General features: G+C 36.8%; 2 protein-coding genes across 2 annotated transcripts; one reads left to right on the top strand and one right to left on the bottom strand.

The window, feature by feature from the left end:
• Positions 1-31,108: 31,108 nt before the first annotated feature.
• Positions 31,109-110,487, bottom strand: LOC129740219 (uncharacterized). Its single transcript, XM_055731834.1, has 5 exons — positions 110,425-110,487; positions 110,210-110,335; positions 53,504-53,706; positions 33,934-33,997; positions 31,109-33,409 (listed from the first exon to the last, which is right to left on the bottom strand). Exons 3-5 carry the CDS (start codon positions 53,591-53,593, stop codon positions 33,264-33,266), a joined length of 300 nt encoding a protein of 99 aa, XP_055587809.1. The 5' UTR covers positions 53,594-53,706; positions 110,210-110,335; positions 110,425-110,487; the 3' UTR covers positions 31,109-33,263.
• On the top strand, positions 71,626-72,707 carry LOC129737631 (uncharacterized). The gene is made up of 2 exons (XM_055728793.1): positions 71,626-71,777; positions 71,834-72,707. Exons 1-2 carry the CDS (start codon positions 71,626-71,628, stop codon positions 72,705-72,707), a joined length of 1,026 nt encoding a protein of 341 aa, XP_055584768.1.
• Positions 110,488-129,916: the final 19,429 nt, after the last annotated feature.

The raw sequence follows: 129,916 nt of genomic DNA, 5'->3' as shown, positions 1-129,916 counted from the left end.
TTATGGAACACATCGAGGAGTGTTGAAATTTCATTTCCCGATGAATGCATATTAAGTTCCAACAGAATCCAAGCTAGGACTGTGGACGGCATGTGGCATCACAGTTCCCTACTCTGGAACCCTACACGATCACTGTTTAATGATGACATCAGGATTTGTTATTGAAGATCTATCATCATATATTAGCAAATTGTAAACACTGGGGCAAAGGTTAAATGAGAACTTCCGTAACCTCGGGAGAATATCCTCGGTAAAACTAAAATTACCAAAACAAAACACGTAGGTTTTAGCGAAGAAAAAGGCCGGAAAAGATTCACAACCAAGAAAACAGTTCCATCGACAGCTGTCAAGAAGGATGTGCGTATGTCATTACATTCCCTTGATCGAAACCTTGAGCCTTGTTGTCTAAAATGCCGATGCAAGACACCTCATTAACATTGAACAACACAGTACAGATGGAAAAATCCGAGGTTCTATGGACAGCAGTTTGTTCAACGAACATTCCTATTTACAAAAATTTCTCATCGCACTGAGACTTTTGCTACCTTTAGATTATGTGGAATATCTTAATCCATTGGGTGCGAGAAGAGGTAGCAAAAAACTTCACGATCAGGATCCAGAATTTTATTATTGTAAGCAAATTCAAAATTTGTGCAAACAGTTTTATATAAGAAACTAGACAAAGAGCTGGAACTTGCTTCAGAATAAAAGCGTACAAGTATGAAAAGTAATAAATAAACTTCAAGAATGAAGTGCTTAAATTAACATTTCTTTATTTCCGATACTCATTTAATAACTTCACGTGTCGCCTTTTAGAAAATTCATTTATTAACTTTGAATGGTTACCTTAGAAACCTTGTAATAATATTTTGTTATCAAGGTTTGTTCATCCTTGAAACATTATCAACTGATTTTTATGAACTTCTTCAAAAAACATGAATCGTAATGGATTTCACTGAAGACCTTTCGGTGCAAGGATTTATCGAAGAGTATGAAGTGAGTGATATGCAGAAAGAATATCTTTTAGAGGATTTTGAGAACGACATCCGTAATGTCGAAAGTTTATTTTGCATCTAACTAATGGTTCCCATCAGGGAGTTCAAAGGACAATCGAGTGAAACGCATGTAGGGTACGACATCATAAACGCGAACTCGGTTGACGATTTCTTGCACACAATTTGGAATCAGGCAAAAAATCATCTTCTTCGTGAGGTCATTTTTTTCTGCCGCAAGCTGATGGAACTACTATCCCTACATGGGCTCAAATAGAAGTTCCCGAGGAAGATTGTTTCAGGTTTGCGTTGTTTTACGGAAACAAAATAGAAAATATACGCAACCTAAGAAATTGACCACCAAGATGCTACAGAACTCTATGGGAAAAGAAATACACCCAATCTTACACGTGTATTTGTTATCCGTTTGTTCAAAGTCAGTACCGTAAAACGGGGTAACTTTGATCACCGGGGTAGCTTTGTAAGTAATAAGTAAGTCCGTATCGGACAAATGGACAAGAACCCTATTAAATGGTTAACTGTTAAGAAATGAAAACATTAAAAGAGGGAGAGCCTAGAGGATTGTATGAATGAAAAATTTTATCTGTATTTTGTAACTCAAACTATTTAGCAATTATTTTAATTTTTGCCCCTAAATGCATGCACCATAAAAGTTCTTTTTTCGCTAATGAATGTTTTTAAGGAAAACGCAAAAACGCATGATAAAATGGATAAACTTGCATTTGTGAATATTATGAAGAGGTGTTTTTTTTTTATCCTTTATGATGAAGAATACTCGTTAAAACCGTCAAAATAGAGACTGAATAATGTTACCCCAAATCATCATATTCAAAACAGACACAAAATTGTTTTTTTTATCAAATTTAAAGTGGTCTTAAAATTCTTTGCAACCATGTTTTACGTTCATCGGAGTCCAGTACTTCCAGGAGACAACAGACTTGCCAACTGAGCCATGCTTTTATAGTTAGTAAACCTAAGCAACCACTCCACCACCAACCCCCCACCCCCCCCCCCCCCCCCCGGCCCACAGTGGGCCAGTAACCACACTTTTGCGGTCAAAATTGACTGCAGGCCAGAGGGTTCGTTGTAGCTCATCGGTGTCTTCGACAAAGTTACTCGACTATATTTGCGCTATCCATTGATGGATTTGAATTAGTTCTATGTTTCTCCGCAAGGTGGCACCAAAATATAACTTTTTACAGAAGCAAGATACAGGCATGGTTTCTTCTACAAAATTGTTCATTATACCTTTCACATCAACTTTGTAGAACATTGTTAAGCTCTATGTTGTGTACTTACCTTGCAATAATAATAATTTAAGAAAATTTTGCAAAATTATGTTTTTTTCCCCTTTTTTTGTTTTTATCTATACAATACCTCAAAGTTCCACAATATTCGATTGGAATCGACTCAAACAAGATATTCTAGAGGAAAACTTATTGGTTTTGCAGATTTTTTTCTGTCATAATCGAAAAAAAATAGGTTTAAATTATACATTTTTCAAATTGCAATAACTTGCTTGCGAGCAGTTTTGCGCACCTCATTTTTCGAGGAGTGACAGTTGTGATGGGGAAAAAAGTGTACAAACCGCGAAGAAATTCAATATCTTTCGGGCTACATGACCCAAATCTAAGGAAATATACTTTTCTTTTGTGAAAATTTCCGGAGAATCGATTGGACATAGTTTCAAACGCCGCACAAGCTTACGAACGGAGATATAGTGCCTTTTTAACCCCTTATTCCCCTATATTTTGTAAACAATCCAGAAAAACACTGATTCGAACCAGAGAATTTTGAATGAAAACAGACCTATCGTGTGTAATTTTTTCTGAGGAATCGAATGAAAGCTGTTCTGGCCTCCGCACGCTTCAGAAAATGGAGTTATGGCTGTTTTTACCCTCAATTTCCCTATATTTTTCAATTATTTCAGAAAAAAGCTTATTCGAACTTAAAAATTTTGAACCAAATGGGTTGTATTTTGTGTGATTTTTTTCGAGAAATCGAATGAATGCTGTTTGAGCCCTCGCACGCATTGGAAAATGGAGTTATGGCTGTTTTACCCTAAATTCCCCTCAATTTTTCAAATTGTTAAGAAAAAGCATGTTCGGACTTGAAAATTTTGAATATTTTGGGACGTATCTTGTGTAATTTTTTCCGAGGAATCCAATAAAGGCTGTTTGAGCCACCGCACGCTTCGGAAAATTAAGTTATGGCTGTTTTTACCCTCAATTCCCCTACATTTTTCAATAATTTAAGAAAAAAGCATGTTCGGACTTGAAAAATTTGAACCAAATGGAATGAATCCTGTGTGATTTTTTCCGAGGAATCCAACGAAGCCTATTTGAGCCACCGCACGGATTAGGAACAGGAGTTATGGCTGTTTTACCCTCAATTGCCCAACATTTTTGAAATAGCTCAGAAAAAGCATGTTGAGACCAGATAATTATGAACCAAAAGTAAAGTATTTTGTAGAGTTTTTCCGAGGAATCGAATGAAGGCTGTTTGAGCCGCCGCACGCTTCGGAAAATGAAGTTATGGCTGTTTTACCTTCAATTCCCCTACATTTTCAAATTGTTAAGAAAACGCATGTTCGGACTTGAAAATTTTGAATCTTTTGGGACGTATCTTGTGTGATTTTTTTCGAGGAATCCAATGGAGCCTGTTTGAGCCACCGCACGCTTTGGAAAATGGAGTTATGGCTGTTTTTACCCTCAATTCCCCTACAGTTTTCAATGGTTTAAGAAAAAATCGTGTTCGGACTTTAAAATTTTGAACCAAATGGGTTGTATCTTATGTTATTTTTTCCAAGAAATCCAACGAAGCCTATTTGAGCCACCACACGGATTGAAAACAGAAGTTATGGCTGTTTTACCCTCAATTTCCCTACATTTTTCAAATAGCTCAGAAAAAGCATGTTCGGACTCGAAAATTTTGAACCAAATGGAACGTATCATGTGTGATTTTTTTCGGGGAATGCAACGAAGCCTATTTGACACACCGCACACATCGGAAACAGGAGTTATGGCTGTTTTACCCTCAATTACCTTCATTTTTTCAAAAAGTTCAGAAAAACCATGATCGGACTTGAAAATTTTAAACTAAACGAGAATTATCTTATGCAATTTTTTCCGAGGAATCCAATGGAGCCTGTTTGAGCCACCGCACGCTTTGAAATAGTGAGTTATGGCTGTTTTTACCCTCAATTCCCCTACATTTTTCTGAAATCATTGAAAAATGTAGGGGAATCGAGGGTAAAAACAGCCATAACTCACTATTTCAAAGCGTGCGGTGGCTCAAACAGGTTCCATTGGATTCCTCGGAAAAAATTGCATAAGATAAGTCTCGTTTAGTTTAAAATTTTCAAGTCCGATCATGGGTTTTCTGAACTTTTTGAAAAAATGAAGGGGATTGAGGGTAAAACAGCCATAACTCCTGTTTCCGATGTGTGCGGTGTGTCAAATAGGCTTCGTTGCATTCCCCAAAAAAAATCACACATGATACGTTTCATTTGGTTCAAAATTTTCGAGTCCGAACATGCTTTTTCTGAGCTATTTGAAAAATGTAGGGAAATTGAGGGTAAAACAGCCATAACTTCTGTTTTCAATCCGTGCGGTGGCTCAAATAGGCTTCGTTGGATTCCTTGGATAAAATTACATAAGGTACAACCCATTTGGTTCAAAATTTTAAAGTCCGAACATGATTTTTTCTTAAACCATTGAAAACTGTAGGGGAATTGAGGGTAAAAACAGCCATAACTCCATTTTCAAAGCGTGCGGTGGCTCAAACAGGCTCCATTGGATTCCTTGGAAAAAATTACACAAGATACGTCCCAAAAGATTCAAAATTTTCAAGTCCGAACATGCGTTTTCTTAACAATTTGAAAATGTAGGGGAATTGAAGGTAAAACAGCCATAACTTCATTTTCCGAAGCGTGCGGCGGCTCAAACAGCCTTCATTCGATTCCTCGGAAAAAACTCCACAAAATACTTTACTTTTGGTTCATAATTATCTGGTCTCAACATGCTTTTTCTGAGCTATTTCAAAAATGTTGGGCAATTGAGGGTAAAACAGTCATAACTCCTGTTTCTAATCCGTGCGGTGGCTCAAATAGGCTTCGTTGGATTCCTCGGAAAAAATCACATAGGATTCATTCCATTTGGTTCAAATTTTTCAAGTCCGAACATGCTTTTTTCTTAAATTATTGAAAAATGTAGGGGAATTGAGGGTAAAAACAGCCATAACTTAATTTTCCGAAGCGTGCGGAGGCTCAAACAGCCTTTATTGGATTCCTTGGAAAAAATTACACAAGATACGTCCCAAAATATTCAAAATTTTCAAGTCCGAACATGCTTTTTCTTAACGATTTGAAAAATTGAGGGGATTGAGGGTAAAACAGCCATAACTCCATTTTCCAATGCGTGCGGGGGCTCAAACAGCATTCATTCGATTTCTCGAAAAAAATCACACAAAATACAACCCATTTGGTTCAAAATTTTCAAGTTCGAATAAGCTTTTTTCTGAAATAATTGAAAAATATAGGGGAATTGAGGGTAAAAACAGCCATAACTCCATTTTCTGAAGCGTGCGGAGGCCAGAACAGCTTTCATTCGATTCCTCAGAAAAAATTACACACGATAGGTCTGTTTTCATTCAAAATTCTCTGGTTCGAATCAGTGTTTTTCTGGAATGTTTGCAAAATATAGGGGAATAAGGGGTTGAAAAGGCACTATATCTCCTTTCGTAAGCTTGTACGGCGTTTGAAACTATGTCCAATCGATTCTCCGGAAATTTTCACAAAAGAAAAGTATATTTTCATAAGTTTTGGTCATGTAGCACGAAAGATATTGAATTTCTTCGCGGTTTGTACACTTTTTTCCCCATTGTGCACTGGCTGTGATTATGATCTAAGTGCATGTAAAAAATGTCGGTGGGTTCACGTGGGTTCCTTGCCAAATGATTTGATTAAGTTTACCAAAAAAAATCATTCAAATATGTTAGAATTTCAAGCCTTTTTTAAGAATTTTAAGCTGGATTTGTTCATTTATAACACGTTATAGTCTATAAAGTATTTTATTCAGCATCAGTCACAATTATGTTTAGAAGTTCAGGTTTCATAAATTCATCTTTTTTACATGTGGTTTTTCGTCGTATAGATAGCAAAGGATCCGAGGTTATAATTAATCCATTAAAAATGTCTTGCATTGTGCCTTTTCGACTTGTTTTGCGGCTCCTAAACTGTCGAATTCTTCGTAAATCTTTATGGCGCGCTTCTTGGGCTTCTTCACTTAGCATTCCAATGGGCAACAAGGCGGCTGAAATGGCTTCAGATCCATGAATAAGAATTTTGTGCACTGTTGCTGGCATTGGGTACCATGGGTACAGAGACGTGTAAAGTTTTGCAGTTTCAATACAATATTGACGGAAAGCATTTTGGTTGATTGCGTAACCGCTAGACAACGCTCGTAAAATCGTGTCACAGCGGTCGATCAAGTCTTTGTCAATACCTGTAATTAGGCTAGTTTTTTCATGTTCTCGAAAGAAAGTGCGCGCTGTATTCCCGTCATTTGTTGTTCTGGTTCCATGTTTCACGAAATCAACAAGCAGCCCACATTCTTTTCGGAAAAGATCTTGAATTCGTGCTTTCCTTGATGTTATAATGCTTTTCACCTCTGCTGTTGCATAATACTGCCTTACTTCTAAACGATAGCTAACATTAAGAATCCAGCCCAAAAATCGAATATAGGCATGGAGTGTGGATAATCCAAGCTCTAATGCGTTTCGATTCATTGGTCTTTTTAAGACTAGATCAATATCGTTCATGGTTTTTTGACTTGCTGAACAAACGTTACAGGATTGGGAGGACTTAGTATCGGTTAACCCTCCAAAGCTGTTCGGGTCAATATGACCCGAAGCGCATATTTCAAACATCTTTATCATCATTCCAATATACTGAAGAACTGGGAATTTTAAAAGACTATGTATGTTCTATGAAAATAATGATCAAATTAACGACAATAAATTTAAATTTGAGTTTTGAAAATCGGTTCATTGGGAAATGAAATACAGCTAAGCAAAGACAAAATTGGAGGTAGTTTTTTTAAAGTAAGATTTTTTTTCTACCGAAAGATCGGATATAGCGGTCAAAACTTTCATTGGACTCCAACATATCTATACATTTTTGGAAAAATGGATTCTTGACAATTTCAAACATCAAAGAAACACTTAAATTCAAGAAGGCTGTCAAAAGTTATGAGTATTTTAAAAATAAAATTGATTTTTCGGACTTTTTACATTCTGAACCAGTTTCTGATAACCTGTTAATACATATCGACTTTATTTTTAAATCTTGAGTAATTAGAATAAATTACGTTCACAATGAATATTATATTATCAATATCGGTTAACATTTACAGCCACGAGAACGAAATCAAACCTCAACTAAAATTTCCCCGAAACGGATATTTAGCGAACGGCTTTGGAAGGTTAAAGAATTGGCAACTTTTCCATCAATCATGGATAAAATCATCGTGTGTTTTACATGGATTGTACCAAAAGGGAAGCAAATCTTTGTCCGATTCAAGTTTGCGATTTGTGCGGAAACTCTTGCTTTTTCCATTTTGATGATATCAACAGTTTCCTTGGCGAATTCAATTTTTAGTGGACGACAAAATCTTGTAGATGACGGAGTAGGATTTTTCCATAAAATTACTTCTGAATTGTCTCCGCTTTGGAGTTGCAAAGGTACTAAGCAAGTCAATAAAATACTGGAATCGTCATCATCTGTATTTTCAAGGTACTGTTTGTAGTTGGAGTGAGATCCACTTCCATCGAATCCCCACTTGAAATCAATGTGTAGTTGGTTAAATCGGATAATGAGAGATTCTCAAAATTTTCTATTTGGCTCTCTACAATCCGTTCAAGGGTTTTATCTAAAAGTCCCTGTAGAGAAACCTCTAGTTTATGCCCTTGAACATCAATTTGATTTTCGACTGGATAGCATTTTTTTTCGAGTCTCTTACCTCATTTTAGCTTGGAAACACATCTGCGCCTTTCTTTTTCAAGGCTTCCCGAAGAATCTGGTAGCCTCGTTTCGACAAATCCACGTCCAACATTAAAGCTAAGGCTTCTTCGGGAGAAAAGGACTTGATTGTAGATTTTGATTGCTTCCATGCCTCATCTATTCGGGTGGCACGGGTTGGAGTCGTATCCACAATTTGTCGAATCTGGCCTGCAGCAGCTCTGTTACCTTCTGCTCGAAGATTCATTTCGGTTGCTAACGCAAGGGCAGGTGTTGGAACTGTTTTTCGAATTTGAGAAACCTTTCGTTTTTGAGATCGAACGTTACTTCCGGTAAATGGAAGTTTTTTTCTTCCAGCTAGAGAAAATAGAAAATAGTATTTAGTATCATTTATAACACTTCATAAGAGTTAAATAGTGATCACAGTGTGAGTTGTATTTACCCGATTTTACAATCTTGTTGACTGTGAAATTCTCAAATGTAACTTCTTTTTCCAGCCATTCGTTGTTTGTTGAAAAAAATCTTGCTTTATTTCTGTAACATTTTTCCCATTTTATTTTCATTTTGGATACAAGTCTTGAAAATTCTGCTTTCAACGATTTTGGTATTTCGCTATATTTCGTTTTCAAGTACTTTTCCAAAAACTCGTTAACGCGATCTCGCCTGTGTTGACAACTTTCGTTAGGATCTCCGTAGAGAACTTTGAAAACATGTTTCCGCAGTATCTGAGACATCTTTACTACAAGAAACAAAGTCAGAGAATGACAAAGTTCCAAAGAATTTATGCTTGTAGTGAACTGGACATTCAACGGCATGCTTTTTGAAATTTGAAATTTTTTACCTATATTTTAAATAATTGAACATTATCAAACATCAAACGTTTTTGAATGATTTTTTTTTGTAAACTAAATCAAATCATTTGGCAAGGAACCCACGAGAACCCACCGACGTTTTTTACATGCACTTAGATCATAATCACAACTGTCACTCCTCGAAAAATGGGGTGCGCAAAACTGCTCGCAAGCAAGTTATTGCAATTTGAAAAATGTATAATTTTAACCTATTTTTTTTCTCGATTATGACAGAAAAAATCTATAAGTTAATAAGTTTTCCTCTAGAATATCTTGTTTGAGTCTATTCCAATCGAATATTGTGGAACTTTGAGGTATTGTATAGATAAAAACAAAAAAAGGGGAAAAAAACATAATTTTGCAAGGTTTTCTTAAATTATTATTTTTGCAAGGTAAGTACACATCATAGAGCTTAACAATGTTCTACAAAGTTGATGTGAAAGGTATAATGAACAACTTTGTAGAAGAAACCTGTATCTTGCTTCTGTAAAAAGTTATATTTTGGCACCACCTTGCGGAGAAACATAGAACTAATTCAAATTCATCAATGGATAGCGCAAATATAGTCGAGTAACTTTGTCGAAGACACCGATGAGCTACAACGAACCCTCTGGCCTGCAGTCAATTTTGACCGCAAAAGTGTGGTTCCTGGCTCACTGTGCGGCTCTTGAATTTGTAATTTTTTTCTCTTTCAATCAGGGAACATTGAAAAAATTATTGAAAGTTCTTCCCTTTTCATCACTTATACTGTTCATCTCCCTAACGTATCGTTTTTTTCCACAAATCTATGCGATTTCGTATTTTGGTTGGGTGGATTTTTCCATGGACAACAGCGAACGTAATGATTTCTACGACCACACTTATTTCACTTTTGACTTTTAGTTGGGCTATTTCCTGACCCACACTAGTGCTTTCGGTTGCAACATGTACAACGTTTGTACTTAGAGCTAGTTCACTGGTGTTGGGAAAAAGTGGTAGAAATTTTGACACGTACGGTACATTTTGAAAATTTTGCCATGTAAAAACATTTTCAAGATCTGTGGTCTCTTCTAGTTTTTTTACAACACGTGTTGTATTTTCGCATGCTGTGATGCAAAAATAGCAATATTTCTATCACATACGGCTGAAATAGAAACAGTGCTGTAAAAAAATACAACGCCCCAAGATCTTGAAAACATTTTTGCATGGTAAAATTTTCAAAATGTCAAAATTTCTACCAGTTTTTCCTAAAACCAGTGAACTTGCTCTTATGATTTTCAAATTTCAAATTACGAGAATTCGTTTCTGCGGGTATCCTTATGATTTCTTCAGACGGTTTGCTTAATGAAATCTTCTCACACTTTGCTAATTGAGATAGGATTTGTTCATGTGATCGAGTAGTAACAAGCAGTTCACTTAGATTCATGTTGTTTTTCATCAGCTTTTCCTTCAGTTTTTTCAATCTCTAGTTGTCCATTAGATTTACCTGTCGGATTTTCTGTCGTTCAAGAATTTTTGAATGCCGTGGAATATAATATTCATAAAAAACCTCTAACTCCCTGACATCTCCCACTGTAGGATCAAATTTCTTACCATGCATTTATTTTCCTTTTGTTAAAAATTTTGTTGAGTTAAAATTACCGAACGAAGCAAAGATTTCTGCCACGAACATTTTAATATTTGCCTTCGAAACTTCTGAACGTTTTTTTTTGCAACTCGCTCATGACTTGGCCAAAAAGTATCTACCTATTGATCGGGCACTACGCCGGAAAAAATATTGTACAAACTCCAATAAATCTTATTTATTCTATTATGTTTTTAGAAATTTTAAACACCGTAATTTAGATTCGTTATTTAATTTATCGGCCTATCGGTGGTAAGTGATGTCCTTTTTAGTAGGGATATCTTAAGATTATGAATTTTGTTTTTTACAGATGGATAGAAAGTTGGAAGAAAGGAAAGATAGTGAAAAATGAGTGGGTAAAATTTATTTAGAAGCATTATCATCGCATATCAAAATTTTGTTCAGCACAGGCCAACTACCTGGTTCGCCCCACAAGTGGAAAACTTGCAATGCGAACGAACTGATATAACTTTTTACCAATAAGGCTGATAAACTAAGTAACATATTCTATTATAGTTTTCGAGCAATGAATTTCAGCCCCATCCATAATCCAGATACAGTGATGACCGTTCAACTTTCCCTGATTCACTTACAATCCTTCGACAATGTTCAAAAAATGATTTGCGACAAAATGTTCCTTCGATGCAGAATGTTTCCCAAATACCATGTTGACCCAAAAAAACACAATAGTGAAATCCTAGCTTTTCTTTCAAATTTACCTCGAAACACTATTTTGGTCCTCTAACCTCATGTTCTTTGGATCGTAACATGATTTTATTATCATAAGCAACTTCATCCAAAATTAATCAATTTGAGTAATTCCATGGGTCATGGTATTATTTTCCAAATTGAAGAAGCAAATATTTTCATACAGAATTAATTTTCAAACATCACCTTTGCTTCGTTTAAATATAGTGTAGGGTTTTGAAGATATGTTAAGTGTAATGAGCGATTGTTTCTTCTCCGTAGTAAATTTGGTTTCACCACGTTCATCTTCCGAGAAAAAAAGTTCTCCTCATACAATTTTGTCCACGTCAAAATGGCGGTTATATATTAATTATACAGGATAGATATCTTCTTTTTAGACAAACTAAGGAAGTAGTATACATACAGTCCATACAGAGCATAATAAATGCTAGTTTCGGATGCTCGCTGCTTTCTAATGGTTGCTAGAATGTCCGACATTTCACCTGTGAAATTTCACATTTGTTTCAGATCTATTTCAATTAAATTTTTCTACAGCCAAGTCCAGTAAGCTGGCCTCTGGAGGTACTGTCAACTCTCTCTCTCTCGTGTTCTGTTTCTGTCAACAAAATTTCAGAGTCTTTTTGTTTTTTCTTACCTGTTTGATCACTTGAAGATTTTCTATCACGTTTCCCATTTTCATCCAAACTATCCTCTGATCTGTAGGTTTGTTTAAATTACTGACATTCAGAATTTATTTTCGCCTACTGTGCCAAAAGCTTTGGAAAAATCGATCAACAAATCACTTTCTCGATGTTGAGTTCAGCACAGCTTAAAAGCGCCTAAGGGTATACTATCAATTTAATACATAGGCATATGCAACTGCTGGAAAGTATTTACAGTCACAACACAATTATGCATGTAGGAGTTTTGAATTGCGTATCAACATTAATGCACTTCGTTCAAACTAGATTGATATCGATTCTAATCTTACTCGGATTCAAAATTGAGTTTTCAAAGTCTCGATTTATATGCTATATTCTTTATTTACAGCTGCATAATAATTTTGTAGGAAGCAGTTTGACGGCGTTTTTTTATAGATCTTTTTTGGTTGAACCGTTTTTCAAAATCGAATATCTGAAGAATTTATATTTATGTAATTGATAAAAGTAAGTGAATACATTTGATATTGTAATGTTTATGAAACTTCATGGGAAGGTGTTCACATCTCAGACCCCTCCCCCCTTTTCTTACGGCCATAGACCTAGGTAATCTGAGCACATTGTCCTTTGCGAGAATGCTTCAACTGGTTGAAATCTTCCGCCGAAGTCGAAGTCGAAGCTCTGACTTTGGTAGCCCCGAGCACTGGGTACAATCAATATTTTAATGACCTCAATAAACTGCCAATTTATTGCCGTGTGATTTATCTCGGTTAATTGCCGAAATAAATGGGCCATTGTGTGATGAGTTGCCACACGTCATTACAGCGCTTTGATCGTGTAATTTTATATTTCCTTGCAACTTTGCTGTTTCGTTTTTCGTCGAATGTTCGCTGCCCGGAGCTTTGCAGCAGTCCTACAACAACAAAATGTTTTTATGTTTTTCGTGGTGGCTTTTTCTCTTTTGTTGAACATCGCCAAGACGACGATACTTCCGCCATAAAAGAGAAAATCCACCGAGATGATGGAAAATGTCGTTTTTTTGCTGCAATGGTGTGAGATTTGTGTTTTCTTTTCTGCCGCTCGCTGCTGTGTGGTTTCACTCACATTTTCTTGCCCCTAATGTGCAGTGTGTTGATAAGAATAAACCGAAAAAAGCGATATCCGGCTTACATAGTAACGGATGCTGTGGGGTTATTCTGTTATACTTTCATTCTGCGCTTCCCGCCGCAGGACCGCAGGCAGGACGGAACTTCATTGTCAACATCAGAGCATCGTCGCCACACTGTAGGCGTCGCCGTCGTCGTCTTTCTCATCTTCCACCGGACAGATGGATGGATGGTGTGATAAGACGAGATTATCTCGTACAAATCTTGAAAACAGCTTCTGTTCTTTCAGCTGCTGGAAAATGTCCTCACACTGGTGGGCTGACCGAGAAAAAATCACTTGTGGGAGATGTCAGATTATTCTGCGGAATCTGCTGTGTCAATAATTGTGAACTTGCTGGTAGAACAGTGTTGTTTAAGTTGTCTAAGAAATGTTAGTAAAACGATAGAGAAATTTAATCAATTAATTTGGATATAGTACAGTTGGATTTGTCTTTCTAATTATCACATGTTTTGTAAAATGTGGACAAATTAGCCAATCAGTGATTGTGTTAATAAAGTGTAGATGACATAAAATTCTGTTTGAAAACTTGTTATGAACATCGGTTTTTAGTAGGATCGAGCATCGATACTAAGCCGTTGCTGTAGTTTCAAAATCAGAGAAAACATGAAGATTGCAAAGCTTACTATGGTTTAGAGCAAGTTCACTGGTGTTGGGAAAAAGTGGTAGAAATTTGACATTTTGAAAATTTTACCATGCGAAAATGTTTTCAAGATCGTGGGGCGTTGTAATTTTTTACAACACTGTTTCTATTTCAGCCGTATACACTACCAAAAAAATCTGTAAAATTACATCACATATGATGTGAATAAAAAGAAGCATCACATTTGACGGAATATTCAGTGCTAGTTGGAAATTACACGCCAGTAAAATTTTGGAACGTGTAAAATAAAAAATGATGTAAAATTGTAAAATCTAGCAACGTGTAAAATAAAAATGATGTTAATTATAAAATCACTGAATGTTGGAAGAAAAACTTTCCACTTTTTTTTTAAACGAATGTATCTGTTCAACACTCCGCAGCTTAAGCGCCACCCTCAGTATAGAAGGGCTGCGGGTGCGTGTTTTCAGGGTGCCCGGCTTAAGCCTCCCTCTCAGGGCGGTTGAAATTTGTTCTAACACACTCAATACACGTTCAGCTCTTCCAACAAAACCTCAAAGGGTCCTAAAACTTCACCCGGGAATAAATCAAGATGCAATCTCCACAACGGTGCAATTTTTGAAATAATCAAAGCAAAAACCCCCCCCTTGAAAGATTCGTCAACCGTCTTTCTAGTAGACCAAACAGGCAGATAGTTTTACAAAAGTTATATTGGTCTGACCAACTAGCATCCTGCCTAATCGTGACGTCACGTAATGTCTCATGTACATAGGTTCAACTTACATGCTAGCACACCTGTTCTTATTCGTCTGCTGGTACTGGTAACTGGTAACCACGTGGTTCGATGTTTAATTCTCGGTGAGGTCGAGAACGGTTGTTTGATGGCGATGTTTTTCCACAGCTGCGACGCAAACCGGCCGTTCGAGCATATTTCGGCGAGAAGCTCGAGTGACTTGACGATGCCAATAATTCCGACACCGCCCATGCGGTAGCGGTAGTAGCAATGGCCGATCGATCTCACGAGGAGCGCCTACTGAGACCGGAAATAACGCGGGAAATTCGTTCACTTTAGGCTGAGTCTCACGTTAATTCGTCTGCGAGAACCAATGAGTTCCGAGGATTTCCCTTTGAACGGATAGGGTAACCAGTTGCAGAACGTCGAAGACAATTGCGTAGATTTCATCCAACAAAAGAAGGTATATTGTGCCTCCACGTGCACACCCACGTTGAACAGTGGGAACTTCCTGTTCAACACCATAATTAATAATTAAATTCTTGAATTTCGCCTACTCATCGCCAAAATAATCTTACCAGTGACTTGTATTCCACAATATTGCTAGCTTAAAATGGTGCGTCTGGCTATCCTTTTCTGAGCTGTATCTAGTTATTTAAGCGAAACATTAATTTACATTTTATTAGATGTAGAACTTTTAACTCACAATACTCTATTTAGCTGACTTCCACTTAGAGTTTTATACACTTGTGGTTAACTGACAATTTCGGAAACCTAGAAAATAGCTTTAAGGTTTTAAGTTTCGCTTTATAAAAAAGTCACGTGTATGACTTACAAAGGATAAACTAGTTCACTCTCACAGCACCACTAATTTGGAACTACCAGTTGTCTGGTTGACGGTCTTCCAAAAATTGAAAAAGGAAACCCAATTGCGTCAAACAATACCCTGGAGTATCGCCTGCTATGGAAAATACATCTCTCTTTACTCATGATCCCTACTCTAAATGGGGGCTATTCTCTTCTCCCTTACAAAATTTGGGAGGCTTCATGACCTTGAAAAACCATTTCCCACTAACATGCCCATCTTTTGCCTTCTTAGTTAACGTCAGAAAAACTGAATGAGATCTTGTGCGGAACTCAGAAATAACTTTCACGACCAGTAGTACTTCTAGGGACCAATAGGTGGCGCGTTAAAAAGCAGATAATAAGACGGCCAATTGGGGTCAAATGGCCAACCTAGTTGAAGACAAACCATCATGTTACATTTTTTAAGCCGTGTTTTATTTATTATTAATATGATTCAATACTGGAATTTTCACGTCTCTTGATAAAAATAAAACTCATCTATAATTATTATGATTCATTTTATAAGGCGGCAAATTTTTTTTTAACACACATTACATTTTATTTCTTTTATTTTTTCCGCGAAATACCGGATCCAAAGTTGAATACCGTGGATCCGCTTCCAGAACCGCATTCCTGCTTCTCGGATATCTCCGGGAACCATCAACACCGATTAACTTACTCGCGCGCGGGGAAAATACTTTGGCGCACGACTTGACTTAACAGGTTTGGTCACATTTGTCTGGTCCTGTTCTTCACAGTTTATAATTTTACATGACATTATCACGTTCAGTGTATTGTAATATTTCATGTCGTGTAATTTTGAGAAATTTCCAATTCAGTGTTGTTGAGAATTTCGTGTGACCAACAAAAATTGTAAAATTACATCACATATGATGTAACGAAAAAGAAGCATCACATATGATGGAATTTTCAGTGCGAGTTGAATATTACACGTCTGTAATCTTCAACAGACGTGTAAAATTTGAAAGACATGTAAAATATTAAGACGTGTAATATTTAATTCGCATTGAAAATTCCGTCGTATGTGATGCTTATTTTTATTTACATCATATGTGATGTAAATTTACATCAAATAATTGCGTTCCGTGTCAAGTAATATTTGTGTCATTAGAATTCAGTCCTGTTAAGGATTCAACCTTTTTTATTTTGTAAATTTACATAAATAAATCGCGTTCCATGTCATGTAATAATAAAGGTTTTCAATTTCAGTGACGTTAAGGATTCAGATTTTTTTTCTGTGTATGTGATAGAAATATTGCTATTTTTGCATCACAGCATGCGAAAATACAACACGCGTTGTAAAAAAACTAGAAGGCTACAGATCTTGAAAATGTTTTTGCATGGCAAAATTTTCAAAATGTGCCGTAAGTGTCAAAATTTCTACCACTTTTTCCCGACACCAGTGAACTTGCTCTTATTGATTGTGAATTTGTTCGAAAAAGATTGAAGTGGGAATGAGGGCTTTTAACGAAATTTCAGATTCTGTTGCTTGTACAGTTTCTTTTTTGAAAGCCATATAGTATGGGAGAGTGGGGAATCATGGGCCACTATTTTTCGTTGTTCCATAACTTCTTTATTATAAAAGATAAAATGAAAATAAAAAATGTCATGGTTTTCAACATTTCTAAGGTATCATAAAATTTTTTTTTTTCTCTTTCAATAAATTATTTTCCCTAAATTCTGACTGTTTTAAAAATAGCAATATTTCTTGGATTTTAAAAAATGGTGGGGAATCGTGTGCCACTAAATCCAAATTGACCCAATAACATGCAAAGTTTATGAGTTCTCCCAAAACTGTGATTTCATAATTCATTTCGTTATTTTAAAGCAATTTCAGATGATGAAATTAAAAATAGAGCTGTGTATGATCGAATAGATTCCAAAACCTTGCTCGCGAACTTTTTGGCAGAATTTCTTATATAGGATGGACAAAATCTTTTTCATAACTCTTCATTTGGCATAAGAAAACTTTACAGGTAGGAAAAACGTATTTTAAGTTATAATATAAATATAAAAATATAGGTGGTTCAAGATGTGTGGCCCACGATTCCCCACAAGCTATGATTTGCAAATTGGTTGCGTTTGTGTAACTTATTGATGTTTCATCAAAAATTCCTTTTCCACGCGAAAGAACATGACAAAACTAAGATCATAAGAGTATAAGCATATTTTTGTTATGAACTTTAAGTTCTCCATCGATGCAATAAGCGGGTGTTTTTTTTTTAATTATGTAAGTAAATTTTTCTTACTTTTTTTAGCTTAATAAATAAAAGAAGCTTATGATGCATATTTAAGTCAACAACATATAGAAATAAATGCTCACGCAAAGCGACGACGATGACAGTTGGTTTGAGATTTTTATCTCAACACACATCTGAGATATTAAAAGTGGTCCACGTTTCCCCATGGCCCACGATACTCCACTCTCCCCTATGTACAAAAATGTTCTTTCTTCTCTGTTTTTTTTTCAAGAGCGAGCAATATAGAATATCCATGATCGATAACTAAGGAACATATGTATTTGAAAAAAAAGACGAAAATTCAAATATAATTCAAAATGATATTTTAGAAAATTGACACACTCTATAAACGCGTGAACAACACATTTATAGAACTTTGTTCAAAGCAAGGATCGAGCAATGCTGAGTTACGAGGAACGAGCGGCATCAAGTACTACACACCCGCATGGCTACACATCCGCATGCTCTGCTCTGCGACGTAGTTCCACCTCCCCGTGGTGCAGAGTGGAAACGTGTCTGCAAGTCCGGCGTATTGCAGATGTACGGCCAAGAGAACTACACTAAACCCACTAGAGGCTGTCTGCCAAACCCGCGCGGAAGAAGTGGTGCACCCGGGTACTTAGGTACCAGTACTTGGGTGTGAGTGTGAGGGTCCAACAGGCGTTCGGGGGGTCATGGCCCTGAAATGCGGTTGTGACCGGAGGGAGAGCGATAGTCAACTCGTTTTGCGCTTCGGTGGGTACAGACCCGACTCACAAAACGAGTAGATGCGCAAAGTGGTGGCCAATGGTGGTCCGATCACTTAGGGGCGTGTTTTACACGTCAGTGTCTGACCCAAGTAACCAGAAGTTCCTTAAAACAGTCTCTTAAAAGCTTACTCAGCCCTGCTCGAGGGCTGTATAGCATTCTATTCAGCTGAAAATTTAAGTTCTTATCCACACTTTTAAGTTCTATAATTCAAGCTGAGTAGAAGGCTACTCAGCCTTTGTATGAAACTGTCAATAAAACAGAAAAAGTAAAAAAATAAATAACGCGTTCGCGTACTTTTATACTTAACTTGAAATCTATCATCTTCTTAAATCTGTGTAAGGCTATTACATACCTCTTCTTTAAATAAATTTCATATGTATGCTTGTAGATTTGAACCTGGACCTCATGTGTATGCTTGTAGATTTGAACCTGGACCTTCGTGGTGAAAACTGAACACGCTACCTCTGTACCATGAGCGATGCTTAAATTGAAGTGATTTTAAACATCAATTTAAAGTTGATTCATGATTATCGCCTTTTCAAAGTAGGCTAAATTAAAAAAAATGTAAACATTTGTATTCATTAAATGATCCATCAACTTCCTTCAAACCAGACTCAAACGTTTCGAAATCAAACGTAAGTTTTTCAAAGTTTAGTTTTGCTTTTTGTAATAAGTGCGCTCACTTTTTCTCAAAATTCTAATTTCAGAAAAAATAGCTCCAAGCGGTTGATCAGCAAGATCTTTTAAAAAACATCCGACAACGAAGTGCTGCGGAATCTATTACAATAAGAGTACAAGAAAGCCAAATTGAGCTCGTGAAGAAGTATGGATTTTTTTTAAGGAGTTTTATTTTTCACTGCACCGCTAACGATAATTTTGTAAATTCTAGATTCTTGATGGGAGAAAACAATCACAATTCTTCAAAATTTATCAGAAAAAAAAAAGTTGAAAGGACGCATAATTTTTGGTTGCTCTTAGCGGAAACAGAAATCTACGAGCACGTAATATTGATGATTTGAGTGCTTCCGGTCGCATGAAACTACCTTCGGTGCAAGCCATATCCCACATTGTTCACAGTTTTCATCGATGAATTTCCATTCGATCCAAGCTGTTTGTTGTATTTAATATTTAAGGTGCTTTATGTGTTATTGCTGTTGATGTTACTTTCATCGAGGAAGAAAATAAGAACAGTAGGAATCGGTGTGGAAAACGTAAAAACTTTGAAATGTAGAAAGATTGTGAATATAGTAATTTAAATATATATATAAGTTACGAATATAAAATAAACATTCATTTCCTAAATTACTTTTAACGGTTTTATGTTCCTCCATTCACCCATTTTTGTCATGTTTATCATTGACATAGAAAAAAGCAACTTTGTTTTGGTGAAATATCTAAACCAACAAGATACATCAAACTGTTACTAATTAATAATGCCTTTGATAAAAAATTCTAAGCCATATGAAAAATTGAGGTGAAAAATTTCGACACAACTCGAATATCACAAAAGCTGTAAAGAAGTTCTGCATGGAACGTAAAAGTTCATACGAAGTTCCTCATTGAACTTAAAAGTTCTTTTGAAGTTCCACACGTAACTAAAAAGTTCGTTAGAAGTTCATAAGAAAGCACGATAGTTACATATGATTTTCAAGTTCTTTAAGTCGCTTAGAACGCACACAAATGTTCTATGATACTTCTATGGACTTTTCATGTTCGTTCAGAAGTCTAAATTGAGAACTTACAAAAAATGGTTGCTATTTGCTCTCGAGTACCTTTTACTCAGCCAAATGTTAACTTTGAATGCACACGATTAAGTAACTATGCGACTTTTGGTTGCTTGGGTGAGAGGCACAGTTTGCCGGAGGTGTCAGGGTTCGACACGCGTTTCGGGAATTGATGCGCCTGAACCGCGAGTGTGACCTGATGAGGGCGGTCTATATCTCGATCTTCGCTTCGGGTGAGTCAAGCGCCCGACTTCAAGATTGAGCAGTTGCGCTGAGTGTTGACTCAAGTCAACATTACTTGAGAGTTCGGAGGAGTCTGAGTCCTACACGTGGCTTTGGGGACTTACACCCTCTACCCGCGTGTTTGAACAGAGAAAGTGTCGTCGACAACTCGCTTTGTGTTTCCGGACTTCCTGGACTGGATTCACAAAGTTAGTAGTTGCGCTGCGTGGGGACATCATTCACACGATGAGATGTCAGGTCCTAAATCGTCAGAGAAGGGGTTGCGCATCGAGTTGTGTTAGAATGAGGTATTGCTGACAGAGGATTCGGAAACGAGTATTGCCTTGGAGCGCACTAGCGTGAATTGACCTCCCACTATTGAAGCAAAGTAGCTGGACGAGCGACTGGAGGGTAAGCGACGTGTTCACCGATAGCGATCACTTTGCGATTCGTTATCGTGTGGGCACAAGTACGCGGGCAGGTAGAAGAGGTACGACAACAGTGTGGTAGATATATCCAGATGAATAGTTGTATTGGTTTATCATTTGAAAGAAGTTTATTAGAGCAACTATTGAATGAAAAAAAAAGTGTCTGGTATGTTCTTCGTGAAATGCTTCGGGTTATTCCTTAAATTGTTCAGCCCACGTTCTGTCATTATCTTCTGCATTGTTTTGAACAGTGCTAATACTTGAATTAAGAGTTTACATTGCATGCCAGTTTAAGAGTGTTTATTGAGTGACGAATGAGAGAAAAACTGAGTTCTTGAGTGGTTCAGAGTGAACTGCGTACATCTGTGGATGAACATGTTTTTGTCGGATTCTAGATTCCAATTTTAAAACGAAAGGATGGATTAATTTATAGAGGAGTTGTTAGTGATGTAAAGAAAATTTAAAGGAGTATAAAAAAGAGAAAATAGGTTTTGAAGTGTGTTTCCGGATGAAAAGTTACTACAAACAGGAGCACGTCTCTGGAAGACAACGCAATTCGACCGAAGTGTCTTTGTCGAAGCATTAAACTGGGAGCGGACCTTGGAAAACCTGTCCGCGGAAAACCTGGCGAGGGTACTCGCACGCGCATGCAACGCTGCGATGACAAGGAGGGTCAAGCGGAAGGACACTCGGCAAGCCGTCTACTGGTGGACGGCGGAAATCGCGGACCTGCGTACTAGCTGCCTACGGGCTAGGCGACATATGCAGAGAGCGAGGTCTCCGTCAGCGAGAGCGGAGCGAAGAGTACTCTACGCAATTGCGAGGTCAGCCCTCTGCAGGGCAATAAAGGCGAGTAAAAAGGCACGAATCAGGCAACTCTGCGAGGACGCCAATGACAACCCCTGGGGCGACGCTTACAGGATTGTCATGGCCAAAACATGGAGCGGAGGTGCGCCACAGGAATCGTGTCCGAATAAACTACGTGAGATTGTCAACGAGCTGTTCCCACAGCACGAGGAGGTAACATGGCCGAGGATCCTATACGACTGGGACACGAGTGAGGAGGAGCAGATTTCACTGGAGGAACTGCGCGACATCGCTAAGTCCCTTCAGCTGAACAAAGCTCCGGGTCCGGATGGCATCCCTAACGTGGCAGTGAAGGCCGCGCTCATGGAACATCCCGAAATGTTCCGGTGTTCACTGCAACAGTACGTGGATGATAGGGTCTTCCCGGATGTGTGGAAGCGGCAGCGATTGGTGCTCCTGCCAAAACCAGGCAAGCCAGGAGAGGTCCTTAGTCTTGAACCGTAACAAGAGGCAGGGTATACATGCTGGAGTTTTGACTCGAACTGGAGTTACCGAGGAGCGCTTAAGCGCGGACTTGGTCTCCCATCTCGGGTATAGCCTTCGATGCAGGTCTGGATGGAAATTATGGCCAGAGGCGCCAGGTGGACTTTATGGCGTAGGGGTACATAGTATCATGAGTCGTCCAATTGCACCCATGGACCCAGAGTAGCATACTGGGGGAACTCGGTCGCTCGCCGTGCCCTGGAATGCAATCCGTGAAAAGGATTTACCACCTGATCAACTAATAAACATCCGCAAGGCCTGCAGCAAGTTCGTGGGATGTCTAGCACAAGTATGGAAGAAGAATCAAAGTGGAGCCTCAAGTTCCGACTTCCTGAAGCAGGTGATGATTCTTTCCAAAACATCCACCAAGACGCCTTTCGTTTTGTTGCATGCTTTTAAAATTTTTGAAAATGCTCCTAAGTGGCAACTATAGGGGAGAGTGGGGATACTTGATCCCCTTTTCTTATTTTCACCATATCTTTCTGGAAAAATGTAGCAACTCGCCGTCTTTGACATTTTCTGACAGCTTGTAACTTCTAGTTTCTATGCTCCAAAAATAAGATCGATACCTAAACCCGTTGATGAACTAGAAGCATTTTCGTGGGAGTAAAAAAATTGCGATTTTTCTGAAGTTAAGGGAGACTTGATCCCCTATTGAAGGAGACTTGATCTTTTATTCAGGAAGCCCTAATCCTTGTAAAAAAATCAAACAAAACCCCAAGATAGAATGTAAATTGACAATTTTGGTCATGTTTGTTCTCATTTCACAATTTATAGCAGACATAAGAAGAAAATTCTATAACTTTGTCTCAACGCAAAAAAACATTGCATACATAAAGGCGCTATTTTTTATAATTAAGAGAAAATTAATTATTTTTGCTCTTTTCTTCAGACAATTGTTTGATAAATATTTGTTTTTGGATAAATATTAGTAATTTCGTAATCAGCAATCATAACGATCAATTCAGAAGAAGAATATGTCGTTTGGAACGGGGATCAATTGTACCCAACTCTAGGGGATCAATTGTACCCATAATCAACATTTTAGAAAACTTTTTCTGAAAAAAGTTGAGAGTTTTCCATTGCTTTGAAAATAGGGCATTATGAAGTTCATTTTATGCTCGAACGATTGATACATTGGAACAAATATGTTTTTCATAATTTTCCCATGTAAGGAACATTTTAGAGTGATGAAAAAAGATCTTCAAGTTACATTTTGTGAAATTTTTCAAACAAAGTTCAATTACTCAAACAATTATTTTGTTAAAAATTTTTAAACTACAAGCATTGTTATTTTGCTCATTTTGGCACATTTTTCTAGAACATTTGATCTTTGTAAGACATTCCAGTTTCGAGATATAGCTAAGGAATCAAGTATCCCCAGGGATCAAGTATCCTCATTCTCCCCTATATGAATAATATAAACAAAGAAGCAGTTCCGAAATCTACAAAGAGGTCGATGGAAGAGGAGATCGAAGTTGAGAATAGTCAACAGAATGCAGAGATCTCTCGGCCGATGGGGATAAAACGTGCGATAAAAGTTGGAAAAAGGGACACCCTTGCTAATGCTGCTGTGCAGGTTGCCCAAGCAAGCAACCATATAGCAGCGATCGCAAATAAATTGAACTGACCTTGGAAAGTACTACTGCTTTTAACCGCATGATTGATCATTCCGTTATGTCAGTCAACTTTTCAAAGCTAAGCGATACTCTGCCGCTCATAGCAAGTCCGTCCCATTTGCGTTTTTGTTGAATTGAGAAAAACAGCAATGAAAAATCGTAAAATGTTCCGTTGAGATTTCGCCACTTGTATGCCTTTTTAATCAAAGTAATCACCAGAATCTGTCACTGCAACGGAAACTAAAGTTTTTCGCTTTATAAGGTTTGTTTTTTCGTTTTAATTATGTTAAAAATCATTTGCTGGGCCCTTATGGCAGTGGGACCGACATGCGATGATTTAAGCCATATGGGACCGACTTGCGATGATTTGTGCAATGGGACAAAATGACTTGGGGTTTTTTTCAATGTTTATCAGAACAAAGTGCTGAAAACAAAATTTTCTATTGAAACTACAGATAAAATTAAAGTGATTCCAGCGATAAACTGAAAAATGACAAAAACGCAAATGGGACGGACTTACTATGAGCGGCAGTACTGCTAAAAGGTACTGCAAAATGGAACAAACACGAATTTTGGGTCAAGTTACCAGGAAAAATTTAAATTGTGTTAATATAGGAAAGAACCCGATTCTGAACTGGAACAAGGAGATGAGCTGGAAGGAGAGAAGGAAATCAGCAGCAACGAAAAAAGAAACAGAAATCAGGAAGAAAAAAAAAATTTATAATCTTTAGATGTCCTTACTAAAAAGGACATCACTTTTCACTGCTAAGGCCGACAAATTAAAGTAACATACAAACATTACGGTGGTAAATCTCGTCATTTAATGATGAGTGAGTCTGATGATGAAAGTATGGATGGATCGGAAATCGAAGCATTGGATGATTCGATCAATCCTGTCGAATTTCTCGAAGCTGAAAATTAAACCTTTTCGAATTTTAACAGCTGTTTGGCATTTTGTTTTGCCAAGCTCGAAATAGATTAAGTGATGTCAAACCGAAACTAACAATAAAAGCAAAACAATATAATAATATTATTCGAAATATTACCCTGAATTAAACCTATGGCATTTCTCCGCTGTAGAAACACAAAATATCGTAACTGAGTAAAAACACCATTTACAATTACTATTGCATACTAAAAAATGCATGCCAAACTCAGAGGTCGTACGATCCCACGGCTTACAGTATCATAGGGGGCATACCTTACCTTTCGACTTATATTGGCAACAACCCAAGGGGTCCCAACATTCCGGAAAAACCAGGCGATTCTTCAGTTTCCAGCAGCTTATTCAAATCTGCACTATTTGGGGACCGCAAATATTCGTCAGCGTATAGGTCCAGTATCGTTTGACAGAATTCCATCATCGATTGTTGTGCCGTTGACTCTGCTAGACGGACGTACTCGTCTGACGGAATACCTTATGCTTGCTGTCGTATTGCTGCCGTTAAAAAGCCGTTAGACCCATTTTTCCGGTAGCATTTGGTTTTTGAGAGAAGTTTTTATTTTTTGCTTCGATATTTCTTACGATGCGAGTAAAAAGACTACGTCTCATCTTGAATCTTATTCTGAATTGCTCTTCAGAGTACAGCGAATTCTCTGAAAAGTAGTCCGCAATCAATCGCGAAGATCCTTGCTCGGCTAAACGATCGATATTTGGTTTTTTTCCTATTCGTCAGTTGCTCTCTTCTGTTGCTACAGCCAACAGAGACTAAGTTTCTGTTATAATGCCGGCCATCAGTTCGATTTCGTCATCGCTAGAAGAGTCCGCTAGCAGGATGTATTGTTCCATTGTTCTAAAGAATTTGAAGTTCTGTTGAAAGCAATCACAAAAACTTGTTTTTGATAAAAAAATTCAGTTAACTTACCGCTTCTATTTAAATTTAATCCGATTGGTGCGCATACTATCGCATACTACTATAATTCCTTTCCTTTGTGTCAAATCTCCTTTTGATCAAAGCGCACTTGGATGGCGCTTGTCACAAAACCATAATACACTGTGGTAATATTGAGGACTGGAAAAATACGTACTTTCTTTTATTTTGAATTTCATTGAAGCTGTTGTGGTGAGTACTTATAGCATGTACAAAATGTGTGAATAAATCCGGGCAAATCCGAACGTTTTTTAACGAAATCCGGGCAATGCCGAACTTTTCCTGATTTTGTATCCAATAACCAAGCAAGTCTGGGTAAAACCAGGCAATCTAGGGCAATGTAGAGAAAAAAAATTCTCCCTAAATAAATCTCTGTCTTTCAATTTTTTATATTTATTGTTTAGGTTAATAATTATAATAAAGTGTATAATTCTGGATGGTTCATCCTCACTGTTTACCGGTTTCGTTTTCTGTATGTTTTCTTTTTGTGCTCTATATTTATTCTTTTTATGATGCAATTCATTAAAGTGTAAAAAACCTTACCTGTAATTAAATCGAAACATTTCTTACAGGCAAAGCCATCGAAATCGTTAAATTTCGCATATTCCTCCACTGACGCCGGTTTTGAAATAGGAATTTTTCAATTTTTTGCCTAAAAACAGTTAGCATAAGCAATCCAAGTTCCAATAATTTATTGTTTGGAACGATCATTGCATGTTTTGCTCTGCAAAACTTATACAAATCTTGATTCAATTCTATACAATCTTGTTCAACGAGCAAACCCTGACGACATTGTTCATGGCGTATTTTTCTGGCAGAAGCTCCCATTATGTAACATCATATTAAAAAAAAAACAAATAAGTTGAAATGCTCTATAGTTTAACAAAGTATATCAGGATATTTTTACAAACCGTTTAGTTCATTTGTTGAGAACTTTGTTTCCGAAGGCATATCCAGCGGTTTTGTTTTATATTTGGATAAAGTCTTTCTGTTTGGTATTTGTGGTTTGTAAAATTCCAGCTCATCATCATTTTAAAGTGATTGGGCGCCATCTTCTTCGCAGTTCAAAGTATCACATAGTTTTTCGATGCCTGAAATAGAGTTGTATATGAATGCAATACTAAACTGATGACTGTTAGAAGTATCATTTCGACCCGATTGACGTCTTTGTTTAGCAAAAAAAAATCCAGAGGATCTTGGTTCAATAAATTAGTCTATAAATATTTTGAATGAACCCATTTATGAAATTGGGCTTCCTTTGTTTGATTTTCTGCTTGGCTTCTGTTTGTGCCTGGAAACATATTTATAATCACGTTTTATAAATTTACTGCTTTTTGATACAAGTTCCAACATATTATGTTTTATATAAAACTAACTGACCCGGTGTGGTTTGCTGCCAAGGAAAAAATTATGTTCGTTAGAAAAAAACTAAATTAAAATAAAGTTGTTTTCAAATTAAATTTCAATTTTATTAAAAGGGAACTATTTTTCATAACATCTGAGCTTTTAGATTGTTTTGAGTCTCAACGTAATTTTAAGGTTGAAAAAGTTTTTATCGAAATTGTCTCCATTTAGCCATAATTTTGAAAGATTGGTCCCAATTGTACCATTACACCCAAAGACAGTAAATGTTTCTGAAAATATTTTTAAGTTATAACGATAAAGTTAAAAAAAACTAACCCTCGATCCTTGCGAGAAGCGTTTTTGTAAGCCGTCTCTGGGAAATGCCTTGAACATATCCTCTTCTGGCTGACTGTTTCTGCTCTTCCCGCATCGAACAATCTCTTCAGCCGTTTCGAACCGCAATAATGACTGTTAAAATACTTACGTTTCGTAGTTGCAGGGAAATCCGCGGACGCTACTAGAGGATCGCGGATTTCGCAATTCGGAATCTCGCACCTACGGCCCATGGCAACATAAATTGTGATGAAAAAACTCTTGGTAGATGGTGTCAGTTTTCTTATTTTCTAGTATATTTTTTGAAAAAAAAAAATAAAATCTACTCACCATAAAAACCAGAAGTAAAACATCAACTTGTTGGTCCAACACTGGCTGCCCTGTTTCATTTCGACAGGAAGTTTACCACACCAATATTCGTAATTTGATTTCACTTTATGAGTTCTGAAGTTATTCAGACCCAACAAACAAAAACAAACATTCCATGGCAACTTGCATTTAAACTTTGAAAATTTGACCAAAATAAAATCGCCAGCTTCGATTATGTCAGTTCATTTTTCGCGATCGACGCGCCTCTGGTGCCGAAACTTTACGAGCGTTATGTTTAACCTTCATCAGACACAAAATTTGTTTATTTCGTTAACAACATCTCTCCGCCCACAAGTCAAACCAATTCGTCGTCCTATCGCCACGCGGACTTGGTTGGTCCTCAAGCCGTTAGCTAATTAATCAAAATTAGCACATGGCAGCCAGCCGGGCTCCAACACCAATAATCGTGGCCAATCGCCTGTGAAAGGCAACTAAACATGATAGTCCTACCTATCCTTTTGCTAATGAGCGAGGGCTTTCGCCTTCTAAATTTTCCACCCGAGCCGAGATGACTCAAAATCCATACCTACTCAAATAGTAGGACTAGTGATCCAAATTAATTGCTGAGACTAATGCAAAATAATGAAGTGCCATCAATAAATTAACGACGGAGGACTTCATAAGCCGATGGGATAGCTTCTATTTATGGCTTTTGTAGAGACGACGAAGAACGTCTTGTGGATGAATGGAAAAGTTTGAGGAAAGGTTTTCCATTTTAAGGCTCGTTAAGACGATTCACTTATAATTTTCTACACCGTGAACAGCTGTACGAGATATTTACGATAATTTGTGTCGATTTGAGGCTTGAGCTCCATATACATAAAGCTGACTGTATCTGAGTTTTTAAAACAAATTATTATAAAGCATTAATGTGTTGCATACATTTAGGGGTTAAAATTATTACAAAATTTCTGGTTATCTAGTGGAATTCTTAAAAACAGTTGTGTGGATAAATCAAAATTTACTATTAATTTTCCTATTACTTATTCTAAAACAATCGTTTTTCAGCATGAAAGGTTTCTTTTGCATCCTACCTTAAATAGATAACTGAATTATAAATACATTTATTAAAAAAAGGGAGCAATTGTCCCACAAATATCGTTTCACCAAAAATGTTGTTAAAGAGTATTCGAACAAATATAAAGTAGTTAACAACGTTTTTGTCTCGTATTTTGTTCAATAAGAATATCCATCGTACCGCTAAACTGGTATCTTCCACCGTTCAATATTTCAACCGAAACAAATGTATTCGATCATTCGAAAAGGTGTTGAGAATGTGTATTATCGTTTGAAGAGAAAATTAAAGCGTGAGTGACTATGAAATCAAATATAAATACTTACCTAAGCATAAAAAGTGGTCGGTAAGTCAATAGAAAAATGGAGCCTTCAGAAAAAAAGGTAAATTTTTACTTCATTCGATCCATTTCTCAATAATGTATCAGATGGCAGACGTCGGTTTATTACAAAAGCCAACTGTGTAAGAATGAGAAGCTATGCGCGATATGGTTGACCATTCATAATGAACTGCCGAAGAGACCTAGCAAGAGAAATTAAAAAAAAATCTATTGGAAACTTCAGCTTCAATATTGGAGCTATTCTGTCCGAAAACAAAAGTCTTGCATATTGCAAATGGCAAACAAATATCGGAAGCCAGAAAAAAAGAGGAAGACCAGCATTCAAATACCCGGATATCATCCAACAGAACATGGATCGTTTTCAGGATGGACCCTGTTACCTACATCGAGAATAGATCGCAGGAGGCGAGGTTTGGTTGAATTCACTTTTTCCATAGTTACATCAGTAAGAGGAAAATTAGCTCGTGTTTATGGAAGTTTTCCAGAAAACTGTGTTTTACTTTTGTCGTCCGAATACTTAAACAGCGGCAGACCTCGGCCACATAACAAATTGGACAGAAAAAAAATGTACAATAAATCCGAAAACTAAAAAAAAAAAACCTAGAACCATACGTGAAAATTCGCGATTCATCTTCTGTGACCATATTGATGAAAGACAACACTTAAAAGATGGCTCATGTTGCTCTGCAAAACTTACGATCCAAGGGTTACTTACGAACATTGCCAACTGTAGCTACAGTGAGCGAAATAAGAATAGCACCACTATGTATTTTGCTTGTTAAAATATGAATGATTGAATTTTACGAAAATTTTCTTCCACAGTTTGTTCTGAATTGCTTAACGGATAAATCAAGCATAAGTTTACTTTTTTTGGACGAAGCAATTGGCGTTGAGGACCAAAAATGTGAAAAAAGGGTGCGAAATAAGAATAGAACCACTTGAGTTTTTTATTAAAAACTTGATTATTTTTCAAAAATTACTGTGTTAAAGTGAAAAATAATACTTCTACAAATTATTTGAATAGAAAACTGCATTTTAAGGAGTTTTACATAATTTCAAAGGTTTTCAAAAGTATTAAAAGGGGGTTTTAAGAGATGCTCCTCTAGCGTTAAGGAATTTGATATTTGAGCTACAAAACTTTATCAAACTGCTTGATTTCTTCATTAACATTCACAAGTATGATGTAAAATGATGAAACATTGATTTGAGGCTGAGTTTGAATCCAAAAAGCAGGTTGGATTTTAAAAATACTAATGTTTTTTAAAAGTCAAACACTATTTCTCTAGTTTTAAGTCAAAGATGGCAGCACTATCTTGTCATTTAACCAAATTCATGACCATTTTCGAATATCCGGGATTAATTAGGGAGTGCTGGATGATTTTGGTCAAGAAATAAATACATGTAACGTGTAAACGCTTTGAAAATTCTAAGATCACTAAATCCCAAAAAAAATAGAATTGTGTCAAGGTCACTAAAAGTGAATTCTTGTGACCGATTATCAGAATAAAGTTTGGTTTTAACTGCAAGATAGTGCTGCCATCTACGACTTGAATCTGGAAAAAGTGTGGTTTACTGAACAAAATCATATATTTTGATTTCCAACCTATTTTTTACTGATTCAAAATTAATCGGGATTGTTTGTTTCATCATTTCACGTAATTTTAATGAAGAAAGTTAGTAGTTTGGTATAGAATTACAGCTTAAATATCAAATTCCTTAACGCTAGAGGAGCATCTCTTAAAACCCTCCTTTAAAACCTTTGAATACATTTGGAATTCTGGAAAACTCCTTAAAATGCAGTTTTCTATTCAAATAATTCGTAGAAGCATTATTATTCACTTTTACACAGTTAATTTTTAAAAATAATCATGTTTTTGTTGAAAAACTCAAGTGGTTCTATTCTTATTTCGCACCCTTTTTTCACATTTTTGGTCCTCAATGCCAATTGCTACGTCCAAAAAAAGTAAACTTATGCTTGATTTATCCGTTAAGCAATTCAGAACAAACTGTGGAAGAAAATTTTCGTAAATTTCAATCATTCATATTTTAACAAGCAAAACACATAGTGGTGCTATTCTTATTTCGCTCACTGTATTGCTACTGCAACTTTGAAAGAAGTAAGGTTAATATCGTCGGAAGACTGCTATTGGTGGCTATGGATAAAAATGTAGCTGAAAACAACTGGACAAAACAGTAAACCTTCAGGACTTTGTTATAAAATGGGAGCTTTGTTAGATATTTCTTTCTTTGCTAGACATTTCTTTCAACAGAGTTTAGCAGAACAGGCATTTCTTTCGACACAGCTTAGCAGAACACAAGCACGATTGTGAATCATTGAAATTTAAACATTTCATATATGTTACCTTTCATAATCAATGGCCTAGTCTTAGTCAACAACATAGTTTGGAGTTTATAAGGTTATAGATTTGATGTACACGAAGGTGGAGTAAGCCGGAATTTGAACTAAAAATGCCTCGCGTGGCTTAGGTAAAGATAAATTTAGCTTTGAAAATGGAAAACATCGCAATGTATGTATGCACTTTTTAATTTTCAGGAATGACTTCGAACTAATTGGTTTCCTAGACTTTGAGTTTTAAGCTCTCCGGATTAACGTTTTAAGAATGAAAGTTTATGCTATCAATGTTTCTGTAAACTGTATTTTTTCATAATAATTAGACACCGATTTCCAATATCACGCGATTTTTACTCAACAAAAGGAAATTGACAAAAACATACTCACTTGCCACCGTTATTTTTGTTGTTGCAGAATGATGATCTTTATATGTGTAACTGTCAAATCAACTTTGAGTATGATAGTCTTGTCTCAAATAGTCCAAACTTCAACGCATTTGAAAGCTTACTAGGGATAAAGTTTAGATATTGAAATGATTAATAGATTTCTGTTCGATCTTTCGCGGCCTACTGATAAGTTTTGAGCACCGGTATCGCTCATATCATGGACTGCTATGATAAACTCTTTATTTTTAAACGCGTTCAAAGTGCTATAGGGTATAGTATTGAGAGAATAAGCAGTTCAAGGTTTACTATAGAATATGATAGACATGCGAATTGACGTAAAACTTCGGGCGATTAGGCGCTCTTTGGAATTGTTTACCTGTTGCTAGTTCATATCAATGTTATTTTTCTCATAAAATTTTTTTTCAATGTCATAATCGTTCATTAATCGCTAGGTATGTTAAATGCACTCAACAGTGAGACTCGGACTGTGCCGAAAACTGATGATTATTAGCCGTTGATATTTCGAAAGTTTTACCAATAACATAAAAATGTTTTTTTTTGTTTACTTCACTGGATAAATCGAACCCAAATTCAGGAAGGTTCTTTGTAAAAAATGCTATATTTTTATGGTTTGGTGATAGGCTATTTTTAGAATACCTGTTTACGATATATTTACGTTTTATTTTGTTCTTGCTGTATGCATTTCTTTTTTTTTAGGAGAAGTAAAACCCGTTCGATCTATACTTTACACTGTCTAGAATAATAACATAACATTCAACCCACAGTGAAAATGTGCCTGCTCTTATTATGAATTCTATTACAAAGAATAAACCAACACGTATGATTCAATGAAAAAGGAAAAAAAACTTTAACATTGAGTATGGAGATCACTGTAAATAGAAAGCGACATTCTAAACAAAAAGTAAACCTTCGAGTATAAATTTAAAGAGAGTTTAAAGATTGAAAATATATTTGAATAAAATCAGACTATGCTGGTTGTTTTTTTTTTCATCAAGAATAACGTTTCTATTTTTTTTTTTGTATCTTGAGTACTAATCACTTTTAATAATAAACTCATTTCACTGTGTTTTTTTGTTATGATGTTATTTTTGCGTCCTCATCCCTGTTAATCGTTCAGGTTGGTCTTAAAACGATACGAGTATAAACAACATCTTGAATATAAGAAAAATAGCTATTTCACTACTTTGCTAACATCGATTCAAGTCAATGAAGGTCAACATCACCAACAAAATGGTGCGCTACGGTTACACACGGCTTACAATTTCATACTCCCAAACTATTCTGATTAGGCTACTTTGAGTTTTTCTTTGAGTTTCCAACGACAACAGCTCAAGAATCAGATATAAAATGGAAAGTTATCTGTAAATATATATAATAACATCGTACAAAAATATTTCGATACCGTCCTTTCTCGTGTTTTGGCTTTGAAAGGATTTGCAAACTGTTCCAGTGTTCGACGACATCATTTGCTTAACTATTGGGTGCCACGGCAAATTGAGTCATGGTTTGCTTTGCTTTTGTGTATGTTTGTATTTGTATGTTTGTTTATCATTCAGTTTTTAGATTTCGGTTTTAGGTAAGTCGTTTTAGTTTTCCAGAGTTCCCGATTTTCTCTCTCTCGTTTGAAGGCTGCTAAGTGACACGACATGACGCGAACTAGGGCAAAACGGGAGGGCGGGCAACAGTCGAAGGGGACGAATTCCTAGACAGCTTCCATTTCTCCCTCGCTCAAAATCATCGAGTGAATGTCCATGGCCGAGCGAGTTTTCCGCGGCGGCTGAGGAGGTGAAACCACGTGCGGCCCCACGAAGACGGAATTCTGCCTGGGACGAATGTAACCGGGGTAGCCTGAAAGTGCACAATCAGAACAAAAACATGACTGCTACTACTAGTTGGGGTTTCGGGTACGATTGAATGGTGCAATTATGCAAAATAAGCTTAATTTGTTGGATGTTTCTTTTGGGAACGATTCTACTGCAGAGTGCATCGGAAAATTTGATACCATAGATTTCACATTGTGTAACTTTGTTTACATGGTCGTTTGGTGTATTAAGTGAATGTTTACCATGTTGTTAGTTGCATGTTGTATTCAATCAATCCATTGAAAAATCAAATGAACGTACTAGCACATATTTTGCGAACAAATAAATAATCGTCGTGAATTGTAGATAGTTGCTGTGAACTACCCGATTCCTCTTATTCAATTTTTAGGTCATTTCTTATCACAATGTTGATTGTTCTTTAAATTTCTTGGAGGACATTAACCAAAAATCATGAATTTGAGATCCCAGATGTGATGTATTACTGATTTTATCATTTAGTCATGCAAAAAAAATTTCATTGACAGAGGTGCATATCGATAAGCAACTTACCACCAGAGCAAACAGACGTCATGGTTGACTGTAGCCCCAAGGACATTTTTGATAAGGATGTTCTCTGAAATGAAATGAAACACAAAAAAATAATCGGAATTAAAAAGAATAACTCCATTGCAAAAACTGCTTTATAAAAAATGATAATTTTAAAAATCGGTTTATGTTGTGTCTTCATTTTGTCATCATCTTTAACTTGATGCAATTTTTTCATAGTCAATTGTAAAATTTCCGGATTCTGGATTCAAGGCGGAGATTCGGCGATAGCTGAATATTTGAGGAACAGTGATAACACTATCAAATTGTCGAATTTGAACGGACGACCTACATCTCTATTGTTAAGCCCATGCCCAAGTTGATGATTTTGGCCTTGTGACGAATCAATGCAACTTGACTACTACCATTTGATGTCCAAGCCGACATTCAAAAATGTTCTGGACTGGGTCTCAGGCCCGTAGTTTTTTGCAAGAATGTCAACGGCATGATGAGCGTAATTTTAAAATAAAGAAAGTTATCAAGTGACAAATTACTATCAAAATTGGAGCTGACGGGGGTGGTGTTTTTTTTTCAAATTGTGATATCTATTTGGTCAAATCAAACACTTCAATCCGAGAAGAATTGATTTTCAAAAAAAAAAAAAAAAACAGGAGTCAAAATGATGTTTGTTTTGGCTCTTCTTATCCTCAATGATTTTGAAACATATGACAGCATTAAACAAGTATGGTGTGAATTTTTAGAATTGAACGACTTGGAGCTAGTATTTTCGGAAATTTGAAGATAATTGCTTCGGAGGCAGCGAATGATATCTAGTTAGCCTAGACTTTGAGTTGCTATGGGAAACAAAGAAAATTTTCATTGGTTAGTTAGCCTTCAGTAAGAATAAACGCATTTTCCTTTGATTGTCCAACACGAGGTTTAATTAATTGACCGAAGTTTAATATAAAATAATCGAGATGATTTTGGGATTAATGGGATATAGCACGAGTTTTCTCTGCCCATACTGCACATAAGCTATGTAAATCAAGTCTCCAAGCAATAAACCGTAATCCGGGGTGAAATTGATCACTTTTCTCAATATTTTTCGATTATTTCTTCTGTAGGGGAATGTGGCATGTTTCATATTTTTAAAACCAGTACTGGACTCCTATGAACGTAAAACATAGTTGCAGAAATTCATTGACCTGTTTTAAATTTGATTTAAAAATCAATTTTGTCTCTGTTCAGAATTTGACGCTTTGGGGTTACATTGACCAGTCTCTATTTTGACGGTTTTAACGAGTTTTCTTGATCACAAAGGATACAAAACACCTGCATAATATTTACAAATGCTTGTTTATCAATTTTACCTTGCTTTTCAACGTTTTCTTTTAAAAATATAATAAAAAAATGAACAATGATGCTGCATACATTTAGGTTCAAAAATTATAACAATTCGGTATCGAATTTTGAATACGGCGAATGCGCCAACTGTAAACAAATCCAGATAATCACATAAATGAGTTAAACTCTTTATTTTACATCCGAAAATATGATCTCCTTTTAATTTTTCTTATTTTAGTGAAGTTAAATTTAATTTTTTAAATAAGGCGAATAGCTTTTTTTTTATGAGTGTGTAATCCCACAGTTCATTCGCCCATTTTCCCTCAAAATTTCGTCGCGAACAAAAGGGCCAATAGTTATTTCGAGATGGAAAAAGGGCATTGAAGTTTTTGAAATTTGTTTTCCAAGGACGAGGAGAAGCACGAATCAGCATTTATAAGATCGTTGAATGTGCTAATGTGTTAATGTGATCATTTGGACCCGCTTTCAAGCCGAAATTTGCTTGAATATTGCTTCTTTAATGAGTGATCTAAAAGGCGAACAGTCATTCTGCAATCCAAAAGGGCGCTCCAATTTGGCGAATGAACAAAATTAGAGCACCAGTCTGTGGTAAAAGGGCCCACAGTTATATATATTAATTTTTTTAAGTAATTAGTACGGAAAAGCTATATTGATCAATCGGGTGATGAAATTAAATCAATTTGAAAGCGTTTTAGTGGCTTATTTAGGAAAATGATTGTACGCAGCTAAATAGAAAATTGTTTTTATTTTCTGAAACTTGGAATGCGTTTTTCTCAAAACAAAGGTCTTGGCGCATTCGCCGTATTCAAAATTCGATACCGAATTGTTAAATAGCATAACCCTAACCGAAATGGGAGCTTTGTGAATGACTATAATGAAAATAAATCACCCGATAGGGACTTCAGAAATTGGTGCAAAACTGGGTGTTCATGTTTTTTCCAAGAAAAATTTCTCATAATTCCAAATTTTAGGATCATTGCGCCATCTATTTTCGTGGTCCGATCCCCCAAATTTAGCACTGAATTTTGTGTTTGGCCTGGGATCTATTTCAGCTTTTCATAAGTCTGCTGATTTAGGCACTCTAGTGTTCATTAAATAACTTTTAATAGATCGCAGGGTTTTGAAATTATCATTTATTTTTCCTTTCCTTGGCAATCAAATATTGGAAAGATTCAGAAACATATTTCAACGCTGTTACGAATAAATATTTTCTAGCATAAATTTTTTAAAAATAATCTGCTTATACATATAAGCCATGCAACTCGCAGACCCCATACACCCAACCTTCGGGTAGTGGTCATATCAACCCTTGCCTGCAATTCCGATTCTCTACCTCCCCGTGGTGCTAGCTCGGGTGCGAGCAACCTTAGCGGAGATCGGGTACCCAACCCCGGTGGATGCTTTGGTCGCATGCAGACTGAGTCAGGAGGCTTCGTACGCGTCTGTTCTCCATGTCAGGGGCGGCGTGCGGAGTGCAACAACGTCCTGGTGGTTTTCGGGACCCGAAACAGCAACATCACGACGGTCCTGCTGCAAGATAGTGGGGTTAGCTGCGGGCCTTGCGAGCCCGTGACTATAAAAAACATAAGCAACGAACAACGAACAACAAATTTCGGATGGAAATCGGGAAAGACCTACGCGACGAAAAGGGACTAGCGATTGGAAACTTGGAACATGGAACTGCCGATCTCTAAGTTTTGTGGGCAGTACCCACGTTATCTCCAACGAATTGAAGAGCCGCAAATTCGACATCGTAGCGCTGCAGGAGGTATGCTGGACAGGCTCCACGGTACGAACGTACCCAGATGGTCGTGCCATCTACCAGAGCTGCGGCAACACACACGAGCTTGGAACAGCTTTTATAGTGATGGGAAAGATGCAAAAGCGCGTGATCGGGTGGTGGCCGATCAACTCACGAATGTGCCGGTTGAGAATCAAGGGCCGGTTCTTCAATACGTGCACGTGCATCAACGTGCACAGCCCTCACCTCGGAAGTACTAGTGACGACAAAGACGAATTTTACGTGCAGCTGGAGCGTGAACCCGACCGTTGCCCAAAACATAATATCAAGATCGTCATCGGGGTTTTTAATGCTCAGGTCGGCCAGGAGGAGGAATTCAAACCGACAATTGGAAGGTTCAGTGCGCACCAGCTGACCAACGAAAACGGCCTCAGACTTATAGATTTCGCCGCCGCCGATGAATACCTGAACGGCGCACATGCTGGAGATCAAGACGGTGGGGGAAGGTACATCGCCGGCGTAGCCAACGACGTAGAGGAGCCTATCCCAACGATGAGTGAAGTTAAGGAAGCCATTCGCCAGCTGAATAGAAACAAGTCGGCTGGGAAGGATGGCATCGCAGTTCATCAAAATGGGCCCAGACAAGTTGGCCGGTTGATAGTCCGGATCTGAGACATAGAACAGCTACTGGAGGAGTGGAAGGAGGGGGTAATTTCCGATTCCGATTCGAACCGCCGTGTGATACAGACGTGTTTTCGCGCAGTTCCTTAAGTTAAAATTATTTATTTTTTCGTCATAGCCGTCTAGTGCTCGAAGTGCCTTCGTCAGTATAATTTTTTTTTTTTTTTTTTCAAAAGTTTATAAAAAAGTGTTATAGAAACATGCCGTGCCATATCGCCACATGTAATATCGTTGATAGCGTCCACCTTTGGACGTGTACTGGACCATGCCACCGAAGGTACCATGCTGCCTGTATTGGAGTGCAGCGAAATTGCGAAGAATCGATTAGGCGGTTCATGCTCCCGGTGTGCCATGACTGCCAACTTTCAATGAACGAGCAGATTGACCATACAAAATTGATGACCCAGCAAACTCAAATATTGGAGCAGCTCAAATTGCAAAATACGGCACATGAGAAGTTGAGCTCTAAGGTTTCAAAATTGTCATATATTGAAACTTTGATTGAGGGTATCGATACACTCTCGAATCAAATAAGTATCCAAAAAATGAACTCTCCTCATTGATAAAAGCGGCCATGCGACCATCTCCGTCAGCAGATAATCTATTTGACACGCTCTCATCGTCTATGAAAGAGCAATACGTGTCAACTTTCGACGGACATAAAAAGAAAATGGCGCAAACCTTCGAAATGCTGGAAGAAATGATCTTAGGCCATCAAAATTGCCTTATGTCCATGGTGGAGGAGCAGCACAAAAATTGCTTCTCCAATTTAGAACAGGAGCTTACTCCTTCGCTCCAGTCCATTGCCTTGGAACTTAATGCACTAAGGGCAGCCGTCCAAAACCCATCGAGTAACGTGGACCTGATTGATGAACTACGGTCGATTCACGACGCTGTTGCAGCAAAACCAGTCACCCCTTTGCTTGAACCAGGAACGTGTTTGGCCGAGGAATTGAATCAACAAAAAATTGTCTCAGGTTGGCGCCTTCTGGGTACCAGAAAAGTATGGAAAGCCGATTGGACGGAGTACGACAATCGACGGTTGCGCCGCATAAAGCAGCAACTAAAAGCCGATAAAGCAAAAAAAAGACGACAACGAAAGGCGCGTAATATTAACAACAATAATATGAACCCCCACATCAATAGCCGTTCTACCCACAACTTGAATTATCCACTACCGCCTGATCGAGAGCTTCTTGCGGCGGCCAAAAATCTTTTTTCGCGCCCGCCAGCCAGCCCCAGTAAACGCAGAAGCAAACGAGGTATCCAATTTATAAGGGGTGAAACTTTAAACCCTCCAAAGGACAACGTTCGAGGAACACCAAGCCCCGTGCCGTCACCGCGCCGTAATAGACGTCCGATAATTACTGCACCCACCGTCCCACCAAATTTGCCAACGAATTCTTCGCCTGAAGTATCAACGCGCCGTAAAAGACGTCCAAGAGTTACTGTAACTGCCGTCCCACCAAATTTGCCAACGAATCATAACGGAAACATGACGCCTTCAGTGCCACCTGTCTCCCCACAAGCGACGTTTGCCTATCCGTTTCCCAACCCGTACGTCACACCGTTTGCTGCCCCATGCTGCCATCGCGCTCCAACAGCTCCCACGGCGTTTGATTACCCGGTAATGTATGGGCAATATAATTTTCTGCCCCAACGACGCGTGCCAATGTAGGTACTAGATCTTCGATCGAAATTCTAGCTTATTGCCAAAATGTGAACCGTATGAGAAGCGCGGTAAAAATGAAGGAAATAAGCTTGAAACTTTTAGGCTCCTCTTTTCAAATTGTTCTCTTTACTGAAACTAGCTGGGACGCTAGCGTTAACAGTGAAGAAGTTTTCGGTTCGAGGTTTAATGTGTTCCGCAGCGATAGAAATTTAGCATTGTCCAAAAAAAGTCAGGTGGCGGCGTTCTTGTAGCTTTGGATTCTATTTTTCCCTCAGAAGAAATTACAACGCAAACATATACTGAATTTGATTCTATCTTTGTAAAAACATTATTGGCAAAGGAAATGCACATTTTTGCTTCCGTGTACTTTCCACCTGAATATGCCACTTCACATTATTTTGAATTATTCTTCCAAATTCTTGAAAATACATTAGCTGAACAACCGGATGCAAAATTACATATTTATGGCGATTTCAATCAACGCAACGCTGACTTTATTTTAGATGATGACAATGAAGCAATTCTACTTCCAGTCGTAGGCGAGAACGAAACGTTACAATTAATCTTCGGCAAAGCTTCTATTTTAGGCTTAAACCAAGTAAATCATGTTAAAAATAGTAACAATAATTATCTTGATCTACTTTTTACTAACTGTACAGAAGATTTTTGCGTAAACGAATCGGCTGATCCACTATGGAAAAACGAAGCATTTCACAAAGCGATAGAATACTCGCTCTTTATCCATAACTGTGCCAAACCTCGCGACTGGGAATACGAGGAAATGCCAGACTATCAGAATTCAAGCTTCGAACTATTATACTAGAACTAATTAATATAGAGTGGTCAAGTGTTTTGAAGAATGAAGGAAATGTTGATACAACAGTAGAAACCTTTTATAACATAATGATTAATCTAATAAACAGTTATGTTCCTTCAAAATTTAAAAGACGGTCCTACAGCTCTAAACACCCTGTCTGATATAACAAAGATTTGAAAAACTTACAAAATAGGAAGCAAAAAGCTCATAAAGTCTACAGAAGTGATAGAAGTGTTACAAATCATCAAAATTATATAAATTTATGCAACCAGCTTAATTCATGTATAAAAAGTTCTTTTGAAAAATACAATCAGAAAATTGAAAAAGAAATTAAACAAAACCCAAAAGCGTTCTTTGGCTACACTAAAAAGCAGATGAAAAATTCAAACTTTCCTACTCAATTGACACTTGATGGAAGCATTGGAAATAATCCACTGGAAATTTCTAACTTATTTGCAACATTTTTTCAAGAAGTGTACACTTCTTTCACTGAGGCTGACCGAGATAGGGAATACTTTTCAGTCATTCCAGATTTAGCGTGTGACATTCAGGTCAATGAAATTGATTACAATAACGTTTCCGAAGGACTTAGAAAACTTGATACTTCCAAAGGAGCAGGGCCGGATGGACTTCCCCCATGTTTCCTTAAAAACTTGGCGGCCGAATTGACAGAGCCTCTTCTGATTCTTTTTAATATGTCATTAAATTATAGAAAAGTACCCAAATTTTGGAAAAAATCTTTTTTAATTCCGATTTTCAAGTCCGGGAAAAATTCAGATGTACGAAATTATATAGGAATAGCTATTCTGTCTTGCATCCCAAAACTCTTTGAATCAATAATAAATGAAAAAATTTATCAACAAGTAAAAAATATTATAACGAGTAAACAACATGGTTTCTTCAAAGGACGCTCTACAGCATCAAATCTTCTCGAATTCGTTACATACGTTATCGATTCTATGAGCAAAGGCTTTCATGTTGAGGCTATTTATACCGACTTTAGCAAAGCCTTTGATCGCATTGACATACCCCTTTTAATCTTCAAATTAAAAAAAAATTGGCTTTCATCCAAATCTTCTCTCCTGGTTACAATCATATTTAACTGATCGAACGCAAATCGTTCGTTTCCAAAACGAATTATCCAAATCTGTAGCTGTGACCTCTGGTGTGCCTCAGGGGTCTCATTTAGGACCTCTGCTTTTCATACTGTTCGTTAACGACATTTCCTTTATTCTAAAACGGATTGAATACCTAATATACGCCGACGATATTAAACTATTCCTGAAAATAAAAACAACCGAAGATGTTGAAACATTTCAAAACGAAATCAATGTTTTCTTTGAATGGTGCAACAAAAGCTTACTTCAATTAAATGTTAAAAAATGCAACTCTATATCATTTAGCAGAAAGCAAAGTTACCCCATCATTGAAACAAAATTAGGCAATCAACCAGTACAAAAATGCAAAATTGTAAGGGATCTCGGTGTCATACTGGATTCAAAACTCACGTTTGTAGAACATCAGAACAATATCATCAATAAAGCAAATTGCATGCTAGGATTTGTAAAACGTTTCAGCAAACACTTTCAAGACCCATACACCATAAAATCACTTTATATATCCTATGTTCGTTCGATATTGGAGTATTGTAGCATCATATGGAATCCTTATTCAAATATTCACGAGCAACGTCTCGAATCAGTTCAAAAACAATTTTTGTTATATGCGCTACGTAAAATAAATTGGACTACTCTTCCTCTCCCGATCAGAAGAGAAAAACTAAATTATATCAAGATGAGATATTCTGATATTCATTTTTTTCCTATCTGGATGAGTTATAATTTAGTACTCGTAGGATGTTAAAATATCTCAAATTATATCAAAAAGTCCATGCAACCATAACTAATTCATATCAGCCGTTGTTAGAATTTAAACAAAATTATAACTCATCCAGATAGGATATATAAACTAAAAATCTTATAGGACTTGTATGCAAAAAAAAGATGGCGATAAGAGATGAGACTCAAACTCATCATTTTTCCAATGACATCCATCCCACCAGCTGTGTGTCCTTGCTTACTACTCTACCTGCGCTTCATAGAAGATGGGTGTTTATTTTTCGTACTGATCCTGCATAGCTCGATCCTGGCTGCTTGTTTGGGGCCAGCGCAAAGACAGGCTGCCTTTTGGGTTCCATAGAATTGGCCAATGGGAATTCATATAAGTGTACCTGATGTATTGGAATTTTGAAGGATCGGCCCGATCGGGATCGGACTATTGAAATTCTCAAAGGGAAGCGTGCGCACGGGAATCAGGCAGCCGTTTGTGTGGATTCAAACTGGACAATGGGAAATAATTCCATACGTTTACTTGAAGAATTGGAATCGGACTATTGGAATTTTAAAAGGGATGTGTGCGGACGGGCAGGCAGTCGACTTCGAGTGTCGTTCAGATGAATGAAATACATTGAAAGTTTACCTGATGCATTGAAATTAGAATGAATTGGAATAAGATTATCAGAATTTGAGAAGAAATACTAGAAGTACCTACTGAAATGAAGGCTCCGAAAATCCAATAGCAGCTTTTAAAGCATGCAGGCAGATCAACGATCCCTCAAAAATGATTATTTTCATTCATATAGGTAATCGATTAATTTCGTCTTAAAGCTTGAAAAAGTGCGTTTGAAAAAATTGTTTTTATCAAAAGTAGATATAATTCTGTTTAAGAAAAATCACAAACAACAAATCTCATTTCAAAACTATAACTGAATCAGATATAAATATCTCGCTGAGATAGGTTTGAGTAAGGATTCTGATATGCTCTTCTGATCGGGCTGCCATCGTATGAATCTCGTTGTAAGCTTATTGATATAGAACCTCTCAGTAAACGCAGAGAATTTTCCCAAATTGCATTTGTCAATGATGTTATTACACAAAGAATAGACAGTCCTGAATTACTTTCAAAACTCAATTTTTACGCACCCTCCCGTCCATTAAGAAATAAACATTTGTTCTACATTAAACTTTACGACAAAGGCTATGCGAAACATTAACCTATTAATCAAATGATGTACAAATACAATTTACAAAGTGAAATTATAGACGTAGCGATGAACAAAACACAATTAACACGTTCGTCGCCCAAAAAAAATCTCAGAGCATGAAAGTAAAGCGAGAGAGCTTCAGATTTACAACGCGTGGCAGAACTGAGCGGCAACCTTGCTTAAGAGAGCCGTCACCCATACATGGGTGACGTGGCGACGAACGTGTTAAAAAAGGCATTCAAAAACAACTTCATAGAACAACAAAATAGCTTACATTAGTTTTAAGTAGTTTTAAGTATTGTAGTCTACATAGTTTGACTTAATAATAAATAAATTTAATTGATTCGAATATAAACCAAAAGTGACCAGGGCTCATAAATCGAACCCGAAAAGAAAAATACCGCGAGTGTTACGACCGTAGTCCCAATCGAAGTGGCCAAATCGCCGCGCCCCAAACGCCACCAGCTCAACAATACTCCAACCCCAGCATCCGAGAGCGTAGGAGCCTCCGAGATTAAGAGCGAGCCGGTAAGTCTTACTTAGACCCCCTTTGAATGTATTAAAAAACCCATTCGTTACAGTATCTTAAATGCAAAAATGTGCTAAATTACATCAGCAATTTGAAGGTTATTGCTCTGCATCAATTAATTGAGGAAATATTGTTAACAAAACAATATTCCATGGAAAATAGTCAAAAGGGGATAAAATGTGGACAACCTTAGAGAAGTGTAAAGTTCAAATTAATATCTCTTTGATTGTCATATTTTTATGAGAAATGCAATTTCAAAACCGCAACTAAAAAAAAATTTTAGACCCAGGGGTGTAAAACAGAAAAAAATGAAAAAAAAATCGCTCAAATGTCAAATTGGTCTGGTTAAATCACCGACCACTGAGTGCGTAACTTATTTTGGGTCTTGAAAATGATCGTTGTAAAAACTTTTTTCTTAAGACTTCAAGAAAGTTTTTTCATTGAACAGGATTGAAAATTTAATCAAAATAGGCATGCCTTATACACGGAAAAAAATTTAGTGGTCATCCAAAAGACGCTGTCATGATAATTTTACCATTTCAGCGCTATAGTATTTTCAACCACGAAAAATATAACATCGATTTTGTAAAAGTGTGCATGAAACATTATTGAAATTACTATGTACCTGATAATTTTCGATAACTTTCAATGTTTGTTGTCGAAAATACTATGGTCATGATAATTTCATCATAATTTATATTACAACTAGCGTCCGCATAGTAATTTAGACATTGTGGCACCAATTCATATCAACAAAATACTACGCACATGGTACTTTTGAGAACAAAACATATTTGACTCAAAAACATCAGTGCGTATGATAATTTTACTATGGTAAACATTCTTGTTGTTTATACTAATTGAGGATCATTAATCATCAAACCAGTGAGTAAACAAACAAATTTTGAGCTGCTTTCAATTTTCATAACATTATCATAATCTTTTCAGAGCATCGGGAGAACACACTAACATTGACCGACGTGTGTAGGAAGTGTGAATTTTAATGTTTTCAATTATGTAGTAATTCATGCATGAAATAAACAAACAAACATACATAGTAATTTTACTATTTAAATCAAGCTCCTCGCTACTCCTAATCTTTATCATAACACATATTAGTTTCATCATGAAACATATCAATTTTACTAGGCACGAAGTATAATAATGCATCATTTGATCGACAATTTTACTAAAACGCAGTCGAATTTACTATGCGCAGCCAAATTAAGCACATGGTAAAATAGCTATGCGTAAGGTATTATAAACAACAAAACATATTTTACTCAAAAATATGGTTGCCTGTTGTTCATTTAAACCATGGATCTAGTAGTTTTACCACTGACCACACTGACATGACACTTAGAACAAAAATTCAACAAGTTTCTGTCTAATTTTTTGTTGTCAGATTTTGCAGGTTCGCAATACCGACGGCAGGTGGCGAACCTGAAAAAATTGACAAAAAATGCCCTGTAGGAAAAATGGTCCTGTTTAGCCCGATTTTATCGTAGAAATTGCGTGTTTTATTTTTAAAGTTGGGTGGCATTTCCTAACTGGGATAGCATTTCTTCAAATCGATCGATGCGCACTCTGGAATCGACATTGCGCACTGTTGGAAAAATTATCCAGAAAACGAAATCGAGTGTCCAGTCAGTATGGTCAGTGGTTTTACTATGCTTTTTTTTGTGTGTACATAAAACAATAACTATGTTGATTTTGATTGGTTCCGGCATGAATTTTTATCTTGAACGATTACAACTCTTTTCAAAATCCGCTCAGTTTTTTGTCGACAAGTAAAAAAATGTTGCAGCGAATATCTATCTATTTTTCTTGCCCAGCTCTAGGCATATAATTTTTTTTGTCATCGAATTGATTATCGTGAATCACCCCTCGGCAAAGATCTTTCAAGGCCTTCTGGTTGTATAAGCTACTTGTAATTTGTTCTTCAGAACCTACTGTAGGTGGGCCTTTTTACTCTAATAGGTATTTTAATAGTGTTTTAATGGTGTTTATATAACTAGACGTTGTTTTATAACGAAGAACTATAGAACTATAGAACTAAAATTGTTTATTGGGCAAGATATTGAGTAATCTGTTCATCAACGTCGGTTATTACATTTTCATCTACTTCCTTCATCTCTTCAGACTGATGATCCGTTGTCAAGGCCGTATCTTTATTGTTCGAAGTTGCTCGTTTTGGACGAATCGTCGACATTCGAATTTTGCTATATGTTGGATCTCCAACTACTGTTATTTTGAAAAACAACTGGAAAACATTTCTAAACTCACGAAAACCTGTTAGAGATTTTGGGGGTTGTGCTATTTCTGACACCCGTCCATGTGAACTTGGTCCAAAACTTGCGAGAAAAAAAAATCAGCCAAGTAATAAACCGCGTTATCACCTCTTTGCCAATAACAGTTCGGGATGACTGTTTTACAGTGCTAATCGATCCGAAAACCATAAACAATCTATAAATTAATATGAATAATCAACATATTATATGATAATGATAATAAATTATAACAGCGAATGATACTATTTAAAAATAGTAGGCAACAAGAATATTTAGTAATATAAATTATAATTAATAATCACAAATTAATAGTTAGAATTTAGAACGCTTTTAACAATCTTACATATCCCTGGCGGAAGTCATCTTCGGACAATTTTGTATTCCAAGTAATCAACTGCGCCTCATTTTCTATTTGTACATGTTGTACATCGGGGGAGGTGCATATGTCCAACCGTTTGATGTTGATGATAGTTCTGAAAGGAAACTGAAACGACCAAAACTTTCTCTAAAACAACCCTCGATTGTTTTTTTTAATTTGTAACTCAGACCTCAATTTGTACACTTTTTTCATCAATGGTTTTTTTCAATGTTATTGTTCTATTCCGGGACGTTACGGACACAAACATAATAAAAACGCGAAAAAAATAACGAATTAAAACTAACTTTAGTAAACGTGTTAAAATGTACGGTCACGTCACGATACTCGATTCTAAAGAATACAACAATAATGTGTTGTTCGTTGTTGACAGACAAGCTGCCAGCAGTGAGCCCAGCGGGTTTCTTCATATGGTGTTTCACGCCCTAACTTCTCCTCCCTTAATACAGCTGGTACGGGTCAAACCGGATCGGCGGTCTTCTAGTCCGAGAAGATCGACGAGGCAAGTGTACAGCTGTTTGCTCGATGGCTGATTGAAACTCAACTGTATCAGAAAAGCTTGATGGTGAGGTGTTTAGTAGAAGACTTTGAGGGCAATGGTGACATCGGTGGGATATTTGGAGACTGTCTTGGATTCCGCACAACTGTGTTTGATGTAGAAGTTGGCAGCGGAGCTGAACGACCATGCACTGTTGATGGTGGGCTGGATTGCGCAGAGGTTGAGGCCCGTGTTGGAGGTTCTGGCAAGTTCCAGGCGTCCAGTAGAATGGTTAACTGAAGTTGCGATGGTTTCGGAGAATTTGTTGGCCTACTTGGAGTACGATTGCGAAGCTGGTTTAAGTGCGAGATCGCACAAGCTTACCGATCTCCAAACGCACGTTGAACATAACGTTTCCGATTCGTTCGACAATCGTTCCAGGTGTCCAGTGCCATTGGTTTCTTGAAAACACCTTCGCGTAAATCGGGTCATGGCTCTGGAAGCTTCGGTTGAGTTCAGCTGGTGGATTTTCGCTGTGAACTGGTGGGCGAAGTAGATCCAAGGATGTTCGAATTGGCCTGCAGAACATAGCTTCGCTTGGCGACTTCCCTTCAGGCGTCGCTGGATTGCGTGTGCTTCTGTAGGTCAGTAAGAAGGTACACAACGCTTCGCTTATCTCCCCTCTCGAATTTTCCGAATGGCCCGTTTGAAGGTGTCCACAAATCGTTCAGCTTGGCCGTTCGATTGTGGGTGGAAGGGTGCCGTGGTGAGGTGCTGTATGCTGTTTTCGGCGCAGAAAGTTTGGAACAGAGCGCTGCAAAACTGGGGCCCGTTGTCGCTCACCAAGGTTGTCGGTATTCCAAAACGAGCGAAGAGTTCTCGGAGAATGTTGATTGTGTCTGTGCTTGTGGTGCTGCTCGTCCGAACGATCTCAGGCCACTTGGTGAAGGAATCGATCACAAGCAGGAAGTTATCTCCTTCGATTGGTCCAGCATAATCAATGTGCACTCGTTCCCATGGTTTGGTAAATTTGAGCCACAGCGAAGGCGCAGAGTGTGGTGGAGATTTCGCTGTCAGTGCACAGTGTCGGCAAGCCTGGACGTAGCTGGAGATTTCGTTGTCAACATTCGGCCAATACACATATGAACGAGCGATGGCTTTCATACGCTGAGTGCCGGGGTGGCCACGATGAAGCTGGTCGAGACAGCGCTTGCGGAATGGAGCGGGAATAGCCAACCGTTCCCCGAAAAGTATGCAACCGCCGACAATCGTGAGGGATTCTCTTCGGTCGTAAAAGCGCTTGAGCTCTGGAATGGATAGAGCTTTTGGATCGAGCCAACCATCTCGCAAAAAGCGATAGACCTTCATCATGACCAGATCGGTTTGCGTGGCTTGTTGGGTGTCGCTAAAAGTAAGGGGAAGTGTACCTCAGGTGATCCTCGAGAACCAAAGAAGTGATCACATAATCCTCGTCGGGCTTTGTATGGTGTTTGATCAGCCGGGAAAGTATATCGGCGTCCCCAAACTTCGCTGTCGACACATGTTCGATGGAGAAATCGTACAGGAGCAGCATCAGTGCCCATCGTTGCAGGCTGTTCGATGTGTAGACCGGAATGCCCTTTCTCGACCCAAAAATCCGCAACAAAGGGGCATGATCGATCTTCAGGAGGAAGTGGCGGCCAAATATCATTTTGTGGAATTTGGGCGTTGCAAAAATGATGGCTAATCCTTCTCTGTCAGGCTGGCTATAATTTTTCTCCGCAGGTGTAAGCGCTCTGGCTGCATGCTGGATGACTTTCACAGAACCGTCCGGAAATCGGTGACTAATAGTAGTCCCAACCCCGACTGAAGAAGCGTTCGCCGAGACGACTATGTCGAGCCTCGGGTTGTAGTGGGTAAGCAGAAGATTTGAAGTGAGAATCTACTTGAACTTGGTGAACGATTCTTTGCCTGCAGGGGTCCAATTGAACTTAGCTTGTAACCATTATTTATTATGATGCATGTATTTTAGTATGAATTTCGATCAGCAAAAGCACCTTCCACACTTTCAGCCTCAGTGTGGGTGGGTTTTCAATAAGTTCGTGAAACCCCTCGTTTGACATACATGTCAGAAGGAAAATATAAGAAAACGAAAATGAAATTTCGCTCAGTGGAGGAAAAAACGGAAAAAGAGTGGCGTGACTCGCGCTTTTTCGGTCGCGGATTAAGTTGGTGGTGCGAAACACGGCACAAGTTGGACCAGAACCGGAACTCGAACGGATCGGCGTGGTCAACCAGTCTGCCGGAAACAGCAAACATTGCTGAAGCGGTATCATCTATTCAACAACCGTACCACAGTGGCTGCTGGGTCCCGCCGTGTTCAAACGAAAGCTCGACAAAATCGAAGCAAGAACCCATCGCGTCGAAATCCAACCAGCGAGAAAAGGGCAACAAGCGAGTGTCGCATACGGGGCGCAAGCAACGGAAACATAAGCGGCTCCCAATATCGCCAGTGTCACGCCTTGGAAAAGGCAGGATTCGGTGTGCACAACAGCCCCTGCAACGGGGCTTTTTTGCTTCTCTATTTTTTCTCAGCTACCACTGGTGGTATCGGCGAAAGGCTTTCGTTGTTAGACCTATTAGACCGGTTCAAAGCGAAAATCATCAGACTAGAAAAACCGTTCGGGGATCCAGGATTCCAGAAGTCAGCACGCAGGCGAAGTCTCTCAACAGCAGAAGGGAAGTGGGCTTCCCGGATAAGGGGCGCCTCTACGTCTTCATTGTTCACCCACACGGTCTCCAGCACTGTGCCTACAGCATCCGGCGAGACCTGCCGTGTCTCGAGAACACGGGCTCACTTCAACCACATCATCTGTTGTCGGCCAGACCATATCGCAGCAAAAGGGTGCACGGAGCAAAGCCGTTGGATTGCCTATTGGACAATTGCGTGGTGTGCTTCGAATCAACGATCGAAGCATCGACGATTTGCCAGTCACGATGCCGAATTCATGCAGGCAGCACAGCGTCAGGCGGCGCTAATCATCTTGCACTAGTCAGTGCAACACCAGTAGGTTTTGAATGTTCGGTGCCCGAGCCTGCTGGTAACCATCAACACACTATCACAACCAACAACCCGACGGTCGAAGGATAATGGCGTGGAAGGAGTGAGACCGTCAAGAAGAAGAAGAACACCTGGTGCGGCGTACGTCAAATGATGACCGAACATGTGAGTTTTTCCTTTGCTATGAACCACTAAATACATGCGAAATGAAAATCCTAAATTATCTAGTTGTGGCCAGCCCTTTTACTTGTGCGGAGTTGATTTTAAAGCCCTTTCACTCTTGCCATATGTAGCCAAATAAAAAGAAATTCCAACAAGCTCCAGCTTTCAAGAGCTCATCCAGCGGGAACCGAAGTGTCCTCATGTTGAGCAGGAACTTGCCATAGTAGTTTATGGCTCCGAGGAACGAACGGACTCCCTACACGTCAACTGGAGCGGGCATCTCGTTGATGGCTTGCACTTTGGCTGGATCTGGACGTAGACCATGGCGATCTAGCAGGTACCCCAAGTATTTTATTTGAGGCTGGACGAAAGTGCATTTCTCCGGGCGCAATGTAAATCCGAAGTCGCGAATCCGCTTGAAATGCGCTTCGAGATTGGCTAGGTGCTCCTCTTCGGTTTCGCCCCCGACAACAACGTCGTCGAGGTATCCAGAAGTGCAGCTGAGACCATCTGTCATGGTGTCAATCAGCTGCTGAAAAGCTACGGGTGCTGTTTTGATGCCAGGCGAAAGGCGATTCTATTTATAACCCGCGATGCGTGTTGATGGTAAGCAGGTTCCGGCTATCTTCATCAACCTCGACCTGTAGAAAAGCATCAGAGAGATCGATTTGGCTGAAGACGGTGCAATTGGACAGTTTCGTGAAAATGTCTTCAGGGAGTGGAAGCGGGTACTGGTGGGGCTGCAAAGCTTCGTTCAACCCGGTGGAGTAGTCTCCACAAATCCGTATCGACCCGTTGGATTTCCGCACGACCACGATCGGAGCTGCCCAGTTGGAGAAATCAACCAGTGAAATGATGCCTGCGCGCTCAAGCCGATCGAGCTCATCGTCGACGGTACCTAGCATTGCGTAAGCCACTGGAAGCTTGGGCCGCAAAGCAGGCTGGACATCGGACTTCAGTTCCAGCTTTACTATGGTTTTACTGCACAATCCTAAGGCACTCCTGAAGAAGGTCGGGTAAGTGATTCCAATCTGGTTGCAGAACGACGAAATTGGCACTGACCAGAGGCCAAAAGCATCAAGCAGTTCGATGCCAAGCAGATTCAGCGCTTTGTCCACCACGTAGAATGTTCCACGGCGAAGCTGGCCGTTGACGTTGACGCCACAGTCAAATTTGAAGAGCAGCTGAAGAGGGGCACCACAAGCAGTAGATGCTTTTTCTAGTGCGGGGGTGGTGGAAGGCTTTCTTTTTAATTCGTGTATCCGCATTTCCCAGTACATAACAGTTATTATCCATCGAGGTGGTTTTGTAAATGTCGTTTCGAAACCCTCAAATATTTTTAACTTATTTTATATAACATTACAAATATAAAATACAATACCGTCAACCGGGGCATCATACAAAAGCAGGGTTAGATGCAACATTTGTATACAACAATGCTCATTCAATTTTTATTTCAATATACTGTAATAAAGTTATCATCGAATGATCAACAAATTGATGGTGACATAGTTTTTGACATCGTGAGAGAATTTTTCAAAATTTTTGATTGTAATACAAAATTTAAAAAATCGAGCAATCGATATGCAAATTTTTACATTTTTCCATAAAAAAAACTTTACCTAGTATGACGGATTGGCTTAATGATATCACCTACAAACTTTATATTGCTTTCATCCTATTTTAACCCTGTTGGTGTTTAAATATTTTTCGGACAATCACAATTTTTTTTAAATGAATATTTTTATAATTTAGTTAGTTGTCTGGGGCAAAATGCAACAAAATGCAAATCAGAACTAAATTTCATAAATCGCGTTTCCATATGCTGGGATATGATTGTTTTGCATTATGCGTTTGTTAACATTAAAATTTTTCTCGTCGCCAGAGCGAACTTCATAAATTCCCTTCGGGCCCGAGGAAAGCCACCCAATGTTCCAGTGAGGGATGTGTTAGCTGTGATGGACTTGCACTATATGTTTGAAATATACCTTTTCCTTAAAACTATTGATCTTCATCTACAATTATTTTTATTGTTTCCCTATCTATCTTCTTTTTTCTTAAAAAAGTGAACTAGATATAAGCACACACTAGTAATCAAACAAAACGAGCTTGGCTCCTTAAAGCCTAAAGGTATGAGCCGTTTCAAATAAAGAATTTACAAAAAAAACATTAAAATTTCATCTATTCATAGATTTATTTTCACGATTTAAGCTAATAGAATAGTATTAGTAGTATTTTTTGACCCTAAATGTATGCAGCAGATTAACACTTTTTTCTTAAAAACATTTTTGACAGAAAAAATTTCAAATTTAATTCAAACAAAACCAAAAATTGCTGCAATTGGTGCTTCATGCGTTATGACATCACAAATGTATCAAAAATTATAAATTTTTAAACGTCTTCATTTGATTTTTCATTAATTAAAAAGTTTGTTGCAACTTACCCCTTTTTATTAGTAGGGTGAAAATCGCATGTTTTTGTAAACTTAAAAATAACTGATAAAACCAATAATTTTTCTGACTACGTCAGTTTGGTGTCCTATCTATCTTAAAATTTTTGATGTACAAAAGGTATGATTATCTGTAAGCATTAAGATTTTAGAAGCCATTGAAATTGAAAAGTGTTGCATGTTGCCCCAGTTGGCGGTATCTAACCTTCGAACAATTACTGTTATTGCGTTATGCGTTATTACTGTTTGCATGACGTTGACAGGCATTCTATCAATGACAACATAATGTGGAGTGTCATCTACACGATAACTTTTGGATACCTCTTAAAGGCGTAAAATTGACCCGCTATTTTATTTATATATAATTTTACATTTAATATCATATAAACACCTTTATTTCCTCCATAGGAAGTTTTTCGATCAATAAAATACACACGTTTGTAACTGCCCGGATTCTAAATGATCATAGCCTTAGCCTATAAATAACGGAAAACTGAAGTGTTGTAGGTGAATAATGTCTGAAAAATTACGAGTTACATCACAAAGTTTCCAATCGATTGGAAAACAAGAGAGATATATAAAAGCGCCAGCACTAAATTTTACTTCGGAAGTCCAGACTTCCGACTTCCGAAAGACTTCTGACAAAGAAAAGTGAAGTACTAGATTGTCGGAAGTCTGTGTTTTTTTGCCAGTTCACCAGCGACGTTTCTAAAATTTTTATTTAAATTCACAATAGCGGTTTTAGTCAGGAGTAAAGTACGCATAGCGTACTTTTGATGACTTGAAACATAGATTTTTTTAAGTAATTTTAAAATCCTTACTTATAACTTTTATATTATAACTCTGATCGAGGTGCAGTTTCGAGTGAAATGTTAGTCATACATTTAAAACAAATTGATATTTTGAAATTTTGTTATCTAGATAGCTTTATTTCCTGATAAATGACTCACCTGTGGAACGGTGACGGGTCGATCGAGGTCCACTAGCGGACAGGAGCCCCGATGTTGCTGGATGAATTTTGGCTGGTACGGTTCTAGCATCCGAATCTTCCCCCACCGATGGAAGAAAAGTCCGATGGCCCCGATCCATAGGATGAGTACAAAAATTACGATGAGCGCTTCCTCTGGTCTTACCACTATGCTTGGTCCGGATCCTGGAACAAAAGACGCGGAGAATGGAAAAAAGGAAAATTGAATGAGTAAACATCCTGAATGGGCGCGGTCCAATTATAGCATATAACAATGCAATGATGGTTGGCTACCAATAGTGCCTTGTTCAAACATATTTTGGCTACAGTCATAAATAATTGGTTCGCTTTTGTCCGAAACCCAGGAAGTCCAATGATTATAGCAATTAGGTAATAAATGTGTCTTTTGTTGGAACCATTTTGAAATTATCTATTGAATTTATCTTATCTTAGTTGACATCACTTACAGTTGACTATGAAAGGCTTTTCAATACACGTTCCAAAACAATTTTCTAGCTGCTAAGCTAGATTTGTGACTTCTTATATCCAACTACGTGTTATTGAATGTTTACCACTGATTATAATGTCGAACAACATGCCTCGCCTTATAGCTGCGAGTACTAGTTTTTTTTTCTCAGAACTAATCCGTGTGGGTTCGAGCATGAAGCAAAGAGCTTACATTTTAATCCTAAAAATAATGAACGTTTCTGGGTCTGCTGCCAAGCGGTAAATTGCCAAAGATATGTTGAGTCCCATCCCACACAAACACACAGCATGGAATAAGCTGTAACGACTAATAAAGCCATTATTCCACAGCGACCGGACTAGCAACCTGTAGGTTCATGAATAAAAAGGTCGGCAAAAGAGATACTCTCACCGAATCCATAATGGTCCCACGAAGAGTGTCCGTCCAATGCCTAGTGTACATATTCTGTGTCTCATTTCCGTAATTACTGAGCAAGCATGTAAGAATGTCTTCTTTTGCCCCGTCGTCGGTTGACAGACGATGGGAAAAAAATGTAAAAAAAGGACTGTATGAAAAATGAAAGTCGGAAGCCAACGATCCGATGGGAGGTTTCCTCTCTCTTATCATTCAGTTGTGATGCGCCTAATGAAAAAGGGGGAAGTAATCAGGGTCATGTTCGAAGTTGTTAACCTAAACATAACCAAACCGCCACTTGTCGTTGCCTAGGAATGTTCTCTTTTGGGAAGCTTAATGAGAGTTTATTTTTGGCTTTCATTGAATAAGTATTCTCAAAACATTGATACACGTTAATTCCAATTATGCGATGTTGAAAGTATCCTCTATTAATGGAATGGAATCTTGTTTGAATGTTTACTTGTGTGTAATTCCACTCCGATGTCCTGGAGTTGTTGCCTATACAAAGGCGTTTATCATCGTCATAAATTTGTGCAGCAGAAACCCGCTTATCCGAGATATTGTGGGGGTGGGTCACCTTGGATGAGTGAAATTTCGGATTAGGTATACGAAACACATTGAAAACTCTATTCTTCTGCTTTGATTTTGCATACCATCCAGGAGCATAGCTCGATAGATACATGGGCTTCACATTCGTCGAAAATCGTCGATTTAATCATAGATCTTCCTAAGATAAATGTTGAATCAATCAATTACTTATTCTAATTTTATGTTCTTATATTGTTTAATTCCTTGATCATAAAGTTATCACAAATCCCAAAAAGACGGTTAAGTGTTAAAATTTAAAAAAAATATAAACCCTAGAAAATCTCACCCGAAACATGGAAAATAAATATCAAAAACTGAATTCAAATCGCAATTCAATGAGCTCAGAGCAAGTATTACCCCTACCTCACTGTAGGTCGCTTGTTATTCGGACTTCCGCTGTAAGGGAGAATGGGGATACTTGATCCCCTTTTCTTATTTTCACCATATCATTTTGGGAAAATTTAGCAACTTGCCGTCTTTAGTTTTTTTTGTCAGCGTATAACTTCAAGTTTATTTGCTCCAAAAATTAGAAAGATACATGAACTCGTAGATGAGCTAGAAGCATTTTCGTGAGACTAAAAAAAATTGTGATATTTTTTAAGCTATAGGAGACTTGATTCTTTACTAAAGAAGACTTGATCCTTCCTTGATTCAGAATGTCCTGACCTTAAGTGAAAATCTAGTAAATTCCGAAGATAACAGGCCCGTTGACTATTTTTGCCATATTAATTCTCATTTAACAGTTTGTAAGTATCAGGCAAAGAGAATTCTTAAAATTGGTCTACTACACTAGAGTGATTGCATACTTTAAGGCGCAATTATCTTGTTTTTAGTTAAATACCGTATTTATAGTCCTTTTCAACAGATAATTACTGGATAGACATAAGTTATTGGACAAATATTAGTAATTTCATGATAACCAATGATCACGACCCATCCAGAAGAAAAATATATCTTTTTGGACTCCAGGGATCAGTTAAACCCATAACATACAATTTGGAAAACTTCTTCTTAAAAAAATAAGACTTCACTATTGTTTTGATAATATAGCATTATGAAGTTCATATTATACTCTCACGATTGAAATATAAGAATAAATATTTTTATGACAATTTTTTTATGTGAAAAAAATTTTAAAGTGATAAAAAAAAATTCATAATACATTTTGTTAAATTTTTCAAACAAAGTTCAATAACTCGAAATATATTTTTTTTTAAATTTTCAGCATTTCTAGAACTTTTGATATTTGTAAGTCATTCCAGTTTCGAGATATAGCGAAAGAATCAAGTATCCCCAGGGATCAAGTATCCTCATTCTCCCCTAACGATCTTCTTGAATCAATGCGCTTTACGGCCATATGTAGATAAATGCCAAAAAGAAGGACTCTTAAATGATTTGTTCCATTATGTCGTGTTTACTCCCGTTATTCGAGCTTACGGATTTGAAAAGCTTGGATAGATAAAATTACTTTTGAGAACACAAAAGTAGATGCATGCATTTGTGTAGCATATGTTTTTACGTTTAGCACAACTATTAAAATGAGTACTTTTGAGAAATAGTTCAGTTCTTTTTTGTTCATTTTTAGAGGTTTTATCCAACTAGGTCATTCTTCCTCGAGAGATAGTGCAAAATCACTTTGAACCCTCAATCGTTCCTAAAATTTTTACGACTATTTATTTAACGTTCCAACGTTTCAATCCATATAGGATCGTCATCAGGGACTGCAAAGTTTATTGTGTGTGAACTAAATTATCAAAAATTCTTCACAAGATTATCTGATTCGTCGTATTTCTTGTCAGGTTTGATTCGGCTGATCAGATAAAGCTGTCATTTGTTCTGTTACTATAATTTTTGTGATTAATTTTCGATTCTAGTGTTATGTAGTGTTATCTGACTTACTGTGTGAAAATTCGTACTTCCTCCTATATTTGGATTAAATTTTCACTGCTTCGATTTTTCACAGTTGTTACGATGTTTCGGGTTTTAATAATTGTTATAACGAGCGATTACTATAACTACAACTTTAATTCGAGTTTATTGGCAAATACTTTTCGGCGCGCGCTCTTGGTGCTCTCCTCCAACTAACTCCCCAACCTTCAGTCCTAGTACATCTGTCATCAGAAAGGCTCATGTCACTCGCTGCAGGATAAAGCCTTTCGTGGTATCGCAACATCTCCCCCTCAATAAAGATGATAGTCTCTATACCTCACCGGAACGTTTCGGGTTCTACCAGATCTCCTAAGAGGAACAACTTCATTGTTTACTTCTTCTACCGGCAACTGTGGTGTGGCAATTTGTTTCGTTCGATACATATCAAAACTGTCGACCAATATATCGAGGGGAAGTTGTGGCTTATTCCTGGGTCCTTCACCTTAGCGACGTATCATTTGGTTAACATGGGCTGTCACGATTCGCCCATTGTCTAATTGCACCGTATACAACACGTTACCCAGGCACTTAACAACTTCACCTGGACTCCACTTCGTTGATTCTCGTACATGCTGCTGAACATACACCGCATCGCCACTCTCAAAGCGTCGTATCCTATCTGCAGCCGGCACCTTATCTTGAGGGATATTTTTCGATGGTAGCAATAGGTCTAAATTTGAACGTATACGACGTCCAAATAAGAGTTCAGAAGGTGATTTGCCACTGCTTGCATAACGGTTCGGGGTGATTCTATAATTCAGCAAAAATGTATCCAATGCGACTTGCAAATCTCCTTCTGGATGATGAATTTTGGCCAACGATCGTTTAAACGTGTCGACGAATCTCTCAGCCTGCCCGTTAGACTGAGGGTGGTAAGGTGGACTGCGCACGTGCTCAATGCCGTTTTTTGTACAAAAGTCTAAGAAAATATCCGAAGTGAATTGGCGTCCATTATCACTGACTAATGTGTCTGGCATTCCGAAGCGACAGAATACATCTCGTAGCATCGTAATTGTAGCAGCCGAAGTGCTGGTTTTCGATGATATTATTTCGGGCCATTTGGTAAAAGCATCAACAATTATCAAAAAATATAACCCGTAATGCGGCCCTGCATAGTCAATATGCACTCTTTGGAAAGGCCTAGTTGTCTCAGGCCAGGACTGTGGAACTGCTCTAGCTGGAGCTTTCAAAACTCTAGAGAACTGTGCACATCTTCGCACCCATTCTTGAATATCTGTATCCAACCTCGGCCAGTAGATGTAGCTTCGTGCCAAAGCCTTCATTCGCTCTATGCCTGGATGAGCTACGTGCAGTTGTTTTAAAACCCTTATGGTCCGTTTCCAGCTTAAAATGACGTCCGTAGATAAAGCGATGAAAACGGGTCACAGCAAAAATTAGAGCGAGCCCTTCCTTCTCTATTTGCCCGTAATTCTGTTCAGCTGATGACAACGCACGAGAAACATGGTAAATTGCCTTCCTAGTTCCGTCCGGAAAAACATGTTGAATGCACGCACCGATGCCAAAGTTAGATGCGTCAGCAGAAACTATTATCGGCAATTGTGGATCGGAGTGTGTTAATGCCAAATACGATAACAAAATAGTCTTAAAGGAGTCGAAACTTTTCTGGCATTGTTCAGTCCAGTCGAAATGCGAATGATCGCAACGTTGCGACGTCGGTAGGCGCAGGCATGTTAGAGATGGCCTGTGTTTTGTTCGGATCTGGACGGATTCCCGTACGATCAATAATGTGGCCCAGGTATTTTACCGATTCCGCAAAAAACTGGCATTTCTCCTCCTTGAGGCGCAATCCGAACTCTTGAAACTTGCTCAGTACCTGGTCTAGACGATAATCATGCTCAGCTTTCGTACATCCGGTTATAATTACATCGTCTATATACGGTTTATGAGACGCATTCGTATTTCTGCTTCGTCCGGCGATTGTAAGCCGCATACGAACACTAGGCACTTAAACTGGTCAACGGTTGTTCTGCCAACATTGAATTCTTCACAGTGCCTATTAACTGCTGCAGAATAGCTGATGTAATCTTCATGGCTGGATTTTACTGTTTGAAGACAACGATAACACCACTTTCCACTGTTTGTTTTACTTTGATCTGGTTCAGCTAGTGTATGCTATTGTTTACAGGGTGTTGTTGGATTCGTGTTTCTGTGTTGGTGTTTTTATGTTTTGAGTTTATTTTGGGCATATAGTCTTAGCCACTGGCCCTTACAACCCGAACTGCGATGCAGTTCAAGTAGAGAAAGAAGAAGAAGGAGTTTATTTTTCTTTTTGTGTGTTGAAGTGTTTTAAAAATGTTTACGTATGTTGAATGTATGTTTTCGGTGTCTTTTCTTAGGTTTATTGCGTGCTTTGTTGTTTTTATATGGCAGCTCTCCAGGATCAGCAATTTGTTCTCGTTGTCACACCTGTCGATGATATCCGCTTTATCTATGTCGAACAGGTGATCCATAGCTATTTCGTGCTCCAATAATGCTGTCTGTTGGCGAAGTTGTTGTATTGCGTAGTCCTGTTTTGTGTATCCGATGTTCCATAGGCGCTTGAGTTCGTTAGTTTGAGTCCTGTGTTGTGAGATTCATTGTTTTAATTTTCTCGTTGTATATCCTATGTAGCATGCTTCGCAGTTTTCTGCTTCCTGTGTTTCATCTGTTTTCCAATGTCCTTTGCATGTTATTTTGTATATGACGTTGGTTTGTTCATCGTGCGGCGTTTTGTCTTTTATGATCGGAAAAAGACACCCAATTGTTTTTACTTGTTTACTTGCTGTTCGTATATCAGCATATTCCGAACGCAATGTTTTGGTTATGTTGGCGGTAAGACCATCTATATTTGTGAGCGAACGTGTAATTTTGTTATCTTCCGCTACCATAGCTGTTTGGGTGTTATCCTTTTCATTGAGACGGTTTATGATCCCATTAATCAATCCAATCGGATAATCGTTCAACCTCAGATTTGTTCGAATGATTTGGTTGATTTCGTTCTTGCTTGTTCGAGATGAAAAGAGTGAAACACGTTTGGCAAAATTGGTTGCAACGTTTAGCTTCTGATGAAGTGGATGGAAGGAACAGAAGTTTAAAAATCTACCAGACGCGATCGGTTTCATGTACCACACGGTGGTGATTTTTCCATCTTCGAATCTGTGTAACATCATGTCCAAAAAAGGTAGTGATTGTTCTTTTTCAACTTCAACAGTAAATTGTATATTATTATGTTGAGAATTGAAAACTTTTTGAACGGATTCTATAGGGTGTTCGGGCAAAATCAAAAATAAATCATCAACATACTTTCGTATATGTGGGAGCGAGATGGCACTGTGTGCTGTTGCTGCATCGAGTAAATCGTCAACCACTATTTCGGCGATAGGTGAAGCAATAGGGCTCCCCATAGCTAGGCCTGTTTTTTGCTTGTAGTAGGTTTGGTTGAAGCAAAAGAAACTACTGTTCACGCAGAATCCGATGGTTTCTAAAAATAAGTCGAGGCATATGGGGGTATGAAGTGTGATTTGGTCCCAATTGGCTATCACGCTTTTTCGTACGAGCTCTATTGGTATGGAAGTAAATAGAGCCACCACGTCAAACGATACCATCACGTGCCCGTCGGGTACTGTGATACTGTTGACGTAGGTACAAAATTCGAACGAGTTTTTAATTGCGTATTTTGATTTGATTGAACGCTGTAGGATGTTGCCTACAAATTTTGATAGCTCATATGTAGGTGCTGTCATACATGGGACGACTGGGCGAAGGGGGAGTCCTGGTTTGTGAGTTTTGGCTGGCCGTATATTTTAGGGCACTCGGCTTTGTACGTACGAAGTTTGACTGCTGTTTTTTTCTCCAAAAGGCTCAGCTGTTCCAAACGTTTAACAAGGTCATTGTTTTTCGTTTGGAAGCCTGAGGTTAGATCGCGTTTCATGATTTGGTAGGTTTTTTCGTCGCTAAGAAGTTCTTTCATTTTTGTATCGTACATTTCCCGTTCCATCAAGACAGTTTTGTTCCCTTTGTCGGCTTTTAGTGCCAATAGTGTGGTGTTTGATTTGAAGAATCGTCTGGTTTGGATTTCTGCTGCTCTAAATAGTTTAAGTCGTACCCGTTATTCTGTTGTTTATTTATAAAATTTTGAATGTTATTGACAACTTTGCAGCGAGTGCTTTCTTGTATATCAGTGTCGCTGTTAGTTCGGATGATTTGTTCTATGTCTGCTATCAGATGGAAAAACGGAGTTTCTGCTAGTGAAGTGTGTGGGAGGGAAAATTTTGGACCCAAACTTAGGAAACGTTCGACCTCCTTTGGTAGTGTTGCATTCGTTGCATTATGGAGTGCCTTGGAATTTGAAGTAGGCATCTGGTGTTTGTTTTCATTTAACGATTGCAACATCAAACGGTGAAGTTTTGCGTTTGTTGTTGTTGATATTTCTGTTTCGCGATTCCGTCGGAACAGTTTTTGGGAAGTGATAAAACTTTCACGGATGTTGTTATCAGCAGACTGATCGAGGAGCGCGGAGAGGTGCTGTTGCTTTGTTTTTAATTTTCGAAGTTTCAGAAAAGCGTCTTCAATTTCGATGTTTACGATGGTTTTCTGAAATCTGGCTATGTTCTAGTTTCCAGGTAAGTGCACTGCGATCTTCCAATAAAAGAATTATCGCCACCCACTAGGGTCTCTATCTCTCTATCTGAAGAATCGTTCTCTCAGATGCTGTGCTCTGACCTGGATTCATTGAAAGTAGAGATTGCCACTCACCTTTCTCTCTGGCGTCCTTCGGGAAAATTTTCAGCCCACGATTGCTGAACATCATGTCGCAAAATTAATTACCCGATCTTTAACACTACACAACCGGTTTTCTTTTCTTATTCTCAAATCTAATCCAGCACTTCACTGCAGATCTATCCCACGTGGGCTCCCACAAGATTTCAAAATCGCCCGTCTCACTCAGACACTTATATTTTCTCCTTTCCCCCACAATGGCCGAATAGCCAGAAAAATTTAAATTTAATCCTCGAATAAGCACTCGAATCAGCTCCCTTAAAAGCTCCCAACTACCCGAAATCTGAACCACTTCACTTCTGCACTACTTAACAACTAATTAACCTCCAATCAAAGTAGTTCCTACAGCCAAAACGCAAAGTAAAAGACTCCGTATGATCCAACGCAACCGCACTCTCCTGGTGACCAACGTCATCTGAGCATATTAGCTTTCGTCAGATTTCATAAAAAAGGAGCAACTTACGGTTGGAGAAATCTGGGTATTGTTGCACTTCAACAAGTGATTCCTTTCCAGCGGGAAATCATGGAAAAAGCTTAAATTTCACGGCAAACAAATTAGCATGTCTAAATAGATGCTCAAACAAGACGCGCACAATGTCCGGGAAATTAAAAACAAGCTGATTATGCAAACTAGCAAAAAGGTGGTCACAAGTGGTCGAGTTGTTGTGATTTTTAAAAATTAGTCTCGAAAATGTCCTGACTTTCATAAAAATTTCTCAAATATATTCTAACTGTAGTTAAACTATGAGGAAATCGAATAAATCTGTAATAAAATAGTAAAACCCATTTAACAGATGGTAATCTTCGGTTCAGATGATATTTAAATGGTGTTTCGCGATATGAACTGCAGTTCAGTCAAGAAGCTGCGTACTGCTGTTGCATAAATCAAGGCGTTTACAGTACCTGTATAGTGTATTGCATCTTTATTTATGCAATCTAAGCAGAGCTGCTTATCATTTCCATAAATCAAGAAGTGTCCTGAAAAATCCTGATTTTTAGCTTAGCTACCTTTGAATTTATTAACTAAACTAGTTTCAAAAACTGAAAGCAATCTTGTGAACTTCAATTCTGAAAACACCCAAAATGACTCATTGATTTCTAGGTCAGGCAAATAGGCATTTTTTTTACTTTTCGGAAAAAACTGAGCACATTTTGAAAAGAGTTATAGTCGTTCGAGATAAAAACTTGTGCCGGAGCCAAACAAAACCTTTATTTTAGATAATGCATGCTCAGTTGTAATACTGAATACTTGTTCAATGCAAAACTCTTTTCAAGACTCTAAATAAGTTATGATAATAATCACTAATGAAACAAAATTTGTTACCTGCTCACTGGTCAGTGATGGAATCTGATCAATTTGACGTTTGAGCGCTTTTTTAATTTTTCCTGTTTTCCAGCCCTGGATTGATTCTACACGGAAAATAATAATAGGTAAAATTTACCGAGATAGCAAGGTGAACGCTCGTGAAAGCCAAAAAGGTAACTACTACCTCTTCGAGGTGAACCTCACCTTACAGCGAGGTAAAATTTACCTGAACTGAGGTTGCAAAAAAGGTACAATTTACCGAGAAAAGGTGAATCCAAAAGAAATAGACCTGGATTAAGCTAAACAAAACGGTACAATTCATCTCGAAAAAAAGGAACTATTGGCCGAACCCGTTTATTGAGGTTAAGCTGTTTTGTCGTTCATCAAGGAAGTTTTGCTTCGTGCCCAATATGTGAAAATCGGAATAGAATGGTAAGTGTTTTCTTAGATATCATTTAGTTGTGTTGTTCTCGTCGTAAGACTTGCTTTTGTTTTAGGTCAACCTATAAAGCTGCGAGGTTTATTCCACGTCATCCTCCAGATATCATTCCGGAAAAGCCGGACCTGATCGGATTAGTCGGAGAAGGGCATGAATGGCGAAGAAAAGACTTGTCTCATCAATTTTTAAACACGATGATACATTTCATCCATAAATATATGTTAAGTCCCTAATTATTTCAAATAAATATCAATTTTTGAATGAATTTTGTTTTTATTTTTATTGAAGAAACTATAATTGAACCACAAACTTAAACGTAAACAAAAGGGTTTGCAAACAATCAAAGTAAAGAATGATTATTTTTAGGGGTGAAGCATTCAAAAGGTTGGAATTCACGGTTGAGCTGAAACAAACACCGTCGACAGGGGTAACAAACATTCAACACTTTTAAACTTTAATTGCCTCTCAAAATATTATCAATCCACAGATTATCATACCGCTATGCATTAAAAGCTTTTAGGTTGAAGGGACATCAAATTGACGTAGTCAGTCAATTTCAGTAAGTTTTGGTATTGTTCGAACTAAATTTTACATTCGTTCTTCGAATGAAGCTGTTGCATACATTTAGGAGTAATAAATACAGTAGAACTCCGCTAATCCGAGATACCCGGGGGAAGGCTCACCTCGGATAAGTGAAATCTAGGATTACACGGTATACATTGACAAACACTGTACTTTTCCTATGATATTGCATATCATCCAGGCGCATGACTCGGTGAATACAAGGATTTCGTTGTGCTATTCAATCATTGTGCTATTTTTCGGAAAGTTTAGACTTTAGACTTGCAAAAACATCGATTAAGTTGCATAAAAATGAATTGCAGTGATAAATTACAACTTATTATCGATCTTGTATAAAAATGGATTACCGCAGCTTGGATAAAAGTTTGTAGGTGATATCAATTGAAATCCTTCATACAATTTTTCACGGCATCGAAAAATGTCCAAATTTCTACATCTATTGCTCGATTACAATGTAATAAAATAAAAACCAAATAAGTGCTGTGGTATATTTACAAATATTGAATCTAACCCTACTGTTCTATGATGCCCCGTTGACGGTAAAGTATACTGGGGGGACATTGATCACTTTTTGAATACATTTTCGAATGTTTTGGAAGGGGTTGCTTTTCTGTAACGCTAAAAATCATTAAAATACTTACTGAGGTAAGGTGTATAAAGGATGATTATTGATACCAGAATATTCAAACGACATTAGTGGCTATAACTAAATGTTTGTTACAAAACCAGATTTCATGTTTCGGGGTAACATGGATCACTATGATTTTAACGTACCTCAACATCTTCAAAATTAGTGTTTTGATGCCAATTAGCACAAAAGGCTTAAAACATCAATAACAGTATTTTTTGTTTGGACTCAATTGAATTTTCCAACGTTTTCTTTCAAAAACAAATATACACAAAAGATGGACAATGTTGCTGCATACATTTAGGGGCAAAAATTATAAACATTTCTCAATATTTTTTGGCTTCAAAAACAATTGAAATTTTAGACTCCATGCAATTCTTTGGTCCTCCCACTGTTCTCATGTTCTTTTTTTATTCAAACTTAACCATTTGATAGGGTTTTTAGCCATTTGTTCTACACAGCTTTCTCAAAGAAAATGTTCGTTTTTTTAATATCCTAAATTTATCATAGAATGACCATAAAAATAACTCTAAAACTATACCCATACAAAGCAAAAAAGTTGAACTTTTTTATAACACAACCCACACAGCAAATTTTGTTTTGCTGGAAATCAGCAAAATTTTGCTGGTTTTTGTCCCGCTGACTTTCCAGCAAAATTTTCAGCAATTTGTATTGCTGGAAAAATCAGCAAACATTAGTGCTGGATTCCACACAGATAAAAAAATGTAACCTTACGGTACAAGTGATTTTACATTTTTTCATCACCGCTTGAAAATTTTTGAAAAAGAGTATAGCAGTACAGCCATTTCTATGAAAATTACATGTCGAAGCATGCGTATTCCAGCGCCAGTGTCCGTTTGTCAGTTTTGTTTTGTTTTCATTCCTGTTCGTTTCCCGTCCCGTGCTACGTCGTCAAAAGTTGTTATTTTTTTTCATCAATCAGACCGTAATTGCTGATTTAAGGTAAATCAATATTGAAGATAACTGTGATTGACTGATTAATTTCACATTAATTGCTGTTATTTACAGGAAATTGATGCTGAATGCCAAGAACATCGTAGCCCCAACTCTGCGACATCCAATTTTCTGCTGTCTTATTGCACCAGCCGTCGTTTCTGTTGACGGGGGAATCGGCTACGAAAATCAGTGCAAGTGTTGTTAATCAATAAGCAAGTTGGATCAATGTGAAATAAAAGTATTTTTACTGCATTAAACCGGTGACTTTTTTATTTTGCGAAACCACTCCCTGTCCAATAGGATTCGTGAGACGTGCAAAATAATGTAAATGTACAGTAAACAACAGCATTGAATGCTACCGGGAGTTTACATGAGATGTGCAGTATTATCACTTGTAAATAGCCGATTCCTTTCTACCCATGCAGTTGCATGTAAATCTACGTGGATTTTTTTAAGTGTGCAGCAATTCAAATTGCTGGAAATCAGCAATCCAGATTGCTGGAAACCAGCTATTTCTTTCAAAACATTCGGCTGTATTTGGTATTAAATTTATAATTCAATTCGAAATTAAGTATTGAATACTGGCTGTGCCTATATATGATGAGCGATAAATAAGAATTATTCCATTTTTTCAATTATGTACACAGTTAGAAAAATCCTTGTAACATTACATGCAACTGCATGGGTAGAAGGGAATCGGGTATTTACATGTATCTGTACGGCTTAATTCATGTAAACTTCCCATCGCCTTCAACTGATTTGTTTACTGTAAACCTACATTTCCAATCATTCTTTTTGGTATGGTTGTTCATCCAATAAGAAAAGCATCGATATTTGTCGATAAGAGATTTTAATATCTTACACATACATTTTATTTGATCCACACAAGAAAAATTGGTATTCAATAAATTTTCACGAATACCGGGTTTTTTTGGTGCTATTCCCCCGACGACGGCAACGGCGATTGACATGTTGGTTGGAAAATAAGTTGTCAGTAGCTTGGAGTAGCCGGAGCTTTCGTTGAATTCATTCATTTTTTTTCTGGAACAAATAAAATTGATATAATAATTTCAAAAATTAGAAGGGTATTAAGTTTTATTTCTCACTTACTTGCTTTAAAACTCAGCATACACCACCTCGGTTCGAACAGAAGCGAACAGCACTCGAGCAGGTACAACAAAATACGGTCGAACGTTGCGAACGCTAAAATTTACATGAAATTGCAAGCTAATTGATGAAGCTCGCTTTCGTTGGGAATCCAATAGGAACGAAAACAAAACAGAATTGGCAAACTGACGTTGACGCTGGATTTCGCATGCGGTGACATGTAAAGTTCATCTTAGCCTTTAAATGTTATACTCTTTTTCATATTTTTCGTAGCGATGATGTGAAAATGTGCAATGTAAGATTACATTTTTCTTTCTGTGTAGGTATTTATTTCCAAAACTATACATTTTTTAATATACCAGCACCGGCTCTGCTCTGGGGTGGAAGCTTTGTGCCAAAGTGTTGACCACCTGAAATAGAGTTTTGATTAATATCTTTCATGAAATATCTACCTATCCAAAGAAAACTCACCCTTGACTTGATGTCTGCAGACCATGGTAGCTATAATATAGAGGAAAATAAGAATAATTGATTAATCTATTCAAAGTTCGTGAAATAACTTCTCACCTTTTTCAGCGTACGAAAACAAACAGACTCCAATTTGACCACTCGATAGCTGATTTTCCAGCAAACTAGATCAGTTGCTGGAAAGTTCAGCAGTTTGAAATCCGATTGCTGGGTTTTCAGCAAAAATGACATGAACACAACCGAATGCTGAAAAATCCAGCAATCAGAAAATCGATTGCTGGTTTCCAGCAAAAAATTGGTTTGCTGAAAATTTCCAGCAATTTTTTTTGCTGGAAATCGAGACAAAAATTTACTGTGTATTTGCTTTTAAATGCTATCATTTTATTAAGGAGAGGTGTTTGTTTGTGGGTCTTCGAAAAGTTCTATTAAAAAATCTCCATCTACAAACCAAATTTAGCCTTTTTGAAACTCAATTTCAAAGCTAGGCTTTCAAACCTAGATAACAGTTTTCAGATATTTAAACTTCAGACTTAGTTAATGATGATTATCTGCAAAATTTTCCTGTTGATAAAAGTTACCACGGTGATCAAAGTTCCACGAAGTTACGGTATCTCTTGAATATTGCTCCTAGATGTCACTATCACCCGATTGTTCAAAATTGATCTTATTTATCCTTTGATGATGGCACCTTTTTTTCTTCCGAAGAAACGCTCCACCCAAAACTAAAAGATATCCTATCTGATAGACGCTTTTTTCCTTCCAATCCCGGGCTCAAGACTTACACACTTATCATTTTATTATTCCATTCCACTCGAACGGGTCATCCGGTTGTCCCGGAAGGATTCTCTTTTGTGCAGGGATATTACGGCGAGGGATTTTTACGAATATTTATGCATCCATACAGACAGACAGGGTGCTAATATTTCATAACAACACATCTACGATTGGGTGCCGGCGGAAATGTGAAAACGATTGAGCGAAAGAATCACAAAATAGGATTTATGATGGCTCCACTCCACTCCACAATTCGGTGCAAAGAACCGGGATTGTCGGTATCTATGGCGATAGAACATGTTTGTTGAAATTATTGGTAATTTTTGTGGATTTTTTTTGTAAGATGCCAATACCAGCGGGAAATTGATATTTTTGATTTATTCTTATGAAGGTATCAACTCCTGTTTCAGCTCATCAGCACCTCAGTTATGTTTCCTCACCAAGCACAAAGTTCAATACATTTTCCAATCATTTGGTCGAAACTGTACACCGGGTAGCACCCAAGAGCGGTTGCCGTGCATCTATTTCATGGTTTTTGTGTACAATCCTTTAAACTTTATGCAGCGGAAAAGAGATAAAAGGATTTAAGTGCATGTTATAGACGGATAAAATTATTGGATGCAGAATTCAGCAACTGTCAGTTTTTATTTAAATCCATAAATCTCTTTGTGGTATGGAAGGTAAAGTTTATGTTATCCTCGACAGTCAGTAAACTAAAAATCTGGATCAAAAGGATAGAGTAAAAATTAAACAAATTAAAAATTGAATCAGGACACAGCGAAAAAAAAATAATTATGATTTTCAGGACACCACTAGATTGATGAAAATATGATGCAACTCTGCATAAATAAAGGCGAAATACACGTACTAAAAGCGACGCCTTAATTTAAGCAAATAAACAAGCGGAAAGCAGAATACAAATAATCTGAACAGAAATTTATCATCAATTTTATGATGGTTTCAACATTTAACTTCAAATTTAGGTAATTCAGTGAGAACATTTTAAAGACCATTAAAAACTCAGAACCACTCAGACGTTTTAAAAAAATCAGGACCGCCTCTCGGAAATCAGCAAAAATTTTAAAAATCAGAATACCTGGCACCTCTGCAGAAGGCATAAAACTTAGTTCGAGAGAAGAATGCAGCGGTGAACGGAAATTTAGTATGATAGGGTTTTTTTGTTACTTCTTTATTTGATACGAGGGTATATCTCATCTTTTTTCAACAGTCATTTGTTGTATAACTTATCTATAATTGTGTCAGGGCATAAATACATACAAAGCATAATAAACATCCTTCCCCGACATCCTCGGATAAGCAGGGTTTTCTATTGTACAAACAAACTGTTTCTTAGTTTCTAGCTCAACCCAAATTGTCCTACAATGTATTTTATAAAAAAAATACCCCTAATGTATACAATCATTTTTCATGTTTTGCGTGATCAATAATTGAAATATTAAAAGGTCTAGCAATAGCTACGGTAGCTTTTGCTGAGCTTAAAACCGAGCAAAGCAAAAGTCGAAAGCATTTGCTTATGGCGTATTTTTTTTTTGATTCCGGATTTGGCTCTGAACCGTCAGAATAAAAAAGCGCTTTTCGGGTTTCGAGTTATTCCATACGTAGGTGTGCGTGAGAACGAGCGCAATGTTTACATGCAGCTGTCATTTTGTTCTCCCTTCTAGATTTCTTCATTCGGTTCTTCACATCCGGATTGCCTTTTTTCGTGTCCGGATTGCACTGGACAGCAGATAGCACGATTTTGCTTGGCTGAGAGGTTCAAAATCGCGGCAATCATCATTGTCCCGTTCATTATTTCAACTGTTTTGCTTTCGGCCAAAAACAGCTGTTTAATGTTTTGACAACAACGTTGAGAGTATTGGTGAACTTCTCGCAAAACTGACTTTCTTCTCAGGGCGACTCCGTCCGTTTTTCGAGCGGACCTAGGTTGCCTCTCGAGCAATAAATGAGCACGATGACAGCAGTTAGAGCGAACCTAGGTTGCCTCTAGTGTGCCTCCAGGTGAAAAAAATACGGTATTAGTTTGATATGAATAAAAATTTGCTAGCAAAGATGTACTAAAACTTTAGAACATATCATTTGCTTGCCTTTGGCAGTATTTTGACAATTAAGGCAGAAACACAATACAGCGTCGGTCGTCGCGTCACGTCAGCTGTCAACGCTGTCGATAAGTACTAAAACGCGGACGCGACGCACCCGACGATTTTTGCATCACAATTCAGCGTCAAGAGACATCTTAGCAACCAAAAGTTTGTTTTGATTCTCTTCGTTAAGCGGTTTGTTTACTGTAGTGATGAGCAGTCTGAAGTTTCTTCAACCTTAAAAAGATGGAAAACGGTAATGTTGAAACTCTTCGACGTGCATCGATTTCAATGGCAGTTTTATTCTGTCTACGGCAGATAAGGGCTAATGAACGATCTCGCAGATGGTATGTACCTAAAGTAAGAAGTGAAATCCGCTGAATCGTTTTAGTATTTGAAATTGATTACTCCAGAATTGAGATGTTGGTTAAAATGATTATTTCAAGGAAATAAGGAGCTTTAATTTGTTAGGCTGTAAGTTAATCCAGGCGTGGACACAGAGCTCAGTTCAAATGATAGGGTGGAAGGGGAATTGGTGATTTAAGGATTTCACGCACCCATCTTTTGGTGAACTTGACCTTCACAGAAGTTAAGCAAACTTTTCGAACCCATTTTCATATTCATTTCGACATCCTTATATACAACAAGCATCGAATCTGTGCGATTACATTCAATTGAGAGAAGATTTTCTTTAAAGTTTCAATTGCTTATTTTGCAGTATCAGTTTTGAAATCAATATCTAATTAGTAATTATGAATTCTAGTTTTCATTCTTTAACCTGAATTTGACAATTGAAAAGAGATTTTAGTGTAGATTTACCCTCAATTCAATTCAAATTCTGAGTACATATTATAAAATCCGTTTCAGAGTTATAGATCTTATGTTTTTATTGTTTTGCACTTGAGTTTCAAGCTCTCATTCTGAATTTCTTCATTCGATTTGAGTTCAAAACTCAAATTTTTAATTCTCATAATTAAACCTGTTTTTCAATGTATCTATTCAATAATCAACTTTTTGAGCCACAGTTTCAATTCTTAGCTACAAGTTTTCAAACCGGAAATTGAAGAAAAACTTTCAATTTTTATTACCATGATACCATCTCACCATTTGAAAGCTTTGTAGACTAGGGGTGAGCAGCGATTTTAACACGTTAATCTGTTGGAGTTGACCAAGATCTTGAGCACAATATTCAAAATCGATCAAAGTTTTAGCCAAGCTTTGTAGTATCTTTCCGCCATCTGCATCGCATTAAAATATCGAAAATAGCACTGTTTTTTAACCTCTAACCAGTTAAAACATGTCATCGCAGGCCACACAGAGCGGTTCAATTTCCGCGGTTTGCCCATCCCTGGTATAAACTATATTTGGATATCTAGAAAATCATCCGTGTTGGTCAAAATTTCATCCAAAATCTTCCAAATGTTTGAATCGAATGATGCTCATTTTTTAAATTTTTCTACATTTATTATATTCAGTTTTCAAGTAGTTCCTTTTTCCTTACCTAGGTGGGTGCGTCCCTCAAACCGTAACCGGAACACAGAGGGGTATTATGAGGCGGAATTTGAAAGAATGCGGCAACGAGATCCCGAATATTTTGAGGATACTATCCGCATGAGCCCTACAACATTCGATCTGTTACTCAGTAAAGTAAACCATCGCTTGGAAAAATTCTCATTCCGCAAACCGATATCACTGAGCTGCAGATTGTTTCTAACTCTTATGTAAGTTATAATGACTGTTATACAATTAAAATATCCAATTATTCATTTATTTATAGGTATCTGGCTCATGGGACTCCGGTAGCGATTCTGGCAAGACTTTTTAAAATTGGTGAATCTACCGTGAGGAACATTACTTTGGAAGTGTGTCAGGTGCTATGGGACGTTTTAAAGCAGGAGTACATGCCTGTTCCCACTGAACAGGACTGGAGGAAGTATGCTGAGGAATTTTATGAGAAATGGAATTTTCCAAACTGCTGCGGATCAATTGACGGAGAACACATTGCCATACAATGCCCTGCTAACAGTGGATCAGCTTTCTTCAACCATAAAGGCTTCCATTCCATTGTTTTAATGGCTGTTTGCAGTGCAAACTATGAATTTTTGATGGTGGATATCGGTGGATTTGGTGGGAATAGTGATGGTGGAATATTATCTGCCAGCGAGTTTGGGAAACGATTATTGCAAAATAATCTGAATTTTCCACGACCAAACATCCTACCGTATAGCAGTGTAGAGTTCCCTTTTTATATTGTGGGAGATGCTGCGTTTCCTCTCAAGAACAATCTAATGAGACCATATCCGGGTATGAACTTGCCACATGTAAAGGACAACTTTAACACCCGCCTGAGCATTGCCAGGAGAACAATAGAAAATGCTTTTGAAATATTGGTCGCTCGTTGGAGAGTTCTGTCCAAAACTATAGATTTGCAACCGACAAATGTAGTGATAATAGCTGAAGCGTGCGTGATACTACATAATTTTTTGAAGAAACATACCAACGACTATATTTCCGAGCAAGAAGGCGAGTTGCGCTCTCATACTAGTCCGTTGGGAAGCGTTTCAGCTGCTGAATTACACATAGGAAACAATTCGAGCCGCAATGCGTATCGCCTGAGAGATGTATTAGCAGAATATGTTCTAAATTATTAATAAAAACATTGAACAAATATTTATTGGTACATAAAAAAAACCACAAACAATTACTTTTTCAAAAATTATAAGAACAAATCAACAATTAATTTTAATATAAGAATGTTCATAGCGAACAGAAGATAAGAAGAAAACTATAGGTGCTAAAAATGAGCGAGGTAAATTTCTTCAAGAATGATTCTTACCGATTGAGCCGATTTAACAACTATTTATTTTTTGTATTTCATCTTTTAAACAAAAAATCTCAGCACGGATTGGTAAGGTAATATATTCAATTGTGGTTTTAAAAATGTCTTCTGTTAATTTTATTCTGTTCAGCTAGAAACAATGCATCAATGTTTGTAATCAAATCATTATATAAATATATCAATTACTAGCTGAGATGATAAGATTAGCTGTATTTTTTTCACCCAATCTAGATATAATACTGAAGAAAAATACCTTCGCTTTGAGATTATCCTCATTGATAAAGTAAGAACCAAACTTCATAAACGACACAATAGTTTCTTTTAGCATCCCGTTATTCAATAAGCACGATAATTCGGTTAAATTTTCACGATAATTTAAAAAAATGGCGGATGGTTCAAAAGAATTTTACCTTTTAGTTGTACAATAATCCAAAATTGAACACATAAAATCATATTGATTTAATCACCACATGCCTTTGCATAAGTTTTCAAATCGACTCTCGACTCTTTTCACAAAATTCAATACCTAAAAACGATTGCTTGTCTATTTGAATCCCTGTGGGTAAATTTTCAAATCATTGAAATGCATAACTACGTGAATATAGAAAAAACAGAGAAAAGTTAATATGGACCCCTTTCGACGACTTGTGACACTAAATTTCATACCTGAAATAAATTACTTGTCTCTCAAAACTTGTAACTTGTATCCATTTTAGAGATTTTTTTTTTCAATTAACGGAATCCGACGCGTGACAGTTTTGAATTTTTTCAAAACAAAAACGTCGACGCTGGAGAACGCTGCTGTTTAGAACAAGTTTTGCGTTTTAGTACAATGCTGTCACAGACGCGACGCACCATTGTGGTGGTTCAAAAGGAAAATGGTATCCCCAAAATGAAATGTCAACGCGACGCTGACGTGACGCGACGACCGACGTGCTATTGTGCGGGCGCCTTTAGTTTTGTTTGGAAATTACCTCTACCGTGTTCGGTTAAGTTCAACTTAAAGTTTTTCACAGTTCGAAATGGATTTCATCAGAGAAATCGTAGATGACGCCCTCGAATCGCCTCTTTTTGCCGAGTCAGAAGGAAGTGTCCACGATTCAGGTAAGTTTTTGGGTTATTTTGTATGGTAAATTTGTTTGGTTTTTCGTTGACTATCATTCAAGCAAAAAATCTCAGCGCATACTTTTCTGACTAAACTTTTTATGTAAAATGAGTGCATGCAGTGAGTGAAACATGTTTCATACTATTTTCAGCATCCGGAGAGGAATTTGCAGCAGCAGCAGGACAGTCCCGAAAGCGTGTAATGAAAAGGCAAAACGAATAAGATCAGTGTTTTGTTGATCTTTTAAAAGAGTTTGCACCTTCATTGCTGGAAAAATCGCAATTACCTACTATGAAGGCAAGCAAGATCCATGACATGGAACGGTTCAAACTGGAGTTGCTTGTCCACTATGGTCAAGAAATAACAGAAAAACAGGTTTCCAAAAAAACAGCAAACATGAAAGGCAAAGTCTAACAAAAAACAGATTTGAAACAAACTTAAAACCTGCCAATTGTTCTGACCAGAGCCGAAAAAACGATGTTAGAGCTCATGGGAGGAGAGGAGAACCCGTCAAAAGCTGAAAGATCATGTAAGTTATGTTGAATTATTATATTTTTAAAATTTACTGTATTCTTGTTTTTCTTTTTATACTAGTTGGTCTTGCAGTTAGAGCCACCACACTTTCGAACACCGAAGGAGATGAATTCAACGACAATTCGGGTGCAGATTTAATAATTATAATTTTTTAACTACAGAGAACGACACGACAATCCGAAATAGCGGAGTTGCAACAGATTGTGCTTCAGAAGCAGCTTAAAAACAGCAAACGGAGAAGCATCAAGAGGAGATAGAATTGCTCTAAACAAAGCAAGAAATTAAACATTTGAACGTTTGCTCCTCCAATTACTAGAATTTGTATATTCATCGAAAAAGCGGGACAATTAACGCATTTCCTATACTATCGATATAGTTGGCCTTTTAACATGTTCTGGCAGAACTTTGTTTAAGGCGTTTTAGCTGACCCGGTGTGCTTTGCTACCCCTTCTTTGGAAAAAAAATAATTTCGTTTAAATTATTTCAATTAAAATTAACTTCTTTTTAAATTAAATTTCAAGATTATTGAAAAGTGAACTATTTTGCATGGCATCTGAGCTTCTAGATTGTCTGGAGTCTCAACGTAATTTGAAGGTTTTATGGTTTTTATGGTTTAAGCGACTGCTCGACTGATCGATTTGCTTAGCAAAAGCAATTGCTAGGTTCTTATTCCCGATCAGGAGAGCATATCAAAATAATAACTAAAACTTATCTCACCAAGATATTTACATCTGATTCAGTTATAATTAAATACTCTAAATTTTCGATTTTATGTTTCTCCAATCTGAATTATATCTTATTCTGTTTGACAGACTTGAATGGGGTTGAGCTCATCTTCAATGATAAAGATTTTTTTCGGATTTTCCTAGAATAAAATGATTACATCATATTTTGATATACGTGCAACTTTTTATGAAACACGGACATCGAAGTCAACGGCCCAAACCGTGCATTAATGAGTTTTGCTCAACAGATCCATTAAATTGAATCCAACTTTTGAGAAACCGTAAGTGGAGCATGGTTTTAGCATATAATGTGGTTTGTTGACATTCCACCAGGAATTTTTCTCGAAACACTCGTATCTTGATAAGTTATAATTTTGATAGGTTTTTGTTCTGTCCAATATCAAACTATGCTATCTGAATGAGATATAATTTTGAAAGGAGCATATCTAAAATTGATATAATTTAGCTATGATCGCATAGATTTTTTGATATAACTTGAGATATTTTAACATCCTACGAGTACTGGATTATAACTCATTTAGATAGGAAAAAATTAGTATCAAAATATCTCATCTTGATATAATTTAGTATTTTCCTCCTGATCGGGTTCATATCACCAATTGCCTGTTCAATATAAGAATCTTCTTGTTTATAATAGTAACTGATACATCGAAGCAATCCTGACAAGTTTATTGCGGCAATCCATGATTTTGACATCGAGCTCATGGAGTAAAAATTTAGTTCGTTCTATGTTAGTCTTTAGAATAATCAGTCCAATAAAAGCTATCTCTAGGACATTTTTGGCGACGAGGATTCGAATCTATCAAGATAGTTCGTCAAAATGTGAGGAGAATTCAACCACGGTCAAACCGGTTCCAGTCAACGCCATGCAGCCAGTTCCAGCCAAGGCCAAGCCGATCTCCAGCTGGTTATCCTATGGTTGCAAGAACGTCTGACGAATAAGCAGCAGCCTCAGCAACAGAATCCGGAACAAATCCTGGAATCCCTTTCATCAACGACACACGGCAGTTGTACGATGCAGCGAAGATGGTCAAAAACGATATCATAGATTCCGCCGGAAAGGTGAACCGTGCATGCGAGGATTTCGAGTTTCAGAATCTCACTCTGGAACACCTCCAGTGTTTGGTATTCGTCAGCGGTCTAAAATGTGCGAAACACGCTGATGTACGAGCGAAACACCACGTCAATCGCTTATCGACGAGTTTCAATGCCTAGCCAATCTGAAGGGTCATCGAGCGGGTTGGCAATGTGAATTACAACGTTCAACTTCAAGAATGCCGCACACGTCCTTCCGAAAAGGTGGAATCCGAAACCGAATCTCCGTTATTGATTTTCCTGGATGGATTAGGTCTTGAAATTCAGCAGCCTCCACGACCTGTACCTCAAGCTGATGAATCAGTGCCGGAACCGGAAGATGGTGCAGAACCCCACTTCAATTCATCTCTCCTTACAGACGGTGAATCGCTCAAGTCGAATGAAGGAGAAGCCAAAGTTCCGGAAGAGGTTTCAGCACGACCGAATGTCTTCTGCAGCTACCATCCAAGCTCGATGGATACTGGATGTTCAAGCGGGGGAGAAATGATACATCGAAGCAGTCCTGAAAACGTAAAGTTTATCGAAGCAATCCATGACTTTGACATCAAGCACATGGAGTGACATTTTAGTTAGTTCTATGTAAGTCTTTAGAATAATCAGAGATAGCTTTTTAAAACGTAACGAAAATAATTTTATTACGAAGTTCTAAGTGTTGGTTTTAAAAAATTTTCGAGGAAAAAATCGTATTGATTCGAAGCTGTGGAAGAGTTCAATATATAATGTTCTTACCAGACTAGTTTGATTATGCAGGAAGCCGGATTCAAAAGAAATACTTGAGCAATTTGGGTTTACGTGTTTATTCGTTACTGCCTTGAAAAGATCTGACAAGAATCCAGCCATTACTTATCAAATTGTCTACTTATTTATGACTCAATCCTAACTCCTACAGCTCGTCTATCCTGACATTATCATCGTGCTCGATAAGCCATTTAGTTGAATTTTGAACGACTGAATAAAACTAAAATACAAAATGAAATATCCACGATAAAAAAAATACTAAAACAAGTTTTTTTTAAATTGTCTAAAAATGCAAAATTTTCTAACACTTTTCAAAAAATCTACGCCCTATGTCTTTTCTTTACAGCTTGATGGTTTTTCATAATCAACGTCAAAGTATCAAATTTCAGCTTTATCTTCATAATATTTTGCCTTACAAGAACGCCACGAACGTTGAAATGACTGTTCTGGATCAAACCCGACAAGAAAACTTCTTACACCGTCTAGATGACCAACTTCCACGATCTTGAAAATTGGAAAAACAAATTGGAATAATTGGAGTAATGTAAGCTTTTTTGAGGGCCACAAAGAAATCTTATCAGTGAAATTGAAATTCCACGTGCCATATGTATCTCAGCAATTTTTGCAATTATTGTACCATTTTTTTCAAGGATTTGTAATGATCGTCAGCCATAATAATGTAAGAGAAATAACCGTGTAAGAGTGAGTGTGTGTTTGAATGAGTTACTAATAGAAACTGTATGAGTGGATTGAGTGTCTGAGTACTTTGAAGAGAATGCTAGAGAAAAAACGGTCAGATCCTAATTAACAGTAGAACGAATAGCACGCAAAAATAAAAAGTTCCGAAAACTAAGTCCGGTGTTCCGTTTTTATAAAGTTATTCCGAAAATATTTCCGTCTACAACCTCAGAAGTGGGATTAAGCCCTACGGTCGCAAAGTTTGAGGATATCAGATCGAATGAAAATGGACAATATTAATCGTGCAGACAATAAATCGTGCAGAGGGAACAAAGAAACAACGCGGATGGAGGCATTCCTTCTGGTTCTGGAAGTCCTGAACGAAATGATGGCGAGGGGGAAATCGGAGAAGAGCAGCAATTGAACGCTGAGATACGGCTGTTGCAGAAACGTCGACTCGTGGTTGATTCGCGCCGGGAAATTGCTGCTATCGAAGCCGAGCTCAACATTGTCCATGCTCCTCCCGTCGTTCCGATGAAGGTTCCTGATTTTCGGGACATTAAATATTCCGTCCCAACTTTTTCTGGTGGTGCTGCGTATGATGCCGAGAAATGGATTCAGGATTTCGAGCAAGCGTGTGAATCCATTCATGGCGATGACGATTTCCGATTCATGGCAGTAAGACGGATGATGGAGCCGAAGCAGAATTGTTTTTGAGAGTTGATCGATCGAGAAATTATCAACAGTTCAGAGCCAGCTTTATGGAAAACTTTGGTTATGTGCATTCTGTGTCGGAGATTATCGACATAATGAAGAAGACGACGTTCAGTGCCGCGAAAACTTCCGTTACTGGCTACATCTTGAAGATGCAAGAAATTGCATCCCGAGCAAACATCGATGAGAAACAGACGGTGGAGCTTATTGTTGATGGCTTTCGCGATCGTTCTGCCAACATTGCGGTGCTCTATCAAGCGACGACGATCGTGCAATTGAAACAACTAGCTCATCGGTACTCCCAGCTGAGAGATATGTACTCTGCATCGTTCACAAAATCCGGTGGAGGGAGAGTAGCTGCTAAACCAACGACGAAATCTTACGACATTCGGTGCTTTAATTGCTCCGGGATGGGACACGTATCTGCATCTTGTCCTGAACCAAAGCGAGAGATTGGATCTTGCTTCCGGTTTGGTTCAAATCAACACAGACTGAAGGACTGCCCCAAACCTGCCCTAGCGATCAGACGACAGGTTGCCATGGTGGACGATTTTCGGCGAGGCCCAGCTTTGACGGTTGACAGACCAGAGGAGACAAATGGTGGAACTATCACGGAGATAAATGAGGTGAGTGTAACCTTCCTAACAGATTCCGATGTGCAATACACAAAAAATTCATGTCACTTTTTGACACTGAAAGTCCGATTAATTTGATAAAAAGATCGGCAGTCCCATGTCTTTCTATCTCCACAGAAAAAATCAATTCCGGTTATAGAGGCGTAGGTGGATTTCCCTTGTGTACATTCGGTATCATCCCTGTTCGTGTGATGTTTCGCTGCCGGACGAAAACTTTAAAGTTGTACACAGTCCCTGATCACTTCATATGTCATCCTTTACTCCTTGGACGAGAATTTTTAACAAGTTTTGGTATCACTTTGTACGATCATTTTGTTGCTAATAATTTGAAAGTTGAACTTCATGACACGAATGAAATAAGAATTGCCGGTGAACGGCTTCATTGCGTTTATAATCTTTTTGATAATAATTCTTCATTTCTTTTCTACCTCCAAAATTGTTCGAAATGTTATCCACCTGACTCAGTGTGCGACTCCGCAGCATGCGATAATTTCGTCTCCGATGTTTTCACTATTGATGTTAGCGATAATCAGAATTTTGCGTACAACATTAACCCTGACTTGAGTGCTACAACTCGTGAACATATCAAAAAGATAATTGAACAAGATTATTTTGACCTATCTAATATTCCAGCTCAACAGCATGATTATGAAATGAGGCTGAAGTTGACATCCGATGTTCTTATAAGTTTTGCTCCTCGTCGACTATCATATTCCGACAGAAAAGACGTTGATAACATAGTCGATGGCTTGTTGGCCGAAGGTATCATTCGACCTAGTAATTCGCCATACTCGTTTCCAATCGTTTTGCGGCAGAAGAAATCAGGGGAGAAGCGTTTGTGCGTTTGATAATTTTGTATGGGGACCCCCCTTTCATAAAAAGTGAGATTCTTGAAACTATTATACAAACCATCTCTGACCCCAAAAACCCTCGGATACCAAATTTCACTTCATTCCGACCGACCATTCATACGTGATGTTATACAAAGAAAACGCCTCCATTTTTATATATAAGATTCCGAAATTAATTCCGTCTACAGATTTTTTTTTAAGTTACTCAATGTGTCATGATTGATATTACATTGATTATTATTGATTATTTGTCTAACAATCTGTCAAAGAATCGATCGAATGTTTTCTATGCGCCTGATGGTTATGCAATTTTTTTTCGAAATTTTTGCATATTGGACATCAACTTTTAAACAAGAAATCTTTCAGGGGCAATATATTCAAAAATTTCCATATTCCAACAATCCCTTTAATGTGCTCTGAAATCATGCTGCTATGAGGATAGAAAGGTTTGCTTTACTGGAGTGAAATCTGCAGTGAGCGGAGAATAATTTCATATCTGCGCCCCACCGACGACGGACTGTTTCGGGATCAAGGAAGATTTCACTATCAAACACAATGGAAATTATGGGCTGTGAATGAAGATTATTCCCGTCCTGCTTTCCTTTTCTTTGCCCCAAGCGGGGAGGGATCTGTTTGAAGACAAGGCAATACTGAATGCTGGATGATGGTACTATCCGCATCTGTTCGAGGATATAAGATGCTAAGGAGGTTTTGTGTCGCAAAAGTAGTTTCCTGGAGAAAAGAAATCAACATTTAGGAACAGGCCACCATTTTGATTGGAGAGACAGCTAAGGAGTAATAAAAAATTACATTATGAAACAGCATCTTTTTGAGGACATTTAGTCCGGTGCGTGTTAAGTAAACACTGTCAAATTATTTAAAGCAGACAAGTGTAGTTTCGAAACTTGAAAACCAGAGAGTATTGCTGATAGTTTCCTATAATTTTTGTTATTAATTAGAAGGTACACATACAGAGAGTCATTGAACGGTATAAACTGCAAATTACTCAAACAGCACGCTGAAAATATGTTCATCTGTTTTTGGTGGTTATGAGAAAACGCCTAATTTTATTGTTTAATAATGGACCCCACATATTCGAGATGTCGTCAAAAGTGGAAAAAAAAACAAAATACCATTGAATTGTGGCTCCAGAGAGTAAAACCCGGAATTTGGCTTAGGCAAATTATTCAAACTGTACGAATCCGTTGGCAGAATCGAAAAAAGTATCAAGTAATTACTGATTGACAAAAGTTAAAAAAAATCTGATCCAAAGTAGGACCAAGTTTTATCACTGATTTTTTTTAAACTTCTTCTTACAGAACCATTTTTTTTTTCGGTAGAAAAACATTCAATTTCCGTGATACGTTTTTTTACCGGGCTCACAGTGCTACAATTTTTCCTCTCATTTACGTTATTTACTGTCTGTCTAGAATCCCCCAGGAGGGCTGAAAAATGAAACGACAACGAGGTTGTTAGTTAACCTGCTTAGCCATTACGTAGCCATTTTTCTAGCAATGCACCTTGGCTTGGCCCGATCATCAGCCGTAATGAATGGATTATTCCACCACCTTCAATGTTTTCGAACGGTTGACCTGTGCTACACTCTACAATTTGTAACAGCAAAGCTTTTTAGCCTAAGCTATTTGTCTTCTTCAAAGTTCTTTTTTTAAGCACCTAGTTAGCTACAAGTGTTTTTTTTACTTTAAACCACAAATGAAGCATGCCTAGCAATTATTTATTTTCAAAAAACTACCTAATTGATGAAACTTTTTAGCGATACCGTCAACTGGGGCAACATGCAACACTTTTCAACTTCAATGGCTTCTAAAATCTCAATGCTTACAGATAATCATACCTCTTGTACATCAAAAGTTTTAAGGTCGATGGGACACCAAACTGATTCAGTTAGAAAAATTATTGTTTTCACCAGTTATTTTTAAATTTACAAAAACATGCGATTTTCACCCTACTAAGAAAAAGGGGTAAGTTGCAACAAACTAGTAATTAATGAAAAATCTAATGAAAACGTTTAAAAATTTAAAGTTTTTGATACATTTCTGAAGTCATAACGCATAAAGCACCAATTGCAGTAATTTTTGGTTTTGTTCGAATTATATTTTTCATTTTTTCTGTCAAAAATGTTTTTAAGAAAAAAAGTGTTAATCTGCTGCATACATTTAGGGGTAAAAAATATACAAAATATTCTATTATCTTTATTCATGTAAATAAATCTTAGGATGGATTAAATTTTAATGTTTACAAACGCATAATGCAAAACAATCATATCCCAGCTTATGGAAACGCGATTTATGAGATTTAGTTCTAGTCAGCTAACTGAATTATAAAAATATCTATTTTAAAAAATTTGGTCATTGTCCGAAAAATATTTCTACACCAACAGTGTTGGTATTTGATAATGAAAGCAATATAAAGTTTGTAGGTGATTTCATTAAGCTAATCCGTCATACAAGGTAAAGTTTTTTACGGCATCGAAAAATGTAAAAGTTTGTACATCTATTGCTGGATTTTTTAATTTTTTATGAGAATCAAAAACTTTAAAAAACTCTTTCACGATGTTAAAAACTATGTCATCATCAATCTGTTATCATTCAATTCGAACTTTATTACAGTATATTGAAATAAAAATTGAATGAGTGTTGTGGTATACAAATGTTGCATCTAACCCTGCTTTTGCATGATGCCCCGTTTGACGGTATTCAATCACACCAAAATCGAATGGTTAAAACGTTTCATTTCGGGTATAATCGTATACCGGGTATAATGTCAAGGGCTTCAAATAAAAAGCGACAACGGTTCGAAACAGAAAATCGAATTTCACTAATTGAAGAATTGAAACTTGATATCGAAATTTAACGAACAGTCAAGCGTGGGTACTTTCTGAGAGCCACCAACCGAAACCGTCCCATCTGGACCGTGCGCGCTTTCCGTTGTGTTTATCGTTTCATCATTCGCATGGTTCGGTCGGTTTATATTTCAGCTCAACCAATCACGCGCTGCTGCTCCTCGTTCAAGTATTGATTACATTTTCTCTCTGTTATTCTATTTGGTCTTAAAGGGACAATCCGATGGTACATAAATTCTCAGATATTGACGTAGCACGTTTAAGTGAGAACGCAACACACCATTGACGCTTCGTCCGAAGGATGTGGATTTTAAACTTAAATCATTATTCTTGCTTAAGTTAACTAGAGTAAAATACCTAGTTTTCAAAAGTTTTTGCTTGTTTTGTCAGATAAACCACATAAAATAATGGACTAAAGTTTTCCATCTCAAATATGATTGGTTATATGAATCAGACTTTTTTCTTCATTGTTATTGATCAAAAGTCTCAAAACAATGTTTTTATTATTCTTTTACTAAAATCTCTCAATGGACTGATTTTCGAAATTCGATTTTATTTATCGACACCAAAAGTCATTGGTCATCCTGAGATAATTTGAAAATCGATTAGGAAAAAGCTTCAACTCGGGGAAAAGAGTGTGATATTCACCATTTTGATTTCGGATTTTGTTGGTTGGATGATTCCGATCCAAATTCCTTCTGTTTTATAAACTTGAAAACCGCATCCATGAGCAATCTTCTGGTGAACTGTCCATTTTATGATACTGGAGAGGCATCGGGTATATATTAATTTCAGGATATGGAAAAAATACGTTATAATCATCAAAAAACGGATTTTTGCGAGAAATAATCTCAGTGCATGTTCAAATGAACTTTGGGGGAACCAAGTAATGTATTATTTTTGAAAAGATTTTTAGCGCGACTAGAACGAATCGCGTCGCTTGCACTGTGAACGGTCTCCCAGTTTTCAACGTGTTCAAACGAGAAGCGATTCTTCGCGCGATTCGCTAGCGTGCACTGTGTTTCTGCCCTTAGTTTTCGACAAGAATGTTCAAACCTCCTTTGATTTCCAAAAAGTTTGAATATTTGCATATTGCTCTTCACGGCGTTTTTACACCATGGAAACAGTATAAAGATAAACGCAGACAGGAAGTTGGGTGTCGAAAAATAAACTATATCAGGCGAATTTACAGCGCCAGTTTTCAACTGATCACAAACATATGACACATAAAAGAAGATTCAGAACTAATCATTAAATTTAAGCCAGTTTAAAGCCTGATAAATCTGTTATAGGTGTGGGATATGAGAGACGGAATTATGACAAATGTTGAATTAAGTCAAACAATGCAACTGGCACCACCATTTGCCAGCATTGTTAGATCAAAGGACTGAAGCAACTGTCAAATCACATACAAACGGACCGTACCGACTTTTTGGAACCAGAACGTCAGTTCCCCTCAAGGAATATTTAAATAAGGTAGTGTCGAGAGTAGAGATGTACCGAATATTCGGTCGGCCGAATATTCGGCGCCGAATATCGTCAAAAAACCGTTAAGCCGAATATTCGGCTCACCGAATAGTTGAGCTAAGTATTCGGCCGAATAGGCCGAATAGGCCGAATATCTACTACAGACTTGTAAATTTTTTAAATTACTTGAAAAAATTTATAAAATATCCAAAAGTAATATTGTAAAAGCTACACAATCATTTAAAATTTATGGTTTCAGCAAAACATGAAGGTGTATCCGCGTATTTCTTACTGTAGATCATACAGGAGAATGCTGAACGGTATCGCTTTATACTTCGATTATAGTTTATTCCAGATTTTCTGGATATATTCAGGTTTGCCCATAAATCCAGTAAAGAATTCAGATAAGTAAAATCTGGCCGGAATGTCCAGATATTGTTGAAAACTTCCCGAGTTTGCTCGAGTTTATTCAGATTATTTGCTAAATCAAATAAAAAACTAAAATTCCACTTTAAAATTTTTTAGATTTTGTGTTCCGTTTTTTTTAAATTTCAAAATATACATAAATTTTGCCCTTTTTAAAATTTTCTTTCAAAATCGTTCTGAATGCCTGACCGTGTGGATATGTGTGTTTGAAAGTATGGAATGCTTAATGTTAAAGGTCATCTTTCTTTTCAACAACTATTTTGAAGATATTTTGCTCAAATTCGACTTCATCTAATTCAATATCAGAGAAGCAATTGAAGTTCCTGTTTCGACATGTTTTATCCCAGATTTCCCTGGAACGCTATCTCTTTGTTGATAAACGCTCTTAAAGTGACTAGTCTGATGTCTTTTCAGTTATTGGTGACATTTTAAAAATCAGAAAGACCCCTACAAAAAAAATGTCTTATTATACATCATCTGATAATAACATTTGTTTGAAAATAATCGACTAAAAAACATGTGGGGCATTAATAGGAAGAAATATAAAGCATTGAAATAATCGCAAAAGGTTTTTTTCATTGAAAACTCAATGGAATATTCGACCGAATATTCGGCCAATTATTCGGCCGAAATTCGTTTGGCCGAATAGTTGAAAAGGTCAATTCGGTATTCCCCGTTTGCCGAATACCACTATTCGGTACATCTCTAGTCGAGAGCCATATTGGATTTTTTCTGTGACGTCACAAAAACGAATATATCGAAAATTTATATGCGAATGGCAGAAATTTCAAAGAAAATCATGTTTTAGAACGAAAATGAATTCCAATTTCATTTTGATTGTGTTGTAAGACCTCTATTTCACTATGTTATGAAATTTTCTGGTCCTTTGAAGATTGTATTATGTTTTTTTCTCATTTTAATCATGAACGCAATGTCATCTTGAAGCTAAAACGTTCAAAAACGAAGATAAAATCTACTTTTAAAAGGTCTAGCTGGTAGTTATTGAGTGTTCAACTGATTATCATGATTTTTATCCAATCGGTTTACCATATTCAATTCCTATGTAGAACAATTAACATCAATTTATTACTGTTAACTCGATTTCCTAAAATGCGAATAAATAATTGTGGTTTTATATCACAGTTTGTTTTTTGATAACTTTTTTGTTATAAGGATCCTAAACTGCACTGACTTGATCATTTTCATGGAAGTCTTTGAACTAATTTTTAAGTTTTGCAAATTTGAGTAGTGAAAATCCACAATTTTTTCGAACTTCGATGGTCTATTTCATACAAAAATTACTCGAAAATCCAACTTTTTTCGTACCAATCTTGAAGAGCAAGAATCCTTCTAGAATAACAGGTATTAAAAGTGGAACATTCCCAGCAAATTCTTCAAATTATCAATGAAAAAGGCAAATTTCCTAGTAAATTAACAGATTTTTCGTGATTGTGACGTCGCAGTGTGTACTAATACTAAAGCAGGGCTGCCTCGACACTACCTTCTTTATACATTCCTTGAGTTCCCCTTTGATTTAAATGGCATTTTGGTACCAAAATATCAGCGCGGTACTGAAATGTCAGTTCGGAAATTTCCTTCTTTTTCAGCCCCTTGTGTTAGATCTGTCATGAATGTTATCTGTCTCGCTCCAATCCTCTCTTTCCCTCCAACGGGCACAGTCACAGGCCCGGTCGGTTCGCCAGTCAGTTCGTCTGTCGTGCGCCAAAACGGTCGTGCGATTTACCGCTCTGCCAACGACCAAAAGACCAACCGAACAAAAGAAATCCTGATCGTCGAGCGGGTTCTCCGATAGACTCCGGAGTCCGGAGCGGCCCCAAAATAGGTACCTACATATGTACTTGTATATTAGAGCACTGTATCCGTGGTCCAAACAGCTGGTTCAGCGACCCAAAGATCCGCATTTTTGGTCCATTATAGGGGAGAGTGGGGATACTTGATCCCCTTTTCTTATTTTCACCATATCTTTTTGGAAAATTTTAGCAACTCGCCGTCTTTGACATTTTCTGACAGCTTGTAACTTCAAGTTTCTATGCTCCAAAAATTAGAACGATACTTGAACCCGTTGATGAACTAGAAGCATTTTCGTGGGAGTAAAAAAATTGCGATTTTTCTGTAGTTAGGGGAGACTTGATCCCCTTTTGAAGAAGACTTGATCTTTTATTCAGGAAGCCCCAATCCTTGTATAAAAATCAAACAAAACCCCAAGTTAGAATGTTAATTGATTATTTTGATCATGTTTGTTCTCATTTCACAATTTATAGCAGACATAAGAAGAAAATTCTATAACTTTGCCTCAACCCTAATAACATTGCATACTTAAAGGCGCTATTTTTTATAATTAAGAGAAAATTAATTATTTTTGCTCTTTTCTTCAGACAATTGTTTGATAAATATTAGTTTTTGGATAAATATTAGTAATTTCGTAATCAGCAATCATAACGATCAATTCAGAAGAAGAATATTCCGTTTGGAAGGGGGATCAATTGCACCCATCTCTAGGGGATCAATTGTACCCATAATCAACATTTTAGAAAACTTTTTCTGAAATAAGTTGAGAGTTTTCCATTACTTTGAAAATATGGCATTATGAAGTTCATTTTACGCTTGAACGATTGATACATTGGAACAAATATTTTTTTCATAATTTTCCCATGTAAGGAACATTTTAAATTGATGAAAAAAGATCTTGAAGTTACATTTTGTGAATTTTTTCAAACAAAGTTCAATTACTCAAACAATTATTTTGTTAAAATTTTTTAAACTACAAGCATTGTTATTTTGTTCATTTTGGCACATTTTTCTAGAACATTTGATCTTTGTAAGACATTCCAGTTTTGAGATATAACTAAGGAATCAAGTATCCCCAGGGATCAAGTATCCTCATTCTCCCCTACATATTTCAACTCAACTTTTTTTTAGAACCGGTATAAGGATTACTCCAAAACTGATGAGATTTGGACCCAATTTGACGCAGATCTAAACCGTTTGATAGTTTATGGAACAAGAGTGTGGTTGCCAGTTTTTTACTGGATTGGTTCTTATTTCATTTGAACAATTCTTGTATAAATTGGACCCAAAAAAAAACACGGATACAGGTGCTCTTAAATTGTGTGGAGAAAAATTTCATCTGATTTTCTATTACCACAAATTATCTAAGATTGCACTTAACGGGTTTTTGTAATGTTAATTTAGGTTAAACTGAAAATGATGAGTTTAGTATAGCATATTAAGAAAAAAAAAGGTGAAATAGTTTTTAACGGGAGAGGAATTTATTCATAAAATAGGGTACCGTCAACTGGGGAATCATGCAACACTTATCAACTTCAATGGCCTCTAAAAAATGTATAACCACAGATAATTAAACGGCATTTGCATCAAAAACTTCAAGGTTTATGGGACATTACATTGCCATAATCAAATAAAATATAAACTTCATCAGAAATGTTTTACTGCTCAGAAGCATGCTTTTTCCACCTTACGTAGAAAAAGGGGTTACTTGCAACAAAATTTGTTTTAAATAAAAAAATCTAATGAAAACTTATAATTTTTGACAAATTTGTGATGACATAAAGACCAGAAGGCCTAAAAACATAAATTGCAGTAAATTTTAGTTTTGTTCGAACCAAAATTATCATCTTATCTGTCAATAAAACTGTGTAACGGGGGGGGAGGTAGTAGGAGGCAATCCCTTAAGCGAACCACCACTTCATGCCCGCGCCAGGTACTCGAAAGTACCGTGGTGTCGCAATTTGTCCCTGTAGAAAACCCGTACCCAGCTGAGAGACCTCAGGGCGAGTCCCGACCGGAAAAATGTGCTCTGATCGAAAACCGAAGCAACCCGAACCAAACGACAATCCAAAGCAAAATCTTCAACAATCAAAGGGTGATGAGGTGTCCTTTGAAGGTTTTCCTCACCAGAGCCTATACTAAAAACGAAATCGAATAACCGGCCAAGAAAACCTCGGCACTCCAAATGACCACAACAAGCAGATTTCTGTGTATACAATATTGGTTCGGCCTTTAATTACTTTTAAAAACTTTTGGGGAGGGTGTTAGTATTTACATTGGTGCTTATTACTATCTAACCTTACAGTTTTCCGTTGGCATGCGCATGCTTGTTGTTGTCCTTCCAGGTTCCAAGATTCCACGTGCTAACTGCTAATAAGTGAGTGACACCGGTGCCCGGCATCGGTAACAGGTAGGTGAGTTCATTCGTAGCCGATGTTACACCGCTTTAGTTACTGTTGGTGTCACGGCTGTGAAGTAGGCGAATCGATGAAACTTTTATTCACCACTTCCTGGAACACCACCCCAACATTGAGGGTTTAGTCACGACGACACCGCGATTTAATTCCGGCTACCCGCGACTTCTCGCGGTCGGCTATGTTGCACGACAAGGACACCACTTCTAGTGCCTTCAAATTAGGGATGTCGCACTTCAGTCGTCCGTGTTCCAAGGGGAGGTCCCTTCTCGAAGGGAAACCTTCGAGTTTCAGTTAACAAAAATACAATTGCATTACAATCATGTAAAGTGCTTTTTGGCATTAACGTTTACCTGATTTTTGTTTTTACTTTTCTTGTTTTATCAAAACAAGCTCGACCTAATTGTCGTAAGAAAAGCCTAAACAAAACAAGATTATTAGGCTTACTTATCCTGGTACACGACTCAGTAAACTCACGAGATGCTGATCACTACTTAAGCACGTTTTACTTTATTTACAGCACTACTAACGGAACTGTTGCTCGCTATGTGGTCAAGCTCGAAATGGACGAGACCTTCTTGGCTAGGGCTTCATAACCCATCATACGACGCGCCGCGAGGGTCATCGTTTAATCCGTTTTGTTTCCGTTCTCTTTGGTTTCGTCATTTAATGACGAACCCAAACCTGATCACATTCTAGCTGCCAAGTTCTACCTGACGTCTCTTAGCTTGGCAATTTTCAGAGACTGGGAACGCTTGTAGGATCGCTTGAGGTTTTGTTAGACTTTCACAAGTATATGTAACATCGTTACAACTGTTCTAAAGAAGAACATAAGATGCTGCATACAAACAACAGGGAAAAAAACATTGTTACATAAAAAATTAAAACTGAAAAACAAATGTTTGGATGGATGAAAATTAAATCATTTGATATGTATTTTGTTGCATCTTGCCAGGGCCGGATCAAGCAATCGGGAGGCCCGGGGCATTTTTCTTGGAGGGCCTATTTTTTTAAAATTTTAATTAAAGCTATGTCTGTAGCAGCAACACTTGAAGGCCGCAGATCTTGAAAATGTTTTTGAATGTCAGAGCTTCCAAAATGTGCTAAAGTGTTAAAATTTCTACCACTTTTTCACAACTTGCTCTAAGGTTGTAATATGTGTTGTGAGCCTATTTCGTTGAATAATTCTGCTGAATCAAAGCAATCGATAGATTCCCTTTAATTTATCTTAGGTACAAGAAAACCTTTTTCAGTGAGCGTTTTCGATTGTCAAAATTTTGCTCACTTAGATTGCCCGATTACACAGATTTGCTGAATGTTTTCACTTAAACTGCAAAATAAAAAAAAAGGCGTGATCGCAATAATGAATTTTTCGTCCAAACCAATTTTTTGATCAAATTTTAGCCAAGTAAGCTGGCTGATTCCTTTAAATAAAAAAAAATCAAGTTTTTCGTTTTGATTTTAATTGAAGAATTCCCAAATTTCCTGAATATTGCCAAGTTTTGTATTGTAAACTTTGAAATCGAATGCCCGGTTGTTGCAAGGTTTTTAGATTAAATAGCCCGGGGTTTCCTTGCCCGGATAAGTGCGGTAAAATATCTGGTAAGCTTAGGTTTGGATTATTCCCGATTTTCTGGTTCCAAATTTTGTATATGTATAAAACATGTTGCCTGTGATCGGATTGTAGAATGTGTATCCAGTTTATTATTCTTGATTTTCAGGTTGGTTTGAAACTAAATTTATATTCATTTTCCATATTAGAAACTCATCCTTCCGGAATATCAGAAGAAAATATTTTTAATTGCAAACCATTTTTATGATTTGGATCTGAAATTTTGATCCTAAATTTTACCATCTACTGGAGTAAAAATACTGAATTCAGCATATCATTTTCCAAATGATGATTCTCAAATTATCATAAAAAATATCTAATATTTGAGTTACTAATATCTTTACATGAATATTTCTATGTTTTTAATCTTATGTTTTTCCAGATTCAATTCATTGAGATTTTAAAGTCTTGTGTTGTTTCTTCAGTTACAGAAGTTCAGCCCTGTTGTTCAGCCCGTTGCTCCATCTATACAATGTTATAATTCTCACTTCCACATATCCTACCGCATGGAAGAATTCGATGATCATACCTTTCAGAAAAAAACTCAATATTTCAACTATGAATAATTTACGCCCTATAAGTATACTATCCGCTATGCAAAGTATTTGAACGTTTGCTCAAAAGACAAATTGTACTTTATATAGAAAATAACAATCTTTTCAATGAAAATCAGTCAGGCTACAGATCTGGACATAGCACTGATTACATTAAAATAAGTGATGATCTTGGAAAACTTTTGACGAAGGAAATAACACAAAAGCATTTGATACCATTTCTCATAATTACCAAACTATTAAAAAAAAAATCATCAAAGTCTTGTCAAGTCTTGTAATCGAGAAAGCTTTATCCTAACCAACGACGTTGCCTAAACGATCGAAAATAAAACCAAAAGCAAAAGATGGTCCAAAACGACCGACCTCTCGAGCGAGATGTCGTCATGTTTTATCGCCGGAGGGTTTCCTCTTCATCGAACCAACAACAACCAATACCGAGAAGAATCCCACCCAATAAACGACTACGAGGTGGGGGAAAATATTGTTGGCATTTTTTTTCTTTGGATTTGATTGCCCTTCTATTGCCCTAAGAGACTGCTCGTTTTGCGACGAACAATGTCGTCGTACCTACCCAGAATCGGAGCTTCGAAACATGCTAAAAAGTTTCAACAAAGCACGACACTCTATTGGCATGGTGATGATTGTTATCGCTGGGAATAAAATTGAAGACAACCAACACAAAACACAGAGGAGGTGATTCTTCATGAAAGTTGGATTGGAAATTTATGGAAGACGACATGCAAATTACGATATAGATTTATCGCTGTTCAGATAGCTGGAACATATGACAAGTTGTAAATTGTTTAAGAACGTTTGTTCTTCAGACAATTTTTGGTATATCATGACACTTCAACAGTCGTTTGTGATTAGGAATTGTATCTATTTAATCAACAATCGCTTTGAAAGGTTGATATGTTAAGCAAACAAAAATTTAATCTCACTAAATATCATATATTGTCTATAGTTGATTCATTAATAGGAAATTTCAGGTAGCATTTCTGTTGTAGAAATTCAGGCGCTTTAACAGTACTTTCCAGTAAACAAAATTTTTTGAGCATTATTTAATGACCTTCGCAGTTATCAAGCATGCGAATGGTAATTACAACTGCTCATATTATACAAATCACGTAATTATCTTACAACTTGCAACTTTTCTTATCTTAATTCAATCTTAAAATGTATTGTAAGCAAATCGCAAACATTGCCATAAGAAAAAGAAGAAACACTCATACTGCCCTAAATAAACACGAAATTCTAAACCTAGACAAGACATCAGCTTACACCAGCTTCAGTTCGTATGTAATGATGAAATATGTGCTCCTAGCTGCTATGCAAAAAAAAGAATATTTCCCGTGCTCTCGAAGATGAGGTTGATATAAATTGCTCTGAAAATTGATACAAATATCACCGGTGTAGATGATGAGCAACCGCCCAGCACGTTCCATCGCTCAGTCAGTGGTGGTCCTTCAAAGACCCGCGCTGCCAAGTGCCCCTCCCCCTCCCACTTTCGATGAACGATGCTAGTGAAAGCTTGGTGCTCCACAACTACCCAATAGACACTTCAATATTTCGGTCGATATAGTCAGCCGTCTACAGTACGTATCCGATGGTCTGGTTACTTCACTTTTTGCTACCCAATTTTATAACTTCATTGTGGATTTTAAAGACCTTTTCGAAGGATTTCCATCAACACCAGACTGGAAGGTTTTGTGTCGGTATGCATCATCCCCGGGAACAATTTTTAACACATTGCATTGCTGCTGCGACATTGTCGTCGTCCAATTATCGGAAGTCAACTTTGCGTCTTTGGTCGTTCGTTCGTTCGTTCGTTTGGTGCAGTTTTATTTTTTCGTATGTCGCCGTTCTTAAAGTTCGCTTCTCTTTACTGCCCTTCTTGTACTACTGCTTGGCTTTACTGCAGTTGTTTGTTATTTATCACAAACCATTTATCCTTCTAGCACAATTTCCACTCATGTGTGTGTCGGGCAGGGCTAGACCAAACCAGAGCAGCATTTGGGGAGCATCTCCCAGTTGCCTAGGGTGATTCTAAGAAGCGATAGCACTCCTCAACTTATTCGTTTATGAAAATCTTAAAACAAACAATGAATATTACGTTCAGCTTCTAGTAAGGTACACCGGGGTAAGTTGGGACGCGGGGTAAGTGGGGAGGGTGGCTATTAAAACAATATTGTGAACTATTTTTTTTAAACTTTTAATGCAGAATGTTAAATTTACTTGTATTCTATCCAATAATTGTAAAAGAGATACGGTTCCGACAATTGCGAATGTTTACGGTGACTTTTGTAAATTTTCTATTTTTAACTACGATGTGGAGTTGATGTGCATCTTTTTCAATCGCAAATTTCTCGTAAACTAGCTGGATCTTGACGAAAAACTCTACATTGAAACAATCATTACATTCGAAACAACCAGTTGGGAAAAGAAACGGCGGTTAAAAATTGAGAAAAAAGGGTTTATTTGAAAAAATCTAAAAATTTGTCTCCAAACCCTACCTGGGGTAAGTGGGGACGGCTTTATACATACTTGATGTGAAACACGGTGAATCGGGACAGTTAAAAAATATTTGAATCACTGTAAACAGTGATAAATCACTTTAGCAGGTTTTTAAAAAATATTAAAAAATACTTTGAACATGATTTTTTGCGAGAAAAAACATTTCAGTTAGTCTATACTGCATCAAATGGTGACAAATTTTAATGAAACATTCATTGTTACCTACACTTATCATGGGGTTAATCGGGACATGCATATAACAGTGTCTAGGATTATCTACGATCGTGAAATGGAAGAAAATTTACTATGTGTAGATTCCGAAAAAGTGTGACTTTTAGCTTAAGCTGTACATCTAGAACATTTGCCCCTGAAGTTAGGCATCATCGTTAACATTTCTAGGAATGTGAATACAAGCATCTCAAGATTAAGCCAACTTGCATTAGGAAGTTTTATTATGGTTTTATTATGGCATTATTTTTTTGTGCAGCTCGTTTTATGACGTTTTAATCATGGTCATGCAAAATGCTTAAATTCTAGAATCGACCATGTGTTTTCAGATGGATTTGAAAATGCGAATAAAGCTTTTATTAAACATACTGTTTTAGTTGTTTCGAAAGAGTTTTGAGTGCTGAGTCAGAACAGGACATGCTCAGGTTAGATAGCACAAATTTGAATCGGAATTCCCATTTTTACACATTTTTGATAAGTTATGTGTGTTGGTTACGAGTTAAAATAAAAAACAATATATACATATCTTTGAAAATTTCAAATTACCGGAGGTGGTATGAATATCTCTACAATATGAGTATTGAGTGAAAGGGCCCAAATAGTAGAAAAAAAATTGTTGCTTGCCATCATTCATCCAAGTGACGGCTTTCGCTTTTATTTTCAAAGCTGTAAATTACTGAAAATATCATAAAACCTTCACAATATGGTTATTAGGGGAAAGTGATGAACTAGTAGAAGTCAAATTTTGCTGTCCGTCGCCATCTTAAATTCCAAGATGGCGGCTTCCGCTGAATTTTTAAATGTTGTAAATGACTTAAAATCGCATGAACAATATTGGTATTTAGTGAGAGCTAAACGAGTAGAAGTCGAATTTTGCTATCTGACGCCATCATTAAATCCAAGATGGCGGCTTCCACTGAACTCCCACAATATGGGTATAAGTTGAAAGGGATCAACGAGTAGAAGACAAATTTCGCTATCAGACTTCATCTCGAAATCCAAGATGGTGGCTTCCACTAAACATTGAAATGATTGTTATCACTGAAAATCGCATGAAACTTCCACAATATGAGCATTGAGTGAAAGGACCAAATAAATAGAAGTTGAATTTTACTATCAGACATCATCTTGAAATTCAAGATGGTGGCTTCTGCTGAACATCTAACTTTTATCATTAAAAATGAAATGAAATTGAAAATATCACTAAAAATCAAATGAGTATTGGCTGGAAGAAATAACTAGAAGAAGTCAAATTTCCATATCTGAAGCCATCATTAATCCAAGATGCCGGCTTTCACTTTTTCAAAGCTAAAAATTCCTGAAAATCTAATGAAACATCCACAATACGGGGTAGAAGGTGAAAGGTGCCAAAAACAAACAGGGTCTGGCTCTTCTAGTTAGGCCCTTCACCCATTACCAATATTGTAAAGCTTTTCAGTGATTTTTTGTATTTTACAGTTCAGTGGAAGCCGCCATCTTGTATTTCTAGATAAAGTCAGAAAGAGGAAATCAACTTCTACTGGTTTTGCCATTAAATCCAATAATAATATCGTGAGTTTCATGCGATTTTTAGCGATTAACAGTTTTTTAAAGCTAAGCGAAAGCCGCCATCTTGTATTTCAAGTTGACGTCTGGTAGCGAAATTGGGTTTATCTTGGTTTAGCCCTTTACCCAATATATTGTGGAGATTTTAAGTCATCTACAGCATTTTAAAGTTCAGCGGAAGCCGCAATCTTCGAATTCAAGATGGCGTCTGATGGCCAAATCCGACTTCTACTCGTTGATCGCTTTGCACTAATACCCATTTTGGGGGGGTTTTATGCGATTATCTGTCATTTATAGTATTTTCAAGTTGAGCGGCAGCCGGCATCTTGGCTTTCACGATGGCGTCGGACAACGAAATTCGACTTCTTCTAGCTTAGCCCGTTCACCAAATATCCATCTTGGATTTCAAGATGGCTTCAGATAGCGAAATTAGACTTCTACTCGTTTAGCCCTTTCACCCAATACCAATATTGTTGGGGTTTCATGCAGTTTTTAGTCATTTTAAAGTTCAGCGGAAGCCGCTACGTTGGATTTTAAGATGGCGTAAGACAACGAAATTTGACTTCAACTAATGGTTTATCCCACGGGTCATTCACAACCAATCCCTTTTGATTCAAACAGTCTGTCATCATTTACTGTAGGGGAGAATGAGGATACTTGATCCCTTGGGATACTTGATTCCTTAGCTATATCTCCAAACTGGAATGTCTTACAAAGATCAAATGTTCTAGAAAAATGTGCCAAAATGAGCAAAATAACAATGCTTGGAGTTTAAAAAATTTTAACAAAATAATTGTTTGAGTAATTGAACTTTGTTTGAAAAATTTCACAAAATGTAACTTGAAGATCTTTTTTCATCACTTTAAAATGTTCCTTACATGGGAAAATTATGAAAAAAAATATTTGTTCCAATGTATCAATCGTTCGAGCGTAAAATGAACTTCATAATGCCATATTTTCAAAGCAATGGAAAACTCGCAACTTTTTTCAGAAAAAGTTTTCTAAAATATTGATTATGGGTACAATTGATCCCCTAGAGTTGGGTTCAATTGATCCCCCTTCCAAACGGCATATTCTTCTTCTGAATTGATCTGTATGATTGCTGATTACGAAATTACTAATATTTATCCAAAAACTAATAGTTATCAAACATGTCTGAAAAAATGAGCAAAAATAATTAATTTTCTTATAGTTATAAAAAATAGCGCCTTTAAGTATGCAATGTTATTAGCGTTGAGACAAAGTTATAGAATTTTCTTCTTATGTCTGCTATAAATTGTGAAATGAGAACAAACATGACCAAAATAGTCAATTAACATTCTATCTTGGGGTTTTGTTTGATTTTTATACAAGGATTGGGGCTTCCTGAATAAAAGATCAAGTCTCCTTCAATAGGGGATCAAGTCTCCCCTAACTTCAGAAAAATCGCAATTTTTTTACTCCCACGAAAATGCTTCTAGTTCGTCAACGGGTTCAAGTATCATTCTAAATTTTGGAGCATAGAAACTTGAAGTTACAAGCTGTCAGAAAATGTCAAAGACGGCGAGTTGCTAATTTTTTCTAAAAAGATACGGTGAAAATAAGAAAAGGGGATCAAGTATCCCCACTCTCCCCTACTGATGATTAACAACTCAGAAATGAGGAACTCATCCTAAGCGTGTAATTGGTTGGCTTGCGAGAGAAACGTCAAATTTTAACTTTGTATGTGGTCATCATTAAAGCATTATTAAACTAATTAGCCATTTATCTGACCATAAAAAAGCTACTAAGCATTGAATTGACTAACGCCATGTTGGTTGCAGAATCGAAATGCACAAAATGACGCCATGTTGATGGATTCACAATGCAAGTATTTAAAAATATGTTTTCAGGCCTGTTTTTCATCAATTACATCATGATTGCCATCAGATTTGACGAGACGCATTTATTTAAAGATACTATTTCATCCTAAAATCTTGACTGGCAGTAGAAAAGATGCCCATAATATGGTTAGAACATTGGCGTTTTGGCTATTAATTTTACCAGATCATATGTCAATAATGCAATTATCATTCATCAACCATCATGGTTGCTGAAAAAAATAAAAAAAAAACTCTGAGAACTCACAGAATCGAAAAAAGCAACAACAAAAGCATAATGATTTTATCGAAGTTTAAAAAGTTGGTCATGATGACGTTTTTAGGATGGGATAGGATAGATTATAGCTTTATGACAGTTCTGGTGATGTTATAGAATGCGCTTTAGCTTTTTATGAAGATTGATAGTCCTTACAAAATTTTGCTGACCATAATAAAGCTAAAATTGTTGCTTGGGATGGGTGATGAAAAAGTTGTTTACTGAGGATTGGAATAAAACTAAAAGAAATAACTGCAAAATGAAAATAACGTACCTACTGATTAACGACAAAAATAAGGAAATGTTTACTAAACGCATTTTTTTTGTTCTGTTCTTATGTGACAGATTTTCTCAATTTATACCGTCAACTAGGGTATCAGACAATAGGCATCAGGCCAAAGTTGGTGGCACATCACATCGACGTAGTCAGAAAAATTATAAGTTTCGTAAACTTCCCTCGAACGTAAGCTTCATCGGTCTTTTTTTCTATTTAATACATGATAGGGATATCAATTCTAGTAACATAAAGGCACTTTTTTAACCCCAAGTTTAGCTCTAAATACTATTTTAAAGCATGAAAAATGTGATTGATTTATCCTTAATTTCATATTGCACTGTCTAAGTAGTATCAATTCAAAGTAAAACATTCAACGAGTGAAAATGAGTGATTTTCAAGTGAAATGAAGGAAACAACAAAAATTGTCGCCCAGTTAACGAAATGGTTAGCAAAGTTAGGCTTATTGTTAGGTATTTTTGGTATTTTAGATCATGCTTGCTACAGACTGTCAGTATCGATAGAAGATGTAGCAGTCGACTAATCGAGGTCTATTAATACGCATAATGGAGCCTGTTTCTTCACGTTTACTTTGGTGTAACTGGCTAACGCGCCCTTTTACTGCAGCGGAAATTGCGAGTTCAAGTCCCATCCGGGAGCCGTTGTATCTTTTCCAAAATATTTACGATATTTACGGCTTATGATCTTTCTTTCTCTGATGTCTCTACTCGCAAATTTTCCATAACCTTCAAAAATTTAAAATATTAAATAATCACATTTCTAGGAAATTGCCACATTATCGACACTGCTCTATCTAACGTACTTTTTACGAGAAAAATCCAGTGATCTCGAACCACTTTTTTCTAAAGTTTTGGGTTAAATATTAAAAACGTTTTACCGTCGAAACTAACGTTCTTAATTTCTCCATAAACATCAATTTTTTGCCCCTGTAGTTTGAAAACTAAAACAAACACATATAGGATCTCAATGAAACTTGAGGTTTCCTCGAAGAGAATCCATACACTTAGGACTAAGCGTACATCTTTCGAGGATATGATGGCTCGCATCTTAAAAATGCAAAATTCCACTAGCCCACAGAGAGTGTACTATGTATGCCGCGACCGGGATTCGATCTCATGACCGTTAGCCTAGAAGACTTGAAGGCTATCTTCTACGCCGCGTAGTCAGAGTTTAGAATCAAGTTATTTGTAGTCTGAACTCTAGTATGTATTGTGAATCTAAATCTAAATAATCAATCCTAATGTGGAATCGAAGTTCGCATTTGGGATCCGAATATTGGTTATTATGCTACTCTCTGGAGCCACTACATTAGTTTTTAAGCAGAATGCATTCCAATCAATCCATGTAAAGGTTGACATGATTCTGATACCTTATGATCTCAACTCAATGTACGAAAAAATAATCTTTTAAATGATATTTTAATATTTTAATACGGAATTGTACTCATACTAACGTCTAACATTCTCATCGTGATTGTGATTGCGTGTTATAAAAATACGAGAAAATGTCGGCACCCTCTATCGCACACCGAGAAATGTCCTTTTTTCCTATCTTGGTAAAAATATCGGTGATAAAAGTCCTGTGAACTATGTCACATGTGGAAACCTCATTCTCGTGATGGCAGGAGCTGGTTGGTGTGGAGTTATTGGTGCTGTTGTTCATTTTTTCCCCCTGGCAGTAAGACGATGATACTGCATCGAGTTTGAGACGACGACAACGACGACGGACGATTCGAGTGGGTCCTACCTTGGATAGCTAGTCGCTGCTCGATGGCTTAGCTCAAGTGTGTGGGTTCAATAGATTCAGAGTAATTGGGTGAATCCTTTGTCGTTTCCTCCAGTGCAGTGAAAGCCGTAAAGCTCGTTCCTCCAAGGCTACAGCAAAAATACTCAATCGATTTAGCAAATATTTTCACGCCGTAGTGCACTCTAGACAGATGGGTTGGAATGTGTTTGGATGGCAATGGTTTCAATATTCAAACACGATGATAAAATCTTTGGAACGCTCGAAATGCTTTGGCAAACATAAGAAACCCCCGGCCTAGCAGAAGCAGTAACAGTAATTCATATGATGTTTTTATTGTTATTATTTTCCTATCTTCTTTACTGGAATTGTGTGCTCTTAGTCTGCATTCGATTCGAAATGTCTTAATCATGGTTCTGATTCCTAATTCAGAACAATATTGTATAAGTCAAGCTTGGTGACAAATATTAATTTCAATTTATATATTTAAAATGTGTAGCGTTAAAATCGAAGCCACAATTTCAGTCGCTCAGCTTTCTTATAAGTCAACACAAAGTTCAACAAACATCCAAAACTATTTATAAAACGGTTAAAATCCTGAATCGCCCCTTTTCAAGAGATTATCTCAAAATGAAAATCAATTATAAAACTATTGAGTTTGAAAAGACTTGTAAAGATATGAAGCAGTCTTTATATGTTTCAAAATTTAGGAAAAAAATGGGTTAAGTGTACAAAAACTACAACCTTAAAACTACTGTAAGATGAGTTTTTAGCCCCTGTGTTTATGCAAATATTGTAAACAAATAGAATATTTTTCGTTTGATCATTTTTCAGCTTTTTTTTTGCCTTTTCATGGATAGTACTCAAATTTCTGCTGGATTTTCGCGGCTTTTACCTGGTTACGAGTTTAAAATTTAGAAACACAATACCCAGATTTGCCTGGCCTGGATACGTACAGAAAAAAATCTTTAAAGCTTACTCCATAATTGACAGCATGGATCATCCAAAATCTGGACGCACTGTTTATTATACCATAGCGCTCCTGGTTGTCGAATCTGGAATGTTTTGACAGTATTTTGTTCGGAATTGTTTTTTTTATTTTAATAGACTTGTTTTATATACCTTTAATCATTGGGATCAACATGTGATCCGTTGAATTATTACCAAATAAATAAATAAATAAAAAAAAAAGTTTCCTCTATTAGTGCTGAAAATTTCATAAAGAATCGTTTTGTTAATAAAGTTACACGTAATGGAAACCGCGAGGCGGAAATTAATTTCGGACACCCACGTCAAAAACCCGACTTGGTTTGGTTCAAAAATCGTGAAATCTGATTTTGGGCGGCTTCCTGGTAAAAAATTTTACAAAGCCACTGGTCGGGGTGATGTCCCCGCCAAGTTCAAATTCGTTTTTTCCGATAAGTTTGCAAGAAAGTGTTTGATCTGGCAAGGTATTTGCAGCTGTGGACGAAAAACCCCGGTTTTTGTGAAAAACGTGACCATGGACTCCGAAATGTACAAAAAAGAGTGCAGGATAAATGAAGCTCCCTGACAACGACGCAAGGCTTGTTTATGTTAATTTTTCTTTTTTCTCTCCGACGTGCAATAGTGTGCATTCCTTTGCGCCACCTTAGTAAAAGTGTACCTCATTGGTCAGGGGGAGCAGCACCTCGGATAAGCGAATCCTCGGTTTACACGGAAATGCTTTGAAAACCTCATCGTTTTGCTCTGGTTTTGCATATCATACAGGCGCATTTCTCAGTGTATGCATGAATTTTGTTTTGGCATTTAATCGACATTAGTCGGCGATTTTAATAATTTAACGTGTCAAAAATCGCCGATTAGATAGCAAATCAATATATAACGGTGATGATAAACTGCTATACATCTTTCAGGCAATGTCTTATTATAATTTTCATAAGATTCGTTATTTTAAAGTGCAAAGTTAGATTTCATAAGAGTCTTATGAAATTCTTTCAATATTCATAGGAAAAAAATAGAAGAAATTGGGAAAAATAATGAATGAATTTATTCCTTTAGCCATTTTTCAATCGTCATAGGAAGTTGTGGAATTATTTATTTTGTTCTACTACTTAATTGGTTAGTTTGAATCGAAGTTTTTTTTCGTGAACGTTGAAAATATTTGTTAACTGAAATTCATTTTTTGTTTACTTTTCAGCATGTTGACCGAAAAAAACAAAAGGGTGTTGTTGTGCTACTGATGATGGCCGTAATGTTTGTGATTCGAAATAAATGAGCCGAACAATAAAATGAAAATTTTTTAACATAAAATATTGTGAATTATCTCTTCAAACGTGACATATCCTGTTTCCAAAAGACCCTCTTATGAAAAGCAACAACTGCTCATTGAAGTAGGTGTTCATCTGCTGAATTATTTCACGTCATAAGACAATATTACGAACGAATTCATTGTTTTTTTTATATGGCACCAATTCATAAGAGAATCTTATGGCTGACCGTCAACTGGGGCAACATGGAACACTCTTCAACTTCAATGGCTTCTAAAAACTCACGTCTACCCATACCCTTTATGCACCCAAAGTTTTAAGGTTAGTAAGACATCAAACTGACGTAGTCAGAAAAATTATTGGTTTCTTCAGTTATTTTAATTTTTTTCAACATGCTTTTTTCACTATATTAAGAAAAAGAGGTTACTTGAAAAAAAACTTCGATTTTAAAGAAAAATCCCATGAAAACGTATGTAAATGTATAGTTTTTGATAAATGTCTGATGTGATAAAAGCCATTGCGCATGAAAAAAAAACCAATTGCAGTAATTGCTGGTTCTGTTGAAACTGTTTTTTACATTTTTCCTGATCATAGGCCTGCATGCATACATTTAGGGGTAAAAAAAATACAACAAAACATTCTACTAGCTGAAATCATAAATATAAATGTTTGGATGAATGAAATTTCAATGAAGACAAATGCGTGATGCAAAACAATAATATTCGAGCATATGGAAACTAGATTTACAAGGCGTTTCTTTGATTTGTATTTTGTTGCATTTTAACCCAGACACCTAACTTAATTATAAAAATATTTATTTAAAAAAATTTGGTGATGGTTCGTAAAATATTTTTACACCAACAGTATTGGAATAGGATGATCGAACCATTAAAAAGTTTGTAGATGATATCATGAAGCCAATTCGTCATACTGGGTAAAGTTTTTTACGACATCGAAAAATGTTAAAATTTGTACATTTATTGATGGATTTTTTTAATTTTGAATAAAAATGAAAAACTTGAAAATACTAGCTTAAGATGTGAGAAACTATGTCATCATCATTTTGTATTCATTAAAAGATAGCTCGATTATGTAATATAAAATTAAAAATTATCAGTGCTGTGGTATTGAAGTTTTGCATCTTACTCCGCTGGTGCATGATGCCCCGTTTGATGATTCATAATTATATTTTTTAAGTGATGGATTTCGTATGAAAACGGTAGCTCGGGTAACGCAGAATCCCGGATAAGTGGAGTTCTAGTGACTGTAGGTAACATTTTAGTGCAATTGAAGCCACGAGATAATCGAAAAAACTGTCATCCTTTTTTGAAGGGATGCTGTTGAATTTACTCCTAGATTTGAGTTTGGAATTTGAATCTGGTCTCGGAGCTTTACTTCATATTATTTTCTAAAGAGCTTATATTAACTTCCTACTCAGAGAAATGCATAAATGACTCGTAACGCTCCAGCTTCAAGTCATGATAATTTGTGTAGCTACTAAATTCTGTCATGGATTTAAAATCGCTCGTCATGACTAAGTAGATGACTGGAACGCTTAAAGCCATTTGATGGTAAATTTAGCTGAAGCATGAAAAAGCAACCGGACATCCGGTGAAGCAAGAGAGAAGTCTCGCTTGAAACTCCTCCTGCCACCGGCGCATTGCTCAATGTGCGGTCTGGCGGATGTTTGCCACACACTTCAAGTGGTGCCTTCCGCCGCAATCTTTCGCCGAGTCGACGGTGGATGAGGCTTTGGGGGAGAAAACAGCACACAAAAGCTTACGTTGTTTGCGTTTTTTCGCACTTTTTTCTTCCACTTTTTGCGTTTTTCTTCTGAGACGAACAGAGTTTCCGTTTTCCTCTGGGCCAAAAATAGGTCAATCAAGTGTATAATTTGCTATTTTCTCGTCCTTCCACTGCTTCCAATTGGAAATTTGATTCTTCTAGACAGTGTTTTTTATCTTGCTTCTAGTCGCATCTCTCAAAGCGGTTTATGATATGACGCAAATTTAATTTCAAGAGATGACTTGAATTAACTTTGAGAATTGAGTATTAAAGTGCAGTTTAAAAGCTGCACCACATGAACAGTCCAACCACAATCTCACTATGACAAATTCCAGTAATTTTTAGTTTCGTTAGAACTAAATTCTACATCTTTTCTGTCACAAAAGCTGATAAGAAAATACATAAATATGCTGTATACATTCAGGGATAAAAGTTATTACACATAAACTATAACTGAAATGACAAAATAAATGTTTGGAAGGTTGATTCCAAACAATAATATTTCGGTATGTTGTAAAGAAATTCGAAAAGCGTTACTTTGAATTGCATTTATTTTTTTTTTAATATTTTTAAATAATATTTATAATAACAATTATCCTTTTCAAAAACAGGTGCAATTGTCTAACAAATATTATATAACCAACAGTGTTGGTATAATATAAAAACATAAATATTAAGTTTGTAGATGATTTTATTATGCATATCCGTCATACTAAGGCTATGATCATTATCCGTATCCGGGCACTTTATTTCGGGGATAGCTAAGTTACTAGAGCTTGGATATGCAAAACTTTAGTAGCGTTGTGTTGGTTATGAAAAGGACTATCTTGCCTATTTTTGATAGATTTTTAAGTTGACGTGTGTATGAGATATTTACGTTGCAAAAAGACATGGTTAAAATAATTTTGCACAAATTTGCTCCTTTTACGCATTTTGCGCCTCGAAAATTCTTCATTGTCGACTTGAAAGCTTATGAACTGTTGATTTTTTCTAACTTTTTTTTTTGGCTCAAACGGTTAAGAAGTACAAGGAGCCACTTAAGGATGCTCACGAAGTTCAAACCAAGCATCGAGGTGGGACCCTTGATCTTAAATATGGGTAAATAGAATATGGTTATTAAGAATAACTAAAAGTAGACCGCTTAACTATGCAGTAAACCTGTTTCCGGATGGCAAAAAGTGTTGCCTGACAAGTAGACACCGAGTAAATAACTAATAATGAGCAATTCCATGGATCGCAATCTGTGCAACCGATTTTTACGCAATGTGACATGTGTGTTCTGATGGACAAAGAAATTTATGATATAACCGAATTTAAGAGGTCAAATTCTTCGAGATGCCTTCTCATAAAAAGGTTCGAACCAGGTTCCAATTAGTTTTTCCAGGTGAATTTGTGTAAAATCATAATTTTGCAAAGGTTTTGCTTCTGTGGTAAAAAAATTAATCATTACCTGACTGAAAAAAGTGTGCAAAGATAAAAAAGAGATTTTATGAAAAAGTTAGAGTATTTGTTGAAATCATCGATAAATTTTTTTCTTATATTTTTTCATTAAATGTCATATTAACACCTTCATTTCCTCCATAGAAAGTTTTTCGATCAAATGAATCGTTTTTTTAAAATACACACGTTTGTAACTTCCCGGATACTAAATGATCATAGCCTTAGGTGAAGTATCTTACATTTGTCTTCTAGAAGTTGTCAAAAAACAACCGCAACATTTTCAAATCGAAAGTGATACGTCACCTCAAGGAACTTTAGTCATAAACCTTATCATCATGCCAGTGTTTTTTTTTTTTTGTTTCACATATATTTTAACTTTAAAGAAACTTTAAAGTACCGTTAAAAATTTTGTAAATATTTTTTCCTAGTAAGTACATTAGCTATATCAATTAATTTTTTGTTTGTTTTTTTTTTGTATTAGTTATTTATAAAATATGGATCCCTTCAAAGGAATACTCTTCCCACTGTGATTCATCCTTAGTTTAGTTTAATTTACTTGTCCAGCTTCATTCCCTCGTATTAAGTATAAAATATTTTTGTTAGGGTGCTCAGCATGAATAAATTTTGCTCGCATTTTTGTTTTTTTGTTTGCTGCCAGACATGCTGAGAACAGAAAGCGTCTATTACCAGAGGGCTCATATAAGCTGTTTGGTGTGGGGGAGTGTATTGGGCCGCTTTATATATGTACAAAAAGTTTTATACGGCATAGAAAAATGCTAAACATTTATTACCTACTGCCGAGGTTGAACAATTTAAAAAAAAACTATCTTAACCCTCTAGTGCCAAAAGGGTCCAAAGGTCAACTGAAATCGGTATAAAACATACGCCAATCATGAAATTTACATACTTTTTGTGCAGAATGTTTCAAAATATCCATACTATCGAAAACTGTTTAACTAACTATTGTCAAAAGCTACAGTTAAGCAGAGCTTTAAAACATTAACAAACTGGAAATGGACCAACATATTTTTCGAAAAATCATCAATTCGGTAGTCTCAGAATATGATCCATGATCCATATGTTATCAATCTAAAAAAATGATTGGCAGTAAGGTGTAAGAGTTATTACCATCCTGGATCGAAAAATGATTCGACAATTCGAAAAATATGTGCAATTTTCACTTTTCAAGTGGAAATATCTCAGTTATTTTTGGAACCATTTTAACAAAAAAAAATATATGAGAATATAGCTATGAGCCAATATAAATATGTTTCAAAAATCTTTCAAAAACTGTTTTCAATTCAACATAATTTGTCAAAAAATTCTCAACTATAAAATATCCAAATATTTTACACCGAAATTTTCAAAATTGATGGAATGTTTTGAAAAAATACTTCGCGTTTTGACATTCGCGCCCATAACATCATCATTTTTATCGCAAAGCCCTCTGCGTGTCGTTTTCAGCTGCAAATCGCCATATTGGCGATTTGTAGCAGAACTATTTAACATGCAGCGCTAACTAGATAACAGTTACGGAACTAACAAAAGGGTGATGATAGCTGATTTTTAACACAGCACTCAATGGAAGTTGTATTTAAAACTGTGGTTTTTGCGGAAACTGGAAAATTTCGAGCAGGAAAAATGGCAAACTCTGGTAGAAAATCTTCGATTTGCTAGTCCCGATGGTTTTTGCATGAGCAAATTAAGATTTTATGTAATGTTTTAATCAAAATCATTTGTGATTTTTTAAGATTCAAACCAAGACGAAGCTATTTCGATAGAAATAGACATGGTGGATATGCTTGACTACGTTGGAGATTCTGCCCGGCCAATCCGAGAAGGGTTTTAAGCCAATCACGTACTTTTAATCGATTACCGTGAGAAAACGTATGAATTTGTAAAGCTGACAGGATATGTTACACAAACATCACGCAGTACCTCATCATATTCAGATTAAACACACACACTCCATTTCTTCATGGATTTTAACCTGTAGTTGAAAAGTCGGAACAGGAAAGTGCAAACAAATCATCCCCTTTTTTTAATCGGTAAGGTTAAACCCAATCTAATGACTGGATTTCAACACAAATTTATTTCTTGTAGATTCCGGAAGGTAGTATACATGCCTTGCACTGATGCTGCTCAAGCGTGGGGTAAGACAAAAAATGGACAAAAAAAACAGCGCCATGCTGTGCCAAACCTATTCAAGAGTAATATTGCGTAAAAAAATTGCAAGATTGCAAATCAGTCCAAAAGTACTTGTTTGAATGTCCTGTTGCCGGTTATTTTAAACTCAAAAAACATCATCGTTATTTTTGTCAAGTTCAAATGAATATGTGGGTACTGAATGCACCTTTAGCAGAATTTATTTTTTATATTCATTGAAAGATAATGATTTTATTGTAGCTACAGTACCATTTGATTGACTTTAATCAGAATATACGATTTAAAATATGTTTTATAGTTTTATTTTCTTAGGAAATTTAAATGCATTTTTTGTACACTTTCGAAGATGTGTGATGAAAAGTAATAATAATAAACAGTTCATGACTACATAACAATTATCAATAAAAATGAATGTCTTCAAAATTTGTCGTTTTTTAGAATGGGTTTTGTAAGATTGACAACACCACATATGATAGCCATTATATCGTCCACAACACTCAAAATGCTAGAATCTAGCGTGTCTTGAAGAATCTTGAACATTTTTATACGCTGCATTATTCGTTCAACATTGATCCGAGCTTTTGCAATTGATTCGTTAAATTGTGCGTGATGTGGTGATAATCTTTCCTGGTTGCGCATAAAGTGCGATATGCGATCTTATGTCTTTTCGTGAAAGTTTAGTTAGTTTTTTTTTTCTAAGTGGCCGGCAACACTCCTCTACATTGTATTGTAAAGCCTTTATCGACCATCACTTCATCCAAATAAGGATTAAGAGTATCAACTAGGTTTTTTTTGAATAAAAATAAGTCTATCTGCTGCTTGACCCGAGTAAGCCTTGCTGAAAAAACGTTATCAGACTAACGCCTATTAGAAATTGAGCAGTTCTACGTGATTTGTAGTGAGAGTAGGTGTGCATTGAATGGTTTCTCGAGTAAACATTTTCTTCAAGATTTTTTGTGTCGTCAGCCCAGTCTACACATTCACGTCATTATCCGATATCAAAAAGTGTGATGACAGGACATTAGAAGTCTGAAAGGATTTTTTCAATTCATGTTGATCAATTGCTTCGTGATTCATTAATTTGCTAGGTATATCTTCCCAATCTTCTTCAGCAATATCACTCGTTACATCATCCCGTTCATTGCTTGAACATGGACACAAACTCCCATCGAGCATAACAGAGCTGCCAAGTTTTGATGATAAATCATCATCGATATCATTATTCAGATTTTGCTTATACGAAACTTTCGTAGATCCTTGGTCTTCTAGGCATACGTTGCACTTATTTTCGGTAGTAATTTTAGGATGTGATTTTTCAACAAAATTTCGGCGATACGATTGTTTTGCTTTGTCGTAAGCGGCACAGGCCGAATAAGCGGCATTTGCCAAAGCAACAGATGGTACGGCCGAGTTCTTAAGATATTTTCCACCTGAAAAAACGGTAAAACGTTGGCACCACACAGCTGTTTCCGAAAACTAAAAAATAATACATATAGATCAATAGATGGGTCACTGATAAAGATGGGTTTTGAAAGTATGAACGGTTGTGTAGAACACATTTTCTTACAACTTTTCTCCAACCCAATCTGGATAAATCGTTCTCCAAACATCGAAATATCAAAATTTTCCGTTTTGTTTTGGAAAAATAGTACACAAAATGACATTTCCACCCATAATATCATCATTTTGATCGAAGTGCCTTCTGAATGTCGTTTGGAGCTGCAAATCGCCAATGTTGAGGAGTAAAATCGTTGATGACTAGTAGGATGGGGAAAAAAATCATTCTGAACGAAGATCCGCAACCTTGTTTTCAACCATGATTTAATATTCTTAACCAAAAATCTAGGCTATATTACTACATCATAGTATTTTTACTATGTGAAATTTAGCTACAGATTTAGGATATCAGAATGGAATTTTTTAACCAAAATCCAAACAATATCCATTCTTTTCGAGGAATTCACCCACTCGAAGTATCAATGAAGGTGAATGGGAGTCCATAAATTGCAACTATGAAAAATCGATACTTCCGACTTACTTTTGTATCTCACTTCCCGTTCACAACAAAAGGGAAGAACCACACTAGAGAAACAACTTCAAAGTTAACAATTAGATTCGACGTTCGACCTTTGTATCACCTTTGTGCAAACACACAAAAGACGAGACCTGCCTCCGGTGGGAAAACTTTTCATGATTGAAATTCAGCTTCACATTCTCGTTCAGGAGTCGATCCTACTGGGCTGAGCTGATTGAATCGCCACGTCTCCCCACCACTAATGCCTCCCACTCTTCTATGATCCGGTATCGGTTTGTGTATTCACCGGAAATGGCAGAGAAGCAGCAAAACGGCGGCCACCCGTTCGTTCCGCTTTGAAGAACATCGTCGAATGGCAAACCCGAAAAACGACCCACAAAAGGTTTGTGTCAGAGAGTGTTGAAGTACCTGCCATGGATTGGAACTGGTTTGAAAAATTTACATATGCCTTCCGGGCAGCGAGCAGCGAAGAAGTCAAGGATTATACAAATATTGGAACATCTTGTGTACAGCGTGCGAGGGAGAGAAAGCATTTTTGGAAAGCCTTCGTTCCAGCCAGCCATCATCCCACATTGAGTGGAGAAAATGTTTCCATATCATTGGGAAAATTAATTTGCCCCCGGTGCCTACACGCTCAGAAAGAAAGATTGTTTACGCATTGTTCGCGTCCTTAAAAGCTTTCTCGGTTCCTAAAGGCGTAGAATGCAGACGACGACGAATCTTGGCGCCAGGCACGCCTCAGGATTGATTTGCATGAGCCGGCGGTATTTCTTCGAGGCTGATAAAATTCCATTTTTATACTTTTTTTTAACACAACTAGTTGTATTAGATCTTTAACTTTAACAATGTTTAAAAGTGCTGGGTGTATCTATCAAGGCCGTAATAGTCTCGGCGAGTCATTGTTTTTTATGCTATGTACCTTCCTATAGAAAAAAAATATCAAGAAGCAGTAACTCACCTTCTAAGGTATCGTTTAAATTATTTACAGTGCTTGTTTCTAACGAAGTGGTGGAATCAGTCGCTGTCTCGAGTACTTCTACGATCACCTGCTCTGGTCCCGATTGATGCCAGCCTGTGTCCCATGCTGTGGAAAAAGATGCAAACGCGCGTTGTTAGCTCAGGTAATATATTATTGTAATATATTATTATTATCTAAAAGGCTGCGAAACATACTGGGAACTTTCTGGCTATCGTCGTGTTCCAAAGGCTTTTCATGCTGACCGTCGTAATCCAGCTTGGTCTGTAAAAGGAGAAAAAGGATTTTCGTGAGTATGGTGTGTGAATCGATTGCAGGACAAATATTTCTACTTGTTCTTTGAAAACACATACAAATATGTTAACCTCATTATGCGTTGTTTAAAGACAGTCCATCTCAAACCTTAAACTGATTGGAAGAACAGTTAAAAAATTAACCCTCTAAAACCCTTTTTTTTTCGCTGTAAAACTCATAAAAATTTAGAATTATGATCAAAAACAACTTATTTCTACGGAAAACTTTATCGTAGAGGACAAGTTTTTGAATTTTTTTTTCTTCAAAAATTGCATAACCACAGGGGCTAAGGACACTGGGTTCGCCGTAGAGTCGCGCGAGCTCTTGGTTTATCTTTCGCCTCCATACTCCGTTCTAATGCACGCCGCCAAATATTAATACTCGTCGCTCGAATACTCCGAGTGTACGCAGGTCCTCCTCGAGTGATATCCATATCTCGTGCCCGTAGAGAACAACCGGTCTAATGTACAGGTAACACTTCGTGCGAGTGCCAAGTCTTCTCTACCGTGATTGCTAGTGGAGACCCATGGGTCAACGCGGCAACACACCTCAATATCCGGGATGTGTGTTGCTGCTTATATTTAACATGCCAGAATGAATGTACATCCAAAATTCAGCCTTTACTCCAATCATGAGTTCTCAATATTTCAACGTTATTGGCAAGAGATGTGAACGCTAGTGTACGGTTACCATATCCCGCGGCACAAAAAAGAGTACATTGAGATCATTTATCCAAAAGTCAGGAGAAACGTGAAACAGTAGAACCCCTATCAGCCGAACTCCAGTTTTCTGAGCTCCCACGTTATCCCAGCCATCAGGTTGACCCAAGATCCTAATATTTACCGAGCTTTGCGCCCGGATGGTATGCAAAAGAATGTACAGTAGAACCCCGCTTATCCGAGGTAATAGAGGGAGAGACCACCTCAGGCAAGTGAAACCATGGATTAAATATGGACAAACCCAACTCTTTTGCTCTGGTTTTGCATATCATTCAGGCGCATAGCTCGGTTTTTAAATGCATGCATTAATGTATGGAATTTTTCTATTAACCTTGCGTTTCTGGAAATTTTAGATTTTGAACTTGCAAAAATGTCAATTTTATACCGTTTTTTAGGAATTTAACCCATTTAGGTCATTTTCCCTCAAAATTTATTACTTTAACAATTTATCGCGATAATAAAACACATTTTTACATGGATTTTGAATAAAAATAGTAGCTCGGATAAGCAGGGTTCTACTGGATATATTTCGTGCTATCTGTGGTACCGAGATATTTCAATTCAATCAAAAACTGTCAATGTCTTGGAAGTTATGTTACTTACATGACAATTATAAATTTTCTTTTACAATAATCTTGTACTATACCTTAATTTTGTGCATATTGATTACTGCTTGCATACTCAAAGGAGCTTAACGCGCTAACTAATTTTTACGACTAAAATTGCTTGATTGTTGAAACCAAATGTAGAAGTAATTTGTTGTAAACTGTACTCCTCTTGTAGTTTTTGCATAAGATGTAAATCAAGTTCATAAAATGGAAAAAAATAAATTGGTTTTTCTGATCAAATGTCTTTCAACAAAAAAAAGAGTACATTTGGTAAAATTCCACCAAAAGAAGAGCACGCCTAAATTTCGATCGAAAAAGAGTACATGTTCTCTTAAAAGAGTACGTATGGTAACCCTACGCTGATGAATGGGGCGTGTCTTTTGTCATCGAAAACAAATAAATTCAATTGACAACACTTCTTGTTGGTTAGATATTTAATTTATGAATTGCTTATACTGACTATCAAGTGTGATAAATTCGGGGTAAGTAAATACAATTGGACAAGGCCGTACGAACAGGGGGAGAGGGGGGTTGGAGGGGTTTAAACCTCCCTCCCATGCTGATTTTTTCCAGGTAAAATTTTTGGTTCAAAAAATGAATTTACCGTTATGACGTGAAATATCTCGGTCCCAAAAAGTTCCAAAAAATAGGTGTTAACGAACATATTAGGGAAAGGTCACGCCTCCGGCGATGTTTAGTCCTATATCACTGTAGGCCTTAGAAATTTCATTCTACGACACTATATGACGTTCACGAAACTAATTTTTAATTGTCAGATTTGATATGCAATTTAATAAATCTTTTGTATTGAAATTCAAATCTTGACAAACAAAAACTCTACCTCGTCTTTTACCTTCAAAAGCTGTTCAGGTCATTCTGGCCCGAAGCGCAGATTCCAAGCATCTTAATTTTCATTCCAATATTGAGATTTTGTAGAGATTAAAATAAAAAACAAATTACGGGAATAAGCCCCAATGAACACTCAGGGTTTAAAAGGTCATTAATAAAATTTAAAAAAAAATTAAGGGAAAAAACTTGAATTTCATTTTAGATAGGGTAGAAGCACTAGTTATTGAACAGGTACCAGATATTGAACAATAATATACAGTAGAAAAATGAATCAAAATTCGTTGGGCCACTGTTGAAGCATTTTCTACCTCTGTTCAAATTTTTATCAAGAATCTCGGACTCTTAAAGCCACAATCCCCGAAACTTGAATATGTGGTCAAATTTTGGCATGGTTTTTCGACTGGATGAAGAAAACAGCCTATTTTTGATTGGGGGAAAAATTGGATAAAAGACAAATAAACGTTTAAGATAATGATATTAGTGGTTTCAACTAAGTCTTTTTAAATGATTTCTGGAAGAGTGGAAGCCTTTATAATCCTAAATTTCTTAAAATTTAACAAATTAAAGTGTTCAATCATTGGATCACAGAAAACGCCAATGTTTCAATTATTGAACGTTCAATCTTGCAGTACTCGTTTCGTAAAGAAATGCATGTACCAGTTATTGAACAAACATCGGTTGGTGTTTGGATGTAAACAAACTGTTTCTCGGTTGCTAGCTCAACCAAAATCGCCCCTGCAAGGCATACTATCGAGCGAAATGCCCCTAAATATATGCAATGATATTCGATGTTTACGTGTTCAATAATTAGAACATTGCCCGTTCAATATTTGAATCATTGTGTTTAATCATTGGAACAAAAGTAATTTTGAATAAAAAGGCTTAAATAATAATTTCAAAACATATTTCCGCGAAAAAAATATATCGATTCGAAGCAGAGAAATATGCTTAAGCTACGCTATCAAAATTTTATCAGAAAAACCTTTCGTTATTATTTATTGGCCACAAATGTGTTGAATCTCAAAGATGGTGTTCAATATATATAGTGTTCTTACCCTAATCGGTTAATTTAGAAATGAGATACAGCGAAGCAAAATCAATATTGGATGTCTTTTTGATAAGTAAGATCTTTTTCCTACCGGAAAATCTGGGATATAGGTCACTTTTTTCATCGGACCCCCACATGTTCTCAATATTTTTTTAATTATTATTATTATTAAGTTTTATTCATCAAACATTTTGTTTTAATGAATATGGTATGTTTATACATCGTCGAAAATATGTATTTTCGACAATCAAAAACATCAAACAAACACTCGAGTACTGCAAAGCTGTCAGAAATTATATACAATTTAAAAGTAAAGTTGATTAAAATCTTCTTAATTTCAAATACAGAGAAACGAGAATAAATTACCTACAAAATGAATCTAATATCAAAGTCAGTCAACATTTGCGGCCAAGGGAACGCAACAAACTACAGGTAAAATTTCCTGATAATGAATATTTTGCGAACAGCTTTTGAAGAATAAAATTATTTTTTTAAGAAGTGTATCTAAACAAGTTCATCCATATTTTTTTCGCATCATTTTTAAAATAAAAAAATAAACCCTTTGTATCATTACAAATTTTATTCAGATACGAAATATTCTTCAAGAAACAAATTTTAGCCTCAATTTTATGTTGTGTTTCTTTTTCTTCAAACTTCATGTTTGAAAGGGTTTTGATAATTTACACAAGGCCACAAAACTCACATTTATCTGAGGTGCAAAGAATTTGATAGTTAATTTTGATCATTTATGGTGCCCTAAAACTTTTTAAAGTTAGTTAAAATTATTTAAGAAAATTCTGCACTTTTCTGACAAATCATTAAAAACATCACAAATAAACGTTTTTACTCACTTCTATCAAGACCTCAAGTAATTTTGACATCTGCGAACAAAGTTCTATTGGTTTACTTTTCCAATTTTGTGTAATGAAACATTTTTTTAACAATTTTTTAAAGAAGTATTACCTAGCTTAGCAGAAGAAGAAATGGAAATTAATATGAATAATAATGAACAATTATTATCCTTTTGCTTAATAATTTTCAATCTTGAATTCTGACCTGATCTAATTTTTTTTTAGAATTTGGATTCAATTTCATTAAAAATTAGGTGTTTTATTTTATGTATTCTATTTCTTTGCACTTATTATTATGTCTAAAGCTTTAAATTCTGTTTTTATTCAAAATTTTCAAGTGCAGGCTCGCGTTTATGTAGAGATATAGGACTTTTGGTTGTTTGGGAATATTTCGTTCATATGCTCTTCTATTTTCCATGTAAGATGATTATTAAAGTTTAAATTTAAGGTTTCAATGATAAAAAGCATAAATTTTGTATATATAACCTATTTTTTCTAAATAGAAACATTTAACCTGCGTGATATGGGCATTCTAAACTCGTCTCTTACTTAAATATCTTATCAATTATAACTTTGCTAAGTTTATAATCTCTAATCAAACAATCAATTGACTTTGCTATAAGTTAAAATTTGTAAAATTTCTGCATTTCAACGGAATAGGAAAGGAAAACCACAAATATTTTGCTAAGAGATTGTGTACACATGATTTTTAAAGTTCAAAATATAACATCAAAATGTTACAAAACCTTCTTTCAATTTTAAATTTTTTTTGAAATTTGTTTCTCATTGAAGTTTGTTCATGCCTTGTTATCAAAGCATATTTCCCTCAAATTGAACTGATTAAATATTTAGATTTATCATTCATTTCGTCAATCGGCTGTATGTGCATATTACCCGATATTCGAATTGAGGAACACTTCCCCCTACAGAATATGTAAATACTACACAATTATTTAAACAAAAATTCCATAGAAACTTTAGGCTCGTTGCGCGACACTTTTTCCGTGGTTCGATTTGGCCCAAATTTTGCATGGGTATTAGACCTATTTACCAATTTAAGCCTGCAGCGCGAATGATTTTCGAAAGTCGGCTGATTTGGCGCACTCTAATTACATGTACACTTATTTTTCTGAAATATAGTTATTCGAACACCACCGTGACATCTACTCGAAAAAAGAGCTATTTATCAACTCCACCAGAGAGAATTCCCTTCCATTTAAATTTCCCCAGGAATTTTCACCAGCTCGAAATGATCAATGAGTTTAAGTGCTGCTTATGGACCGGGATCATTTCGTTGATGAGTGAGATGAAGCTGTTTGGTGTAATTACACCGGCTCGGCTTGCGGTAATTACTGTTTCACTTTGCTGATGAAGCTAAACGAAAAACCGGGCGGACGAACAAAGAATTTCCATCAAGCCTCGGAGGCACAAAACACCCACAGCTGGATGGAACCCAAAAGAGGGATCTCTGGCTGATGTTTTTTTTTATTCGTCTGCATCCGCACTCAACTCCTAACCTAACAGATGAATGCTGCGGAATGGATTTTTCTACCGTGTTGAGGGCTAAAATCGAATTATTCACAAGCTACGGAATAAATTTTGTAGGGCGATGGGTTCATTAACGGGTCGATTCTTATTTCACCTGCGAAAACGTACCTCAGACGAACCGTACATTTTTCCAACAGATTCATTTGGGGATATGCTTGTGATGAACCTAAGTTTTAATTTTCTGGGTTGGCCAACCATTGATCAACCTACCCTACACCAAACCATGGAATTAGATAAGACCGACACAAAGCTGTACAGAATTTATGAATTATTTTGGCAAAAGGTAGCCAAAGGTGCGCCGAGAGGAAGAAGTTCAAAAACACACAATACTCGAAAGGTACTTCAGATTAACCGCAAATTTTCCACCAAATTTCACCAGAACACGGCTTCGAGGAAATTGTTTCAGTTCCAGTAACAGATGTGCACCAGGTAGGAGATAATTTTCATCCATTTGGTTTGGGAGTTTTTTTTTGTTTTGTCTTGTTTTTTTCTGTGGTTCATTCAAAGAATCTAACCAGATGAAAACTTTGTGCGGGGTGAGTAGGTACCTTCTTTTTCTTAAAAATCGGACGACCACCACTTGCTATCTACTCTTCGAGCTTCAGGGGAGCAAAAAGTAGCCTTTATCGTTCACTAGCAGCTGAGGTAAGTCGAAGGAAAACGGCAAGGGTTTTTAATCGACTTCCTTCTGTTTGACCTTGATTCGTGATAGTTAGTTTAATTCATTCGCTCGAATAAAAAAGTGACAAGAACTGATAAGCAAAAACGAGCAGAAGTTGTGAAAGTGGAGACTGAAAGATATCAGTTTTACTTGAATTCACTTTCCACAGATGTTTCTAAATATTTTGGGAAATAATTACTTTTTCAAGAATTGATTTCAGTCAACTGGGTGGTCCGAAGTAGAATCATTTGTTTCGTCACCTGTTATCAAAGAACAATTTAAATTTTTTTGACATCATATTTATGTGAATAGCATAGTCCGGTGGCTTTTTTAAGGCAACAAAATAGTAATTCTGACATGTTCTCTCCTTTTTTTTTCATAGAAAATTCAAATTGGGGCTTATTATGCGAGTTGAGTGCCGTGACTCTCGAAATTTCTTTTCTTCGTTCTGACTCCAGCTTCAGGGAAGAAAGATTAGTCCGGTTGAACTTCGAAGACCGATCGCAGCTCATCCGAGCTAAAAGTTTTATTCTGGGGAGATGTTAATGAGCAGCGTATTGGACTTGGCGCAACGAAGTAAATTTTTGCAAGTCACAGAATAACTTGCAGACTCGCAGAATAAGCCCCATTATATCTACTGCGTTATGCGAAACGGTTAGGTGTCTTTTTCTCTTATGAGACTTTCAATTAACATTTCTACATACCTACTCACATGCACTACAATGCCTACAGCTTCGGCGTAGGTTACCTAAAGCAATGTTCATGAGATTGAATCCCGGCCAAGGCATACATAGTATTTTTATGTTGGTTTGTGGTTTTAGCTGTTGATTAATGCTAGCCATCATAACCTCGAAATTGTACGCTCTGTGATAAGAAAAACATTATCAATAATCAGGGAAATTAATTTGATATATGTGTAAAAATAATGATATGTCTAGTCAAAATTGTTGAGATTTGTCTCATCGTAGTAACCGATGAGACGAATAACAACATACACATCATTTACAAACAAATTATTGTAACCATGGTTCCCTATGAATATCTAGGGAACAGGCTAGTTTAAATAGAACATAATTATAGAAATAAAAGTATTCCAGGTTCTACCTCCAACCAGAACAAGAACTCTCCTTTCTACTGCCCAAGTGCTCCCAACAACAGGTTATGAGCGCTACGCCCATAACTAGTGAAAAGGAGGAGAAGCGGAAACAACAGTGGCAAGAAGTGCCAGCGTCGATGGACAACGAACCACGAACCCTTGGAACGTCATCGAGACAGGAGCCAGAACCACTGGGAGGTCGTCGGTGCAGAGACATTGGGAGTTCGTTGTGCCGGGGCCATTGGGAAGTCGGCAAGCCGGGATTCGTGGAAGTTTGTCGGACCAGGAGCCAGCTGGAAGGTCGTCGGACCGGGAAGCCAGATGGAGGTCGACAAGTCAGAAAAAATCGATGGTCGTCGGACAGGTGCCAAGGGAGGTCGTTGGTCCGAATCCATTGCAAGCTGACCGGAATCCATAGGAAGGTCGGCGAGTCGAGAGCCAGCGAAAGGTCGTCGTGCCATTGGAGAGGCATCGGCCCAAAATAAAAGTGTCGAGGCAGAACCAACAAGGTTGTCGAACCGGAGCCACTGGGAGATCGTCGAACTGCCGCTATGAAAGGTCGCTGGGCTGATACAACGAAGCAGTCGTCGGGCTGGAGCCACTGGGGGCACAGGTCTCAGAAAAGACGTCGATGCGAAGGAGAAAGCTTCGAGTCGCAGCAAGGGAGTCGAGACCAGAAGTCAGATGGGAGGTCGTCGGATCGAGGCCAGTTGGAGGTCGTCGAGCCAGGAATCATAGAAGATCGACGGGCTGGAGCCACTGGTAAATCGTCCAGCCGGAAGCCAGAAGTAAGGTCGTCAAGCTGCAACAGGGGAGAGAGCGTGGTGCAATGAATGCGACGAAAGAGGATCGGTGCGTGCGTTGAAGAGTAGCAGCCCCATCTTCAGGAGGAACCACCGGAGGCAGTAAGGAGACTGCAGTGTGTATGTTGAGGAGGAGTGTTGAGATTTGTCTCATCGTAGTAATCTATGCGTTTCATCGTTTCATACGCATCATTTACAAACAAATTATTATAACTATGGTTCCCTATGAATAACAGGCCGGTTCAAATAGAACATAATTATAGAAATAAAAGTATTCCAAGTTTTACCTCCAAATAGTAAAGTCTCTCCTTTCCACTGCTCAAAGTGCTGCATAACAAAACTGGATAGTTTGGCCTATTAAAGTAAAACTTACTAAACCACCATAATACAGTGTGTTTTTACTTTCCTCCACAAAAATAAGTCATTTAACGTATTCTTTCCCAACAAATCGTTCGTTTATTCGGATATTAATAGACTAAGCTTACCAGACGGCCGGTTTTGGTCAGGATATTTAATAAAACTTTTTGAAAAGTCTGATCCGGCCTGGATTTCATTGAAAAACGTCCAGATATTTATTTTATTTATTCGCAAAATTAGAAAATAAGCTCAAATAGTATCATTATATTGTTTAATTTTTACGTCCAAAAAAGGTTTTTTTGAGTTTTAATAAAACAATCTAGAATGGTTTTTGAAAGCATAAAATAAGATTTAAATGTGCTGGTGTTCGATAAGAAAAAAATGTTTTCAGTTATTTTTTTTTCTTGATTTTTATTGAAAATTTGCTTGGTTTTTCCCAAATATGCCCGGATATTGTCCGGATTTTGAGTTGAAAATTTTGAAATCAAATGTCCGGGTATTCTATTTTTTTTATTTCAAATATAGTATTGTATTAAATTTTGTAAAAAAATCACATTACCGAAACTATGAAAGTTCTTCGAAACACGGTTATCTGTGGGTCGAAATTTAACTCGTAACAATTATGTGTCAACTCTCACCATGGCAACACTCGAATATCAACATGGAAAGCATCCTGTTTATGATAATCATTAAGGGGCATTTTTTGTTAGTATACATCCTAGGGGCAATTTGGGTTGAGTTAGCAACCAAGAAATTGTATGCAGGATGGCAACTCATTCGGGAAATGCGGAAAAAAGTCGGGATTTAAAATCCATTCGAAAAATGCGGAAAAAAGTCGAGTATTCCTCCAAGAAATCGGGTATTCTCGGCTCAGCAGCTCCTTGAATATATTTCAATGCCCCAATGCTCAAGGATTACGGACATTTACACTCAAACAATCTTTCTAAAAATACAACTAGAAATTTCAAGCAACTCAAAAATTATAAAATTATTTAATCCAGTAGTAACCGAGAGCTAGCTAGTAGAAATATGAAACATTTCCGTTAGTATTTCTTAGCTGTCTGTAAAATTTCAACTCCCGTTTAACTTTCAACTTCTTTATGAACATCAAATCATAAAGCACATAATTAAAATAACAAGTTACACATTTGTAACTAAAATTAGAACTACGATTATGGGTCGGTATCTGCATATGAAGTGTAGTCAAAGATTCGTTTTATACCTTAGACAGATTTCTTCAATAGGCGAATCCTTAAATATTTTGAAACGTTAAAAAAAAGAATCTTCTAATTTTTGCTAGTATTTAACATTTTGACCTTTTAGCACAGAGAACAGACGTACAAGCTAGCCCACGAAACTTGTGTAAAAATCCCAACACCCTTTTTGAACTAATTTTTGTTTTTTGGCTACAATTACGCCTTTTCGAAAACTGGGCACTTTAAAGTTGATTTGTAACTCTTGAACGACGCAATAGATGGCACTGTTTGCAGTTAGTTTCTAACGTATTTTTCTGGTGATAGCATTTGAAATTTGACACACTTTTTTGCCGGTTTTTTATTTATTTATTTATTTGTTTCGTCAACCGTAACGTAGACTAGTTTGATACATGTGTATTTCCTTAAGAATAGGTTTAAGCAGTGTCTGCTTTACAATTTTTCTTAAGAATTTAGATTTCTTTGATGAAAATATTGTTTTAGTTTTTGTCGAGACATTGTGAAGTCAATGGTTTCGCAGTGTTGATTGTAAGAGGCCATCATGCGATTTATTGGCCCGTTTTTCGCGTAGTTTGTGCGATAGTGAATAATGAAAAATAAATTTCGAATCCGGAGTTGCCGAGAGGGTGCATTAAAGTTTAATTTTGATAGAATTTCTTTTGAGTCTATACGCTGCGAAACGATATCGTTTACAAATATTGCATATTAGCGGAGTTCTTTTAGTGTTTGTATGTTAATGAGCATGCAGCGCGCTTTATATGATGGAAGTGGAAATTATGTCCAACCTAATTTACGAAGGGCATATAGTAGAAATTGCTTTTGAACTGATTATATTCTTTCTTCGTGTGAAATTGAATATGGGGAGCTTTGTTCAAGCTTGAACGTCTGTTTTCTGTGCTTTTAGTAAACTCTTAGAATTTGAATCTCAATTACAAATTTTGGCAACACCAGGCAAATAAACAAATCAAAGTCAGTCATTGATCTACACGGAAAATTAAAAAAAACGGTGAAATTTACCTTTTTTCGAGGTGATTTTTTCCACCCCTATATCTAAGAAAACACTTACCATTCTGTTCCGATTTTCTCATATTGGCACGAAACAAAACTTCCCTTCTGAACGACAAAACAGCTTAACCTCAATAAACGTATTCGGCAAATAGGTAGTAACTTTATTCGAGATGAATTGTACCGTTTTGTTTAGCTCAATCCAGGTCAATTTCACCTCGCAATGAGGAAAGAATTACCTTATTTGGATTTACCTTTTATTTTAGGTGAATTATACCTTTTTTAGCTCAATTCAGGTGAACTTCACCTCGCTACGGGGTAAGATTTACCTTTTTTGGATTCACCTTTTTTCTCGGTGAATTGTACCTTTTTTCCAACCTCGATTCAGGTAAATTTTACCTCGCTGTGAGATGAGTTTCAGCTCGAAGAGGTAGAAGTTACCTTTTTGGCTTTCACGAGCGTTCACCTTGCTATCTCGGTAAATTTTACCTTTTTATTATTTTCCGTGAACGACGGAGTCCCAGAATGGCTGGTCTAGGGTAGAGATACCATACGTACTCTTTTAAGAGTACATGTACTCTTTTTCAATCGAAAAATGAGCGTACTCTCCTTTTTGTGAAATTTTACCAAATGTACCCTTTTTTTGTTGAAAGAGATTTGACCAGAAAAACCAACACATTTCTTCCATTTTAGCTTCTGCACATCTTATGCAAAAACTATAAAAGGTATACAGTTTAAAACACATTACTTTAACATTTTGTTTTAATAAATATGCATTTTTAGTCGTTATAAACAGTGAGCGCGATAAGCGCCTTTGAGTATGCAAACATGTATCAAAATGCACAAAATTTAGGTATAGTGCAAGAATATTTCAAAAGAAAGTTTATAATCGTCATGGAAGTCACATAACCCCCAAGACATTAACAGTTTTTGATTAAATTGAAATATTTCGGTGCCACCTCCGATAGCACGAATATTCACAGAAGAACCCCGCTGCTCCGAGCTCCAGTTATCCGAGCCTCCGCGTTTTCGAAGCCACCATTTTTATCCAAAATCCATGTAAAAATGTGTTTTATCATCGCGATATATTGTTAAGCTATTAAATTGACGTCTGTGGCAAGTTTAAAATTTAAACTTGCCACAAACGTTGACTGAATAGAAAAATCCACGTAGGTACCGAACTATGCGCCTGGATGATATGCAATACCAGAGCAAAAGGGTTTGTCAATGTATTTCGTTTAATCCGAGGTTTCACTTATTCGAGGTGGTCCCTTCCCCGACTACCTTGGGTACTATGTGCATCCTTTTACATACCATCCGGGCGTTAAGCTTTATAATATACGGATCTTGTGTCAATATGATGGCTGGGATAACGCGGGAGCTCAGAAAATCAGAGCTCGGTTAAGTGGGGTTCTACTGTTTAACGTTTCTCCGGAATATCTGGATATATGAGCTCAATGTACTCTTTTTGGAGTCGTGAGATATGATAACCCTAGTCTAGGGTTACTATATCCCGCAACATCAAAAGAGTACATTGAGATCATTTTTCAAAAAATTCAGGAGTTAGTTAGAGTTAAATAGTTAGTAGAACTCCGCTCAACCGAGCTCTTGTTATACAGAAGAAAAAGTATGTATTTCGTATTGTCCGAGTAGACCATTTCCCCGACTACCTTATATAAGCAGGTCTCTGCTGTAATTAAAATCCTTAATGTTCCGATTCAATCAAAAACTGCCAAATTTTTGGCATGACATTTGTTTATTTTCTTTTAATAAATGCTTAAGCTCAATAGCTCAAGTGAAAAAGTGAAATAGTTGGCTTATTCGAAGGGATAGTATTACTAGATGTTTTGCTGACACCAGACATGATAATTATATTTTGAGAAGAGATTTGACGCGTACATTTTTTTTTGTAAAAAGCGTTTATCACGCTCTATGTACATATATTGCGACTAAGAAAACAAAATGTTTAAGTAATTTGTTGTAAGTTGTTTTTCTTGAGTAGTTCTTTTGTAAGATGTGAAACAACTTCATAAAATAAAAGAAATACATTGGTTTTTCTTTCCGATTGTCTTTTAAAGAAAAGAGTACACTTCGTAAAATATCCCAAAAAGAAAAGTACGCTCATTTCTCGATCGAAAAAGAGTATATGTACCTACGCCAGGGCTACCATATCCCGCAACACCAAAAAGAGTTCATTGAGATCATTTTTCGAAAAAGGTCAGAAGAAACGTTATACAGTTGAAAGCTGCTTGTTTTCTGAGCTCCCGCGTTATCCCAACCATCAGATTGATACAAGATCCATAACTATCGAGCTGTGCGCCCGAATGGTATGCAAAACAAAAGGAAAAGGATGGGCAGTACAACCCCGTTTATACGCATACTTATTGCGCTCACGGTTTATAAAAACCAAATATGGATGTTTGTTAAAACAAGATGTTAAAGTCATTTATTGAAAGCTGTATTCTTTTCGTAGTTTTTGCATAACATCTCGAACACACGTTAACTTAAAAATCTGAAAAAAGGTAAGATACCGTCAACTCGGGCAACATGCAACAATTTTCAACTTCAAAGGCTTCTAAAATCTTAATGCTTACAGATAATCATACCTCTTGTACATCAAAAGTTTTAAGTTTGACGGGACACCAAACTGACGTAGTCAGAAAAATTATTGGTTCAACCAGTTATTTTTAAATTTACAAAAACATGCGATTTTCACCCTACTAAGAAAAAGGGGTAAGTTGCAACAAACTCTGTAATTATTGAAAAATCATATGAAAACTTTTGAAAATTTATAGTTTTTGATACATTTGCGATGTCATGACGCATAAAGCACCAATTTCAGTAGTTTTAGGTTTTGTTAGAATTGAATTTTACATTTTTTCTGTCAAAAATGTTTTTAAGAAAAGAGTGTTAATCTGCTGCATACATTCAGGGGTAAAAATACTACAAAATATTCTATTATCTTAAATCATGTAAATAAATCTTAGGATAAATGAAATTTTAATGTTAACAAACGCATAATGCAAAACAATCATATCCCAGCATATGGAAACGCGATTTATGAGATTTAGTTCTGATTTGCATTTTGTTGCATTTTGCCCCAGACGGCTTACTGAATTATAAAACTATTTATTTCAAAAAATTTGGAAATTGTACGAAAAATATTTATACACCAACAGTGTTGGTATAGGATAATGAAAGCACTATAAAGTTTGTAGGTGATATCATTAAGCCAATCCGACATACTAGGTAAAGTTTTTTAAGGCATCGAAAAATGTAAAAATTTATACATCTATTGCTAGATTCTTTAAATTTTTTATGAGAATCAAAAACTTTAAAAAACTTTTTCACGATGTTAAAAACTATGTCATCATCAATTTGTTATCATTCAATAATAACTTTATTACAGTATATTGAAATAAAAATTGAATAAGTGTTGGGGTATACAAATATTGCATCTAACCCTGCTTTTGCATGATGCCCCGTTTGACGGTAGTCCTTTTTATAACGAACACCACGTTGCTAATGTTTTGCATATCCATACTCTAGTAACGTAGCTATCACCGAAGTGAAGTGTCCGGAAACTAAATGATCATAGCTTTACTTGAAATTAATGTAAGCTTTTGCTTTGTTGTTGTATGAAGTTGTTTTTAAATGCCTTTTTTAAATGTGTTTTGTTCATTGTTACATCTATAACTGCAACATCCTGTAGTTTTGGATACGATACTAGTTCTTCCTTATTTAAACTTTTTCATTCCTCAATTAGAACGACTTTTTCACAGAGCGAAAATTTCTGACGTCCGTGTGAGTCAATGCCTACTCGTAAGTTGACATACATGTTCAGATGCAGAGACAGCTTTTCTTCGAAATATTTTGGAACTAGCAATATATTACGTTTGATATTATTTAGAAAATCCAACTTTTTTTCAATGAGCTTCACTAAACTTAACTGTGTATCAGTAAATAAAAGGTGTTCGGGTCAAAAAGTGATCAGCTTAAATTCGCCGTGTTTTTATCCAATCATTCATTTAAAAAAACAAGAACACCCTCATTTTGTAGGTGTGTGACTTTCAAGCATATTGAACTATCAAAGTTTTCCAAGAAATATCTCGTTTGGCGAGCTACCTGTGGTTTGAAAAGCGAAATTTTCGTTGTAACCGAGACCGCCAACCAGGAAATTCACGAGACAGAGTGTCTTCAAAAGCGTTTGCTGCCTTTCTTGAAGAATCATGGCTTGTCTGTCTTGTTTTGGCCGGATTTAGCATCCTGCCATTATGGAAAAAAAGACCATTGAGAGGTATGCCGTTAACAACATTCAGGTTGTGCCCAAGGATAAAAACACTCCCAACACACCATAACTTCACCCAATCGAAAAATATTGGGTGATTGTTCAGCAGAATCTTAAGAAGACCATGTATCAAGCATCAAGGAGTAGTTCAAAGCAATCTGGCGTTCTGCGGTGAAGAAAGAGGATAAGGTGACTGTACAAAATCTGATGACAGACGTCAAACGAAAGGCTTGCCAATTTGGAACAAACATAATTTGCTTTTTATTAATAAACAAATAATCGATTTACACGCAATTTAGTTAAACCTCTTTTTGATCCAAACACCCTTTAGTAGCTGAGGGATGATTAGATCTTAAAAAGCTTTCTAAAACTCCCCTTGTTTGTTTACCATTCAACTCTACGAGAGGATTGTCGTAACACCGAGCATGTGGGCAGAAGTTTTTGTGAGATTTCAATTTCGAGGATTCGGGGTTCATTTTTTCTTCCGACATCATCTCTCAGCCAGCATCCCGATAACAGCCAACATAAAACGAAAAACGGCACCAAAAAAGAACACACCGAAATCCTAAATGCTCTCTCGATTATACAAATTTCACTCATGTGTTTCGGGGATCTGCAGGAGAAACAAAAAGCTCCCGATAGCCTTAAAAAACAAAGGAAATATGTTTGTCGGGGGAATGGATGTCTTGTATGTGTAGGAGAACTAGGTGATGGTGGAATTTATTTGCAAATCACCAGCAAGATCTGTTTTCCGTATATGATTAAATGGTAACAAATCTTCACAAAAGTATGCCGAAGGACGACTGGAGGGAAAATGTTGGGGATACGATGGTCAATCTCCGCTTCGAAGAAGTTTCTTTTATTTAAAGCATGTAAGATTTTGAGAAGATTTAGCTGAATTGTCAAGCTGTTTTGCTTTTGCCGTCACATTTGTTTTCATGTGCTTTTTCTCCGGCGTGTTCCATTCGGAGAGCTTTCTATTTTCCATTTGGAACTCGAGAAGACGTGAAGGAAGGATTTACTCTTGATGTGAATAATTTATCTGTCGTACAATAGCTCGTTAGTTGAGCTGCTTGTCCGGTTTAAGACTGAAGATGAGACGAGGCTGCCGGCGAAAGAAACTTTGGGAACAAATTTCCAGTGGAAGAACAGGTATCGGTTGCGGTGGAAAAGAAAATGCTAACAAAATTCAACTGTTTGTATGTCTTCATCGAAGGATGATATCTATGTGTACTCGTATGCTGAAGCTGATTTCTGCTGGGATTAGAGGGTCTGATTTAGGATCGACAATCATACATGATTACATACATCCGGGCGAAAAGAAAAGAGACAACACACGCACGACAGAGATTAATGTCGGGTATGGTTTTGATTGTACGATTCGTGGCTCACGACAGACGTGAGCCAAAATAGTTACTCTTAGAGGTTTTCTCCTACGTTTGGATATGGGAAAATGTTTTTCTTTAAGTCGTTAGACCACCGAGAGATAAATGAGTACAATTTGACAATGTTTTTGCTTTGTGATTCGTTCGTAGAAGTGGAAAAGATTATTGCGGTGTTACCGATATCAATATTACCCATTTCAATGTCAATGTTATTATCCGGGATTGATGAAGTTCGGTGAACTACTGTTTTATCGACTTGATATTTGACAAAAAAACAATGACGTTTAATTTTGTTTCGAAGATAAACTAACTTTAAAAGACAAAAATAAAACGAATAAGGAATATAGTATACACTCAGGCGGGTAATTCGAGTTAAAACCCTTTTTAACATTTTTCATTTTCGTTTTATAAAATCCTTTTATTGGTTGGCTGGAAAAGTGAATTTCAATTTTTCGAGAGGACGAAATTTATAAAAATTTATCTATTTTACGTGCTGTGAAATCCTGTTTGCCTTGCTGTCACCTTCAAATATTGCTGTGCTAATTATAGTATGCATTCTACTACCTCTATCCGTCAGTTAAGATCACCCTGCATATTTTTTCCTCATTTTCCAGAGTTCCGTGTCCTTATACTTAGGTGCCGTTAAGTGAACTTAGCGCTCACCGGCTGGGGATTTTCTCCTGGGATCCAAAGTTGAGTCATGCAAAAAAAAATGCCGCTGTATACAATATTTATGGCGCAAACTTTGCAGGTAATTTGCACTTCCATTGTTCGTTCCGTAACGTGGCACGGTGCGGGCTGGTCTTCACGAAAGTCTGTCTGGGAAAATAAAAGCTGAAACACAACAACCTGAAGAGAGTCCTTAAAATGATGCCAGTTATGGATGTCTAATAATAAGGGTAATTAGAGTAAAGTTGCAAAAAGAATGCAAATAAACGAACTCTCTCGAATGAAATATTTCATCGAATGTCTATTCAGTGTTAATTTTCTAATGAAGTCACAAGTCTAGCTTGCCATGATATTCCTTTTCTGGTGCATGGATAACACACGAGCGTATTTTGGCATAAATTTAGGCGCTAACGGCATCGTCGAAATACAGTTGTTCGGATAATGAAAAAAAAGGGTACAATCAGATCAAATCGACTGAATGAAATGAATCATAACTTACTGTAAATTGAATTGAAGCATTGGAAAATGCCGACCATGCATATCAACACCGAATGATCTAATTTATGGATACAAAATTAATCATGGAGATGGAGATGAGCTCCGATGGTGACGCACGGAAATGCGAGAATAATGTCGAGGTGAACCTGACATTTCTGACCAGTCGACAAAACCGGGGAGCTATGCATAATTTATTCATTCGATCCGTTCGAAACCCAATTAACGTTTAATGCAGTTGTGCTGAGAGCGGCCCACACAAATCATCAGTAAATTAAAGCGGAAAAGTTAAACCAAAATGCAATAATGGCTGAGCGAACCAAATCAATAGCCGAATCGTGTCGATTCTCATCCACCGGATCAAGCTCCAAAGTTCCGGATTGAATTAACAGTCTATGCTCCTTTTCCGCTACCTTTTGTCCGGGTCGGAGGAACAAAAGTTATTTTTAATAAGCAATAAACTAAATTTTCTTTTCCATTACCGTGCCATTGGCTTTCGAATGTGATTGCCAAATCGGTAGAACTTTTCGAATGGATTGAATTTCCTCATTCTATAGTAGGTATGTGTGTGAAAGGTTTCCTGTTTCGATTGGGGAGTTTTCAATGATGTTGAAAAAAGGAATCTCGTTGATTTCATTTACCGATTGGAAAAATATGGTGAGTTTATTATATTTTTTTTTTTTATAAAAGCCTTTATTCACAATACATCATCTTAAAATTAAACTTACGGTAAACCTAAACATTTCTTAACCTTTCAGAAACTCAGTTTTAACATAAATTTAAGAAATTATCAAACTGTTTTCTAGCTTAGCTTAGCTTATTTGACTACTCATATCCACCTTAAATCATTAAACCCGAAATGCTTCATTTACAGTTTTCGTAGACCCAACATATTTTTCTTTGTTTGTATGAAATAAAACATAAAATAATATTCAATCATTCAATGCATTTCGAATTTCATGATAGCTGGCGTGGCTAAGCAGAACAAGTTCCACATCGCCAATGGTTGCTACTCCGTGATTAATCGAGGCCATCAATTTTGCACAAAGTCCAAAAGAATGGTGCTTGGGATTAGCAGTTCATTCTCAATGTACAAAACTCATGCTCTCCCTTTTTGAAATGATTAATAACGGCGCCGGCCACGTCCTAGTAGTCAATGGGGGTAAAAGGAAGGAATGTTAGTAAGATACTCTTTAGGTTCAACTAGCAACCTCTCGGCCTTGCATATTTCATAAATAAATATGAAATAGTCAGAACTAGAGATAAGTTAGTATCACCAGCTATGGAAACCGTCTGTACGTCTGCGAATCTATATTCAAGTATCCAAGGAAGGGGTTGTGTTATTTAAGGGAAGGTAGAGATCAGGATCCATTTTTGGTTAATGGTGCGATCATGTTTTTCCTACACCTCCTATGCTCCTAGATTTTTCCTAAGGAAACTCCTATTTCTAAGAGGCATTAGATAAACGTTCAATCAAAATATCGAGTAAAGTATCAAAAGAAAATTATTACCGTAAACTTCTCTTCCTAGACAAACTAACTTTTATTTTCTAACCTTGATCCCTGCTCTATGATTAAATAATTTTCAATAAGGCTCTTAAGTTTGAAGACGGAAATTAACTTGAATAGAAATAAATTATTTTATAATATACGAACATATATTTTCCAACCTATTTTTCTTGACAATTGTCACGTTGAAAATTTTCTTGTTTTTTGTTTTCTTAGCCTCTTATTTTTAAGAAGCGTAACATTTCGAGCATTTAATTATAATCTTTCAGCTTATATAATTGTTATAATTCA

This window comes from Uranotaenia lowii, chromosome 1 (assembly GCF_029784155.1).
Source record: "Uranotaenia lowii strain MFRU-FL chromosome 1, ASM2978415v1, whole genome shotgun sequence".
Lineage (NCBI taxonomy): Eukaryota > Metazoa > Arthropoda > Insecta > Diptera > Culicidae > Uranotaenia > Uranotaenia lowii.
The sequence above is the reverse complement of the archived record's forward strand: the minus strand, read 5'-3'. Positions and strand labels throughout refer to the sequence as shown.

Bases quoted from the DNA above. Each gene is read 5' to 3' on its own strand.
- LOC129740219 (XM_055731834.1), bottom strand. From the start codon at position 53,593: ATGCTAGAACCGTACCAGCCAAAATTCATCCAGCAACATCGGGGCTCC. The intron at 33,998-53,503 runs GTGAGTCATTTA...ATTTCATTTCAG, and splicing joins GACCCGTCACCGTTCCACAG to AGAACATCCTTATCAAAAAT. The intron at 33,410-33,933 runs GTAAGTTGCTTA...GTGCACTTTCAG, and splicing joins GACGTCTGTTTGCTCTGGTG to GCTACCCCGGTTACATTCGT.
- LOC129737631 (XM_055728793.1), top strand. From the start codon at position 71,626: ATGCGGCAACGAGATCCCGAATATTTTGAGGATACTATCCGCATGAGC. The intron at 71,778-71,833 runs GTAAGTTATAAT...ATTTATTTATAG, and splicing joins AGATTGTTTCTAACTCTTAT to GTATCTGGCTCATGGGACTC.